Consider the following 126,452-nt stretch of genomic DNA (forward strand, 5'->3'; position numbering starts at 1 on the left):
GTTTTCAATTGTGGTAGAGTATTTGAACTGCAAACTAGACCAAAAATGTTTTTGTGTTTTTGCAGTGCAGAGTTAGAACAAAGTGTTTCTGTGTAAAACGGGCCAACGCGTCTATAAGGGCACAATCGAGTTAAAAATGAAACGAACAGAGTTGGGAAGGTGGGGATAATTCAGGAGGTTGAGAACAGGACGTACATTTCAAACTTTGCCGAGTTGTGAATGGCTGTGATTATGATACAATGACTGTAAAGATGGAGAGTGATTGCTCAGGTAGGGAGGCAGGACTTCTCAGCTCTCAGCTGTAATTATCCATGCCTTTCTCTGCGACTTTGCACAATAGAAGGTGATTTGACGGAGATGAGTCGTCTTGACAGGACCTCATTGATTACATGCCAAAGTGGTTGAAGCCGATTGTGTTCCTGTTTCACTGAGATCAGTGCAGGAATGAATGGACTTGTGAGGCACAAACTGCTGGCTGTTTTATCAGTTTTCTTTTCAGTTAAGTTGTTGAAACCAAGAGTGATTTTGAATACTCAAGACAATTTTTTTTTAAACAGTGAAACATGCAGGATAGATTGATTAGAACTGACCTTAAATGCAGGTTATTATGGATAGCAGAAATAACAAAGGAAGGAAAACTGAGATTAAGAAACATTTTTAACAGAAATAAATTAGAACAGTAATTAATTCCAAAACATCATAACTAACTAACTAAACTATTATAACTCATCTGTAATGTCACCAAGAAACAGCAGCTCTCAGTCATAAATGACATTCCAGTCGATGCTTCTCTGAATTACCGAAGATCCAAATGCGTATATGTACATTAAGTCTTCTTACAAATCACAAACAGAACACACATTGAAGACATATGGAAAATATTGTCCGAACCTCTTGTACACTGGGAACGTTTATAGAAAGGAAGGCTGTAAGGTGAACAGCAACCACTCAAAGGAGACAAGGGAATGTGACGTTCCAGAGAGGCAGTTCCTGAAGCATTAACTTCCTCCTAAAAACAAGATCCAAGCTATCAGCACATACCAACTGAAACCAGGTAGCCGTCTGGCCGAGAAGGCTCCATTCATGTGAAAACTGGAAAGTTCCTCACAATGTGCAGAGGGAGTCTGAGGATGAGGAAGTGCCGGGAGCTGCCATAACTGGGCAGTAGATTTGGAAGAAAGTTCATTATGAAGAATGACCGCGTACAGGAGGACAACTGATAGGACCCATCATCCAAAGGTCATCCCCAGTTCATACCAGTCCATTCAACTGTCCACCCAAACCTGAGACCTGTCACATTAATCTGGTCATTTATTCTTGACCAGTTAGCAACAAACTCAGTTAGCAACAAACCAGTTAGCTAGAACTCTTTGTGGACCCGATTTTAGAGCTGACTGTGTGCCTGGTTTTGTCCTCATAATCAGAAGACTGAAAATGTTATTTATGCTCATTGTGAAGAAACAGTCCAGGGATCTCTGCTGTTTGTTCTGTGTGCAGCCCAAGTACAAATAAACTGTGTTGATATTCTGGTAAGAATTGATTTATGCTTTATTTGTTGTGGTTTTCTGCGTTGACGCTACCATATTGCATCCATATCTCTGGATGTGGTATTATCATTAGGATCAGCTAATGAAAGCTATAAATGGGTGAAGGGGTAAACTGTGTGACCCACATATGGAGGCCTTGGTCCTGGAAGCAGCCGTCACTGGTTCAACCTTTGCCACATGTTTTTCCTCTGACTGCCTTCCTGTCTGACCACTGTCATATGAAGCAAAAACAAACCCTTCAAAACAGGCAATGAGTATGAGTTGGTACCGCTGATTATTATTTTTCTTATTTGTTTGTTTTAAATATCCAAAATACTCCCAAACTGTTGACATAGCTTTTCCTCTTTTATCCACCAGCTCCTCCCTGAGTTCCCAGATTCAAGAACTTATTTATTAAAGACATATGTATGGATTAAAAGGTCCATCCTCCTACTGAACATTTTCAAGTCATCTCTTCCTCCAGACAACTTTGTTCATGTGGGTCAGACGGTCAACAGAATCGAGACACCAGGTGATTCCAGGAACTTTGGAGATCCAGTCACATCCATTTTCATTCCTATTTATATCTGCTTCTGTTTGAATTTGTTTTGTGTATTTCTTATTTTGTTTGTTGAAGCACTTTGTCATTTTTATCTTGAAAGGTGCTATATGAATAAAGGTTTACTAACAGAATGAAGGGCTTTCCATCACAGCCAGATGACCCTCAAGTAAAATCGCTGGTCTGGGAAATTAAGAAGATCATACACAATCAACTCTGAAAAGCATGTGTAATACATTTCATGGCAATCTGTCCAACCTCAGCCGCTTCTGATTGACTAAATGGAGTCTGTTGTTCTCTGGTTGCAGCTTAGGCAGCAGGTTTGGTCAGAGCGCTTGTTGGCATGATGCCACTTATTGTGAAGCAAAAGGAAAAATAAATGTATTTTTTAAAAGTTCACGCAAGCTAATTTCCTTCGTCTTAACTTTTCCATCAAAGGTCTGACTCTGCGTTATCTCCAGGGCGCCATATTTAATAACCAACAATGAAGCAGATAATGTCTGAGGTATAATTGTTCGCCAGGAGAGGTAGAACCATGCAGTGCCATTGTCTGTCTGCCTTTTGTAGTTAGTTAAAAGGTGGATAAATAAGATGCAATTTAGAGACTTTTAAGATGGGATTTTTTTTCCCGTTGCCTTAATCACTGTGAAATTACCTCTGGGTGAGGGCTGTCATTAAAACAGAAGAGGCACTTGCTTCTTGGATGCTAGAGGCGAGCATGAAGCGCTAATAGCAAAGTGCCTCAGTGGCGTTGAGGGTTTTAGCGGTCTGTGTGTCACCCTGCTGCGCCCGCCTGCCTGCCTTCGCCTCCCGCTCACACAAGATGTCTTATGATGGCCTATTTGCAGCTGTTTACTGTGATAATCACACACAGACGTAAAGCCAGGTAACCAGACTTTAAATGTATTGTTCTGATAGTCTTACAGCACACACATACACACACACACACACACACACATCATGACCCACTTAGACAAGTTTCTTCTCTGACACTTTTGAGTTGCTGCTAAGTTAGGTATTATCCCCACCGCCATCTTCTGTTCCTCGTCTTCCTCCTGACGCTGAAGGCGATGCCGTGCACAGGCAGCCATGAGTGCTGTGGCTCCCCATCTCGGGGGGCCAGTGTTCGGCCCCGGGTGTGCGTCCCTAAGGGCGCCTCGTGGCCCGAGGCTAGAAGACCCTGAAGTGACATGGCCAACAACCTCCAGATGTTAGCATGCATTAAGGCCTGACAGCTCGTCATGTCGCCGCCTACACTACCACACAGTTCCATCACCTCCCATCTGCTGGCCGACACTTCCTGAGGGAAGAGGAGGAGGCAGGGAGAGAGAGAGCACCGGCCGTCAACCATCATAAACACTGACTGATAGGTCACCATGCCCAGGGTTTACCATACAGCTGCTCACATCAACATGTTTATATCCTCATTTGATTTGAGAGACAAGGAGATGCATCTGATTGGTCCCTCATTGCTCCTCCAACAGGAACAAGGACCTCGACTTGAAGCCAATGGCCAAGAAGTGTGCAGTAGCCACTTAGTACTCTACTTATAGATGCAGTACGTAACTTTTACAAGAAAAAGTTCTTTACATATTTGTTCAAACTGTCACCAGATTATCTGTCTCAATATGATATGAGACAGATAATCTGTTCAGTTTGTGCTTTAGGCTAAATGAACCAATCATAGCACCATTGGTGATTCTTATTAAGTGGCACTTCATATCACTTTGTACTGCTTGGGTTATAAGATAAATCAGATCACAGAGACTTGCTAGATATCCAATAGTATGATTTGGTTTTGAGATTCAGTTTTTTCAAAGTTTTTTTTTTCTAGCAGTGACCTTTCTATTTGCAAAAATACGTCTGTCATCTGAAACTGATGGAACGTCCTCCACACGTCATGGTTTCATAAATACTGGCAAATTTAGACCAACTGAAAATTAGTAACAGACATAATAGTTATCACTTATGTAATTTATTACATGTATCAAAATGTCTACTTCTACATGCATTCATAAAATATGTGTAACTGAGCGCAGACTGACATTTTCATCAAGACGTTTTGACGACAGAAATAATAAATACAATATAAACACAGTTATTCCACTTCTTGAGTTTCCGCTAAAATCTGTTTGTGCTCTATTATATTTAATAAAATATAGTTCAAATTTAGGCTCAGATTTGAATTTTGTTTGTTTCTGATAGAAAATGGCACAGGCATATCTGGAAATATAAAACTACATGCAGGAGGTGCCGTTTGTGAGAAAAACTATTCTTGTTTACATTTGATCACAATTTAAACAATAAATTACTTAAAAGAAATTATATGCTTCTCAATAACAGCCTTCCTTGATATTTCATCAATCAAAATGCTGGCAAACTCGTTGCCACTGCTATTATTAACCTATTCATCTTTAGCAAAGAACTCCATGTCTTCAGCAGGTCATAAAAACATGTGCCATAAAAAAACACTCTATCAGATTTCAATAAGATCAATCCTGATGGGGCAATTTAATGTATTTTTTAACACTTCCAGTAAGAAGAAACATTTTGGTCAAATTAAATAATTATTTTAAGTTTTTCACTTTTGCTTTAAGTTACAGCTGAAGGACACGAAGTTTGGATGTTCTACTTGTGTATGCGTATGTCTATATATCCTAACATTCCCAAAATATACATGTTGTCATTGAATGGATGGTACTATTTAACATCTCAGACTTTGGTTTTTTGAAGTGATTGAAAATGAGTGGATGACAGCAGATTGTGAGGAGTTTGAGACGATATGGTGATGTTTGCCTCCCTCTCCTGGTGAGACAGGGTTACATCAAGCAGAGTTATTCTTGTTAGTGTAGATCAGGGGTGGGCACTCCTGGTCCTCGAGGGCCGGTCTCCTGCAACTTTTAGATGTATCTCTACTTCAACACACCTGAGTCAAATGATGAGGTTATTAGCAAGGCTCTGGAGAACTTGATTGCATTTAGGAGGTGATTCAGCTATTGGATTCAGGTGTGTTGGACCAGGGAGACAACCAAGAGTTGCAGGACACCGGCCCTCGAGGACCAGGAGTGCCCACCCCTGGTGTAGATTCTACACTGCAGAAGATACTAACTTGCCTCAGGTCTGCTATCAGGAAGAAGCTGGAGGGCAATGAGCAGCCACATGCAAGGTTGAAAAAATATTTCAGCTTTAAAGAACATCTTCCTACAATGACAATGAATGGCAGAGAGAAAAGAAAACAAGATGACTTGAGGAAAAAAAAGAACTTTATTCTTATCATTCTGGAATAAATACTTTTGTTATATTTGATTATTTCTATCAGATAGAAAACACAGTAGCTTTAAAATAAAAACAAGATCTAGTTAATTCATTATATTTATTTGTCATTTAAACACACTTCAATAAATAGCTTTGCTTCTTCTTTTGTTCTTTAATTATACAAAAAAACAAACTGTGAGAACAGCGGAGGGAACAACACCGGGTTAAAGGTCAGCAGGGTAGACACGGGTCGACACAAACACCTGCAGAGGCCACGGCGACACACGGACTAAAAACCGTTACAGATTTCAAAAATGTTCACACACGTTAGTCCACAGCACGATGGCAGCTACACACCACGTTCCAGTGAGTCTATTAGAGCATGAGTCTGCACAGAGATGTGTCGGCGTACAGCACACTGAAGAACACAACCAGCGAGTCCATAAGACACAGGGCAAACAGAGAGGCTGCGGCACCCCGACCTCATCCTCCCAACACCCCGACCTCATCCTCCCAACATAGATGCATTTTCTGGTTTACTCAGCTTGATGTGCTTCCCATCTGTGTGTGTGTGTGTGTGTGTGTGTGTGTGTGTGTGTGTGTGTGTGTGTGTGTGTGTGTGTGTGTGTGTGTGTGTGTGTGTGTGTGTGTGTGTGTGTGTGTGTGTGTGCCTGTGTGTGCATGTTTGCTGTGAGATTAAAGTTGAACAGATTTGCAATTCCCAACACAATAACAAGGTCAATAGCCATCAACATGATTAACATCATCAATAAGTCTCATTTATGTGAGGTAACTTAGTTGACATGCAATGATCAAACCTCACTCAAAGAAGCCCAATAATGACCCAATAAAAAGAGACAGGTTCATATCTAATCTAACATTTTTGGTAGAGACCAAGTACAGTTTTGTTTTAATTAATAAATGCGTTTTTGTGACAAGACATTTTTAACAACAGTACCGAGACTGGACTCCCCCTTTACCCTGAATGACAAATCTACAGTTTCCTAACTGCATATTAGTGTATTATTGAATCTGGACACTGCCTTTCGCGTGCCTGATCATAAATATTGGATTTGCAATTAAAATTTTGGAGTTGAATAAAAGTCAGATGTGGAAATCCTGTGAGTTCATTCTTGGGTTACTTTTGTATTCAATTTCTACAGGTTAGATTATGCAATATTACAGCATCTCTATCTAGGCTAATGACATGCAGCTTCATATTTTGTATTATTGCAGAATCATCATTTGCAGTGACTCAGTATTTGGCTTCATGAAACTAAAGAGTTAGAAATTTCTCTAGTTTCATGCAGAAATGCAGAAATCGACAATTTTGGAGTTAATAGAGAAAGATTTGAAATGCTAAGAATGATCTAAGCTGATCCTTAATTCTGGAATAAACTTCATAAAAAAAACCGAAGACTGTGATGCTTATTGTTTATGCGTCATTCATTTATTAATTTATTGAAGGTTTCTATTCCTTAATTGTGTAAATGTATTTCTTTTCATGTATTTCCTTGCTTCTGTCTTTTGTGCTGATTGGTATATAAGTCGTGCTTTAGAGAACACAGACATCTCTTATTTTACCAGTAGAGAGGAATGTGCATCATTAATGCAAACACAACAATCTCACCGATAGGAAGCTCACCAGGGTGAAAAAAACCTCACTGATCTCACAGTTTCACGTCAATCTGCTGCTTTCATACGGATTAGCAGCGAGGCGCCTCGGGGGTTGGGGTGCGTCAGTCAGTTACAGGTGAAACACAGAAATATATTCAGTCACTGAGGCAGAAAAGCACTGCACTCAGCTGCAGACCAGGGTTTATTTTTTTAATCAAAAATACTGCAGAGAACGTGTGTCCAACCAAAAAATGTGCGACTGTTTGTTAGTTTGTGTGAGAGTCCGAGAGCTGGAGAGACGATGCTTTTTCTAGCATGAAAACAACTGAACTGCAGCTGTGATGAAATATGCTCTGATTCTCCTGGGTTGCACATTTTTACACCAAGAGTTTTGGGAATTTAAACCCAACCATGTGATTGGTAGTCCACTGTCCACTGTGTGAGTGAATTTATGGTCAAAGTAGCTAAAGATGTGTTCGGTCTGCCTTTCATCCAGCAGCCACACGAAAAGTTAAGCTAACCAACGTTTGAAAACCATTAAACTACAGCTTCACCAAGTACTGTGTTGGCAACCAGAACTAGATGATTTTAAACTGTATTCATGCTGAACGATGGCTGGTCATTCTGAACTGATCCAACAGAGCAGGACATCGACTGGTCATTTGGTAAAGGAGCTCTCTGCCACTGTGGCAACTCAGTCTTGGCACGATGAAAAGGGAAATGGCATCACACCCCGGAAACAGACATTGTGTTGCATGCACTATGGCAGCTCTGAGCGTCCACTCCTGGTGAAGTGTAACCATTCTGGCTGCTCAGGATCAGAGTTGTAGAAATTTACCATTTTTTACGAAGGGCGTTTAATTTGATGATGGAGATGGGAGATGTTTCACATTAGGCACACCTTGTTGCTAATGCTGCACAGCTACTGGTCACTGAGGCACTTCAGTGTGTCGGTGACAACATGACATCCCTCCACTGAACAACTGCCGTTGGCTGACCAAAGTATATCCTTCAGTTGCTCCAAAACCCACAAAATTTGTAATACAACAAAGAAAAAACATAAAGCAAAGTTATTAGAATAACCAAATGATTTCTATATGCGTTTTTTCTTTTTGATATGAGTTCTGATGTGCCGCAGAACCAGGGGGTGTTCTATCACTACTTCCACCACCGTCTCTCCAACACATCACAGGTCTGACTGGTAGCTTCCAAGTCCAGTATGAACTTCGGCATGGCTTTTTTGGGCGTCCATATTGGTGAACTGACACTGAGCTTCCATCAGCAGATAACAGACAGGCTGAACAATTTAAGACTTGGTTGCTTGGTTTGGAACCGTCCATGTTCTCAAGAGAAAAGAGACTATTAGCTGTTTTTAATGCTAATAGCAAAATGCAACTGTAAAAACTTAAAAAGAAGTATTCTCTCACATCAGGTAAAATTAGCATCAGTAGGTTGAAATTGAATGAAAAACACTCCAGAAATCATTGATATCAGTGTTTTTGGATTCCATTCATTTTTCAGTAGCTGTCACTACTGAAACACTGAGCTCTCTCTCTCTCATTTGTCACACTTCATTTTGCTTCTCCTCTCTCTAAACTGAAAAATGACTGAAAATGAGCTCAACTTTAACTGGAAATTTTCTAATTACTGTCCCCCCAGCAGCCACCAGTCTTCCCTCGCTGCCCCTGAGGCGAAGGTGAACCGCCATCGTTTTCTCGGTCTCCACCAGCGGGCGCCCCCAGAACAACATGGTAGGTTAACATTGCAGAGGAACAGCTCTGTGTGAGCTCCAGAAGCCTCCCGTCCTCCTGGAAAGCCGCCTCGCCTCGCCGCTGCAGGTTCAGTGGAGGTCTCCCAAACATTTCTCTGCTTCGCTGAGTCGGAGAGCAAATAAACCCGGCAGCGGCTGGCAGCCGGAAATCACGGCGGACGCGAGCGCAGCTGCACGAGTGCACGACCCCAGGCCTCCAGTGAGTCAGGATGGTATTAATAGACCAGAACCAGCAGGTGCTGTCACTCTGTCTACTGCTCACAGCCAATTATGAAGCCCTGCAGGTCCACCTGCAGACTAACACAACCCAGCAGAAGTTGATCTGCAGTGAGTTCCATCGCCTTCTTCCTGTTATCACCTTTGCTCTGCCTCCATTGTGTGCTTTCTGCTTTCATCCTCCTCGCAGTCTTGGCACGAATTACAGGAGGCGATTATGTAAAAGCGCATGCGCGTTCAGTGCCATCCCCCTGTACCGCGCATAGGGTAAAGAGCCTGCAGTGTCAAATGGATCCCGTCTCTTACGATCGCGGGAGGGTAAAAAAGCTTCCTAAACACAGACAGACACACACACATTATCAGGTCAGGGTCATGTGGTGGCTGTGAGTCAGTACATCAGCTCAGTCTCTGCTGCCTCAGCCTCAGGCAGCGAGGCGATGGAGAGAGCGGCGTTTCAGCCCGGGGGTTAAAAACAATGCTTTGAAATGCCACCAACCCAGCATCTTCCACAGTAAATCTGTTCAGTTCCACTGTTGTGCAATTACTTACACAACAGTAATTTAATTATATATATATTTTTTATATCATTACATTCCCCCTAAAGCTATTCATTTAACTTTTACAAAGTGTTTTTCTTCCATATTCATTAAAACTGTCACCATGTCATGACTTCATGTTATGAGACAGATAATCTGTGACAAAAATTGAACTCCATGTCCTCAGAGAGCTACTGTTGTGGTCTGCAAAAATGCCCCGATTTTTTTCACATTGTCTGTCTCAGATCATAGTGATAGCTTCCACAAATAATTTTAAAAAAAAACATTCCTTTCTAAAAGTTACATACCGCAGCTTTATTTATGAAATATGTGACTTTTATAAAAGAACGTCGCTGGATGTTTGTATGTTTGTGAAGGCAGAGAAAAGCCTAATGAAAACAATTCTTTGTGTACACTTAACATGTTCTGTTATACTTGTGCTAAAGAAACTTCAAAAAGTGTCCATCTGCACCACCTCCATATGCTGCAAGGCCAGGTTTGTACTGTTACTGAACTGAGATTGTGGAACGTCACATCATTTATTCCTAATACTTTGGACACGTCTTCCTCTTGCTGCTTTCTGTGCAACTCTCTATTTTTGGCATGTGACGATCATTTGGTCCACAGAGACATGTTAGAGTGAGGTTCAGTTTGGTTCTGAGTCGAGTTTGGTTAAAGCACATCAATGTAAGAGTAGAAAAGTTACCGCATTAAAAAGACGCACACATGATTCACGTTGGCTCAAAGGTCCAGAAACACGGCCGGAGGTAACACACCATCCACACACACACACACACACACACACACACACACACACACACACACACACACACACACACACACACACACACACACACACTGCAGCAGACATGCAGTTCTGTGATTCTGGCTAACCGCGAAATAATTTCATGAGGAAGTGGACTGATCCACCAACAGCCCAGATGATGCCTTCAGAGCCCGTTAGTAAATTTAAGTTATTCTCCAAACCTTGTTGGTGATTCCTGATATGTTACATAATGTTTAGGAGAATATATAAATATATATATAGTACCTTGCAAATGTATGCATTTTTGACCAGTACTCTAATACCCCACACTGTAAATGACTCTAAACACACCACCTACATGATAACATGGCCTTATGGATTGGATGTTTTCTTCTAGTGGGACGTCCGATTTGACTGAGCTTCATAAATTTTGCAAAGATAGAGAATAATTTTAGTCTAGACGCCTAAAGCTGGTGGAGACACACTGCTGAATACTTTATGATGTAGCCGAAGGTTCAACATTGACCTGAACACCAACACACACTTTAGATCTGAAACGTTGAATAACTATGAAATACTCTGTGTTGTTCTGTCCGGTGTAAACCCAATAGAATGCATCCGAGTGGCTGGAATGTGGCAAAACAGGAACATGAATACTTTTGCAAGGCACTGTGAACCTGAAAGCTTCGCCTTCATTTCAGTGAAATCCTAACAGAACAGAGAGGGTTAGTTATGTCGCTAACGGCTAATGCTGATGTCAGTAACCGGGTTCTGTTCTCAGTGTTAAGCATCAACTGCATCAAAAACAGAAACCTGTGAGTGAAGGAGTTAAGCAGTGAAAGTCTTCAGTCTGTTCTCACATTGACAACACAATGAGGACACACAGGTAGATCTGGACAGCTGAGGCCGCTCTACATTCATCTCCAACACCCTGACCTGATCACCGCTCCACCTCTGTAAGTGCCCCCTGCTGGCCGGCCAGTCACCACCACAGTAAGGCTTCAGTCTACCACACGGCTTAAAGGGATACTCCGCTAGAAAGCATAAACCCCACCCCACCCCGGGTCCTTCACGAGTTTCTTTTCATCGACATGTTTAAATACAGGTGTCAGACACGTCCGTTGCCGTGGGTGCTACTCCGTCGCCCCGACGCCGGGTGGGAGGAGTAGTGCAGCTCGGCGGTGGAGAAGCTGTTGGAGGAGTTGGAGGAGGAGGAGGTGAGTCCGCAGGCTTCGCAGGCCAGAGCCAGCTGCCGCAGGGCGTCCAGGGAGTCCATCTTAGCTCCACGCAGCAGGTCGCTCTGACCCTGAAACAAAGAGACATAACTCAACTCTGGTTGGAGAAAAATGACTCAAGTCTTTTCCAAGACTTTTTCTTAGCATTTGCGAACACAAACTTCAGTGTATTTAAAGGAGGGAAGAGGAAGATGACATAATTTTAAGTCAGAATGGAAGGAGAACTACTAGAAACATCAATTTTTATGTATTTATTTGTGTGATTGCGTGTGTGTGCATTCTGTGAACACACACAGGTCTACTTTTTGCCAAAAGTAATTTTTTTGTTTTGTTTTTATTTTATTTTTACCCAAAGATGATTTGGACAGAGAAAACACTTTTAACAAAAATGACTTAAAAGATTATTTTAGAAAAGTTGTGATATAAACCGCTATTGGAAATCGTTTGAGTTTTTTTCGAATGTCATAAAAACTCAGAAGAAGAAAAAAGGAAAAAAGAAAGGTGGGGGGAGGAAAAGAAGGAGAGAGAATGAAAAACAACATCCTAAAAGTCTGCTGCAAGAATGAGAGAAAAAGGAAAACACAAAACTGAGAAACATCATATTCATATATATATAGTGTGTGTGATAATAACCACACTCTAATAAATATTTCAAAAACTGTAAATATGGCAGAAATATCAATAAAATTGTCATAAGCGTTAGCTAGGCTGCTTCATTTGTTAGCATTTGGACAGCAGATATAGATATGCTAGAGAGAAATGTAATTTTCTATATTAATTCTGCAACATTTGTCATGTTCTGTAATATATTGGTCATATTGTGTTTTTTTTTTACTGAATAATGTCAAATATAGTAACTTAAGTATTAAAATTAGCTACCAAAACATGTTTAATAGGTAATTTTACAGTTGCAGCCTGCATGTGTCTCAACGTATCTATTTCCTTTAATTACTTTCCTCTCAGCTTTTCAGTCTGCTTCACTTAATATGTTTAGTTAAATTTACTTGATTAATGTAGTAATTTGACTTAGGTGGTTCATTCAGATGTAGTTGAAAATATCACTTACAATATCACTAATTAAAAATATTTTTCTTATAACCTCTTTAAGGGCATTAAAATGAACTCAATATTTTTAGGTGTAAAAATGTTGAACTGATTCAATTAAGTTTAACATTGAATCATTACTTTTTAAGAGTGTTTAACAGATATATTTTTAAATCTTGCCATAAATTCTGAATAAGACTTAGGTCTGGACCTTGACTAGGACGTTGCGACATGATTATGATGTGATCTGAGCCATGCTTCTCTGTCTGTACAGAGAAGCATCCAGACAGGAAGGTGACCCATAAAGGAGGGTAAAATGGACTAAAGATTTTAGATTTTGTAGTATTATTGAGATAACATCAAAAGTTATGATTTAAAAAACATGCATTGTTTCTTTTTTAGGTAACTGACTTCATTGCGCCTCAAAAATAAATGCTGCTCTTGAAACAAGTAACATTCTGAAATGTGATTTATGTCACTAACTTTGTATTGACAGTATTTAATCTCTATAAATAAATCTCAAATTTACTAAGACTTAGCGATACTCTCATGGATAAAAAAGACAGTAGATGAGAAAGTAAAAAATTTTAGTCTGTTTTTTTTTTTCTTCTTTTTTTTCCATTACTGGAATTTATCGTGACAATAATAAATCAAATATCTTGTACAGACAAGAAATGTTTCAATTTAAATGATGAGTTACGACAAACAATCCGGGCCTCACAGTCAGGAGAACTTGTCAAGTTTTCTGTCAAATTGGGATTTACATGTAGGCTGAAAAGTTCAGTTTCAGCCTCATCTGAGGCGGCCATCTTCCTTCACATGTTTAATGATTATGTCTTCTGCAACTACAATCAAACATGACTTTATTGATCTTGTGCTGCCTCACTATTTCTGCCACCACTTGGAGGCAGCACACCAGTTGTTTCTGCAGCTTCTCCTCTCTCTCTCTGTCTCTCTCTGTCTCTCTCTCTCTCTCTCTGTCTCTCTCTCTCTCTCTCTCTCCTCAGCCTCCCTGACTGTGACCTGGATATCTGGATGTGAGCTGAATATTTGGATGGATTTCTCAGTTCCTAAAATGCATGTGGCGGAAGGAGCACTGAGATTAGAGGAGGCTTACTGCAGGCACTCAAAACCAGGATATATCAGTGCGCCTCCAACAGCAGTATTTTCAGCATCCATAACATCTAAAGGGCAACTTCACAAATTTCATTTCACGCTTATTTGACAGAAATAACCACATGCAGCTCTCCGGAGGAGCAACTGTCACGTCTTCTCTTGGTTATTTTGATTTCCACCAGCTTCTGAATTTCCAGCCTCTCCATATTTTTGAATATTTGTCATTTGGTGTTTCAACTGGCAGCAAAGAGGCGCTGCATATAGAGTTTAGGAACAGAATTCATCTGCCGAAAACTGCATGCCACATTTTTTTCTGTTACAACCACAAAGTCTTAGGGAATGTTTTTATGATAGACCATCACAATGTAGTGCAGGGCGTCCAAACTTGATGTAAAATGGGACAAAATCATCAACTCAAGAGCACTCAGGTCCAAAACACTAAACATTTTTAAAAAGCTAAAATCACACAAATAAATCAATCACATCACAACAACCTCAACAATAAATTAAACATGTCATGTTTCTGTCATGATTTAATTGTGCTAACTAAAGTTTAGTTAGCACCTTTAGTTAGTAACTTGTCAACTTTATTTAGAAAGTTACTAAACTCACAGAAACTATCACTGAGGTTTTACAGTGATAAAACCTCTTGAGGTTTTACAGTGTTCCTGTGTGTTCCACAGGAACAATGAGTTCCTGTGTGTAATGAAGCACACAGGATCTCATTGTGTATTGATGGTGTATTAAGCTGGTGCACTAAGCCCTCCACTCAGACTGCACCTCCCTTCCTCCCAGTTTGTGTGCTGGTACCTTAAGCACGGTGATGTTCCAGGTGAAACTCTCCACTGCCTTGTTCAGCTTGCGTCCCTTCAGCCCCTCCTTCTCACAGAGCCGGGACAGATCCTCATGGAGCTCCATTCCTGACAAACACAACCGGGAGATAATGATGAAAATAACACACATATAACAGCAGCACGTTGTCATAGGAAACTGTTAGTGTATCTGACATTTGCAGAAACACTAGCAAGGTCAGCTTCATCAGTAAGTGGGTTTAAAAGCTCATGCCCTGTCATTAGCTGAATAAGTAAGTGCACCTGTGTAGCTTCATGTGGAAACATCGCAGCATGGCGACACACACAGCTTCCTGCTGGAGGCCAACGATGAGATGACCGCTACTGGTTTTAGCTGATTAGTTATATATAATATATAACATATAGCCTGATATACATTAACACAGGGACTAATTGTCAACGCTATGACAACTAGATAACAAGGTCAGGAAAAAGTTTTTGTTAAAAAAAAAATATTGAGGAAGAGGGGAGAAGGTCAGTTATGCTAGCTTGACTTTGATAACCTTCAAATGTAGATGTGCTGCAGAATTCTGTTAGTTTTGGTCCAATTAAAAAAAAGGTGATCCTCACACAGATTAGCAGTAGAGTAGGGGATTAAATTAGCTAAGCTACCACAGAGATCACTTATTAATAATCGCAAAAATAAACATCGAAACTGGAAACTGAAAACTGTGACGGACTGAATGTTCTGTTCTTTGTGTGGGAAATGTTTGCATGTTTTTTGGTGTCGACCCCTGATCCATTTGTGACAACAATGCTGTAAATCTATCAGTTGACTGTTGTCAGTCAGTTACTATGTCAACGAGTCTGTGTGTAGCATAGCTGACACAGAGACAGAAAAAAGGAGAAAACGAGTGGTTTTCAGTTGTTATTAAATGGTTTGTTTGTGTTATTTGCCCTTTGTGGTGCACTGCACTAAATGAGTAACACTGACCTCTCCAGGTTTCATTTTGTTATCAGCATTGTTCCACTTCGGCAGCCCGGCTGTGGATGCACATAAAGGAATCGTCTTTTTGCTTTCCGCAAATTGTGCATGTGCGAAATTTCCGGATGTAAATAGTAACATGCAACATGCCTAGAGCACTTACTGCACGTCTGTCCAGCAGAGCTGGGAATACATTCATGACCCATTCATTTCTGTGGGTGTTGCTACAAGCAGAGTTTTATATCTTCAGGCTTTACCTTCCCTGTGCACCTGGTCGATCCTCTCCTGAACACCGTCTGCGTTCTCAATCAGCTGCTTCTGGGCGGAGATCATCTGAACAGGAGAACAGAGAGCCAGGTTGAGCTCACAGAACATTTAGTTTGGTGTTGATTCAGAGGACCCGCTTAACTGATCAACAAGAATGTGAAGTCTTATTCTGTTTCCCTGGCAAATATGTTATTATTTTTAACAATTTTATCCTTTCTGTTCATCCGTTACTTTCTCTTTCTTTTAGAGTCCCATCATCGGGTAGGAGTGCCGTAAATGGTGTTGTGGGAATAAACTTGTCTTGCCTTAACCGAGTTTTGTGGACGGAAATAAAAAGACAAAGTTCCGGCACACACACACACACACACACAAAGGAGATTGTAATCCAGTACACTCAGGAAGGGTGAAGAGTTGTTTTCTAAGAGTGCAGGTGACACCAGCCACTGCTTCCTGACACTGACCTGCTGGCTTCACATCTATCAAACACACACACACACACACACACACACACACACACACACACACACACACACACACACACACACACACACACACACACACACACTGCTAACTGAGCAGCTACAGCAGGCTGCTCAGGAAGGGAAGCTCTGTGTGTTCTGAGGTGTGTGTAGGTGTGAATAACTGACAACAGGTGGGAGAGACTCGGCTGCAGCAGGAGATGGAGGGAGTAGGAAGAGGTGCAGCTGGCAGTCCCACTGTGTGTGTGTGTATGTGTGTGCATGCGTGGGTGTATGCGTGTGTGTGTGTGTGTGTGTGTGTGAAAAAGGGTGAAGTGTTTTTCTAAAAGGCCTGATAATGTGTTTCATTCATCTTCTGGATCCAGCAAAGTTTCATTCGAAACAAATCCAGGGCTGTCATTAGCTAGAGTGACTGGTAGTCAGACTGCTGGAGCTTGAGAAAACAAGCACATCATTAGGCGTACGGCGGACCCCAAAGTAAAGTCAAATTAGGGGCTTTAGTGGCTTAAATGGAATAAATTGCAGCCTGTGGAACTGATTACTTGTTTCCATTCCTCTGTCGGTCCATTTTAGGCAAACCTCAAAAACTATTCTGACGATGTGAAGTGAAGTGATTTGATTTGAAACTCTTTTACTCCTACAGAGATCAACAGTTTTAAGAAGAACTGAAAGCCACAAAAAGGGGCAGTTTGAATGTTTTGCTAGGGGTTTTATGATAGATTTTAGGCCAGGTTTACACTCTAGCTGGAAACAGCACACCTCTGTCGACCATGAACAACAAAATGCTGATGTAACACACGTGTATCTAATGAATGGATCATTGACCAACATCATTTTTTTATGTTTTCCTCGCTTCATCTCGAAGGCAGAGCAAGGTCCACTCAGGCATTTTGCACACTTGAATGGTTATCATGGAGATTAAAGGGTTTCTCAACATGAATGAAAGAATCAAAGCAACTGTCCAGGCATGTTTTGATGAGAGAATAACATTATAACATGATGCATAGCTCAAAAAAGTTGATTTTATTTGATACTGCCCCTTTAAGGTTTAGGTTTGAGGTCTTTCTGGGTAATACGATTCCTCAAGGTGACTCAACCTTTATAAAGTTGGAATTAACCATGTATACTAATAATCTGATGGAAAAGCCTTCATCTGTGTGAAAAGTTCTTTCCATCAGAGGAGATAAAAAAAAATCTTTGCAAAGCGGCTTTCGATCTGTATTAGTCATGGCTTTTCTATGTAAGAACCTTCATCCTTACTGAGAAACTGGAATCATAACAGCTCAAAACAAACACAAAGCACCAGCTGGAATTGTCTCTTTTTTACTATTACTACCTATCAAGACTGGTCAACGTTTTTCGTCACCATGCTCCTAAAAGTGACTGTCTAACAAAACACAGAACAAGTTTCTGGCTGTCAAACGGGGAACAGTCAAGGATATTTAAATGGTCGCCTGTGGCAGGTTTTCTGTGTGACCTCACAGTGACCAATGATTCAATCAACAATTGCCAAAAATCTGTTTCCCTTTTTCTCATGTAAATGTCTGTCACTGGTTGTAGTGACAGGGCTGCATATACCTCGACAGAGGCCATTGCAGTTCATTCAACTCAAAACCTGACAGCCCTGAGCAGAGCTTTGTGTCCTCAGTCTGATCAGAAACACTTTCTTCAAACTCTCTTTGGCAGCCGGCAGAATTAAAAGCAGGATCTGGGTTGTTATGGATGCGTTCTGACATACTGACCGTGTCGTAGGCAGAGAGAAGCTTCCGAATCGCCTCAGACAGGCTGACCTGAGGCTCCAGACAGGGGTAACCCTCCCTCAGCACCATGGTGGCCCCCATTGCCCCGTCGGGGCTCTGGAGCCTTGTTGCCAGACTCTGGATGCACTGCTTCAGTTTGGCCACAGTGGGGAGCCCACACTGGTCCTTGAAACCGGCGGTGGAGCACTGGGGAAGAAGAGTGGGACAGAGCTGGATCAGGTGTGCTTCTCCTCCAACAGAACTATGCTGAGTGACGACAGGAAAAAAGCTTGACACACACACTCACACACACGCACACTTTATACTACAAACATCTGCTGCTTCACTTGCAAATCAAATCAGTTTCACTTCACCTGTGAAATCAGACTTGACCCAGATAGATTTATCAGAACAATTTGACCTCAAGCTGCAACAGAAAATCAACACATTTTAGACTGTAAAAAAACTTACCAAGTAGTGTTGGTCTAATTTTTAGAGCAAATGTCTTGAATTAAGACAAACATAACATAAAAGTAAACTTTAAGGAAAGAAGTTGTTGCATTAATTGATATTATTGTTTTGAAACAGTTTTCAAGTAACATAATGGTGATTTCATAATAATACAAGAGCACAATCTCAAAGTACCAATAAACATTCAATTCTAATGTACATTTAATACTGGAACTGGAAGACATATTAAATATCCAAAATAATACCAAAAAGCAAGCAACAAATAAAATCTATCACTAAGTCTCTAAGCAAAATTGTCCTTCAAAAAAATGACTAGATTATGCCAAAGCACCAAGCTGAAAACTTTTTTTATAAAGTCTTTGGTATAAAAAAAAAGAAAAAATTATGAATCATGCAAATGGAGATTATTGTGCTAATTTTAATTTATTATGTGATAAATTCATTTATTGCTTACTGCAACAGACTGATTTGTAACAAGACATTTTTCCCCATGTTAGAAGTGAAACAAAAATCTGCCAGTGGAAATATGTTTTCATCAACATTAAGGAATTATTGACTTAAAATAAGGTGCTATATCTTACTTAAAAGTTACTTATATTTTGTTTTTGTCTTATTTCAAGTGTGCTGATATATTTGCATTAAAAACCAGACCAAAAATACTCAGGAACATTTTGTGTTTTTGTAGTGTACCTGTTTTTAATTTGAAGTCGGTGCAGCAGAAGTGGAAAACGAGTTTCTGTAACATTCAGCTGCTAATGAACAAAGTGACTTCAGGCCTCAAACAGAAAAACTCTGCCACTGTGACTGAACGGTTTTGTCAACAGAAAAAGCTCCGACATGGCGGCTAATTATTACAGCCTACCTTCACTGAAGGGTATGTGTGTGTGTGTGTGTGTGTGTGTGTGTGTGTGTGTGTGTGTGTGTGTGTGTGTGTGTGTGTGTGTGTGTGTGTGTGTGTGTGTGTGTGTGTGTGTGTGTGTGTGTGTGTGTGTGTGTGTGTGTGTGTGTGTGTGTGTGTGTGTGTGTGTGTGTGTGTGTGCGTGTGTGTGTGTGCATGTGTGTGTGTGTGTGTGCGCATGTTTGTGCAACAGTAAGAGAAGTGTTATGGATGTTAAGTGACCCTGGCAGATGAGCGCACAGCCTTAGCAGCTTTAAGCTTTAAGTGAGACAAAGCAAAAGGACAAAAAAGCAGAAGAGCGGTGATAGGAGCTGCTAGCTAAAGAGTGAACAGTGTTTCTGTTCAAGACCTGGTGTGTAGACATGTGTGAGCAGGAAGCCTCTGCAGCTGAAGATGACTTATATTTGTTTTTCTTTCCACATAAGAACTGTACTTTACCCTTTAGCCGTTGCTAATTTTGTAAATTTCATCTTTGTCAGTCCTGCTACTGACAATATTAAAGGGGCAGTGTTATGGTGTCATAGCACATATCAAAAATCTGATACCTTCCATTGTTACTAAAATGCTATATAAATATGATATGACTTAAAAGAAATTGGATTTTGTAATTTAACGTGTTAAAATTGGGCCTTTGTCCCTTTAAAATTCCTCTTTCTGAAACTCCACTTTCAGGAAGTCATCACAGCATTGCTCCTCTATTAACTCTTTAACGCTTTTATCAGCGTTTCACTAAAAAGCAGCTTGTATGATGAGCTCAGTAGATATTCCATCAGAGGTCTGCCATTTGCTGCTGGCTAGTCTGAAGGGGCTGAGTGGGGGCTGCTCTGTGAGGCAGAAGCTTGGAAACTGCAGATCAAAAGAGGAGAATTATAACATTTCTCAAAGATGCTTTTGTTTGAATTCTCTTGTGTGCAGTGCCAATGAATGGTGGAGAGCTGTTTTCTAACATAACCTTCTAGGTTTATGTTGCTATTATATAAGGGAAGCATAAGCTTTATGAAAAGAAGCAATAATTCATGGCAGTTCACATAGCTAGATAAATGAGCGCCCTGCAGCCCAGCGATGGCATTCTGTGCTGTCTCTTTAAAGCAGCTCTGCAAAAGTGAGCCAGTACAGACTGTGTGGTCCAAAAGCCATGTTGGCCAGTCGGAAGACCTGGATCAGTCTCAGCTCTGGGATTCTCACCAGGATCTCAGAGATTCTGGCTTGTTTATAGAATTAGCCTGACCTTCTGCATTTGCATTATTTTGGAGTCAAACAGTTGTTGGCTACCTGTGGAAGGAGCTGGAAAGGGCTAAGGTCAGGCTCTGTGCTGGACTGATAAGCAGGAAAAAATGTCTTTATGGCCTTGGAAGCAGTCTGTGATGCAGACGCTGGAGAGGTCATGCAGTATTCATTGTTTCCCAGCACATATACAGGGTTTACTGTTGGGCCTCTAGCTATGTGAAGGTCTAAAAACTACAAGGAGGCTGTGATAAGAACTATCATTTCCACAAACTGTCACTTTAAGCAGAAATAGGATATTCACTGCATGAATATGTGATATGCTAACAATGATGAGACGCTGAAGGAGCTTTTTGTCTCTTCTGCACTTTGGGGACCTTCCGATGAAACTTCCTCTACTATTTCACCAGTGAAAGGAGGACTGCTGCTGCTGAGATGAAGCCCTGAATTTCATTCAGTCTGTCGTGTGTGCATCCAACATCTGTATTCCACATGCAGGAACAGTCAAGTGAAGTAAACTTTATCATCCGCATATAGATAAGCTTTGATCCTGCTTTACTCATAATTCTTCAAAAGGAATCGTCTTGTGATCGGAAGGTTGTAGGTTCGATTCCTCCTGCCGCATATTGATGTGCTCTGGGAAAGGAACATTGCCTACCTGGTGTATAAATGCGTGTGCCTTTGTGAGCGTGAATCTAGGAATGTGATATTATATTACTCTTATTCTCAGCTGTTTGAGAATGCAGAATATATTCTGGTACTAGTGCATTCTTACTGTTTTACTTTTAGTCATTTATTCATCATTCTTTCATCTTTTACTAAGTCGTTTGGTTGAGCGTTACCAGCTTAGTGAGTTTGGTGATTAAAATAATAAACCTGAAGGTCGAGTTCCTTTTTTTCATAAACTCTCGTATATTGGAGAGAAGTTATTTGTCTATATCCCTTACATCTTCAGCTCTAGATTTATGCATTGATCTATTGTTATTTTAATACCTTTACATTTAAAGACAACAACTGAGACTGAAATATTTGGCCGTCATTTTCCTAATAATCAGGTGGTGCTCCAACTTGGTAACTTTGATATAAGTTAATAATTTTGATAATAATTACAATCATTTCTAGGTATTTGTAGCCAAACCAGACCTGTTGTTGCACACAAATACAAACAAGCACAGTAAGAACACATGTAGTTCTTCTTTTCACATTGCCCACCAGTTCATGTTAGTGTTCAGCGATAGAACTGGTGGCTGCTGCACGGCCAGCCTTCACTTCTCCTGGTATTTATAGAAGCTTTATTGTCCTCCTCCACTCTTCTCACCGACTATTGCTTTTTTGTCACGCCTCCTCCGCCTCCTCCTCTCTGATTCGGCCCACAAAGGAGTCTCAGGTAGCGGCTGACTGCAGCTCCTGCACCTCAGCCACACACTCACAGATCCTTTTAACACACGGAAAGTTCACAGGCATATACAGTCTATCTGGGCTGTTCGGTTCAGGGCTGAGTGGAAGTGTGTTTGTGTTTGCAGACAATACAAATAAAGTTGGCTTAATATTATAGAATTCCCCAAGTGAATCTCTTTCTTTATTACTTCACACACACTATAATAATGAAATTTCATGTTTGTCTGGTGAAGCCAATAAAAATGAGATCTGTTTCGCTCATTTTACAAACATCATTTTGTTTGTAAATCGTGATAATTTTTTCTACATCATGTGAACAAAACACATATACACATATAGATCAGAGCAAAATTACAAAGAAATGTGATAAAAAATGCAGTGTGGTTTGTATTTCTTGAGGTTTTGTTTTTAACTTAAAATGAAATATTAGGATCATATAATTGTCATGAACAGATAATACATGTTTGTGCTTTTTATTCCTTACTTACTTCTTCATAAAATGTAAACAAAAATGAATTACAATCAGGTTTTAGCTAGTAAAAAAGAGAACTCCTATTTTCTCTTTTGTCCTTTGTTGAAGACCACCAGTCACTCCTCCTGCTATAGCAATATTCTAACTATAGTCCACTTCCTGCTTTTGGAGCGATCTGTTGTTCACATTTGCATTTGAACCGCGCCAGAGTTCACTTCTTTTCACACGGATCAGAGTTTGATTATATATTCCCACCAAAGAAGTTGGACTTTCAAGACAAACGGACCGGAGTTGGACTAACACCAACCCTGTTGGATTCACAATCCAGCCTTAAGGACAAATACATCAGTCACACTTTAGGCCAAAAGAGAGAGTGATCCTGCTCTCTAAAAGCAGTGTAATATAAACCCCGCCCATTCCCTTGTCTCACCTGAGCATCCTCTCGTAAGTCCGTGGCCTCCTTTAGGGGTCCGCCGGCCTGTTTGAAAACCTCATCCAGAGTTTTGATGCCGGTGTGACGCAGAGAGACGTACTCCCTCCCTCGCCGGCCCACCCTGCGCACCGACAGGCCCCGCCGCTGGGCCTTCCCTCCGCCTCGCCGGTTGGTGATAGCCACGTGAACAAAAAGGCTGGTGTGTGGTAAGGGGTCTCCCGCCAGGCCCAGCAGGGGCACGTTACGGTACCCCGGCTGAAGGCACTCGAAGGCCACGCTGTACTGGCCGATGAAATCGTCTCCGATGTAGTCGTCGTCTAGCACCACGAAGCGCAGCAAGGCCAGCTCAGGCATGTTGACCTGCACACAGGATGTGGAGCGAGGCATTACACAAGCACACACACCTACATGCACACACACCCAAAGTCATCCAGCACATTACATGTTTGGACTTAATGGAAGAGGTGCAGGAGCCTTCGCACACTATACCAGATTGTAGAACTGTTTCTTCCATCAGGCAGTGAGGAGGCTGAATTCTCTCTCACCACTTTAGAATCCACTCAGTGAGAAAAACAATATTAATCCGTAAGGGACGTAGAAGGCCAGACAATTTGCAAATGGACTGAAGGACAAAGACCTTAAACATGTTCTGTGGTCTAAATTAATTGAAAACGTTTCTCTCATTCTTCTTGCATTTAAGAAAAAGAACTGAATTTTCTTCATCTAACTGACTCAAAAGAAGCTTACTCTGATTTTACACAAGACAGCTAGAAAAAAACGGTTCTGCATTTCTTTTGATGCAGTGCATGTACAATATCTGATTTCAAATGGAACGTTATCTGACATGTTTTTGAGGGAACGGTTGGGGGTGAGTGTGTGGGGGGAGTTGGGGTTGCACCAACTGGCTGATTTTAAACTTTGTGATTCTTTGCTCTGCTTTGACATTTTATAATTAACATCAACCAGCCGCTATCACGCGATGAAAGGGATTTTTCCAAGAAGATGGAAGATGAGGAACAAGGAGATGCAATCCACGGAAGCTTGAATTGTATAAAAATGTAGAGTAATTTATACAGCAAAACTGCAAACTCTGGCAAAGGCAACAGAACTACTGTGCGATATGAAGTCAGGCCCTTTTTCATCCGTCCAACTGATTTCCAACAGCAGCATCAGACTGCATATTAAAGCTCCTAACCTGCTCTTATAAAAACAGTTTGACGACATCTGGAAGTGTAGTTCAAGCTGCATTCTGATCATCTGACAGGGTCTATCACTGCTGTCAACATGTCAGTTCGTAACAGACCAGGCAGAGAGCAGGTCAATACATGAAAATACATTTGGAAAAGTGGAAAAATGAAACACAAAGTGATTTATTTGTTTGCATATTTAGAGGGGGAAAAAAACCTATATTAACGTATGATTTCCTCCTAAGAAACCCATGTCTACGTGTTTGTCTCCCTGTGCATGTAACATCCAGAGCAGAGTTCCTGAGCCACTTTGACTCACCTGGCTCTGAACTTGTCAATTCAACCGAAGCCAACTCATAAAAGCTGTTATAAACAAGCTGCTGGCAGTGAACGCAGCACTGAAACATTATGGCCTGCTGACATTTAAACAAACTTCAAAGCTGCACATTACAACAATCTTTACAAAAGCATAAGACTGGTGACTGACTTTTAAGAGTCAATAAACAGGAAGCTGACGTTTAATTTAAGGTGATTAGAGAGAAATATACAAGTGCAATTCATCCATCTATTTTCTATAGCAGCTTTGTCCTGTTCACAACATCGTAAGTCTGATACAGTCCAAGTTCATTTAATTATAATGTGATTGGACTCAACACAGATTGTTTGTAAAATGTTGCCCAAACAATGAAGTGAATGGGTTACTTTGTTGGTTGGGGGAACTTCACAAAAATCTGGAACGGCTTGATTAGAGTTCCAGCTCAAACTTTACAACTACAGTTCAATACTTCCTGTTCTGTACGACCTGAACAGGTCAGATGAGAACTGACTGATGTGACGTATTAGCTAAGCAGACGCACTGGAGCAGCAGAGCTGATGCACACTGAGGTTCAGCTGCAGTTTGAAACATTTCTTCAGGCTGAGTTGTCAATCTGTAATAACAGATTTGATCTTCTGATGCAAGATCCAAAGAAAAGCAGGACAACTGAGCATCTGAAACTGTGTCCACAAGATGGAACATCATCTAGGGTGCATGAGCACGGCTTCACACATTAAATAACAGGCTCATGTTGTCTCAGGTCACGTTCAAGAAGTTCTATTTCAAAGGATATTGTTTTTTTCAGAAAATAAATGTATAAAAACAGGTCTCTGTGTTCCTTGGCCTTTATGATTCCAATATTCTCTAACAAACTTCTGAGAATCCTGAGAATACATTACACACAGAGGGGCTGTATACTTGACATCTGAGGGTGAGTTTTTCAATTTGGATGTTATTTTTAGCTTTGAGAAAACTGAAAAAAAAATTCAATCTAACCATATGATAAGTTATGTTGCTTTGCCAGTTTAAAAGTTACCATTTCAACCACTGTCAGGTTTTTGGGGGTCACCAAAGGTTGAAGCAGAGTCCAGCTCCATCAGGGTAGAGTTTTGTTTTCGCCTGTGCTGCTTCTTAACGAGCCGCAGATGAATTCGAAACGTCTGAATAATCCCATTCATCCACGTAATTATGAGAGATGATTACAGAGACGTTTTTTAATCCGGCTCCTCTCTTCATTCTTTCATTCTGCCTGAGAGGTCCAGCAGAATCATTTCTTGTTCCGATCCAAGGTGAAACAGAACTGGTTCGGAAGGGAGGATTTCAGATGAACAGTGTTCGCAAAAAAGTTTGACCTGGAGAGAGGTGCTTTATTTTAGCAAAACATACAATAAAAAATAATCTGTTGGAATAATTAAAAAATATAAATCCTGACATACCAATCAGATAAAAAAATAAATCTACAGTTTGTGGTTTCAGGACTGTATGTTAACATTTGTTAACTTGATGAATTTATAGAATAGAGCAGAAAGTAAATTATATTTTCTCCCAACCAAATGCAGTGCAGTTCGCCTCTTAAACAATAAATATAAGGCGCAATGAATGAACACGTAAACAAATATTTGGTTTCCTGGATCTCCCTCAGCCAGATCAAACCGTCAATAATCTCCCGATCTTCCTCTCCATCTTCATCCTCCGTACAACCTGTCCTCCCTCCTACACTGTCACTGCTCAACCTGCTCCAGCCTCCATGTTTTATTCACTCAACCTGCTCCAACCCCCCCGGACCCTCGCAGCGGACATCCTAACGTCAGTCAGTAACATTAATCTCACTCTGTCCAGCCTTCAGATTGATATTCCTCACAGATGAACTGATATCTCATCTGTTCCATCTAACACTAGTAGATACCAAGACCTCTACATTATTCATGTCATTGTGACATAAACTTTTTAAAACTTTTCCTTGGTCTCCCGAGAATAATCATGCATGTGGGTCAGAAGCTCATCTAAAACCACGACAACTTGTTGCAGTTGTGTTTATAATGGATGTGAAATGCATAAATACGCACCATGTATTGTGTTTTCTACTGAACATATAGGTCCTCAAAGTTTTGCAACTTAAATTGTTATCAACTTTAGTTTGAAGCATAATGCAGGGGTGAATTATGTATTACATTCTACAGCTGGAGGTAATGCTAATTTGGTCGACAAAATGGTTGATTTGTCAGTGATTATAATCCGCCACAGCATTCTGCAGCTGCACCTTCTGTTCTGAATTTATTAAGATGTCTACATTATCCCAAACTCCCACCAATTAAAATGAATCTACAAATGTAAAGCTGACGAGTTTAATCAGATGAGGTCATACTCACTAGAGGATGACCAGTGAAAAGATCAATCTCCTCCACCAATAAGGAGGAGGATTGGTTGTTTTTTCTGATCAAAAACAATCAGAGTCAGGAGGAGGGTCATGGTGCTGTCTATCAACATGACATACTCGCTGCTAAGTATGCTAATGGTGGAGAAACAACTTACTACTACAGGAAAACCGTTTATCAGCCGTCAAAACACTGTCAGCATAGTAGTGGCTATGCTAACTCGCCTAGCATTCAGCACAGGACCTGCTGATGGGGAAAAGCCGGAGCAATAGCAGACAAGAACGGGGGGAAGAAATACAGGTGAAAGTATCTCTCCCTCTTTGCAGACCGCTCCAGACGTTTGTTTTCAGACCTCATTGCTTCAAATGTCATTCACATTTTGGGGAAATATAAGGTTTTACACAGCTTTCAGTTCTTAAAACTGACTGTGGAGAATTGAAATAAATCTAATTTAATTTCAGTTGTCAGCAGGCGTTTCTAAAACCATGAAAGCAGCCAGTTTGTTTCACTCTGCTTGCCACGTCCTTCTCATGCTACATCAGTTTAGATGAAGCAATCCCGACTTCCAAATTAGGGACCGAGTGAGAATAAAAGACGTGGAGCTCCTGGCTCAACGGACACAGGTTGTTTTTCTCTCAGAAGTTTTACTTTAGAAGCAGCTTAAACTTTTCATGAGGAGCCCCTCAGCCTAGCTGCCTGACTACAAAGGTCCAATTTAGTTGATCTCACTATCTCTCATCATGATGTTTTGAAACAACCTATTATGCTGGTTTTCCTACAAACATATAATCTGCAGTGCAGGGAGTGTAACAAACAAGTACAGTCATGGTAAAAGCAAACTGCCCCCTCCTTCTGAATCAGGGCATAAAGAAGCTCTGGTGGTTTAAAGCTGCAGTATTCAAGTTTTATTAAAATACATGTTTATACATGTTTGTTAAAGTTATTGTTATTTTGGGACAGTGTAATACAGATAATCTGCCAAAAAAAATACCTTTTTTGCTTTCTCCCAGTGTTCCCAGTGCTACACCACAGAAAAACTCAGACAGAAACCAGGAGGAGGGTCTTACCACTGTCAATCACCCTCACGCCTCAGTTGGTTCACCACAGAGACTGCCATGAAAGCTAAGACTAGTTGGCATGCTAATCAATGACAATAGGTAGACAGTTTCCCTGAACCAGTAAGTTGTTTCTCTGCCATTAAAACATTTCACATTGTCTTCATGAGGCTCATTGACAGCACTAAGCCCCTCCTCATGGCTTGATGAGGAGGGGCTTAGTGGTTGATTTTAACTGTTTTTGCAGATGGCAAATAGTTTCTCAGGGAAGAGGTGGAGGAACTTGATTGTTTTTCCTTACATTATGACTCATATTACACAGTCCAATTCAAATTCAAAAATACTTTATTGATCCCAACATGAAATTGAATAATAAATTTGATAATTGTCACAACATGCTAACAGTTTTAACAAATATGTAATAAACAGTGGTGCTCATTGGGGGTAGATAGTGGGGCTGTATAAAAGACCCCGGGTCCCTGTAATAAATCATATTCGGTTCATTGAATCCAAACAGTCATCTTTTTCAATCAAGACAAAAATATAAAACTGCATAAATAAAGAGTAAATATAGAAATAAAAATATTTAACATTGTCCACTAATTTCAACAAACTGAGGCGGTGGCTCAATGAGCAACTGTACTTGTGGCCTCCACCTGTGGGAGGCGGTGATGTACCGTAACCAAGATGATAACACAATGAAGAGTCCAAGTTTTCTCAAGTTCCCAACTTCCACATTCTGTAAAAGCAGAAAGTGCAACGCAACACATGTCACACTCCCTAACACACACATACCTCTGACACACACACACGCACGCACATGCACACACACACACACACACACACACCTACACACACACACACACACACACACACACGCACATACGCACACCTACACACACACACACACATACGCACACACCACCTCTATGAGTGCTGACAGCTGAGGCAGCAGTTTCCTTTCAAAGCCCTGGATCTTAGTTCATCCTCAGCTTGGCCCCTGTGGCAGAGCCTCGGGGTCAAATGATTAAGACACACAGTCACACACACATACACACACACACGCAAACAGTATCTCCTTACCTGAGCTGTGTGTCTGACTGGGAGATGCTGTGTATGCTCTGTAATTCTGGGTGTCTGATGGGGCTGTTTGTGTGTGTGTGTGTGTAGTGTCTGACACACCTCCCTGTAGTCCCACTAAGCCCTGGGTTATACATTCTGCGTCTAATGAGTCAGGCTGACTTACACACCTGGTTTTTTGTTGTTGCCAAGAACTTTTCAGCGATGTTACTGATTACCTGACAGACTGAGGTTCCTGCAGCCACAGAAAGACACAACCAAGTAAGAAAACTACAGTTTGTACAAACGAAATGATGCTCAAGAAAAATGAAAATGAGTTGTGTGTTGTTTATAATGACAACACAGAAGCTTCTAAGCTGCAGTATCTCCTGAAAATATTTTTTATGTGTTGGTTGAAACTGTCACTGTGTTGTGACAAGTTTGGTATGAGACAGATAATCTGTGAAAAACTGAGCTCTTCCTGTTTTCCAGTCATATAGTGGAATTTTATAGCACAATTAAGTAACTATGTTGCCCTCAGTTGTTATAAAAATGATATATTTTTCAAATATAACTTAAAAGAAATTTGACTGTGTAATTCAATGCCTTGAAATTGGGCCACTGTCTCTCCTGCCCTTTCTGAAACTCCACCTTCAGAAAGTCATCACAACATGGCCCCTCTATTAACCCTTTCGCAATGTTTTTACCCTCGTTGCACTGAGAAGTAGCTCCTATAATGAACTCAGGAGATACGCAGTCCCACTAGGTGTTTGCTAATTACTCCCGGCTAGTCTGAAGGAGCTGAGTGGAGGAGATGTGGGAGGAGGACTGCTCTGTGAAGCGGAAGATTAGAAACTGCAGCTCTGAGAAAGAGATACGTCCTTGGAGGCGGGGCTAAATCCATCCAGGTGTTTTGCACAGCTGAATGGTTACTATGGAGATTAAAGGATTTCTCAAACACACGAAAGATTCCATGCATGTTCTTGATCACAGAATAATGTTATAACATGATGTAAAGCTAAAAAAAAAAAGGTCAATTTTACATAATACTTCCCCATTAAGATCCAGAGTAATGAAGGAGTTTCTCTCCACTGTCTGCCTGTCAGAAGCCTGGTTTAGTTGGTGACCCAGTTGCTACGGTATCAAATGTGCAGAGAGGCGACGCTGCAGCGTCATTTACCTGAGGCAGCGGATCTGTCTGTCACACTGAAATGAAAGGCAGGTTCACAATAACATGAGGTAACAACAAGATATTTTCTCTTCATATAAATTGAAGATTGTCACAGAACGGCGAACAGACCTTAACATGGCGACTCGCTCAACACCGCAGAGGAAAAATAAGGCTAACAAGAGTCTGAGAGGCGATGGAAAGGACAAAATAAAACCCTCATGTAGGTTATGAAAATGAACATAAAGTATCTGAACAAAACCAAGTGGACTTATACTGAGTGGCACACTCACACAGAGCTTCATACATGTGATTCACTAATGCACATGCACACACACGCTGCCGTCTCAGACAGACAAACCGTCCATTCAAATCTTATTTAAAGCCCGTCTCCTGCCAAACAGTCACTGCAATTACTGCCTACTGATTACAGGTATTATTCCAATCTTTTTCAGTCTTTGTGGAAGTACATTATGTCTGCAGGAAGCAACACAAACACACACACACACACCCCCACACACGCACACGCGCACACACACACACACACACACAATGGGAACACGAAGCGCATATGATTTGTGACTGTTCGCCATTGTGGCTCAGCTACAATTACGCAGGACTGTCTGTGAGGGACAACAAAGCTCAATCAGCAAGTCATCAAATGTCATCCGTTTTAATGTTTTAATGGATCTGCATCATACAGCAGTGTTTTCACAGGAGCACTTCATTTTGATCTTGATGGTCCCAACCCTGCCACCCGTCCGCCTGCCCCGTTCTGCTCTCCTGCAGGTGCGGAGCCGACACCAACCTCTCTAAATCCACAGAGACCTCTGTTGTTCCGTTCACACTTCTGTTCATCTTTCACCTTAAAGAGGCGAGTCCCGTTAAAAACACAATGTGTGGACCGCCGAGTTTAAACAGCTGAAGATTTCTGATATTAACGTCAATCACAGCGCACGACTTCATAAACCTTTTTTAGTCGCACAGAGCTGATAAACGTTTCTCAAACACCAACAAAGAGCCTTTGGTGGAAAGTCTAAGTAACATTAAGCAGTCTAAGCAGGATTATCATAAAGAGCCGCCATGCATTTATATAACAAGATTTAAAATTCAAGCTGTGTTTTTCTGCATTTGCTTTCAAAGGTTTATGAGCAGATGAGCACAACTGACCAATATCTGGCCCCCATCGAATTTATGAAGCTCCAGCTCAGGGTTATAATAAATTTTGGAAATGCTGCAAACTCAGTTTAGTGAAATCATGCAAAGCTTCATCATTTACAGTTTAAACAGGAAGTTTACAGGCAACAGAATTTTTTTTTTTCTTTGTGAAGTTAAATCAGACCAAACTACTCTTGATTCAGGACAGTTGGAATCACCAGAATTATTTATATTTGCTAAATGTCATAATAATGAGGTCAGATATTTATTTATTTTATTTATTTATTTATTAATGTCTTTGGCTTACCTGGAACTCAAAGGTCTCGTCAAACATGGGCTCGTCCTGGTTCTGAGCGGCAGTGCGTGTCCGCTGCTCTGCACAGTCAGCCGGGACCCCGTGCAGCTCCAGCACAACATACGGGTCAATGACCTCACCCTTGGCCCCTGACCCTTGAGGCTTGGGCAGATTGTGGGCACTGATCACCTGCTCAACAAAATACAGAGCAAATCATGTGAAGTTCATCAGAAAAAAAAATCTCTGAAGACAACCTTTATATCTAAGGCAGGTATGTCAAACTCCAGTCCTCAAGGGCCACTGTCCTGCAGTTTTTCAATGTGCCACAAGTACAAAACACAGGAATGAAATGGCTTGTGTATATAAGTTCTCCAGAGCCTTGGCAATCACCTAATTATTCTATTCAGGTGTGGTGCAGCAGAGGCACATCTAAAAGTTGCAGGAAAACCGGCCCTCGAGGACTGGATGTTGACACCCCTAATCTTAGGGGTTCAGCAGGGTCAAAGGGCAGGCTCACTGTATATCAGCTTCGCCATCAGTATCAGCCGATGTTATTTCAGTCATTGTTTAAATTATTGGTATCAGTCAGATAAGTAGAAATATGCTGATATTAACAGCCAATATTCATCATTGTGTTGGTTATGTGGTATTACTTTTGGTTATGTGACAGTGATAGTGATGCAACAGGATTTGGTGACATGGTATCATTTTACAGCACAACCAATTTCAAGTAACTATGTTACGTAAAATTATTACAAAGATCAAAGAAAGTTAACACAACTGCTTGAATTTGGGCCTATGTCTCTTTAAGAAACTCCTGCTCTTTCTGAAACTCCGCCTTCAGGAAGTCATGACAACATGGCTCCACTATTAATCCTTTAGCAACATTTTTTTTACCAGGAAAGGCAGTTTCACTGGGTGATAGCTAATTGCTTCTGGCTAGTTTGAAGGTACTGAGTGGAGGAAACTGCATCTCTAAAGATGAGCTTTGTCTGAAAGATGGCTGCTGAACAGTTGCCACAAAAAATTAATGGATTTCTCAGCCATGAAAAGATCAAGGCAACACTCCAGGTATGTTTTTGATACTATTATAATTAGAGGGAGTAACATTCTAATTTACATAGCTCTGCCCATTTAAGTATATGATACTGAAGTTTTAGTTATTAATTGTTGAGTATTAAAGTAAAAACAACAGAGCAGCTTCTGGACCTTAACGCGCAGAGTCTGAGGCGGGACTCCTGGCACGCAGCCGTGTGTGTGGGCGCTGAAGTACGACACCTCGTCCCTCATCACGGCGGGCCGGAGGACGTAGCCACTCCCCCCGTTCTGAGTGAAGCGGCCCCGGTGAAGGTCCAGCATGGCGCCTGGAGTCTGCTGGTTCAAGGCCACGAGCTGGACCCCTCCCTTCCAGTATCCCTGCGGGTTGGGGTTGCTGGAGTCCAGGCGCACTGAGCTGGGCCGTACCCTGGTCAGGGTGCGCTTGGTGAACACCACCAGGTCCTCCGGGCTCTCGCTGGTTAGCCGCCCGGCCTCTCCCTCGCCCAGGGAGCACATCGTCCAGTAAGGCAGCTCCGGGGAGACGGGCGAGCCGGGGGATGAGGGACTGCTGGTGGGGGATTGCTGCTGGGTCTGCTTGTAACTTCCCCTCTGGGTGTAGAAGCTGCGGCTGCTGGTCCGGACAATAGCCACCAGGTCCGACAGCTCCCTGTGGAGGCTGAGCTTTCTGGGCTGGGAAGGAGGTGGGACCACCAAGACCACGCCCAGTTCCTCCTCCCCAGGGATGGTCATCCTTCTTCCTGCCAGGGGCCCGCCCCCTCCGATCTCCTCGTCCTCCTCAGACACCTCCCCATCAGAGCCCTCCTCCTCTGGAGGGAGCTTCTTCCCCACTAGGAGGATCCTCCCCTTCAGTTGCTCGGGGGAGGGCAGAGTCGTGGCCCGCCCTCCCAGACTCACATGCTGGGCATCAGGGGTGTAAAGCCGGGACCCGAACACCTTCTTCAGGTGGTGGGCCATGGTGCGTTGCTGACCCGGGGAGCACCGGTGACACAGGTACAGCAGCAAAGGGTACTGGGAAGTCAGGAAGGCATATTTATTGACTACCTCCAGTGCAGAGCGAATGGTAACAGGCGCATGGTGGTGGTGGTGATGATGGTGGTGAGAGATGTCGGGCCCATAGTCGACCCCGAGCAGAGGCTCGCCCTCGGGGCCATCGGTCACACCCAGCTCCAAGCACCGGCAGCCGGACTGCAGGGCCTTGATGAGGCCGCCAAGGTCAGCTCTGCCGTGGACCTGGTCATCCAGCAGGTAGGAGCGGTATGAAGTACTGCAGAGGACACACACAGGCACGGCTCAGAAAACACACACACACAGAAAACACAACATGAAATCAGAAAACATAAGGACGGGTCAGTCATTAGGTGGTTGATATGGGCAATTAGTTGCAGTGAATTGTATTCATAGTTTTGAGGCTAAAGAGGAATGAATCTGTGTGTACAGATATTTCAAACATTGACTTTTGAAGAGTTTTATAAAACCATGTGATGAGAGCATCTAGTATTGCAAGACAAAACTATACAGATCAGAATAGTTCAGTACAAATCATAGTCATTTCTGTTGGTTACTACAGTGTTTTGTTCCAGGGCTTCCTATGATGCACAGAAAAAACAAAATCATCCAATTAGCTTTTCGCTTTGTCCAGAGGGTCAGAGCTCCCCGCTATCGAGAAACAATTGCTTCGACTGTGATGAAGTTTTCAATTTCACCCAATCACTAAAGTTTTCCCGAGTTGTATGTAATGCACCAGTATGACACTATGAAGCTTACTGGAAATAAACAACCATCCTCCACTGTGCAGAGAAAAGTGCAGATCTGAACCAGGTGGCTGCTAACGTTAATTTAATCATTTAGACGTGTGACCAGCACACTTGAACAGCTTCCTCCACTTCCTCTGTTGGCAGTGATAAAACTACAGGGAGACTGCAATTCTGAAACATCATCGACATCATCATTCATAAAGTTTTTTTCTGTTTGCTGATTGGCCTGTTAAAAAATCTACCAGAGAGAGTCCAAGTGAAAGATTTTATTTTATAAGAATTGCACAGGAAGGTAACAGCCGTACTAGGCTGCAGTGTGTCTTGTGTTTTATTTAGCACAAGTCACTCCACTACTCCCTGACCTCAACAGGTCAAGTTCCATGTCCTGTGGATCCTCAAACCTTAAACTCTCTGAACAAGTCCGTCTGGCTTGAATCTTTCTGTTCCTTAGAGGAACATCAGCTTATTATCCACCCCTAAACTGATTCCAGTCGTTATTTGTGGCACCATAAAAGTTGAATAAGCCACTAAGAGAGCGCGACTGCATGTAATTTGAAGATTAATCCAGTCATGGGACACCTGCTCTCTATGTGTTCTTCCTGCATGATGTCCTATAAAAACAACAAGTCGATCTGAGGAGTAGTTTTATGAGGCCTGTTTGGAGGAAGAGGAAAAATATTTCCATTTTCTTTTATCCGACTGTAAGCTGTAAAGGTCTGGCTTTTGCAAGAGCGCTTCACTGAGTAAGACGCGGCTTCAGATGACCTAACATAGCGTGTAACGTAAAACTGGCACAATAACTGCAACTTAATGTGCGTATTGGTTTCAAATGTTGGATTTAGTGCTGGCTCTCACACAGCCGTGAGTAAGCAGAACCATCTGGCAGATATGCAGAAAGCAGCCACTGAATGAACCCAGTGCAGAGTCATGTGTGGAGACTTTGCAACAGCGCAGAACAATATGTGCTTCTGGGAAATAAGTGTATCTACAAAAAAAAATTTCTTCGGTCAGCTAACCCTTCTACCAGTGTGACGGGATTTGTTGGTGGCGCTCATGCAGATAACTGAGAGTGCTCTAAAAAGTGAAAACAACCCCATACGCATGTCAGAAACAGAAAACCTAAACATGCATACATAACCAGCCACTGATCCAGCTGTGGTGTTAGGATTGATTGGTGTTTGAACTCCAGCAACACCTGTGATTACACAGAAACAGTGGACTTATTTATAATTAGTAAGCCGTGTTGTACAGACACAGCTGGAGAGCATTTTTGCTTTCCATCTCCAGTTTTGTATTATGTACAGGGCCTCGCAAAAATATGCAAACCCTTTAAGCTTTTTTGCATTTGGTCACATCACAAGCACACATCCACATCCAGGCTGAGCAGAGAACGGATCAGTCAGTGCAGCAGCCAAGGAGGTTTGTTTTCTATTTTCTCTCTTTCTACTAAAATCTGGATGAGAAAAGTTTTCAGTCTGGTGTTTTAGTCTCAACTAGCTCCACTTTCTGAAGGACAATTTTGTTTGCAGAAACTTCATAATTCATTTTATTTATTGTTTTTGTTGTTTTGTTTATTTATTTTGGATAATTTAAAATGTTTTCCAGTTCCAATGTTGAATGCTGACTAGAATTTAAAGTTTATTGATCTTTGAGAATGTGTTCTTGCATTATTATGCCTTACACTTATATTACCTGAAAACAATATTATTGTTTATCTCAATAACTTCTGAGTAAATTGATGATGATGCAGCAACATTTGTTATCATGACAGGCTGAGCCAGCACTAGGAAATGCAGTTCTCTATAGAATCTACATATTTTCTTGTTTTGCTCTTCTAGCAAAGTGAGCCGTCAAACCTGATGTAATAGTGTGACAGGGGCAGGTTCATGTCCTGGCAGACGCCCAGGTGTTCGGGGTCCAGAAGCTGACACTCGGGCGACTGCAGGTAGCGTGCGAACCCGTCCAGGCCCAGCAGGCCGCGCTCCCGGCCCTGCGCCGACGGCTCGTAGCGCCTCAGCAGCTCCCAGCAGCCCTCGGTTGTAGCCAGGGACAAGCCCTGCTCCGTCTCCAAGAAGAGGCGGAGGTCCTGAGGGTCCAGGCACTCGCGGTCCTGGGACAGCTGAACCAGCAGAAAGTAAACGTCGGGTCGAGTGCAGAGCTCACAGAAGGCCTCCTGGAATTCCTCCCGCGTCACATGGGAGGTGAGCTTCTCTTTGCTCCGCTGGATCTCCTTAAATCGCAGGCGGACCTGTGGAAAGAACAGAGAGCACGACCAGGCACCATCCGGTCAGTCTGAGTCACAGAAAACTCATTTAGGTGACAACTGACCCAACACCTAGCAAGCTAATTCAAAAAAAGAATAAACGTTCTATCTTTATTTCAGTGAAGCAAGATGCTGCAGATCTTCCCACAGTCTGTTGTTTCATCTTTTCATTCGTCATCTCTTTGGGCAGCAGCATCAGAGACCTGGAGGCTCAACAAGCTGATAAAGAAGGCTGGTTCTGATCTGGTTCTGTTCTAGGGATGACGGTGGAACCTCTGGAGATGATGGTGCAAAGAAGGATTTTACATCAAATCAACAAAACTATGGACAATCCTGAGCATCCTCTTCATGGCACTAGCTGCGTTTTGTTACAAATGTATGCAAAATTTTGTTGAAGTTTGCTACAACACAGTCCGCTACGATCTCTTCTTGTAGCTATAGTTCCATCTACAAGACTGATGAATTTTGAACTATGAGTTGCAACGATATTTTGTTTTCCTTTGGAATCAACAAAGCATTTTTAAATGAGAATTTTCAATAAGGATGTTTAAGTGAGCCACAGTGAATTATGAAACTCCTTCACAGTTCCTCTCTGCTCTCTCTATCATCCAATCTCTGCCCGTGCTTGCAGCAGTTCTCTTCTGATCTGATCTTGGCAAAGGTATGTTCCTGCTGGTTATCTCCTAAGCCCACAGATTCTTTTGGTTGCTTGTGATATGAAAATAATTCAGGACTGTGTCCTTCAGAAACTCTGGTCACGATGGACAAAATTTTCTGTAGTTCAGCAAAACACCCACTTCAAAAAACACTTTTTAACCCACTTTACGCCAGGACTCTGATCTGCTTGGATTCAATGTGAATTACAGCTCGTCACTTATCAGCTTCAGCGAAAAAAGGCCAACATTTAAATTCTTCATATGTAAAATTAGTTGTCGAAAACAGCACTAAAAGATCTATAATTGAAGAAAAATACAGCAATTTAACTTTTGTTTCAGCTGAAAGACTCTGATGATCTGATTCAGATCTGGATCAACTCACATTAATTTGTGGCAAAAGAATAAAACTGAGAAAAAACTTCAGACCCAGTGGGTAAAGCTGTTTTTATGAACTGTGCCATCACTTTGCCAATGGAAAATTACCCTGGAGGCACAAAGATCAAATTGAGAAAGTGTATGACTCCAGGTCCCGTCTTACCTTGGCCTCCTTGATGCCAGGGCACAACTTGCAGACTGTGGTGACGGCCACATCCTCTGATACGATCCCATAGCCATCCTCGTCAACCAGCGCGAACTCTGCTGCCAGCCACTCGCTCCTCATCTTGCTTCCCAGACTGCCTTCTACCGCCACACCGCCTCCATCGCCCGGCCCTCCTCCCACTACCCCACACCCTCCGCCAGCCCCGCCGATGATCGAAGGGTGGGCGAGAAGGTACCGCAAGCCCGTCACCCAGATGTTGGCCACATCAGCTGACAATGCCACCAAATCTAGAGACTGAAGAATGAAGGGAAAATATGTGGGATGGTTTTTTAAAAAAACTGGTGATGACATTTCAGAATTTCCTTTTCCAGAATAAAGGAAAAGGAAGTACCAGGAGTTACCTGGTACTCGTCTCCATGAATGATGGAGAATGCAGCTTCCTCTGCCAGGTGTTCAGACAGAGGACCGGTATGAAGAAACGTCTCTGTGCTTTTTCCAGTACGGACCTCCCTGATATTGGACACGTCCAGTCTGGCCCGCTCCGAGTCTTTTTTGGACGGCTCCCAGCGCAGGCAGCTCAGGTCTGTATCCAAGGTGTAGAAGCGAGAGTAGATCCTGCAATTGGGTCGAATCTTCTTCAGCTCACACCCACCTTGCATGAAAGCCAAGCAGTCCGCTGCACTGCTCACCTGCAACAACAGGTCACACAAATCTTAGACTAAGGGTCAAAGTGGAAACATGTTTCTGAAAAACCAACGGTTTCTAAAAATCCTTCCAATGTGGATTCTCTAAGTTCAAATAAAACGTTGAGTATCTCTTTTGTAATCTATTTCCCTTCATGAAACATGTAGAGTTCATGAAGAGTGTGATTGAAGGTCATTTTAGATTTTCACCATTAGCCAAATAATGACACCAAATGTTATCACCTTTTCACAGAGTTGCATGTGGCCCATCCCAACCTTGTACAGATCTGCAGCCATTAGGAGCTGAGATCAGGAGTATCCATAATTAACTGATTGACAGATAATTGTAATTTGTGAACCACACAGAGAAACAGCCTAATAACTGGCGTCAGAATTCCAGCGGGGCTGTAGGGGATCGAATACTCGCTCTGAATCAAATATTACATTTCCAGTGTCTGTGGATGATATTCAATTTTTAATCATACTTTCATTAAAACTTTAACTTCAAAAATGAGTAAGAGATCAAATATTTGGTCAAGAAAAGCAGTCAGTCCTAAAAGGACCTGGTTGGCCTTAGATTGGTTCAATATTGTGCTCAACATGAACCAGCCTGTCCTTCCTAGTGAAAAGCCTGAGAAGATGTTTAATAGCATGAAAGACATTGGTCTGGGGGTAATCTTTCTAGAGTTTCTCCTCATTGTCGTGTGATAGCATTCTACAGAACAGCTAAGGATCCTGTTGTCTGTTGCTCAAAACCCACCAGGTTCTGGAGAGTCTCCTAGAGTTAATGAACCCCAAGGTCACAGAGGGACGACAGTCCCTTCAACCTCAACCTGAACAAAACATGACGCAGAAACAATTTCTTTGTCCAATGTTTCAATGACTCTTTCTGACACTTTGTCTTCAGCTTGTCATGGCAACATTCTTCCATTCAGCCTTTAACAACATTACAATTGTTGGACTGAGAATGGACTGGAAGTAAGAATAGATGTTCCCTTTGTTTCTTGAAGAAGCTCCAGTCTTTCAATATTTTCTCCACATTGTTGCATTTCCTCTGAATATTAAGTGGCAGGGTATTATTTTCTGACTCCAAAAACTTCCACAAGTTGACAAAGTAAATTCGGGACATCTCTGCAGACTGTTTCAAAGGTTGCTGCACATAATGAACAACACCGCACACCGTCTGCATGTGAAATAAACAGTGACTTTAATCACAGACTTCTTCAGCTCCCTGGAATATGAGCTGATGCAGGGAATCCATTCAAATAAGCTTACAGAGGATTGTTTTGTGTCACATCAGGGAGGCTGTTTCTAGACAAAATGTATGAAGTGATCACATTATCTTTGATCTTTTTATGTTTTTTACATTCTAATTTTACTTTTTGCAGCAATCAATTTATTTCCACCCATACAGCGCATATTTATTACAGCAAGTCTTCAATCATTTATATTATTTAACATCCCTGACGCCTCGTTTCTGTGACTGCCCAGATTGACGGCACTAAGTCACTGTGAGTTGAAAGAAAAGCGGTCAGGATGTTCAGGACAAACTCTGGGACCACCGAGACCGCGATCCGCTGGAACGCCAGCGACACCATCCACAGTAAAGACAGTTTAACTTCAAGAATCTGGAATTGCTCCATAAACACAAACCAACACTGCTAAAGTTGACCTGCTAATATTCAACCTATGTACATAAACCTAATCAGTTCTGAAAAGAAGAGAGATCAAATATGCAGCCAGAATTAAAACAGAAACTGGAAAAAATGTGTCACAAAGATCCAACTTAACTCCATTGCATCAAATGTGACATTCGTGATCGTTGATAAGCGCTGATCACAAGGCCCGTGTTTAAGCTACCTTTTTCTCAGAGGGCATGCTGCTGAAGGACACCGTCTTCTTCCTACCTCCGCCCACCTTCTGCACCGACGGGTCCTGGGGAGACACAAGGACACCAAGCAACACTCAGAATCAGATTTTCTTTTCTTAAACAGATCCAGAGCAACAAATCAAAAGAAAGGTTGAGAAGGGGAAAGAAAGGGGATCTTGTAGCAGCAGATTTCTCTCTGACTTTCAGAAAATATCAAAGTTTATATGAAAATGAATATGAATATGATCGGTTTTAATTTAAAACAGAAAATTGACTAGTACTCCTGCTGCTGCTGCTGACGCACTATATTTATTAATATAGATAAACCATGCATATTGTTAACCTGGGACTGAAATACTTTAATCTACAGGGACAAAGTGGAGGAAAATGTCATGTCCTGTCCTTGGTTTATTGGACTCCAGAACCAGAACCAGGCTTAACTCCAGGTAGAAAATCCAAAATAAACACACTATTTCTAAAGACATGAATGTGTTTGTACCGGAGAAACAACAGAGCCGGTGAAGATCTCAGTCATGATGACAGAAGAGAAGTTCTGCTGTCTGCAGAATACCTGAGAATCTCCAACTGTTGTCCACCAAGTAACGTCTGAGAGCAGGTTACATAAAGCAGCCTATTTATGCCACAGTTACCACAGCAGCCAGCTGTATATTAACACATCAGTCGGTGTTAGAGCAACACACAGATTAGATGTAGGCGGCGGTAACCCCCATCGTCACAGCAGATGTACAGGTGCTAGAAGCACAGGCTGATTTTTAATAGCTCCTTACATTAAAATACCCATGTGTGACGTTATTATGTAATATATCACACATTTGTTTCTTGTTCTTATAAAAACTCATTTCTGAAACATCCTGGTAGTATTCGCATATTCTGGATATTCTGAAGCTCTGTGAAGGTCAGAAAAATAAATAAAAAGAAAAAAGATCCAAAGTATCAGTAAAAGAACATAATAAATATGTCTCATTCCATGTGGTGGAAACATTCTGTAACATGACAGTTTGCATTGATTTAACTGTGGTGTTACAATTTAAAGTAAAACCTAAACATTTAATTTTTACTTTTTTAAATAAGGTGAGTAACCGGCGTTCTAATAGAAAAGTGTTGTATAAGCAGGACGTTTAAATTGCTCCTCTTTAACCCTCCAGTGCTCTCAGAAATGGGGTCATTTGGACCCAACAAGCTTTCTATTTTCAGTGTGGTCCAGCAGGATTGCACTGAGTTTTTTGTGTGTGGATGTGTGGTTTCAGGAACTGATGGTCTGACGGGACAATCCCCTCCATGCCAGAAAAAAATGTCATATTTTGCTGAAGCGAAACCATTTCTGAGATACAAATTAATATGATATATTTAATCTACAATTAACTGAAACTAGAGTTCAAGGCTGGTGTGAATGTGTGCTTAGGATGAAGCCAGAGAGACTGCTGTCAGCAGTAAGGAGGGAATCACTTGTGTTGTGGTGTATCGTATTATGGCAAAAAAAAAAATAATATTGGGATGTTAGGTTTTCCTCATATCCCTCAGTCCTAGCTAAAACCTGCTTGGAACAGAAAAATGTCAGCTTCCTCTGCTAGACCTTCCAAACCTCAACTCCCATCAGCAGGATGCAGAGGACGGACACAGAACTCTCGTCTGACAAACGTGTGAGATTACCAATCTCACACAGAAAGTGTGATAAACCCGAGGTTATTCTGTCTTGGAATTGAAAGTGGCCTGGTGTTTTGTTTCACAGCAGGTAAAGTTCAGGAGAAATCAGGCGCAGTGTGAACCTGTCAGCTCGCTGTGACAGTGAGCAATCCCCAGCGCTGACAGTAACCCCCGCTGAGGGAGCTGCTTCCTGTCTCTGGCTGCACAGATACAGAAAGACAGTCGAGAGAAAATGTTGACGAGAAGTAAAGACTGTGAGGTCTGCACAGGGTTCGCCTGCAAACGGGTCATCTCTGGTGCAGAATGAGCTGCTGGCAGGACGGGACCAGCTGCATTTCCACTGACCAAACAAAGAGGTAAATTCACACTTCAAAAATACATATGATGGTCTCCATGCAGTGGCAGGTGGGTGGGATGTAACTCTGACTTGTTCTGCTTGTTTGTGCTGAGCAAAGCTTCAATGTCACATAAGAATGAGTAGAATATTTTCCGAATGTTGGTTAAAGAATATGGAGCAAAATGTCAGGATGTATTGTAGGGGTTTCAGGTGAACGGTTGGGGTCTTTCTGCACGTTCTCCGTGCACTTGCTAAGGATCTCTCCAGGTACTCTAACTTCCTCCCACAGTCCAAAATCATGTGAAATGGTATATTGGTTAGTCTAAATTTCCCTTAGGTACACATGTGCGTTTGTGTCTCTGTGTTGCCGTGATGACCTGTCCAGCGTGTCTCCCACATCAAGTCCAATGACAAGCGGACTTGGACTATGGATGCAGTTTGAGTTTGTCTTTATTTCTTTTATTTTTCTTTTTGCAAGCGCTAAGGGATTTTGTTGGCTAACAGTTGTCAAGGTGGCTCTGTAAGCTGTACAGCAAAAACATGTGCCAGAACAATAAACATTTAATCAGCAGTCAAAATGACTTTTTATGTGAAAGGAGCGCGCGGCGTCTGTGGCGGCCTGCTGGTTTGCAGAAGGCTGATGTGAGAACCTCCTGCAGCTCACAGCTGATCTATTGAGCAGGGAAAATGAATTAAAGAACATTGGCTGTGCCAGGCGCTTCAATTTGACAACTTTACCTCCTACACAACAGCAACCCACATAAACACTCTGGTAATTAAATCGCAAAGCAGGGCGGAAACTGTCAAACATCCTGTGAACCGGCAGGAGCGCGTTCTGGACCGGCTTACATCGAGTTACAGTTAAAGTTTATTTTCATGCTGTAGGTGCTGCAGAAATGTGTTTAAAGCAATAGAAAACTGATGATAAAATAAGATCAAAGCATGTCAATGTGCTAGAGTGGCCTAGTCAAAGACCAGACCTAAATCCAGGGACACGGGATACAACAGGAGAGGCTGACATGCAACTCAGGAGTATTTAATTTTGGAAAATGTGAACTTCTGCCTCCTCTTGAGCAAAGACAGTTTCAATTCAGTCATCTCTATTTCACTTAGGAAAGTCAAACCAGAAAGTTCTGCCACCTCATGACATCAGTTACCAGCCTCCAACTCCAGTCCTCATAAGCTATTGCCCAATAGGAACTGGCACAATCACACAACTGGCTGGACAATAAATTATCCCATAGGTTATTGTGATAAAGTACATTCTTGTCATTTTGAGACCATTTTTGAGTAAAATAATGGTAATGGCATAATAATATCATTTTATCATAACGGCGATACATTTTGATTTTCAAATAAATGGAATTGATAACATTGTTCACTGAAACTGTCTGTAATGTCAGGACTGGTAGTTCTGCTGTTTCCTCCTCTGTGTTCAAAGAAAGTAACAATAAACACCAAGAAATTTGAAGATATAATTAGATCCAGTTTAGCAACACAAATCACACTTCTTCATGTGACTGGTGTCCTCAGGTTAACTAAAAATGACATCATAAATAGTTCTTATTGTCACGTTTATTATTGTCACTCAATATTGTGCAAACACTTTAAGTTCATTTCACTCCTATTTCCTTGAACTTCTCAATTAAGTATTACTTCCTATTGGTCAAACACTTTATATATATATATATATATATATATATATATATATATATATATATATATATTATATATATATATATATATATATATATTATATATATATATATATATAATATATATAATATATATATATATATATTAATATATATATATATATATATATAAAAATGATAAAACATCATATATATATATATATATATATATATATATACATATATATATATATATATATATATATATATATATATATATATATATATATATATATATATATATATACACGCACTTTTAGAAATTATGATTTTTTCCAACAATTTTTTCCACCAGAAGGAAACTTTCAACAACGACGCTCTGATTTTAAAGACTCTGCTAACGTTGTCCAGAGGAGCAGGACCATGTGCAGGACGAAGTGTTCACAGAGCCCAGAGGACGGAAAAAATGGACAGTGATTATGTTCAAGAAAAGAAGCAGGGAACGCAGAAAGGAACAGAAATGGTTGACGACAATCGTTGCCCCTCAGCTTTCACGGCACAAACAGCAGATTGATTTCCGATTCAATTACCCAGACGGCGGGGCAGAAGGCGGGCCAGCAGGGTCAGAGTTTGCTTGGTTTTCTTGATTGACGCAACTGTCCCACTAAATGTCTTTTATATTAAGTTGCTCAGTGATAAAGCCGGACAGATGAGCTTAGAGAAAGCAGGTCAGCGGGTATTTAGGTAGAGTCCGGCTCGGACATTTGGGAACACTGACGTTGTTGTGGCTGTCGCTGCTAATCCGTTGTTGGGCTATTATATTTAAGTATGTTTCTACGGACGCCCTGACGTCTTGCCGCTGGACGCAGGACGCCACCCAGGAAACTGCAGCAAATGTCAAGCCTTTGATGTGAACTTTGGTTTGGAGTTAAAAAAAAAAAAACAGGCTTCATTCAGCTATAATCCACAGCCTCCATTAGGCTTTTTCCCTTTCCCCCCACCCCTCTTCTCTCTGCTTGTGAATATTGCCAGAGGAAGAAAAACCTTGGCACAGATGGAGAGACAGAAAAGAAAATGAGACCAACAGCTGCAGGGAAGAGGAGAGACACAAGAGGGGCCAGACAGAACGAGACAGGAGAATGGATTCAATATGAAGGGTGGCTTCAAGTGGACAAACCAGCAAACCAAAGAGAGCAGTAGTTGGTCCTCAAAGCGTCTGACGAAATGAATGAGCGAATGAGAGACGAAGGAGTGGCGACCCAGGAAGCAAAGGATTTAAAACAATAGGTTATTGTCACGGGAAGACATGAACAACCGGAGAGGCTCTTCACCCGGCAAACTCTTCGAACGGATGATGGCTGGATGCAGGAAACCCAGGAGATAAACGGACTCCAGTTCAAAGGTTAAGTTCACTGCAGCAGCACATAAACTGTCAACTGATAAGGATGAAGCAGAACGTACAGGTATCTACAGCAGTAAAGGAAATAGCTTGTGCTCTGACATTCTCTTTCTGCAGTCACATTCACAATCTGGAGAACGGGCAGACAGGCTTGAGATAACAGAAACACAGCATTAGCTCAAATAGCCACTTGCAACACTGAGGGAAACAGACTGACCCACTTTGGGCAGATGAGCATCACTGAAACACCTCAGCCTGCCTGAGTATTGCAGATGAGTCTTTTCAGTTGGAATATTCACAGATTAAATTCTCAGCTGACAAATCAGCAGAGCATCATATCAACATGAACCAAACTATCTCAGGATATTTCAACACCTTGTTGAATCTGTGCTATGAAGAAATACGGTGCTCCTAGGGACCACGCGCTTCTTCAGCGCTAGTATTGTATGAATAATAAAGTGACTGGTCACTGTTTATATTATTGCTACAGTGCTAACATTAGTGCATCTCAAATGTAACAGCCACAACCCAATAAAACACGTGTCAGATTCCAGAACTATCATAGTTAGCATAGTTGTGTGCATATTAAATATTATTTTCAACAGTCAAATCAAAGTTAGTTTTTATTTGTACAGTGCCAAATTACATCAGTGAGAAAGGATGTTATTTAATCTTAAGTAATCTTTACTAACAGGTTATTATTGGGTATTATTATCTATACCTTCTGGCACAACCAGCCCAGTGAGGATATTCATGACCTAAGTGAAAATGTTAAAGCATCACTTACTATGCTGATGCTCCATCTGCGCTTATACAGGCTCACTCACATCAGCATGTCAAATGCTTGAAGAATCACCAACAGCATGGCAGAGTGAGCAGATGCCAAATTACCTCAGCTAATTATTATAAGACCACATGGTGGTGCCAATAGACAGTGTATGAAGCAATCGCCTATCATCTCCAGATCACTAATCATTAAAATATAACAATAAAAACAGAGAGTGCATATTTCCTGCTATGTACCAAGGCCTGGCACTGGAACATGTGATTTATTTTATTTGTTTTACAATTTTTTTCCTGATTTTTAACACAACAATGAACACCACGTATAGAAAATCAAGTCCTACTTGAAACAATAATTTGGACAATAAACACAAACCAACTGTGTGTGTTTTGTTTTATTTTTGGTTCTTGTGAATTTAACATAATTAATCCCAATTCAAACTACACAAAATTTTGGAGATCAAAAGTGACACTACTTCATTAACAGAAGAGGATTGTTGTAAGTTACAACAATCTTGTAACGTTATGTTTCACAGAATAGACCTCATTCAGCTTTAGGTGCATCTAAAACATGTTTTGAAATGTTAACATACCATATATTTATTACATGTTAAGAAACAATGTGACAGCAGGTCATCTCCAGTTAAACAGAAATCAACAACTAATGGGTTTCTTCAAATGCCAAACACTTCCAGGCTTGTGTGATAGTGGAAAAAAATAAGGGATTACATTTTTTTTCCCTAAAACATTTAACTACAACAGCAAACATCATGTTTTTTTAACATGATGTTAAAAAACTACAAAGAAAATTGACATTCTTTGTAGTCATATAATTAGTGTTAAAAATTAATAGCTATCATGAAATGAGTAAATCATTTGGCATTTCATCAAAGCTTAACCCAATATTCCTCTGGCTGCTGGATTTGTCTCTCCTCCATATTTTGTTTTCTGTTAGCAACGGTTTCTGTGTGTGATCATCATGTGGAAAATTGCCTTTATAACCACCAGCCAACGGCTCTGAACACTGTAGTTTATTCACGGAGCTAATTGATGGAAACCAGTCTGATGCCTCGTCTGAAGAGAAAAGTTTTCACAGTTCATTCCAGGATGAAAGTACGGTTCAGTCATCTGCGCGTTTCTGCAGGCTGAGCTGGCTGACCGCGACGGTGTGCAGGTTGCTGAAAGAGAGCGCCAGATGTGAGCAGGGGAAGGCAGCCGAGGCTCTTTACACTGAACAGAAGAGGTTCAGGAAGACACTTCAGCTGCTTCAGCTGTCAGAGGGAAGAAGAGCGACGCTGTGCAGATTGTCCCAGATGGCCAAAACTCTGAGTGAACCTCAAGTTATTCCTTCCAAAACCTTGACACTGTCATCGGCTTTAGTTTTATCTGAGCCACGTTTGTTTGGGTGGCTTTTTTAATGTCTGTCTGTCCAACATAAGGCCAAAGAGCAGCTACAAATGTTTACGAAGATGAACAGCCACACATTCTAACCTGCTGCGCTGTGTGAAACATGAAATCAAAGCAGTGGCTTTACAGAATGCATGGATTTTTTTTTTCTTTTTTGCCAACATTCAATTTTTAGCTACATATGATTAATCATGTTGCGTCTATTTTTGTAGCAAGAAATTTTCCATCACAGAAGTTAAACAGGGACAAGTACTTTCTAAAATAAATACAAATATTTATGGAACCATTTAAAGGGAATCAGTTCACTTCACCCTACTCTATAAGATCCGGATCATCTTTTTCCACTGAAGAGAGCCACAGACCTGCAAAAAATACAAAATAAAAATAATCCATCTTATCTGAATGTCTTGTCCTGTACCAATATTTTATGTCAGAGTGTTTATTGTTGCTGACTGATGATATGTTGGTTAATACTGTGCATCGCTGCAGCATAAAGGAAGTTTTGCTTCTCTGAACATTTTTCCACCACAGTGTGTCTGCAGAAGGATTTTACTGTCAAAAGTCGTTTCATTCTGCAACTTTAAACACACTTAAAAACACAAAACCTAAGCTAGTATTTGTAGTCTAGTTTCTAGTGGAAATATTGCGAATCATATGAAATGAGAAAACTAACTTACAAGCAATTTTTCAGCAACATATGTGAGCCTGATTTAAGTGAATAACTCTGTAATATTAATGAAAAAGTCCTAGTTCCACTGGCAGATTATCTCACTTATATATAGGACATTTTCCCCATAAGTGAAATAATAAATAAGTTGTTCTACTATGAAGTGATACATGTATCATAGTTTGTAGTGACAATATTCCAGTTACCAAACATCAACTATGTAAACTTTGCAAAGTGCAGATCACTGAAAATCAAAATTAAAGTAAAGGAAATTACCCAAAAGCATCATCAGTTTGAAATAAATCAGGATTTGGCCCAGTTACAGCTAAAACTGTGGAAAACATTTTCGATCAAAGTAGGACAGTAAAAGCTGCAGAGCGGTGAATAACGCTCCATCCTGCAACCCCACTAAGAAAGCTGGAAGCTGTTTCCTGTCCAAGTGACCTTCAGCTGCAACATACTTGTGACAACTGGGACATTCATGTGAAAATCCATTAACGGTCCTCCTGTGCTGCACACGCTCTGCCATTCATTCATCTCTACCTGCAGCCCAGCTGACTGCTGCCGTCCACCGAACGCTGCCCAAACCTGCAGCAGGAACTCACAGCGTGCCGACACCTGGTGGTTCCATAAATCCAGCCCAATCTGATCCCATGATCTGGCTAATGATCCCTCAGCACACTGGCGGTAGATTACCTCAATAGATTACCGCGCTGCCGCCCACATCCACAGCACCACGGCCACTAATCCACAGCACAGGGCAGGTACAACATGTGTCACGCAACAATCAAGAAGGAAAACAAATATGGCAGCAGCAGCTTTAATTACACATTGTTGAGTTTTGTGTCATATTTCTTTGACTGTTTGTTTTTCATTATCTTTTGGTGGTTCTTCTATTGACACATGCGCCCTGTGTGTTTGTAGTTGTTGTTTCAGGGCGCTGCATGGTGGCTCTGTTGGTATCACTGCTGCCCTGCACCAAGGTGGTTCTGGGTTCATGCATGGCGTGTTCTCCACCATGCATGTGTGGATTCTCTCCCTCACAGCCAGTATTCCTTTTAGCATTCAATGTCATGCATGAAGATGATTTTGCTACTGAAGGTACGGCTTTTCATTTTGAACAATGAAAGAAAGTGATCAGTCAGAAAGTTTATATACTTTGATGCGGTCATTTTCACACCTTCATGGCCTCTGAAGGGCCCAACCAGCTCTCTCTCTCTCTCTCCACATGATTTCGGCCCAAAAACTGACTCTACCTCCTTCTTGCTGATGTCACAGCCGTGTTGGGACATGGTGTCCATCCAACACCATTCCACTACTGCGTCCATCTGGACCATCCAGATTTCAGCATTCAATGTCATGCATGATGTCATGCACGATGTCATGCGTCATGTACGGCTGCTGGGACCACTGCCACCATTTCTGCTTGTGAGCTCCGGTTAGGGGGGCCGAATAGTAGGTTCATGGACAACAAGCCTCTGGAGGATCCTACTGTTTGCTGCTTTGTAAGGACATTTTAACAGCTGCTCTCTTAATCCCATGAATTTGTCTATCAGAAACCTTCCTCATTATGCCTTTATCTATACAAACCACCTTTGTTCTGAATCAGCCACAAAACTCTTCACAGTACGATGAATACGCTTTAGTTTTCATTAAATATCTCACGTTTTCATATCTTGTCATACGGCACTACACTATCTGGTGATTTTCATCAGCAGAGATCCTTTCTCTCTCTCATGTTGCTTGAAACCTGTGGACTGCTTAATAATGTGGAACATCCTTCTGAAGTAGATTTTCTTTAATGTCAAGTACTTTGTGTCTATGAGTTTTATTTCAGAACTGAATAACTAAAAAACATACCTTTTTAATCATATTTTTTACATATTTAGATGACCCTGCATATTATGTAACATCAGAAAAACCATTTACTCAGCTCAACTCAGTCAGCGTTGCTGTAAACGTGAAAACCTGTTGCCTAGCAGGTGCTAAAACGTGATATGTCTTGTTTTAAAATAGCGCAGTAGAGTAAGAGCAGAATGAACGCAGGTGAGAGAGTTGGGACATGAACGAAAGCCTTCAAACAGGCAGAGCCTCTCGGCAGCCTTTTAACCCTCAGCTCCTGATTCTTATGCGCTCAGCTTTAACTTTCCCAGCATCAGCGCTGCACAAATACGCCTACTGTCAGATAAAAGCCAGCATGCTGAAGACGAAAACAACGTCGGAGTAAGGAAGACAGAAAAGGAGATAAGGGAAATAAATCAGATTAACACCGAGGGAGTAGTGTGAAAGCAGGATGATTAATTGACACCCGTGTCTGTGTGGGAGTATCCACAGATATGACATGCATTCCCAAGAGAGCATACATAAGTGAGTCGTTCGACAAAAGGTGTGTTTTTTTTCCGTTTATATTTAGATTTGTACTGTTCAATGTTTGACTTTCACTACTTCTGTGTTGCTCGATGCTTTTTGAGGAGCAGGAATTCTTTGCTGGACTCTGAAGGAAGTCTCCTATCAGTCTGTAAAGGTTCAGTTCCCAGGTTTTCTACGGACCTCATGGCTAAACCTCACACAATAAATCTTATGATATGGTCAAATGAGATCCATCATTTCCATGTTGCCAAAATCATTCCCCCTTTAATATCCGTTATGTTATCCACATGTTCCCCTTTAATATCACCATAAAGCTGACATTTTGAAAAATGCTGCAAAGTTTTGACTGTCAGTGTGAAGTGTTTGCCTGTTTTTCCTGTCAAAGCTGAATTGTTGATATTTTTGGAGCAGCAATTTTGGTTGCAGAGACTTCAGAATGTGTTTTAGTTATTATTGTTAGTTATTTAAGATCTACTGTTAAATGTTGCTCAGAAATCAACGTTTTTGATATTTGAGAGAGCATACTCGCATTAATTATTATTGGTGTCAAAATGACAATATTATCATTTATTGCAATCATTTCTGGGACGGTTTATCACCCAGTAAGTTTATGTCGACAGGCCTGGTCAGGGTGTGTGTAACTGATCCTGTGTGAAGCTGGTCATTAGGTTTCAGCCTCTATGTGTGTGTGTGTGTGTGTGTGTGTGTGTGTGTGTGTGTGTGTGTGTGTGTGTGTGTGTGTGTGTGTGTGTGTGTGTGTGTGTGTGTGTGTGTGTGTGTGTGTGTGTGTGTGTGTGTGTGTGTGTGTGTGTGTGTGTGTGTGTGGCGGTGTGTGTGTGTGTGTGTGTCACTGTGTAACACCGTCTGTCTCCAGGTTTCAGACTTCAGGTTATGCAAGAGCAAAAAACGAACTTTCAGGGCAGCGCTGCATTATGCATTTATGATCTCAAGTAATGGAAAGCAATAACCTCTTACCGCAACGACAGCTTTTTATTTCACCCTCCACTTGTCTGTCATTAATGAGGGGATTTCTGGGGAGGGAGAACTCTGACAGTTCCAGGTTTTACTCTCTGGTCTGAAGTGAACAAAAAGTGAATAAAAAGAGAAGAAAATAAGAATCTTCTCAAAATGTGATAACTCAGATTGGTTTTATTGTCAGGTCTCTTCAGAGGTTCGGCCTGGCGACTGTTGACTTCACTCTGATGTAGCAATGATTAGATTTAGGAATAACTACAGGTTGGGATGAAAAATCTACAACTCAACGTTTCATCCAGATGCTATTTAATCCCGTATAGCAGGAGTTGGCAGTCCTGGCCCTTGAGGGCCGGTGTCCTGCAACTCTTAGATGTCTCCCTGGTCTAACACACTTGAATCCAACAGCTGAATCACCTCCCAAGTGCAGTCAAGTTCTCCAGTCCTGCTAATGACCTCATTATTTGACTCAGGTGTGTTGAAGTAAAAGCATCTTGCAGTTGCAGGAGACCGGCCCTCCAGGCCTGGAGTTGCCCACTCCTGCTTTACAGTGATAGTTCTGGAACGCTTGGGCAAGTCGTCATTTTCCTTCAGGTTTTCCATCCAGCTCATCCGTCTAAGTTCAGTGGTATATACACAGACACACACACACACTCACATTCCTAAGGGTAATTTAGAATAACTAATTAGCCTAACAGTCATGTTTGTGGACAGTGGGAGGAAGCTGGAGTTCCCATCGGAGCCCCCGCACGCACTGGGAGAAAACACAAGCTCCATGCAAAGACCCCTGGCTCATGTGATTAATCAATTTTTTGTTCATGTGTATTGGCATAATTTGTTAGTTGGATTTTTGTTTATTTCGCGAAACTCCAAAGGGAACACTTTTTTTGGCATCACGAGTCACATGATCAACAATCGGATGTTGCCACTGGCACAAACCCCGAAGAAGACGACAGCAGGAAGAGCCTGGTGGAAGATGGTACTCCATGTTTGTTTCCTGATCTCATGAACAAACATGTGACTCTCATCGCGTTTCTTACATCGACTGCTTTGGCAAATTTGAGTTTTTTCCAACTCTGGACAAAGTCTTGCGAACGTTTGCAACGGAGATGCAGCTCCAGTGAAATTCTTCCCATTCCCATTCTGATGTGAATGTTCTCTGCAGCTCTTGTACCCACTGGCTCCTGCGAGGCAGAGCACATAAATTAAACTATTGTGGCATCAGAGGACAGACCAAACCCACCCAGGCAAACAGACAAGAGGACAGCGTCTCCTTCGTGTCTAGACCACTTCACGGTTTCACCTCGAAACCCGCCTGGCTCGCACTCTGCCGTTTCTTCCCATCCGTCTGCCTAATTTGATTAGACTCATCTCCGTTCCTTCACTTCCCCTTAACTCCCCATGAATCCCACCAGTAAGGGCCCCGCTGCACGGCTGATTGCCCCTCCTTGTTTTATCTCCCTCCTCCGTCGTTGCCCTTTTCCATCACTGCCATCTTTCCCCACTGCTTGCCTTTCATCTCTGTCCTCTCCCTCCATCCTTCTGTCCAGGCTTTAATGCTATCAGGGGAGCCCTGTAAATGTCTGTAGGCTGCAGCCACAGGGGCCCTTATCCAAAGCAATGACACACTTTCAAGTCAAGAGGACATTTGTTATGCAACAGCTTAAAGCTTCCCAGCTTCTCTGGTGGGCCTGGCAAGTGGCTGATATCTACAGACGAGCGTTCACACACGCACGGTTAAACACGAATACAAAACTGCGAGAAACAGGGGATGGGAGGGGTGGAAGGAGAGCGGGGGGGATTAGGGTGAGATCAGGAAGTGGCAGTAGGAAAAGGAAACGGGAAGGAGGAAGAAAATGGAACAAGATTGGAGAAAATCCAGGATGGCTAAAGGAGAGAATGAACACAGGAGATGTCAGAGGAGAGAGAAGAAATGAAAAGTAGGAGTGAAGATGAGAGAGAAAAGAAAACGTGGCACGAGAAGAGAAGAGCGTTGGAAGGCCCCCGTCAGAAAATGGCTTGATGAATCTTTCAGGCGGCGGGACAAGGAGGAGAACAGCAGCAGTGGAAGGCTCAATTTGAATAATTGAAAATAAAAGCTACTTACTGGAGACTTGTCTTCTCCAGAGGTTTATTCTTAAACACCACGTGTCATGTACGGTGGCTGTCAGGGGAACCAGTTTTACTTTGTAGTTTTAAGTGAAACAGTTTTGAGCTGAAATGCGTTGTGGTGATTTACAGGGACTGACTTTCAAAGAAACGCTTCAGGAACCAGTCCACACAAGTTCTGCACTCGTCAGACTGAAACGTCTGCTCAGAGCACAGCATCAGATAAAACTCAAAAAGAGATACAGAAAGATCCATTTACTGCCCCCTGGTGGTTGGCAGTGTAAATGATAAACCTCAGCGTCTCAGAGTCAGAAATCTGTCCAAGTGATTAAGGTTCTAGGAATTCATAAAAAGATAAAGCGCTGACCTGGTTTGATGGAATGATCCCAGCAGCAGGGATCATTCCTGCAGGAAGAGCATATCACTGCTGCGGATACAAGCTGAAGTGTAATACTTGTTAATGATATTACATATTAATATATGCCAAAGTGGTGGCAACATGGATTTAAAGTTTTGTTGTTTTTTTGCTTCTTTTTTATGACATTTTGTGGTACTGTTGTGATAACAATAAACGTCACCATAAAAACTATTTATCACTTCTGTTTTAGCTGTCAGGCTAACAGCAATAATAAATAAATATATAAATATGTGTGAACTTTGAGCTTACATCTTTGTGCTTAAAATACTTATTGATAACTGACTGATTTTTAGCCACTTATTAGTAAAACCAATTATTTCAGGTATTTGATACATTCTATTTGCCCTGCGACAGACTGGCGACCTGTCCAGGGTGAACCCCGCCTCTCGCCCGGAACGCAGCTGGAGATAGGCACCAGCAACTTCCGACCCCGTTAGGAAAGAAGGGTGCTCAGAAAATGGATGGATACATTCTATTCTTTTGAAAATTTTGGAAAAACATAAAATAGAATATATCCAGTTTGGCTGTAAAGTACACATGTATGGCACAGTGGCTACAGTTATTTCTACTAAGTTAGAAATAAATGATGATAAATATTGTTTACCTTGATTATGTATTTCTTTGTAATGCAAATCATATAAAATCTCACACAAGAGGTTGAAAGAAATAGAAATAGCCTTGTATCATTTCTGTGTAGAAGGCAAAAATTAATGGCCATGGAAGAGAAATGTTAATTTTTCCCACTGACTAATATTTCATTAATTTTGTTTTAACGGTCCAGCTGTTTATATGCATATCATAAAACTGATTATGATATATGCATATCATAAAACTGAAAGTGTTCAATGATAAAAAGCCATTCCATAATTCTCTACTATATGTTTGAGAATCCAGACTCTGTTCATAATATCACTGAGACACTGATGGTTCTGAATGTTTGCAGACTTCAGTTTCCAATTGTGTAAATTTTCTCCTAGAATTGTTTGACAAAGCGAAACACCGTCCCTTGGAGCTGACGCCGTTTAGATGAGGCTTTATGACTCCATTTAAGGGAAAACCCATCATGTCTGGTGAAGGACATTTCCAAGCATCAAAAGTTGAAAATTTACTGGGAAAAAAAACTGAAATTTTCTAGAAAAAACATGAAAATTTGTGAGGTTCATAAGTCTAAAATTTTAGACTACTTAGACTCACAAGTTTCTATTTTTCTTAGAACATTTTGAGATTAGTAATAAAGTTTCTGAAGTTTTGGACGTCAGTTTTCTCCTTTTTTCTATCTAAAATGGCCCTGATACGCTGCCGTACATGAGACACTAACACTTTCTGAGTTCGGGAACACTTTATTCAGTTGAAGAGTTTTACATCAATGATGAGACTTTTTCCACCGCTTCCTTATCTTCATCCTGGATTGAAACAGTAGACCGAATCAGACTACAGCTGGATTAAACAGGTCTGTATTGAAGTGTTTTGTATTGGATGAGTTAAATTTAGTTGGATTGTGGGGGATTAGATCTGGATTCCAGAGGGATAATGGCATTACATTAGATTTTATTCAAACTCAGTTTAGTGTTACTGTTTTGTAAGGAATGTGATCAATTTACAAGAAAATGAACAGAGCAGAAATTACTGCCGCAGACAAAGCAGAGTGAACAGAAAGTTGTTTTGCCCAAGAGAAGACCCTCACCTTAAAGAGCAACATGTAAGGTCAAGGCTCACAGGGAGGTCTGATTAACCTTTCCATCATTTCTCAGTCACATGTCACACCCAGTAGGGAAATAGAAAATAGTTATTGAAGAAGAGGTATTATGTAAAATTGACTTTTTTCAGCTTTACATCATGTTAAAATGTTAATCCCTCATTAAACAAACCTGGAATGTTGATTTGATTCATTCATGCATGTTTGAGAAATCACTTTAATCTCCATGGCGACCATAGGTGCTCCCGCCTCACAAGTCTCGCCGCCCCCTCAGCTCCTTCAGACTGACCAGCAGCCATTAGCAAACCCCTGGTGGAACATCTGCTGAGCTCATTACAGGAGCTGCTTCTCAGCGCCACGCTGGTAGAAATGCTTCAGAAAGAGCAGGAGTTTCTTAAAGAGACAGAGGCCCAACAGAGGTGTCAAATTACAAAGTCAAATTTCTTCAGTCCTATTTGATTTTCATAACAATTAAATGTAACAATTAATGGATTGTTCTATAAATTGGCTCTATGTGTCTGAAAAATACATAATAGTGTAAACGAAGAAAAACTCCAAGATGGAACAAAACTTGTTCCATACATTTGCATGGACAAATATTTGTACAATTGTTCATACAGTCATACAAATTAAGATTTGTATGAACAGAAAATTTGCTGTTCATACAAATTTCTTAGGATGAATAAATGATGATTTTCTTCATCCTAATTGTCAAGATGAAGAAAATTCTGACAATTAGGAAAGAACTTCATGACCTGCTGCCCTCACAGAAAGTCATATGCAACTCCATAAAACATGCGTCTGTCTGTGTGTGTGTGTGTGTGTGTGTGTGTGTGTGTGTGTGTGTGTGTGTGTGTGTGGGGGGGGGTGGTGTGTGCGTGTGTGTGTGTGTGTGTTGAGAAAAGTCAGCAGAAATGTCTCCACAAGGCTGAGCAGCAGACACTCAAACAATACCCTGACAGACACGCTGAGCAGTGGCTGAGACAGCCGTTATGCAACCCTGTCCAAAACACACGCTGTCAGGGCAGCGCCTGGCCTGCAAACAGGCTGCATTAAAAGCCCGATGTTTCTGTTACGCTTCTGTTTAAAATATGATGTCAGCCGCTGCCTAGCAACGGCAGGTGAAGGGCACCAGATGGGATAATGAAAATAATTGGTCTCGATTCTCGATTTTTTTCTTTCTTTTTTTTGGCCTGAACAAACAGAAAGAGGAGAGCAGAATTCGTTTGTGTTTGAGACCACAAATGTGTGGTCTCTGCTGTTCGGCATCACACCCGTTTCCTGTGCGAACGCCAGAGCCTGAAAGGATTTCCGCAACAAAACACGTGTAATTGAGCCCCTCTAATTTGTGCTCCATAAGAAAAAAAATCTGAAAAAGACACACGACCTCGGACCACCCTGTCTCCTGTCATTCATTGGTGATTCTCATTTCAAATAAGCGGCTGGAAGGACCGTTGTTTGCAGTAAAGTCGGTGTAGCTGTTTATGGCATAAACACAGGCCGTATTTTTGTGTGTTGAGCGTTTTAGTTCAGCTGGTCTTTAAAGGTTATTCCATTACATTGAGAACCGGTTCAGACAAGTTGTCAATACATTTATTGACGAATAAAAAAACAACTTTTTACATTCACTGAACTTTCATGGATATTTTTATCAGTCCATCCTGTGGCTACTTATTAAATGCTATCAAATATTTGAATCCAAGCAGTCAGCTGAATGAGCAGCAGTAGGGATCCCATGAATTGTGCAAGAGAACCAAAAAATACCATGAGAATTTAACCTTTTAACCCTTCTGTTGTGTCAACATTAAGCCTGGAAACCAGCAGCCAAACCTATAATCTGATCTTTTCCTGATCAGTGATCATGCAGCACTGAGCCGGCAGGTGCTGCAATAGACCTGTTAGCAATAGCTAGCTGACAATAGCTTCTGACAACACTCTTTGGTCCAGAAGCTCTTACTGCCAGAAGACTCAAAGTTAGCTATTTCTGTGTGTGATGCTTCATCAACACTTTGTTGATGAAATATGATGTGGCAAAGCAGACCAATGTCCAGTCAAAGCAAAGTTCTCCTCACCTCTCAACAAAGGGACAACGAGCTTCCAGAGAATAAAAAAGAGCTGGCACTTTTTATAGGCTTTAATTGGTCGAACGGTTGTACAAGTTAAAGGCTATGAAAGCAATCGGTGTGTGAAACTCTCCTTCAATCATCGGACAAAATCCAAGCTAGTGAGAAGCAAGTGGAAGCTGTATCCTTAGCAAAGGCAGCTCCTGATCTGGCCTTTGATAAGGTAGCACTGAAAACTGATAAGCTGGCAGAGGGAAATGGGAAGTAGGCTGATTCCTCCAGGGAGGCAACTCATGCACTTAACCCAGAAATGCTTAGACTAGACATGGATTCAGCACCTCATGTCATGACGCCCCAAAAATATCCATTTTATTATTATTAACCCACAGAGAAAGAACACACATTTTCAATGCATTTCATTTGAATTCAATACAATCAACAATTCAAAAGCCAAAACAGAAAAAATACCAACAAAAGAAGTGAAAATCAATGACAATGACAGGAAGAATAACGGCACCGCAAGCTCAGGAGACAAAGTAACACTGCCAGGAATTGAGAAAGTATAATTGAGAAAATATTTTAGCAATATTTCTGATTCACACCAGTCCTATTTAATTTGCTTCAATTAAAACTCATGTCTGTTTATCAAGAAAGCCTGGTTTGTTTGGTGAGGTGTGAATGCAGAAAGCATCCCATTCATTATCACTAAAATAGACCTACTTCCTTTCTTACCATCATGCATGGATCACACATCTTCATGTCCACTGCTCATAAAATATCTAACGCCTACTTCGCTGCATGAATTTACATGTTGAAATTATGGCTGCATAATAAATGAATAACAACATACATCCTCATAAACCTGTGATCAATATCAATAGATCATACAACGGACGGATTATTCAATGCATTCAATACCTTCCATCAAAACCATCAGAAAACAAACATTGTAGAGTGAAACAATTTCAGATACCGTCAATATCTGAAATTGACAGTATTTCAGATATTTAAAATAAAAATGAATCAATACGTATTAATATAGACAATTATCCAATATGAGCTTATATGGTGATATTATGTGAAGTTTTTCAGCCCTCGTTAGAAGCAGTGATCCATTTCTTGTAAGACAGATTTGACGGGTAACAAAAGGCAGCGACATTCCAGGGTAGATACGGAGGGAGTGTTTGCAGAATGGCTTTCTAAAGAAGTGCGGCTCTCTTCCTCCAGACAGAGTGACATTCAGCCCCGTCCTGTGGGTTAACCAGTCTCCGTGTTGTTGTGTCTGAAACTGGCTATAGCTGGATCAGCGACCCACTGCGTTAAAACCCTTCAGAACCAAAAGCTGCATATTTTTGAGATTGCCATGGGGGTCAGCAGTCAACATTCGGCTCCTCAACGGCGTTTTTGAGCAGCACAACACAAAGTCGGCAGGGTGCTGAAAATAATGAGTGGATCACAGGCTTACATATGACAGCTGTAACGCTGTAGAGCTGTGAGCCGTGATGATTTATAGGTCTGGTGCTACAAACAACAACAGCACAAGTCCTGGTAATGAGAAAGGGGAAGAAGAGAAAGATCAAGGAAGGTAAAGTTGTAATGAGACGATCTGAGCCGGAGAGCAGTGCCTGCTTTGAGAGGAAACTCTTACTTCCACATTGATGAGCGACTTTCAGCCCATTTGGGGGAAACTTGACAGACATCTTCTGTTTATTGGCTGAATGAGTAGAAAACACAGCGCTCCGGGGTCAGAGTTCAACTGAATTCAGGTTCGACCGAGTCACAGCGAGACGTTTTTCCGAGCGTTGCGCTGTAATTGCTCGGCACGGCAGCAAGCGGTTGCCGTGAACCACAGACGATACAGACGAATAGAACTTAGACCTAATTATTGAATTTTCAAACAATAACCATATTGTTGCAGCGCTTCAGAAAACAGGCTTTCTTCATATGTTTTACAAGTAAAAGAAGGTTATTGTTAAATTAATTAAATATTCCAAACAGAGAATTAAAGAATTAAAGAATTGAATATTTAATTAGCTTCCTCTGACATATACAATAGTATATGTTCTAGAAATTAACCAAAACGTTTCTAGTTTGCTTCAAAGCAAAAGAAACACTAATACCACTAATATCGTCTTCACTGTAAATGATTATTTATTTTACATTTTAAACTATCCTTTATCTTTACTTTCGATACAAGATATCTGTTCCAAACAAAGTATGGATTAAAATACATAACTGAAAGTCATAATTTCTAAAAAATAAAATAAAATACAAAAAATAAAAAACTCACCTCATAATTTTACTGGCATGGCATGAGCAGGTCATCAAAACATTAATAGATAATCTTCAGAGATTTATGTTCATGAGGGCAAAAAGAAAATAAGAGAAAAAAAAACACAGAAGGCCAAACATGAACCCAGCGTTTCACGTCTCAGAGGCAGCTTCACTAAAACCATTCAGTCCTGAACACAAAAGAAACAAACAGAAAAACCAACAAAAGGGCTGTAAACACATATTGGACTTTATTGTTACGCCAAAGTAAAGCAACAGGGAGTAAATCAAAATGAAGCAAATGGGGGGAACAAAGTTCTAGAAAGGCCAACAGTAGAATAAACACTTCTCATGGATAAACACATCAAAACAAACATCTCAGTATCTCTTTCAAAGCCTTAATTTTGGGAAGAACAAGGTGTTTGTTTCCGAGAGAGGGAAGACAGGGGAGGGCAAAAAGGGGGAGAGGACAAGGGAGAAATCCTGCTGCAAAACGTGAGGATAAAGGAGGAAATGGCCTTGAGATGGCGAGGAGAAACGGAGAACGGGGAGCAGCTGTTCTTATAAACAGGGAACGAAGAAACAAGGAAAACAGTTTCTTCTTCTTACACCAGCAACATGTCGACACAGGAGAACAAAGGTGCAGTTTTTCTTCTGCTCCACTGCATGAAGGTTTGACAGGACAGAAAAAACTTGTGAGGCTACAGAGTTTCATTTTAACGTTCCGAAAGATCAGTTTACCGGAGCAGCTTAGAGCTGAGCTCGAATGGCTCAGATGATTTTTTTTCCCCTCATTATTTCCCTTTAAAAGCTGCTGAAGACCAACAGGTTCCACCAAAAACAATAATAATAAAATAAAAACCTTAACTGAAACGATTCAAGAGTTTGCATCTTGAACCGAGTCAGAGCAGATTTTATGGGTACATGAACTCTAAAGCTGAGGCATAATGTGCTCATATTTGGAGAGCTTAAGAGAACATATTAAACCACAGGAGAATTAGAGCCTGGACCAGCGTTCACCAGCGGAGGAAGAAAACTGACCTACGACACCATTTCAAACAAAACTCATCCATTGACTGCCACGTAGAGATGACCGAGCCAAGAACCAGAGCAGGATACTGGGAATCATTTTAGTAAACACATGGCTTTAATAAAGGTTGTGGGTTAGAAACAGTGTACAGTTGTAGTGAAAAGATTTCACGCGGTCGCCATGGGGATGAAGACTTACTTTGGGGGCCTTTATGAACCCATTTTGATTCCTCCGTTCTCAAGAGTGAAATCAAATTATCCACAAGCGGGACACAGAAATGAATCCATGCATGTTCAGAGAGTTCAGGTGTGGAAAATCCTGATTTGTTCATTCCAGAACCAGTTCTGATGGGTCATAAACTGTTGCACGCTAGACACGTTTCAGTCGATCAAGTTTCAACCTTTGAAGCAGCTCTAGGTGAACCCAGGGCTCAGGCCTCAGGCGCTAACAGAGCTAGCATAAAGGCGCTAAATAGAAAGCTGTATTGAACCTTGTCAGTTGGAAACTCGGCCATACCAACATATGCGCTCCAGCAAAGCTTGTCAAAGAACGCACATCTGGCAGCCGAATATTGATATTCAATTGATCTGGCAGTGAAAATGGTGACAGGTGGCTGTGACCATTTTATTTGAAAACTTGGGAAAACAATCTGCCCTGTTCGCTCTGTTCACTACTCCCAACCGTCACTTCCGACATTCGTCATGGCACTTCAAATGATTAAGTGACGTAGTGGCAAAGAGTTAAATACAATTAAGCTATGCTAAGCTAAACAGGCTCAACATGACGCCAGAATAATTAGCATGTTGCAGAGAAAAGTGACTTTACAAGATGTACAACAGTTCAATGGGCTTATCGGTTCATATATGAACTGTTTCCCCAAGCATTGAATGTGCAAGGGAGTTTTTTTCTCCACTCCACTTTAAGGAAATGGAGAAACTTTGAGAAAAGGAAATTTAGAACTGTGACACTTCCATCAGTTTTATCTGCAGTGAGTGAAGAGAAAGCTAGGGGCTAGAAAAGCTTTTACTCTCATGCACCGTGAGAATAGCTGGCGTCTCTGCATGTGAGCGATTGCCTTCTTTGGCGACTGTTCTCTGGCTGTCATCGTCAGCACATGGACTGGAAGTCTCCAGCTCAGCACCTCCTACACAACCAGCAGTGACTTCACCAGAACTTTTACTCCTCTTCCTGCTTCGTTTTGCAGCTGCAGAATCCCAAAACAATAGATTTCACATTCACAGCATAGCTTGTTTGCATCAGAACGACACGGCAAGTCAGATAAACTTTGCAGGCAGTCAGTGAGAGCAAATATCAGGGGTTTCACCAGCCCAGACGGGGCTGAACGCAGTGTCCGCCTGCCAGTTTTAAGTGGGAGGTGTCCTCAACTGGGCCGAGGCGCTCGCAGAGGAGGAACATGCTGTGACCGACCCGCTGGGAGAAACTGTCTGCAAACCATGTGTCATCACCAAGACATAGCCCAGGCAACGTCAAGAGCCTCTGTGTCATTAATTAACTTCCACAAATCTAGTGAGTGTGTGTGTGTGTGTGTGTGTGTGTGACCGTGACTATGAAGTGGATATGACACACCTGCAAAAACAGATTTATGTGATGTCATGAAGTCTGTGTGACCTATAACCTGCTTATTTAATTGAAAGGTTAAACTAATGACCAAAATAATTATTGGAGTAATAATAATAATTACTGAATTAGTACTTAGTAATTAATCTGCCAGTGGAACTAGTACTTCATCAGTAATAAGGAAATATTGTCATAAACCAGCTCAGCTCCTAGATCTAGAGGAAAAGTTATTCGTAAGTTTGTCTTCAAAAACTAGACCAAAAACACCCGGTAAGATTTAATGTTTGTAGTGAAGAAACTCGGGTCACACTGAGGTCACACTGAGGTCAGACTGAGGTCAGACTGAGGTTATATTGAGGTCAGATTCGGATCAGACCTAGGTCAGACTGAAGTCAGATTCGGGTCAGTCTGAGGTCAGTCTGAGGTCAGACCCAGGCTAAACCCTGAGTTGTTCCTCCTCATCATCATCTTCAGCTTCAGAAATCTGCAGGTTTTATATCAGCTGATCACTGGAGCTGCTCTTCACTTGGCAAAAGACATTGCATGTACAACAGAAGGCACAGAGCATGATACTGTCCCTACCATGCGTCACCATGGGTATGTTGTTCTTTTGGTGCTTTTTTTTTTTTTTTTTTTTGCAACAAACATCAAACATTCCTGTTGATATTCTTCTTTTAAAGAAAATGACTGTTCCACATGAGTCACTTTTTCTTCCATTTTTGTGAACACTTTCACAAACATATGATTTTAATTTTCTCTTATTTCTTCCATCTAATAGCTTTCGTTGAATTGGAAGGGTCATAGGTCACATTAAAGGCAAAGCATGTTCTACAGTGACTCATCTCGGCCTGATATTTTCCCAATCACTTCAACTCGATAGTCAGACTCTTCATATCCACTGGATGTGTGTGGGAATCAGTCTCGCTCAGCCATGTTCCCATGTTACTCTGCAAGGCAACATAAACACACAGGGACATCCGGTGGACTGGTGGGGTCTCCACATCTGTGTGTGTGTGTGTGTGTGTGTGTGTGTGTGTGTGTGTGTGTGTGTGTGTGTGTGTGTGTGTGTGTGTGTGTGTGTGTGTGTGTGTGTGTGTGTGTGTGTGTGTGTGTGTGCAGAGCCGTTGCTCTCTGTGGAGACGGCAGGACTAAGTGCTGGTGCAGTCGGTGTTTGGAGCGCAGCACGTAGCAGAACAGCTGCTTGTTTTTGATTCGTCTTAGCACAGCCCGGCCTCGCATGACTTTGCAGCCCTGCATTTGTCTTAACAGCCGTGTGTGCGTGCATGTGTGTGTACATGCTTCCATGAGGTGACCTCAGTGTGTTACATAAGGAGATAAGGTTACATAATGTTTGTAGTTTTTTTTTTCTGTTGTTCTTTTTTTAATGGAAAGTAAACAAAGAATAGAGTCTCACACTTAAAAAAGTGTTTGTGTTTTTTTTAGTGTTAATATTTTTGAAATTAGACAGAACAAACTTACAAGTACGTTTTCATGAAGATGTAGGAGTTTCAGCCAATGATTCTTGAATGTTGATGAAAAAGTCCTAATTCCGTGTTGGCAGATTATTTCACTTATAACATGGAATAAATGTCATAAGTGAAATAATCTGCTAATGGAACTAAGACTTTTTCCATCCACATTAGGTGTCAGTATTATGTGTTTCCCAGGTACATAGTGCCATTTTATTGCACAGTCAAGTAACTATGTCAACTTCAGTTGTTCTAATATTGCTACAAATATCAAAATGACTTAAAGAAAAGTTTACTTCCTAATTTAATATCCTACTGAGAAGTTACTTATAAGTTGGTTTTGAAATAATTTGTCTTATCTCAGATATTCTCACGAGAAACTAGCCCAAAATCGCTTGGTGAGATTTTGTGTTTTTGCAGTGCATGGTGTGAGTTAGCTCACTGCAGAATGCAGCTGGCTAACTCCCGGCATCCTCCAACAACCTCTGGCTGTTTTCTTTTTTCCTCCCAAAAGCTGCTGTATGCCAGCATGCACATAAACACACACACACACACACACACACACACACACACACACACACACACACACACACACGCATGCACACACACACAGTTTGTCCTGCAGTTAGCACATGCTAGCAGCATGGTGAGGTGGGCACAGCTGGGCACTTCAGCTGGCCTCCTCTCCTCTTCCTGAGAAGCTTTTCTTTCTGTTAGACTATTTTAATCCCAGCCATACTTTGTCGAACATCAACACACATTCATCACACTTCCTCTTTTCTTCACTCATTTCCATCTGAGCTCACACCCCTTTAACTGCTGCATGCTACACTGAATGTCCTCAGAGGGATGTGCAGCAACAGATGTCAAGACAGATTAAGTCTCTTTGCCCCCCTTTCCCAATTTCATTGTTGTTGCCAGATTTCGTCTCGCTGAGGTAAACTGACAAACATCCAGCGCGTCCTTCAGCTGCAGCACCTGCTTCCACTTACTTCATGCACATTTTTTTATCTGGATGAATCCACTGTCGGGCCTTTTAAAATGTTTAACTTAATCATTTCTTAGCTGATGTTCAATTTCCTTCAGTTTTTTATCATCTTTGAAAGTAATTTAATTACATGTGTACGGCTAAAACGAATCTCGTTTTACCCATAAGTCAAAGATAACAACAAAGCCGTCTTTTCTAGCTGAGGGAAACGTTGATGCACCTTGCCTCCCAGTAGCTGCTGTTTCCCCATTAGAGTGAAAGAACTCCAGTTGTTTTCAGGTGAACATGGGCCTGGATTAGGTCAACTGACCTTTGACCTGCACACGAGATGCCAGAATACCCACAAAAAACTCAAACAAGGCTTCTTTGCATTAAAAGTATCTGTGAACAAAATATACTCTTTTTTACTAAACTACTCAATGGCACAATGTACCATAGTGTATTCTCTCCAGTGGGACAACAAGTTAGAAAGCTGTATTTCTTTAACACTTTATTTCAGACCCAAAGTGATCGTTCCCAGTGGTCCAACCACAACCAGAATTACATAGATATAATTTAGATCAAAGAACTACTGGCTGGGTTTCCTTTAAAAGTGTGTGCAAAACCTTGTCTACATTCCGCAAATGTTGAAAAAACTCAACTTTGCAATTGCTCAGTTTCCCTTATATAAGAAATTCAATTAAAATTGTGAATAGGTTTGTTCATGGGTTAATATAAGTCATTAAAACCCATGCAGCACCATCATCTTCCAGCTACTTCCTGTCATCTTCCTCTTCATGGTTTGCGCCAGTGGCAACGTCCGACTGCCAATCATGTGACTCGTGATGTGAATAAAGTGTTCCCATTGCAGTTTTGTCAGACAAACCAACGTTGATATGTCCAAAAATAAAAAAAAAACATCACCTCACTCTGGTGGCAAAACAAGAGGGTTTTTATGTGTGTTTCCATCAGGCAAATTTATTTTCAAGACGTCAAATTGCTCAATTATATGGTCCATCTATTGTCATGGTCTAACTTTAGGGTCAATAAGCAGAACTCACTCTCCACTACTAGTTTTCCACTATGTGTATTCTGAGTCATTGCAGACTCCATGGTCCAGGATTATTGAGGCTATACAATCAAGCGTATCGATTGCCTACGTTTCTCATGACAAGCTTCTTTAAATTCCTTTCTAGAATGAATGCAAGCAAGTTTGATGAGCTGGTTTGGCGCCTCGTCCCGTTGCTTCTCCACCAGGGCAGCCACTGTATGCTAGTCAGACAGGCATGATGACTAATGTAATGAGAAAACATTCCCGTAATTATTGCTATAAACAATTATTGCAATAATTATAATGAACAAAAATTGTCTTGAGACCAATTTCAAGTGAGACATTGATAATGACATAATAACGCGATGAGTAATAAACTTAAATTTTACAAAGAGTTTCCCACTGAGCAGTTTACTGAGTGACACCAAGTATGCCGTCATAAAAATGGACATTGACACCTAAGAATGTCGGAGCCCAACTTCAGCTCTAGGGTTTTACATAACCCTCAATCGAAAATAAAGACTGTAAAATATACTTATTTCTAACATCAGGTGTTTTTAAATGTGTCAGTCAGTTCAGAATACCTGCTGAAGAAACACAACACACTGACCGGGCTATCTGCGGCCCTCAGGGACACAGCAGTGACACTGTGTGTGTGTGTGTGTGTGTGTGTGTGTGTGTGTGTGTGTGTGTGTGTGTGTGTGTGTGTGTGTGTGTGTGTGTGTGTGTGTGTGTGTGTGTGTGTGTGTGTGTGTGTGTATGTGTGTGTGTTTTTAGTGTTTGATGACACACTTCTGGACGTGGCGCTCTACTAACCTCGAGCATACCTCCTCTTGCTCAGCTGCTCAATTCCTCTGCCTCAGTCTGGCCATTCGCCGCGCCGCTGTCCTACAATCTATCCAGACAATAATAAAATGACATTTATCTTAATCTGGATCCCTTTCTACCAGTCTCTCGTTTCTGTTTTACCACACAGAACTCTCTCTCCATGTATGGTCTCTAAATCCATCCATCCATCCATCTAGTTGAGTTTATCTTCTTTTTTGTGTGCGGTTTCAGCGGTTTAAAATATTTTGGTGTGTGCAGATCAGTGCAGCTGCTATCTGGGGAGATTAAATGAAAAGATGATTAACTCGTATCAGTGTGATTAGCACCGCGTTCCTTTAATGAAATCCAGCAGAGCACATATTGTCCTGTCATGCTTTAAGTCCTAAAGAGACAGATCCATGGCGCTTTAGAAATTCAGTAAAAACTAACACTACTCAGTTAACATTTTGTCCCAGAAAAGGTTGTTTCTGACATAAAAACCACGACCAGAAAGTGGAACAAATTTTACCTAAGGATGTTTTTTGCATCAGAATATTGTCTCAGGTTTGGTATTTCCAGTCATTAGCTGCGTTTCCACTAAAAGTGTGTACAGAACTTTCCATTTAAAGAGATACTATGAGTGAATATTTCTACTTGGAAAAACATTCTTGTGCTTCTTTAGCAGTGGTTTACATGAGGTTGCGCAATGATTGAAAAAAAAAACTGGCGTTTTCTGAACCATCCGTTTGGCTGAAAACCAGTGAAAAGGCAACATCAAGGCAGAAAGACAGGTTTTGCTTGTCTTTTTTCAGATGAGTTACAAATATGTAGATAGCATCAGGGCAACAAAAAAAAATTAACTACAAAAAAAAAAGCAGAATTATGTTTAATTTCTGGATCGAATGTTTCCGTTTAGACACAGAAAGATTTCAGCAACTATTATAAATTGTTATTTTAATACATGAAAATGTATTAAATTTACAATTTTCTATTCGAAGATTTTAATTAATTTCAAGCTTACTGCATGATTAAAATAAAAATGTTTAAAAAAAGTCAAGCAAATTTGTGTTTCTTTTTCTGCTTTCACAATCAATCTGATAAGAATCCTGAAATTCCACCATGAGCATCGCCAGACAGTCTCTGGCATGCAGGCGCCTGACTCCACAACGTTCAGCAAGAGAGACGCTACCTCTGAGGATGACCTACATGACCTCTAGCATCGGCGTTATCCGTCACAAAGACCCACCGCCCGCTTGGAGCTCATTAGCTACACACGACGTAAATTCAGATTTAGATTCATTAAAACTGATTTCAATTTAGAGTTATCATTTGCATTCCACCAAGATGCTAGTTTTTGAGTGAGAATCTCTCAAGAGATAAAGAAACAATACAAGAGGAGGATTACCTGAAAAGTCTTTGTTGGTGTGACAGCAATCAGACCCTTCTCATAATTACTGAGCAGTTTTTTCTGTTTATGTTTTTTCTATTTATGTTTAGTGATGAGCTCGGTGTCTTTTAATTACCATCTTCCTGATCTTGAGCTTCCTCTGAAGAGTCAGGAAATGTGACATTTATGGATTTTCCAGGTGCATAGTGAAATTTCCTCGCACAGTCAAGTTCCTATGTTACCTTTAGTTGTTATAAAAACTGTGTACCTATTCATAAAGTGTCTTAAGAGAAATTTGACTACCAAATTTGACGCCTTGAAATTGGGCCTCTGTCGTTTTGCACAACACTGTCCAGTATGCTGTTTACAGCCGTTATTAGAAGTGTTGACCTGAAAAGCAGTTTGTATGATGAGCTCAGCAGATTCCAGCTCAACCAGGTGTTTGCTAAAGACTGCTGCTGCTAGTCTGGAGGAGCTGAGTGGGGAAGTCAAGTGCTCTGTCAGACAGACGCTCAGGAGACTCTGAAGAGGAGGAGCTTTGTGGAAATAGGAGGAGCTTTATTAGAGCGTTTGGGCACTCACAAATGGTTGCCATGGGATATTAAAGTAGGGTGTTATTTTAGTAACGAATTATTCTGCTGACTAATTTACTCATTAGATCAAGAAATTGGATCATTCAAAAAAAATTTCATTTAATCCTTTAAACTTTTTTTCTATATATAAAAAATCAGACATATGTTAAAATATGTAAATAAATAATTTCATAATTTTTTTTTTTTTTTACAATAACAGAGCATTTCTTCAGTGCATTTAAACCAGATCAAGCTAAGACTAGCTTGAAGAGTGAAAGCATATCAATCACAGCAACACTCCAGGTGTATCTTTGACCAAGACATTTTATAAAACTTTTTTAAAAAGAGGAAATTTTTACATTAAACCTGAATCTAACAGGATGACTCAATGGGGCTTTGCTGTACACAACTCAGTGTGAAAAATACTAAAAGTGACTCAGGCACTGACACTGAGTTCCTGTATAGATAAAGCTCCACTTCCTCTGCACCAGCCCCACTCTAACAGGAAGACACATCAGATTGACATGATGTTTCTTTCTAAAGCGCTGCCAAACACTCCATACGCTGATAAATATCAATAATATGATTTAAAGTGAAGACTGAAGCTCCCCACCCCAGCAGGTAGATCTAATCGGACAGCATGCAGATTGAATTTATCCTCATATCTAGATGTTAGAAGTGTTTCTGTTGCCGTCTCCACTTTAACTCACAGTGCCTTCTTCAGCTTATCAATCAGCATGGAGCCTGAACAACAGATGAAAAGTTTCAGCTTTCTTTATTCTTTACCCAGGCCGGATGGACAACTTGAATTATTTTTTTCTGTTTCTGCTGAATGGAAACGTTTCCCCGCCGGCTCCATTCAAAAACTGCAACTGACAGACTCAGAAACGCAGCTGACTGTGAGCGGGAGCTTCCTCTGTACAACTCCTCAGTTGTACAGAGGTTTTTTTAAAGGATGACAGATCAAAGAAATGAGTGTGAAGAAATGTGGGCTTGGTGTTCACAGGTGATAAGAGCGGTGAGTTAGAGAGCCAGCTCAGGTGGGGGATATGCGGCTTCTCCACAAAGCCCAGGCCGGCGGCGGCGAAGCAGGTGGTCCGGGAGTAAACAACGGGCACAGTACCAATCCTAGCAGGTCCAATTATCATTTCACTTCTGCACGTCAGAAAAACTGTAAATATTGTAACAGATTTATGTTATAAACAGACTGTTTTCATTGCCTCTCAAAGCTGTAAATAAGGTTGTATGAAAATGGATTGACAGATAAATACAAAGAACCTTCAGTACTGAACTGCAAATCTGCAAATATCCAATCCAGGCACACTCTGACTGACCTTGGGTATGAATAGCAAATGTGCTTTTCCTCTGATATTCAAAGATTTTACTACTAATATCAAAACTTTTCTTTTTCTTATATTGCCATATATTGATGCATCTAAAAATCACATTTCATAAGGGTATGAAAATGAATTTATGAGCATTGTTTATGATGCCCTGCATTTTTACAGAGCGTTTTTAATGACACAAAAAATGCTCTGTTTACAATACTTTGTGCTGTAAAACCAACACAAAGTAGCAAAAGATGCCAAGAAGTTATAGGAGAAACAAATGTACTGAAAGTTCAGAATTCACCAATTGTACACCAAAAACACTTCACAAATACAAATTTGTAAAAAATTATTTCAAAATGAATCTAACAAAAATCTGTCTTTATGGAGTTTTGAACAAGTTGAAGCAAAAGAAAGAAGACAAACGTGTTTTTTTGCAGACTAAACATATAACTATGTTCAGTCTTTCACAAATAATTTTCCTCAAGTGCACACCATGACAAATGAATCTAAAATGAATAAACATATCTGCTGCACAGTCAAAATTTGTGCAGTTGATTTTAAAAAAACACTTAATTTGAGAGAAAAAAAAATCTACCACAGTATATCTACAAAGACAAACATGTGAATTCATTGCGGATTTATTAGTAATCCTCTAGGAGCTTAACATGAGCCACACAATATGCAGCTTTTAGTCCACTATGCTGAGGCTTTTACGCCCGTCTTATGGCACTAATAACAGGACGGATTTGCAAATGTTTGTATCCCACTTCCACATGAAACAAATGGAAATGAAGCCTCTTTGAGCATCTGGCAGTGTGCAGGTGTTAACTATCATATCATATCTTTATGCACTGATGATACATAGTAATGTATATGTACTTACGTCCTCTTCAACATGTTCACTGGTTACGTTCTGTCCAGGGAATCCAGTGTGGGGGATTTATAAAAAATGTCTGGTTTTAATCTTTTTTTCTTTTTTTTACACAGGGCTGATGGGGATGACATTAAACAGACTTTTTGTGATGAGAATATGATGTTTTACAAGATGTCAAAATGAAAGAGTAACTTTTCAAACTAGCAGTAAGCGGTGTTTCTGTAAAAGTCAAAGATGCCATAGATCTTGTAGCTCAGGCTTACTTGTACCTAGCATACCTAGCAACTGGGAAGAAGGTTGGGTCTATTCAAATGTTTTGAATAGACCAAATTGAAATGTTGAGAGGGTTTCCGTAAGGATAAGTCGGTGGACCAAGGAGAGGAACCAGCTTTCTTGGTTATTTGTTGAGCAACAAAAAACTGCCATGAAAGGTCTGAGAGAAAGCAAAATATGGATGGGCAGACCAGGAGGATGAAGAAAAAATTCGAGTGAAGAAGAAAACCTAAAACTGAAGTGTTTGTTAAATAAGTGTGTAAGGGGTAAAAAAGATGACTGCCTTTTACTTTTAGTATTTTTTAAAGTGCATTAGAAAGATCTTTAATTTGTTTAAAGCTGTCAAATCATGCTTGTTTGTTAGAAAACACAGTTGTACTCTGTTCAACTTCTTGTGTAATATTGCGTGAAAATAAGTTAGCAAGCCACAGAATATGGATATTTAAAAGTTGACACATTTTCACATGCTAAATTTTATTGTCTCCTTATCATGTTTATTTTGAACTTACAGTAGGAAGAGCCTCTGTTTGCATGTGGTTTTTCTGCCTCACTGTTGCTGTCTGCCTGTCTATCAGAGACACATTATGAATATATTTATATGTATGTTTACTGAACATGAGACAGAGTTTCTTATCAACATGGCTCATCTGTCATTAATTCTTCCTCAAACTCCTAATTATGAAATAATTTATCTTTCCTTCTATCCATTGTCTCTGTGTAGCTTTTGCTCTGTTATTTTGAACCTGCGGAGGTTTTATTGTATTAAAGTTGACTTACTTCCTAAGTAGCTCCTCTGTGCCTCTGACAGAAACACTAACTGCCACATGAAGCGGCAGAACTGAAATAAACTGAGGACTGCAGCTTGTCATTCTTCTAAAGAAATTGTAGTTAATAAAATGAACATAAAAAACCAACAGGATGGTTCTTAGGGAGTTCTGCGTCTGCTCTCATTTTGACTGTAAAGCAGCAGTAATAGAGTCTTCATTTCTGAGCTCCAGTCTGTCATGCAGGGGGTTTCTCCAGAGATGCCCTCCAGCAGTCTTTCCACGTCCGACACTCGTCTCTCTTTCTTTTCGCTCCACTTTACACCGACTATCTCCTCTTGAACGCAAATCTTCTCTGCAACGCCCTCCACCACACTGCCGTCTCGCCCCACATCCCCTCCCCTCGCCCCTCTCAGCTGGAGAGGACACACACAGGGAGGTAATGAGAGCGCACAAGGATGCCTACAGGAGGCAGGCTTTCAAAGGCCATCCTGCATCACTGTAACCATGGAAATAAGTGCCACTGCGATGACACACACGCATTCAGCAAATATGGCAGACTCTTGACTCCTCAGACAACAAAATCAATGGAGTTGAAAGTATCTCTACTTCGGTGGCTTGTCACAAAACAGCTCTGCAGGGTGGGATCGGACCCCCGATGCCTTCAGGGACACAGAACAAACATTTGAGCGATAGCGATCGCCTTGGAAGGACGTACAAAATCTACTGTCTGAGTACAGTTTGGTGTAAAATATTTGATTTTAAAAGGGCAATATTGTGTTCTTCAGCCTCATGCTATCATTTCATAAAACAGTCAAGTAACTATGTTACATTCAATTGTAACATTACAATTTACAAGATGTAATGTTGTAAATTGAAATACATATCACATGTGCCTTAAAAGAAATTTGACTTTGTATATCCAACGCCTTGGAAATTGGGCTTCTGTCTCTTTAAGATCCTCCGCCATCAGGTAGTCATTCCAACATGGCTCCTCTATTAGTGCTTTAACAACATTTTACCGGCGTTGCACTGAGAAGTTACTCCTTTAATGAGCTCAGCTGTTGCGCAGTTCCACCAGGTGTTTGCCAGCAACTCCAAGGAGGAACTCTGTCATCGAAGGCGGAGCTAGGTCCACCCAGGGGTTTTGCACAGTTAAATGGTTGCCAAGGAGATTGAAAGATTTCCCAAACATGCATGAAAGAATCAAGGCGACACTTCAGGTATGTTTTTGATGAGGGCATAACATTATAACATGATGTGAAGATCAAAAAAGTTAATGTTCCATAATGCCTCTTTAAGAGTTTACATAAAACTCCCTGTTCTCAGCAGAGCATGAAAAATACGAACGGAGCTGAACGGGCCTGATGTTTCTCTAGTCCTACTGACAACTGTGAGGGTTTTACAGCAGAGAGACGGGCAGCAAGGGGTTAAGAGGTTTGTCCAGGGGCACACTGACATGTTGCAGGGACAGAGTTGGAATCAAACCATCTGATCACAAGACACTGACTCATCGCAGTGTAATACTGGATGAAAACCAATACATGACATACTCCATTGGCTCACAATTGTGCTTTAAGCACAATAACCACATAATGGATTTTTTTCAGTGCTTTTAACTCGTGTCACTCGCCGGCTCCAGAAAGGACATGTGGATGGTTCCATAATCGCCTGAATTATTGACGGACGTGCAGCAGCTTTTGGGACTGACTGGTTGAGTCACAGAGGGAGGTCTGCACCTCAGGGGAACAGCGGGGCAACGAGTCCTCACCTTCACTACAGTCATGGGGAAAAAAAAATATCTATATGTATATATAAAAACACAACTGGACCCTGCAACATGACAATGGTCCTTTGTGGATACCAGAAAATCCACAAAGGACCAGAGCAACACTGAGAAGTGAAACCTGGAACAGGACTGGAGCTCTGTGGCTCGAGTCACAGCAGAGATCTTGGTGGTAACTGGAAACGAGCTGCACATGCAGGATCCATGTCCTGCACTGTTCAAGGAGCAGAACAAACTGTCCTCACATCGATGTCAGGCACTGCTAAATGGTCACAAGAAGCATTTCAGTGAAGTTAATTCACCCGGGGGGGCAAGGCGACCTGTAGAGGGCACGCTGTGGCAAGAGTTACAAAGGGGTCTGACAGAGAACCTGAGGAGCAGAAATGAGTCACCATGGGATGGGAGGAGGGCGTGAAGAGGATCAGATACGACATGCATAACAAGAAGAGAGCATGAATGGGACTGTTTGCAGGAAGGGAAGGAGCAAACGTAGCTTCCTGAAGGAGATCAGGTCAGTCTGTTTGCAACAGGAGCTGGCATAATCCAATGAAACGGAAGTACTGCAAAACATGGCCGCCAGGCATCACTTTGTCCCCTGAAGCTTAGAGTAGACGGAGGTCGCTGCACAAGTTGCCAAACTGCAGCACAGTCTGAATTCAATATGACCAGTCTCTGAACATCTTCAGAGATCCTCCCAGTCCATCACAACCCGACCTGGTGGCTCTGTGATCCGTCACTGAGGGCTGGTTCAGGGTGGAACCTGCGACCGCCTCCACTTATTGACACGCTTATTATTTACAAAAATCCAAGTTTGCAACATTTAATTAATACAATAAATTAATTTAAAAAAAAAGATGTTTTTTTCTCCTAAAACCTTTTTTGGATGAGAAATATTGACAAAAATGAACTGATAATGTCACAAGAATGTCATGAATTTACAGATTTCTCTCAACCAAATTAGAATAAAAACCTGACCTGATTGAGAAAAATGGATGTCATGTGTGGATTCAGCGGTGCAACATAGACAACTTCCCAAAAATATTATTTTGTAACCCAGAGTTACAAAATAAGGTGTGGGTGTCTTGGTGTTTATTACTCAGTGGGCTTTTGTAAGTCATGTTCAGCCTCACAAGAAGGACAGAAGATGCTAAAAGCAGGTCAGTCAGCTCACTGGTTTACTCTGTGACCTACATTCTCATCTGCTAATGATGATTAAAAAAAGTGCTGTTAAGGTGATACAGTCAATCTGCTACAAAGAGATTCAGCCTCCTGCTGCAGCACCTGCAGGCTTTCCATGCAGCTTTCAGGCTGTAACTGCAAAAGTTTGGAAAACACAAGCAGTGCTGTGTGTGATTCAATCATTTCACAATCTAACAGAACCCAAAAGTAGCAAATATTGTGTTAGACGCGCAGTTTTCTGATTTGCGGCCAACGACATCCAAACAACTCAAATAGGTAACACACCGATTTCTGCAAATTTTGTCAATTTCTTTCCTTAGTGACAGTGATTCATTAAATTTTATTAATGTTTAGTTGATGATAAATGTTACAATGTCCATTATACAACTAAAAAAAAGCCCAGGTGAGAGGAGAAATTTGTTTGCAGCTCATTTACACCCGGTACGTTGCAGTCGGGGGGGGGGGAAGAAACGAGGTTAGAGCTCGCTGCTGCAGAGCTAATGGCGATGTCGTGGGTCACGCTGTTCCGAATTTCAATTACACTCTGCGGGAACAAAACCGCGCACACGCACTCTATCTGCCTCGCACAGCTCTCAGGTGAACAGGGAGACTAATTCCATTCAGGCCCGTTTCATGCATCACTTGTGGCTGCTAAAACAGCTCTTTGATAAGACTTAGCCTCGCTCGCCACTGATTACTTGAAACCGATTTAAAAAGTTCACCTGCACACAGGAGTGCCCGATCCCGCACAAACACATCAAAGAGTGAAAAAAGTGGCTTGGAGGCATCCTTCTAACAGACTGTCTCTCCTCCACATTATTAGAGCATGAAGGCAGGAATCACAGAAACAGAGAGGAGGACAGATCCAGGCGAGGCGGAATGCGTGGAGGCAGGGAACCCGTCAGGTGTCGGCCCGGTTCTCTGCTTCTGACAGACAAGACTTTTCAGAACGTTTGTATGTTCAGTCCCGTCCAATTAATCATGTTAAGCTTTAATAGCCAATAGCGTTAAGAGGAGAATTGAGGGTTTTTGATGGCAAACTGTTCATTTCATGGAGTCATCAGCTGCTTTTACATAAAGCTATACAATATTTTGTCAATATTCTCCTAATGTAAAAAAAATAATAATAATAATTTTACAATTCCGGTGTCACTATCAAGTCAATCCAAAGTGACTGAAGACTCTGTGGTCCAGGAGGAATGAAAGCAGCAAGTCAATCTGCTGGGTTTCCTTAGATTGAACATTTTTAAACTTATCAGTTGTCAGTTGTCTGTATGACTGGATTAAAATGGTTTGTTTTTGCACAGAACCTCGACATCATATGCTGTTTAAGCAAACTGAATGTAATCAAACTGCTTCTAACCTTGACTGAAGTTCTGAGCCTCTATTCGGCTGCTTCAGTCAGCAGCAGTGGCTCCATCCAGTTCTTTATTTTTGATTTTTTTATGTTCATTCTGGCAAATGGTTCATAGAAAATAACTTTCATCTTGCACACTGCAGCCGATTAAATAGCCTCGTCTCACTTTAACAAGTTTTCAAATAAAAACTGAAGCATTTTAAAATCAGCCGGATCAGTTTGTACATATAAACTGGTCCAGTTTACATGTAGCTACAGCCCAAAAACTGGCCTAGCCTTTCATCGTCTTAAATAGAAAAAAAATAAACATTTTTTTAGGCTTACTAAAAGTACCTATAAAATCCAAAAGACATCATTAGTGAGAAGAAAAAATAAATGAGTCAACAGCCTCAGAGTCCATCGTGTCCAGGTGTGAAACCAATGGTCAGCTGAGGAACGCGCGACAGACAGAAGCTGCTGATGAGATTAGGGTGTGAGGCTGCAGCAGGGACTGAGGGACACAATGGAGACAGGAGGAGGGACGAGAAGACAGAGTGTGTGTTGGTCTGTGTGGATTGAGCTGGAATGTGAAACCAGGAGCAGCAGAGATGGAGAGGACAGCATGGACACAATGGTGCTAAATAAATCAGCCGGCTCTAGAAATAAGTGTGAGTGAAGTGTTTACAGTACAGAGGCATAATAAAGGGACCGAGTGAGAGACAGACAGAGAGAGAGAAACAAAGAGAGAGCGAGATAGAGAGAGGGAGAGAAAGACAGAGAGAGAAAGAGAAACTGACCAGAGACTCTTCTGAGCAGAAAGAGTGGAAGCAGGTGGATTGATAAATGATTCAATGCTCAGGGTTTTCTGTTTTTGTTTTTTAGGACAGGAACTAGTGCCTTGTATTTATGAATTATGCGACCTCACAACCGTGCTACTGTTTTGCTGTCGCAAAAATAAACTGACTGACCACTTTGAGGGTAACTCCGATCAGGCCACTAGGTGGAGCACCTGTCTTCTGTAGGCTCCACCCCCTTTTTTGATTTATTCACAGGTCAGACTAAAGTGAGTTTTACTCTTTTTTTTAATATTTCCATTCACATACGCAGAAGAAGCACCGCCGTTGCCCCCAACCTCCCCTCATCTGTCCTTCACCCACTTAGCACCCAGTTGAAGGTCGATGGGACAGTCGGGACAAAACCAGACAGATACAGTAAACACAACAAACGCTGAGCTTTTTTTAATGAAAACCCTCAACTTCTCTTATTCTCAGTTTTGTCTGTGGTGCCGACATGCAAAGAAGTTAGTATGCTCACCGTCAGTACCACTGTCCGGTTGGAGGTTGTTTCTCTCAAATTTGAAATAATAAAAAAAAAAAAATCACAATGTAAAGGTTGGACAAACGTTCATATAGTTGCAGTTCGATCGTTACTGAACCCCATGAAAAACATAGTTTCAGTATTGTTCACTGTAATTCTCCATTTGAGCATCCAAATGTCAAACTAGCTGCAGTTATAACTTCCTCCAGCATATTGTTTGTTAAAATAATTGATAAACTGAAATATGATGTGACTGTAATGGAGATCATGTTCTTTTTTTATTGTAGCAGCATTATATTATTGTGCATACATGTGTGACTTAGTGAGGAGAAACTCTTTTTATCAAAATTTTGACTTTTTTTGCAACATTCACAACTATTTTTGTCATAATGAGAGATTTTTCAAAGAGACTCAAAGTAGACTTCTGAAATAACAGTGCAGTAAACAAGAAAGAAACACCAAAGATCCCAGTTTCATGCTGAGTTGTGAGCTGAAGGAATGACCTTGGAGAGACGGACATGGATTCTGAGAAACATCCGTCCACTCAGAGGGATTTCTTTGAATAATAAAGACCAAACAAAGAAAGTGTTCCAGTTGCAGAGGCTCCAGCTCCGTGTGTTTGAGCTAGAATACGAGTCTGATGATTCATAGGCAATTTTCTCAAGTCATCACAATGTGACCTTAACGCTTTTTATGCTTCCTTCTTTTCTGACCAATCACTGCAACTCAGCAGAACTTTGACCAACCAGGCCCTTTCTCATTAGCCAAACATGCAAGATGAAAGCGTGTGTGATGCTAAATGGCAATATTTGTGGTTTTTATTTTAACTTGAAAGACCAATTTACTTCTTTTGCACTTTGACGACTCCTCAGGCCATGATTTGATTTGTATTAAATTTTTGAAAATACTCTTTTCGCTTTAGTTATTATTAATCTGTGTTTTTGGGAAAGTTCTGAGCAGAAATCACAAAAACCATTGTGACTGGAGGTAACTGTTGTACCTCCACAAATGTTAATAAATGTGCATATCAACTGAACTCCAAAAGAGACACAATGCTCTTTCAATGATTGCTATGCATATTAGATCAGTAGATATACTGTGGTTCTAAAGACATGAAGCAACCCCAACCACCACAATGATGTAGTGTTTCTTCTACATCATTAGAAGTAGAACCCTGTTAACTAATCAGGACATTTAGGAACAATTTGAATGGCAAACCTTAATGGCCGCAATTTGATCGATATTAAAGAGTGAGGGTCAACAGTGATGCGTTATCAGGACTCAGACTAGCATCAATCTTTCTTCACCACCGGGACGTTCTTTATTCAAACGTCTTTAGCAGCGTGTGGAATGAGATGCAGCATGAGTGAACCGGTCCTTTACAAGGGAGGTGAACTCCAATACAGGAGCTGGATAATTATCTCTAATTAGTGACAGGATGTCCCTAAAAGCTGTGTTTAATCCAGAAATGGTGACCTTAAGTGTGTGTGGGTCATCGACGTTTCAACTTATTTTAATTAGAGTCTCCTTTGCACAACCACGTTACAGAAAACAGAGTCCATTAAGCTCCAAACTCCAAGCTTCTGGCTGTTGACTCAAAAACCTAGCAATTCATTAATCTAAGATCTTCTATTTTTAATTACACTCTCCAAGTGTCTGAAGAAAATAAATATGAAATCCATGCAAAGTGATTAAAACACATATTAAACATTCAGATGTGGAAATGTTTCAGCTACACCTGCAGGTTTGAAACGCGATAATCGTCTGCGGTAATTTGATTTTTGTTTAAGGAAAAATGTCATCAGTGACAAGAAAAAATATTATGAAATCTCAAATGCCACAAGATGAAGTCTGTTAAGCAAAGCTCTATTCAGCTACTCAATTTAGTTTACACTATAATGAAGGATGTTATCTGTGTGTAAAACTCTTACTTTGAAGTTTGAAAGGAAGTAGTTGTTGCTTTGTTAAGCTGATTTTTAAAAAACTCCATGTTTCTATAGATAACAGGAATCAGTTCCATTAGTTTAAAGCTGGTAAACCGTCCCAAACTGACTGTAAACACAGTGAAAATTCGAGGACAGGCTAACTGTTAGATGCTGACAAAATTAATGGTGTAAAGCATCAAACTGTTAGCGGCTATAAAACTGATAGTGTGAAGCAGCTAACTGTTTGCCACTAATAATGCTAGAGGTGTAAAAAACCTTTTAATCAAAAAATCTGTTTTTTCAAAACCGCAGGAGCAGCCACCCGGGCCACAGACTGTTTGTGCCGCTGCCATCAGGCAAGCGGTACAGGAATATACGGACTACAACAAACAGACTGAGAAACAGTTTCTTCCCACAGCCGTCAGAGCCATTACTCCCTGCTGCCCCCTCCCACACATATCATAACCTCACATACACCCCACCCCCACACAGCCATATTGTTCTGCACTTGTCACTGTCACATCATCTGCACTTTACCATAATTGGACCTGCTGCTTCTTCTTTGGTGTGGTTGAGTGCCTTTAGTTAATTTTAGTTGTATATATTATTATTATTATTGTGTGTTTGTTTATTTAATATTGTATATTTTGACTTTTTGCACGGGAGTTGCAATAGAAATTTCGTTGAATCCTGTTCAATGACAATAAATGCTATTCTATTCTATTCTATTTTCATGAAGCAAATTTATTTTTCAAATGTCAAATTCAGGCTGTTGCCATCTTTGGACCAGAGTCCCACCAACAGGAGCAGGAAGGCTTCCTGGTTGTAGACGGCAAATATCCCAACGGGAAATCTGAGTGTGTTGCGCATTCCTGACAGAACAGCAGAGTGACTGACAGATGCGCCTTGCATCTGAGAGCATCGGAGGAGCGTTGGTTCTTCAGGTGTATCTGAACAAGCAGCCATGCTGAACAGCACAAAGCGTGATGCAGAGGCTGATTCATGAAGAATGACAGAGACGCTGGCCGCCTGCTGCAGCCGTCTTCCATCAACATGTTCTCAGACGGCCAGTAAGAATAACTTCCTGTCTTGACCAGGCCTTTACATAAAGAAGATTTTATTTTGTTGACGGCTCCTGGTTCAAATAAAAAGGCAAAAGAAAATGAAATGAAACTTGTTTCTCTTTATAAAGGAGAACTAACAGCTAGTCAGGTTGGCTCGATCCAACTCACCCAGAGTTGATTTCATCTCAATGTAATCTTTTCTGTCAGACAGTACATCAGTATATCAGAATCACATGGAGAAGAGATTTATTTTAAAGTGAATCTGAAGCAGTTTTTATGACAGGGAGATCAAACTCATTTTTATTTTGGGCCCCATCAAAAATCTGAATGTTCTTAAAGGGGCCAGAATCTATTGATAAAACCCATTAAATTGTTAAAATATCAATAAAAAGCTGTTTGTTTCAGCATTCAATAAGTGTTTCGCAAAATTAAATTACACTGAACATCTTTCCTGATCAGTCCAGCCAGGACTTTGTGATTGTTTTGTAGTCTTTTGTGATCAGAATCTGACCAGACTGGGCCCACTGGCCTTGAGTTTGACACACGTGGCCCAGAGGTTCTTCCTGCAGAAGCTGCAGGCAGCTGAGGCGTAGCGGCCTTCAACATACACACACTCACACAGACGCACCCATGTGCGATTCAGTCTGTTGGTTCCATAAGTTGCTGCTCACCACCTGTAGCAGAATCACAGAAACTCAGCCGTGTTCTGTGGATCCAATTGAGCAGGGGTGCTCAAGTCCAGGCCTCGAGCTGCCATCCTGCAACTTTCAGACGCTTCCCTGCTTCACCACACCTGAATCAAATGAATGGCTCGTTAGCAGGTCTGCTCAGAGCTGGTCTGCTGGAGTGAGGATGCATCTAAAAGTTGCAGGACGGAAACTCTCAAGGACTGGACCTGAGCACCCTTGCAATTGAGGATTTCATGCAGAAAACAGTGTACTGGCCCTTTAAGTCACCATAGCGCCATGTCTTCAGGTGTGTGCTGGGATGGCAATGATTGAGCTAAAGATCCTGCAGCCTGAAGTCACATGTGATTTTTAGTCGTTCTTAATAGTTTTGTTTTTTACAACAGAAATACAATTAAAACAAGCTACTTAAATTTGTTTTGATTAATTTTTTTCACTACAGAAAGGAACAAATTGTACCAGGTATTATTTCAGTCATCTGGCAGCAGACGATGTGCTTTATTTACCGAATAAAGAAACTGTAAACATTAATGGTGCCAGTTTTAAATCTCCACCTTGACGAACAGTTTGCATGTTCTTTTCTGAGTGCAATAACAAGGAACCAGTTCTAATTGTTACTGTGGACGGACAAATATTAACAAGAGAATAAATGCATCATGATGGATTCCAAACTTTCATTTAAGAAGAATAAAATTAAGATGCAAAGTAAAATTTAATTCATGTAATGCGCTGGCAACATTTCAGTTAACTTTCCCAGAAACATCCCAATGTGATTCACATATTCAAAAACAACTCAAACATAATTTAAAAAGACAAGAAAAATAGTAATAAGAATTCATGGTACAAATATTATACAAAGCAGGAAAAACATTTATATATATAATATATACTAGAAATATATAATATAATATATATATATATATAAATATATATAATATTTATATTAGATAATTGTTTTTATTTTTATCTTGTTTCGCAGTGAGAAAATGAAACATTGTTCTAAATTTGTTCCTAAAATGAGTCAGGCACTTGAATAGCAGGATATACACAAATCTATCTCCTCCTTCTATCTCCTCCATATTCTGGTGCTCTAATAAGTATATGTAATATTATGAATATATGAGCACCTTGAGTTTGACTGTAAAACACAGGTAGGAGAAATAAATGACCTTATGCAATGTTTGCATCTACGAAAAAAAAGGGAAAAGTGAGGGGAGAAAAAAAAAGATGTTCATGAAGACGGCAGGGTGATCATCGGAGAAAATAGACTCCTAATGATGCTCCCACTCCTGCAGCAGCAGGAGGGGATCATCATGCTAGAAGAGCAGTAATTATTTTAATTAGCTCTTTTTCAAATCTGAATAGATTCTTGATGCTGTGTCGATTTTTTAACTCCTAGAATTTCTGCATCATCTCCCCCAAAAAAGTATCAGCTAAGATGTAGAACCAGAGCCAGAGGAGTCAGGAATAAAACACAGAACTTATTTTATTCAAAACCAAACACCTTCGTATTGTTTGTGTGTCCATTATGAACGTCTCCAAATGCTTAGCAGAGAATTACTGGGGCAGTGAAACAGGTGGAACAATAAAGACCTCAGGACTTCCATTTAAAAAATATTATTAAAAATAATCAAGACATAAAAATGGAGATACTTTTGAAAACTACATTTATCAGCTGTCACTTGAAGTACTGTGGATCCCCTGTATTTGTGGACCACAGCAGTTCACAATCGATAAAATCAGGAAATACTTGAGTCCTCCTCTGAAAAAGTTTTAGGATTGGTTATTTTATCAGAACAAACATGAAATATGCTTTAATATGTGGTGTTTGTTCAATGGAAACTGTCTCAGCGCTAACATCTACGATCTCCCTAACTTCTGCTCATGGACGAATGGCTAATCAGCGCAGAGGAAGAGGAACGGCGCTTCAGGATTGGCTGCTTCGCAAACACCAGCCAATATTTATAGCCAGCCAAGCTGCATTTTCTTTTGAATATTTCAGATATGATCTACTGAAATATCTGCAAAAGAGAATTCTCCAGGAATAATTTGGAGTTATGTTGCACAGAAAAACAAGTGAGTAGATGAAACTGCAAATTCAGACGTGAGGCGTTTTCATCGTTTCACACTGAAGAACTTTGCTCAATTTTTCATCAAAATGTTGCTTTAGTTCCTGGAGTCAAAACTTAGAAAGAGCCATAGCATTTCCATGAAATTCCAGTTTGATGTTTGTCTATGCCACAGCAGCATTCTTTTGTGACAGATTTGTCATTGAGAAATGTTGCATCTAACAAAATGCAACGGGCTTCAGCTACCAGTACCATGCCAGAGCAATTATAATCCTGAGCTTCGGGTTCAGCAATGGAGGTGCAGAAAATACAGACAGAATCACAGAACTGAACAGATTAAAATATTCAAGATGTGATTGAGATTAATCTGTGGATGTGAGACATTAAATGTCAATTTTCCCACGCAACCGAAGTGTTTTCACACATTGTGTCCAAATCCCCATTTGAAAAAGAAGACTTGTAAAATTAAATCTATCTAAATGTATACATCTAAAAAACATATCTACGCATTATTTTTACAGGATTTAAGATGCTGTTAAACATTTCTGGATGTTTTTCTTAGAACTCATTAATATATTTGAAGTGAATATATTATGAATATATATTATGTTTCAGTCAAGTCATCTGACTGGAACACAAACCCAGATCATCTACCTCCACCACTCTGCTGGCCAACAGCCATTGCTTAGAGCTGGTGTGTTTCGTTTGTTTTTCTTCTTTTTTCCACAAAATATGTTGCTATACATTTTGTTTTTAGTATGACATTCAAGAGAGTTCCAGCTGTAGCTCTGACCGCTGTTCAGTGTGACCTGGAGGTGAACTTTGACGCCCATTTCTGGGAATTTTCAGTCGAGATGGATCTGTCTTTCTCCAGTGAAAAATGTGAGAAACTACTGATACACAGCAAAAACGCTAAATTATTACCAAGTGCTTTTGGTTTAGTTTCCAGTGCAAATATTTCACTACAGTTGAAATCGGAAACAACTGACAAGTAACTTTTCAGCAGGCCATAGGAACTTATGGCGATATATGCAAGTATATAACTTCTTAATATTGATGAAAAAGTACTAGTTTCACTGGCAGATTATTTCACTTACAGTGTCAAAGTCATTTTTGTTTTGGGCCAAATCAAGAACATGAATGTTCTTAAAGGGCCGGTTGTGCTAGAATGTATTGATAAAATACAAACTGTTAAAATATCAATAAATTCTTAAAATTAAATAATATTACTGAACATCTTTTCAGACCCTCCAGAATTTTGTGGTACTTTTAGTGATTTTTTGCAATAAAATCAAAGTGTTTGTGATACTAATTTGGAAATATTTGCAATATTTGTGCCTATTTATGTCGGTAAATGTGACTTGCTTTTACTCTCTGGTTAGATCATGGGCTGGAATTCGACATCAGTTGAGACTGAGGCAGCTGTTTAGTACAAGTAAGAAAGTTTTTGACAATTTTTGGGAAAAATCTGCAATAAACTCCCAATTATGTATTAGTGCAAATAAGTGCAGGGTTTTGTTGATTTTGTGTGAATTTCCACAATACATCTCAAGAAAGTGAAGGGACTGATTGACAGAATTTGGTAGTAAACATATAAAACCTGCATTAATTTGATTGATAACATGATATGTAAGCACACTTAGTGTTTAGAAAGGAAACTAGAGGGCCATATAAAAAACTTTGGTGGGCCAGATTTGGCCCATGGGCCTCGAGTTTGGGAAAAGTCTAGTTATAAGTGAAATAATCCACCAACAGAACTTTTTCATCAATATTAAGAAATTATTGACTGAAACAAAATCTCCTAATTCTTGATGAAAAGTTACTTGTGAGTTAGTTTTGTCTTATTTTAAGTCTAATAAGATACTTGGTGTGATTTTGTGTATATCGAACTGATGTCAGACCCGATGAAGATGACATACTTGCATGGCCCGATACACTAAACCTCAGAAAAACACAGAGTCCTGACTGGATTCCTGCTCTGCAGTGAAGCACATGAGGCATTTTTCTCCCTTCGTGTTTTTGAATTAAAGCTCTACACTGAAGAAAACCTCCAGGACCATTCTTCATGTTTCAGACTGTGTTTGTATCTCCGTTGTTGCTCGGTTGCTAGTGTAATAAAACCAACCCCCTCATCTCTACAAACCTTAAAATCCGGCGATTCTCAAGTTTTTCTTTCCTGATTTTAATTATTTCCACTGTTTTCTGTGTAAACAGCAAAATGGAAACTGCCTGCTGACCCTGTTATAAGTCAAAACATCCACATGTATTTCTATGCATCTGCTTATGAACAGCCAGAGTCAAAGGAGGGGCCGGGGGGTAATACCGTCTCGGTATCCAAGGAAACATAGGGTGGGCAAATTGAAGGTCGTAGGTCATGGGTGACGTACAGGAAACGAATGCAGAAAGATATGACGCTGGTAGACGGGTCCAGCAGAGCCGAGCCGAGCCGTGTGAATGAGAAGGACAGCATGGAGCATGAGAGCTGAGTGGAGTCCAGCCGGCACGTCTGGAGCTCCATGACCTCAGGAGGAACTCACACTGGGTGTGTGTGCAGCTCCGAAATGATGCTGTTCACAAACACAACCCAGGATGCTTTCTTTGTTGATCTGAAGATGATGACAGGGAATTAATGGTTTTTTGGAGCAGAACATAAAAATAGTAAAAAAAAAATAAAAAATAGCTTCAGAGTCCTGAGTTATGTAATGAGTGATGTTTGGATGTAACATGATCTCCCTGCTTCCCCTTCCTTCCCTCAGCTCGACATCCGACAGCCATTTACACGTTTCAACATCATGTTTACTCATCCACATGAGTTCCCATGGCGATGGGGCGGGGCTTAGAAATCACCCACCCTGCATCCAGCATTGGCTGATGGGTAATGAAGGAAAGTTATGAGTTCCAGGCTGCAGGCTGTTTACTGGAGAGGGAGAAGAGGAAGTAGGAGAAGGAAGAGAAGGAAGAGGAGGAAGAGGAGGAAGAGGAGGAGGCAGGAGGAGGAAGTGGTCAGAACAAAGGAAATTCTTAAGTTCAGAAAGTTTGGGCAATATGAACTAACATTGTTTTGTTTTTGCTTTTTGTTTTTTTGCAATTTTTTTGGCACTACTTTGATAACAATAAAAGTTCTGACAAAAATGAATATTTATTAGTGTTCAGTTGTGACTGCATGATAATTGCACCACACACAAATATCGCTCTTAAAAAACATCCCCATTCAAAATGAGCTTCTTCAAGTTGCTGCTTACTTTAAAAAAACACTAAACTGCACAGAGTCACTGCATTTAGTCATATTTTCCAATTTACTGACACTAACTGGACTACATCCAGGAGGAAACAACAAAAATAACATTTCTCATCGTACTGTCAGTTTTGTTGACCGCTCTATTTACCGTCAATAACGGAACTTTATGATGACAAGCATAAATCAAAATTCTTATCAGAAATTTTCACGAGAAATGACAATAAATTCCCACGGCAACTTCTGAAACTGGTTTTCATTCATCTCTCTGAATCAGAACGACTCACTGGACTTTATTGCTGGTCGACTGTCTGATGCTTTAGGTTACATTTTTAACCTACAGCTGGACAATAAACCGATAACAATATGTATCACAATAAACACGTGATCAAAACCAACAGAAAACATATCTGATAGAATATGCAATACATTCAATATTCGCTGAACTCTGATCCAGAAGCACGTAGGCAGAGGAAAGGCTTTGGCTGTTCAACCTCTCATCGCTAGCTAAACAAGACAACTAAATCACTCGCTAATTGGTTACCTAGCAACAACTGGTTGAGTAACTTGCGCAGCAGCAGTTGAAGGTTTCGCCATGTTGCCTCATTATGGCTTAAAAATCAGTAAGCAACTTAGTGAATTACCGCCACCTTGTGGCAGCAGCACTTAAATGCCATAACAGGTAAAAAATTAAACAGCTGATCATAAACTGTTCAAATGAATAAAATCTGAAATATTAGAACACTTCACTATTTATAATACAGATATTTTAAAGCCAAACACATTAAAAAGGAAAGTAATCTTTTCACCATAGGCATATTTCTCCATTTTTATGTTTTTTCCTTGTTCGTCTTTTTCTTAAAGATGGAAGCAGAGAAATACTCAGAGGAATGAGCTACTTCCTGCAGTCTGGTTCATGAGACAAGACATCCTAATATTCCATCAGGATGAAAAATTCTGCATAGCTTTGCCCTGAAGCTCTGGATGTGATCACATGACCCTCCACCACAGAGGCATTCTGGGTCGTGCAGTGTGTGGTCCAGGGCCGGTCCCAGCTACTGCTCCGGCTCTTATCTGATTATGTACACAGCTGAAGAACATGTGGAGGTTCTATTTATTTCATAAGGAGTTCTGCAGAGGTTTTATATAGAAGTTACGAATCATGTAACACACACTTGAACAGAAATGGTAAATTATTGTCCTGGGATGTCGCTGCCAGTAAAACCAGAAAATCACAGTAATGGATGGCATCTTTCTTATCAGCCCGTGAAACAGCTGAAGAAACTAAACACAGTAGACGAAAATGGACAATAACAGGAGGCTCTGCGTGTGTGAGAGTAAAACACAACAGCCAAACTGAATGTGAATATCTAAAAATGTGATAAATGATCTGAGAAATACAAATTATTTACTGCAAGGACAAGAAGAAATCAATCTTGTTGCTGGTATAAAATTCACTATTTTCAACATCAACTCCTTCATTTCACAAAAAAATGTTCAAGCCAGGTAATTAGTAAAAAAAAAAAATACAAATACAAATACTGAAAAAAAAAACTAGAAAAAAGTTATTTATTTGAATTGAGAAGCAGCCAGTTAATAGTCACCTTCGTCCAGCATTTAGCAACATTTCAGATAGAATAAATAAATAAATAAATCAGTATAGGGCAAAATTGAAATCAGCAGGTTGGTCTTTTGCCTCACAGGCTCAGTTCACTGTGAAAAACATCAACATCACCCGCTTGTCAAAACCTATCAGGACTCGATGATGTCAGAAACATGACGCATGAGCAGGAGAGACTTAAAAACCCAGTGAATCAAATTAGTTTGTGTAATAAAACTGGCTGATTAAAAGTGTTCTTACTCATGGTTTTAACGGGTTCTCAGCGTCAACAGAACGTTATTTTATCTTGGAATACATCAAAGCAGCAAGCAGTTATTCCTCCCGGCAGCATCTCGTCTCTCTACTCCCACATGATGACGAAGAAGGATTTATGAGTCTGAATGCACCTGACCGTCCTCTTCACTCGTTCAACGCTCGCTCTAAAGCTGCCATCCTTCATGTCATTATCACTCTTACTTCTGTTCTTCTGCATGATCTCACATGTCGCTCTGCAGCAAGGCTCATGGCTGAGAAACAAAAATGCTAATGATGGCGGTCTAATGAGGAGGGGGCAAAGTGATGGTAGGGAGTTTCTTCCAAAAACCTGGTAAAATATTTACAGCTTTTAAGTTTTGTTTGCATTGGCAATTTAACACACATCTCTTCGTCCATAGACTTAAAAATACAAGGTAGGCCTCATATTTTTAACTTACAACTCACCTGCTAACATCCATTCTTTCTGGTAATTATTGTCTGAACACACTAACATGGTTTCAATAGATTGCCCTTTCAGCTGCGTCCTTTGAGTCTCGAAATATTCCCAAGGTCAAAAACTGAACATGAAAATATCAATGGCGTTATGGTGTCTCTTCTAAATATGAGACTGCATGAACAAATGTCAGGAGCTTCACCGTCTATCACTATCTGCACATTCATAGAAGAAATACATCTCCAATAGCCTGAAAACAACGATGCAACATGATGCAATAAATCAAAAGCAACTTTTAAATATCCTGAGGGGCGAGATGCACCAGCCTCTCGCTGGAAACAGACTGCAACGTCCAACAGACCGGAGTGGACTCTGTCTGAGAAAGATAATGTTCAGGATCCAGGATGAACACACAGTCTGTTCGAAAGATTGGAGAGAAAAGGGGAAAAAAATGATTGTTTTCTACAAATTACTTTTTTTCTTTGACTGTGTGCAAAAAAGGACACTTGTGCCTCTGCCTGATCAAATCTGCAAATCAGGGAGATGCAGAACCAAACCACTGGGAATTGTGATTTATTGGCTGGTAAAAATCAACTAAAACTCAATGTTATCTCACATAGGAGTGGGCATTTATTGTATTGTTTATAATTTATTGTGATCATTTTTTTAATCATAGGAATTTTGATTTACTGCTGACACAATAAATTTCAACTAATGATGTTTTTTTTTTTAATTGCCCATATTGTCAGGATTGTTATTTTCACCACTTTCTCCATCATTTTTTGAACAAGACTATCAATAAATACCATTAAATTCAAAAATATGAGTTACTGTGTGTAGCTTAGTGAAACTAATCTCAGTTCTTAAAGAACAATGTTACGCATGGGAATGTTTTTCAAGACCAGTATTTATGTTTGTTGTTTATGTGCCACAAAGTCACAGCCATACAGTTGCCAACATTCAGTTTGGTTGTTGTGTTTTACTCTCACACACGTAGATACAGATTTTATCTGTATCATAATAATAGCACAGAATATCGCAATAAAAGTTGAAGTCCATATTTCCCTATTCTGACAACTTACACATGAGCATCAGGAAGATCTGATCTGTCAACTGAAAGAGATTCAAGCTAAAATCAAAAACCAGACTGAACAATCCTGGAGAGATTCTGAATACTGGAAGAACGTCGTTTGGTTAGGTTTCTTATGTTTGGAGAACGAGGTGAGAAGAACCAAAGTCATTATTAGCAACTTGCCTGTACAAAACCCAGACTTGAATCTAATTTAAATTCTGTGGCTTGAAGTGAAGACAAATGTCCCTGCCAGAAGGCTGTCCAATCTGAATGAGAGATTTGCCAAAAAAGAATATACAGGAGTTCCTCAGGGTACTTGTCAGAGACTTGTTGAGAGGGACAACAAATGACTGCAGACTGTGGTCCATCCAAAGGAAACGAGAACAAACAGAAGAGCAGCTGCTGAACGGATGTAAAGTTAGTTTACCCCTAGAGAACACAGCCACAAAGATGATTACTCAAGTAATCCCATTAGCGACCACCGACAACCCGCCTTGCTCAGGGGCCCTTCACGCAGGATTAAGACCATGTAAGTTCTCCGTCTACATATAGGTGAATTTGTTGCCATATAGACAATCATCCAGCATCTAGCAGAGTCTGACATCAGCCTCCCACAAACCCCGAGAAAAATTAGGCCTACATAAAAAATATATGGATGGAAATTTTCTGATCTGTTGATGCATGCCTTGTAACGCGTTTCCATAGCGAAAAGCAGAGTTTTGCACGTCTCCTTAGAGTTGTGCACCTGCTGCATTGTGTAAATATAAGGGAAAGAAAACTTTACCAAGATCCTGGAAGGACTTTCAAGGTTTCCTTAACATTATCGAGCTGCCTTGGTTCTGCATCCAGGGACCCTTAAAACACTTTCCATGCAAATTAATAATAATGACTCTATTTATTACCATATTTGGCAGATTATTCAGAAATAAGTATAATAGGGTCAAACTGTGACTGTTAGACAACATCAAGAATGTGTGGAAAACTTTGTCCATTTTCTGCAAATGGACAAAAATAAAAATCACTCATGAACAAATTTGTCCACAGGATAAGTTGTAATAAGTTGTTAAAAGACTTCTCAACCCAGCAAATATAGAAATATTAATGAATCAGCATCTGTTCCCTTCCTCGACTAACACTGTTTTCAACATTTATTCCTGTACAGTTCTACTTCCATTACCTCAGCTGACTGGTAAGCCAACTTTTACTCAGGTTTTTTTAGCAGCTTTAAAGTTTCAAACGTGAAACCGAAAAACTAGTATGTGCTTCAGATTTATGTCTCCGCAATATGAGTAATAAATGTACACACACAGAGAGAGAGAGAGAGTTTGGGAAAGCGAAATGAGAAGGAGGCGGTGATTTGGGATTAGGGTGAGTTTTGTCCTGCATATGGGTTGCCATAGCAGCAAGTGAGTGTGTGTGGTGCCAGGAATCTCCGCTGGTCCTGCAGTCACAGAAAATCCTTCTTTGTAAGAGAGATGAAATACATCCTACACACACACACACACACGCACACACAGACAAACACACACCTGAAATCAGCTTGTTCTGACAGACTAGGACAACAGTTTATATGCGTGTCCTGCCAACTCTCAACAAGACTTAACTTTCTGGTAAGTCGGGCACACCCACTGTCTTTGTAACGCAACATGCCAGCTGGAGTGAAAACACAGTGTTGATAATGCTGAAAACACGATGATGAGAGTAGGAGTGGCCTTATGATCGAACTGTGAGAATGGACTCAGCTAACACTCCTTCCCTTCAAACGAGGCAGTGGGAGTGAGAGGGTCTGTAATCAGTTCAGCTCTCGCTGAAAAAATACATGCCTGTGACCATGTATAATGACGGCATCATTAGAGCCGCTCCTGCTCTGCTGGACCGAGAAAACAGTCAATAAAACTGACCTTTTACTGACAGACATTCTTCATTTCGGCCGATGTATCAGACTTTATGGAGACCCTTTGTGAAAATAATGGCATTGCTACCACGGATGTTGGGTTGCACTTTTTTTCAACTGGTGTTTTTGACTAAACCAAAAAAAAAGCTTCATTAGTTAAACCTCAGAGCAATAAGCAGTTGCCAATAAAAGTAAGACAATTCCCATTTCAGAATCGATATCTGGTCCTAATCCCGTTTCCAACATGAGACGAGGCCTGTCACAATAACAAACTTTGCTGGATGATAAATTGTCCCAGAAGTTATCACAATAAATGATAATATTTTTGATTTGAGACCATTTTCAAGAAGTACGATGCTAATAGCATAATAATGCAAGAACATGTTCTGAAAGATCAATAAACTTTAAATTCTAAAGAACATTTAACACTGGAACTGGAGGACATTTTAAAATATCTAAAATACGTAAACAAAACAATAGAAAAAATTAATAAAATGAATTATAAAGTCTTTGTAAAATAAAACAAAAAAACAAACAAATGTCATTCAGACAAAGGTCTGGTTGAGACCAGAACACCAAACTGAAGACTTTTGACATCTAGTTTTTGGTAGAAAGAAAAAAAATAGAAAATTAATAAATTATGCAAATATAAATGATTGAACTTGTTTAAATTTATCATACAATTAATTGATTTTTTGGTTATTGCAACAGGCCTATTTGAGATGTGTTTTTGTGCAGAAGGGCTTTACCATAAAATAATTATTATGGCTATTGCCCTTTTAAAATTTAATCAGTTAAAACCTAATTTGGTTATGATCCATCCACTGTTTTCCTCCTCTTCAATATCGGGTTGCGAAGCAGACAGGTCCAGCTGGGAGACTCCATATGGAAGCAGACAGTATCCACTGCATTCTGTCCTAACCTTCAAAGGAGGGCATCAGATACGCAAACTACCTCGACTGACTTGTTTCAGCTTAAGTATAAGCTGAAAACCTCGCCTCATGTCAAGACTCCATAGGGTAGCCAAGGTCTTCACCTTGGCTACCCTATGGAGGAAGCTAATTTTAGTCAGCGGTGCTGTGGGTCTTGTTCTCGCGGTCGGGTTCTATAGCTCATCACCAGAGTTGAGGGCTGGAGCCTCGATGGGACGGTAAGTGAAGAGCGTCACCTTTTGGCTCGACTCTTTCTCAATCCTGACAAGATCAATGCCGTCATTACTGCAGGTAAAACCCTGATCCGTCCACCTGCCATCACTCACTGATGGGACAACAGGAGACTTGAACATGTCTGCTTGAGCCAGAGACTAGAAGCAGTCCACCTTAATATTCCCATTGGAAATTGTGATTAGTCTGATTGTAATTACTGCACTAAGCTTTTCATTGTCCAACAGATGCAGGATCCCTGACAAACACAGCAGCCAGAGGGAATCAGACGTTTTTTTCAGGCCAGAGAGGAAACTGTGGATCTCTCAACACTTTTCCAAAGACGGGATCTTGTTGCACAACATACAGGAGTCGATATGATGAGGAAATCACAGAACAAATGAGGCATCTGTGACTGTGGTTACTTTGCATTACAGCTAATGCAAAGTAAGCTAACCTTTTCCTGTAATGCTAAGAGTGCATTATTGTCAGTTTAACTTGTTACTTTTAGTAGTAGAGTTGTTAGTTTACATTTAATATAACCATGGAAATGTAAAGACAGCAAAAGAAAGTGAAACTATTTCCTCTGAGCATTTCAAAGAAACATTCCTGAATTCAATCCACTTCAGTTTACTCATACAGTATCAATCCACAACAAATATCTAACCAAACTTTAAAATAATATTTCAACTCAATCAATCATACAGACAGATTCCAAGTTAACTAGAAACAAACAGAGTTAATGTAGTCATCATACAAGATCAAATCAAACCGGTGGGGGAAAAATTAATCTTAGGAACCATTGCACCAAGACGTCCAGCAACTGAAAAGTTCTTTGAATTGTTTTGGTGACTGTGCAGCAATCCCTTATGCATGCAGCAACAGTGGAGAGGAAAAACTTTCCCTTCAAAGGAAGAAACCTCCAGCAGAACCAGAATATATTTGCTTATTTAAAAATAAATAGTACAGGTTGAACTCGTAAAAAATTTCCAACAGTACATACTGTGATGAACTGAGCAGGTCAGATTATGAATATGACCATCACAGCTGAGACTCTCAACGACTACATTGCTTGTAAAATTTAATTTTTTTGATTGCTACTGAGGGACCTATTATGGTTTTATTGTTGAGACTGTAGAAAGTTGAAGTGCATAGAATCAGATAGATGAGCATATCAGCTCTCATCAGGACACAGGAAGCTGTTTGAAAGTCAAATCACAAAGATGACATGAATGATTCCTGCTCTGTTCACAACTTAACACTGACCCGATTTCCCTACTAACCAACATAAACCAGTTCTTGCAACACATTTATTTTTTTGTTGCTACAAACTTAATTCTTCCTGGGTAACTCCTGGCATGATGATAGATGGCATTGTGCACCACTTTCATTTCTGCATTACACCGAATTTGCATTCCACTCCCTGGTGTCTTGTGTTTAAATCCTGCAAGCATTTTAGAAAGAGTAACCCAAATCCAGCTCTGGTTACTAAGGAAGACAAAAAAAAAGATTCTAGGCCAAGAAAATGGAAAAGGATCTACCTTTTATCATTGACAATAATTTACAGATTCCTTTTAAAAAAAAAAAAAAATTACTTCTTGGTTTGTATCATTGAGATGTTGTGTTTAGTTTATTTCTGAGCAGGTAAAAAATTTTTTAAAATGATGTAAAAAAAAAATAAAAGTGAATTTTTGTATCATCTTGCAGAAGGCAGGAGGTTTGGACACCACAGCTCTAGTTCCCAGAAACTCATCAGGTTAGTTTGCAGCAGCTGCATTTAAGCAGCCTGTAAAATATAATTGTGCAATTTGACATTTCAAAAATAAATTCACCTAATGGAAGCATGACAATTTTGACAAAAACTGTTTTTGGCACAAGGTTGAGATGGAGATTTTTTTGGCCGTATCCAAGTTGTTTTATTTCACAAAACTGCAATGGAAATACTTTTTTTATTCTGATCAACAATCGGACACTACCACAGATGCAAACCATAAAGGAGACGACAGGAAGTATTTAGAAAATATTTTAATGATTTATTGCAAACAAACTTATTCATGTGTTACTTTAACTGCAGCTCTTATTTGCTATTGCTGCTGGAAATGCAGCAATAGCAAAATTGTGTCTTTTCAACGTTAGTGGAATATTGACAAAGTTTTGCACACATCCGTAACCGAAACGCAGCCACTGGTAGCTAAACTGATTGGCAGATCTGACCATTGTCCAGTCTCCTGCACTAAGCAGCTGCTTGCTTTCTGCAGCCTGAGACGTCACACTTTTGGATTTGGCGTCTTTACAGAGCGGGGTGGAATCCCAGCAGATGCGGTCGGCCGGCACTGCCCTGCTTCCTGCGTCGTGTTGGTAGTGTGTTCTTCCTAAGTGTCTGTGATACCCTCCAGGCTGAAACCCAACACAGCAAAGCGAGCTGACATGCAGTCTCTGGAGTTTTCCCCGATGACTACACCCAGAGCTAACGCCACGCACCGCTGAGCCGACACACTGCAAACTGCCTCCGCCTAGATGAATGTTGTTTTTTCCTCCCAACTCCACAAATTGTTTTTAGCATTTTACTTTTCATGTTCAGCATTTGGTAATTTGCTTTCAACAAACAGCCGGACCGTATTTTGTTTTATCTGTCTGCATCTCCTCGCACCCTGGAGATAGTTCTTCTCTCTTCCTGACATTTCATCTGCTTCCTGTTGTTTTTTTCTCTCCAACAGAAATGTTTGGAAGAGTACGGACGGACGGTCGGACGGACGGCCGTCAGGCGTCAGGATGGATGGCCGGCATCAGGCGTCAGGACGGACAGCTGACAGATGTGGATTCAAGAGGGGTTGGTTAGAAAGGTTTTGCAGAATTGAACAGCTCTCCATTGTCCTTGCCAACAGTCAACCGAACTTTCAGCTAGTTTGTATTTAAATCATTTTTTCAAACGTAAAAGCGTCTGTGTGTGCTGTAGACCTTGGCCATGCTGAGTAAAGGTCACTTTAAATCCTACATTGTTCACAGTAACTCCAATAACAGACATGAGTGCTCACACATGAACTGCAGTGACTCACTCTGCTCTCATCAGCATCATCCAAGACATACAAGCCTTACAGAGCAGAAAACGTTAAAACATCATTTCAACACACTGCAGATTTTTTCTCCAACTGCATCACAAAAACAATGTTTTTTCACTTGGCGTTTTTGTGGTTTTGATCAACAAATAAAAAATAGCCTTTAAATTTTAATGCTTCTTCGAACACAAACTGATTGATAATCACTACTAGGTGTATCTACTAATTAAATATTCATCAGATTCAGACAACTGTTCAGGATCTGATGAGGATTTGGTTCAGAACACAAAAAAAGACTAGATTTTCACTGAGTTTCAACCAGATTTCCTCCGTAAACGAAACTGGGCTAAAAGGTGGATTGGTTGTTAAAATTAATTCAAAATAAAAATGATCAGGCATTGTTTCTCTGCCTTCATATGAAACAGAAAAACATTTCCCAACTCAAACAATACGCAACTTAAACCTGTTTGTTGTTAGCATAAGGGTCAAATCCATTTTAGGCTTTTAAAAGTTCATTTTGCAGAAGATAATTAGGGCCACTAAAAATAAATAAATAAATAAAATAAAATAAAAAAGAAATCTGACTTTTGATCGAAGAAGATTAAAATCAGAATTCACTTATCTTTCAGTGGCTCTTATAGTCTTCTGTACATTTTAATAATAAAAAACAAAAAAGGAAAATGTAAAGGTGTTGAAGAATAAGACGTGGATGAACAGATTTAAAATGCAGTGGATTTTCTTTCATTTACAGAGACTCAAAAATATCATAAAAAGCATGATTACAAGAGAAAACCCTTATGACGGAGTAGAAACATGTTATGCAGAGTAGATGCTAGTGGCAGTAAGTCAAGAGGAAAAGCATTGAAGAAACCTCGTCAATGTTTAAATAGCTGCTGTGGCGACTTGAACCAAAGGGGATCATTTTGGAGAAGCCAGTAATCCCAGACTTACTTCCTACATGCCTGTACAGCCAGAGCTCCAACCTATAAAATATAACAGACAGATCATTTATCACCCAGAAAAGCTGCTAATATGCGATTTCACAAATGAGCTCTTTTAGTACCTCGTTTGCATTTTCACACCTAGTTCTTAAAAAGATCAGACACCAAATGTTACAAACAAAGGCCCAAAAATACTCAATTATCACTTATAATTTAGTGTAAAACGTCGAGGAAGGTGTCGTTTTCACCAGTTCTCCGTTTTCAGCAAAGGACGGAGACAAAACGTTCATGATGATAACACATGCGTGCTCACATCGCCTCTGTTGTCTGCCGATCACACAAACTCATGACCGGCAGCCGTACCGAGGTCTGTTCCAGGGGAGACGCGGCACCAGGAGCAGAGTGTCACTGCTGGACAGAGGGCCCTCAGAAACAAAGACAAGCCATCACAGGAGACACATTGTCATCCCACTTGACCCGCTTTCCCAGGAGCAAACAAACCGCCGAGCGGCCCGGCGCAACGCGAACACAGAGAGGGAACAAAGAGGACGATGCAGGAGGGAACAGAGGGGAGAAAACTAAAAGTGAGGCTGGATGAAGGAATGAACCTGGGGTTGGAACGTCAGAGTCGAGATGGCGAAGAAGACAAGGGGAAAGCAGGACGAGGTCCACACGCGACTCTGGACGACAAAAATAAACTCATTTCAGACATAAACAAGCCTGTGGCCTTTATATGAAAGTCCAGGACTTTTCCATGACTTCCAGAATCGGATCAGTGGCATGTTGTGCACTTTGCATTTTTTAACCTCAGTTTCCCAGCTCATAATTACTTTTAAAGGAATCAAGTAGCTGGTAACAGACCACAGTCTATAAATGATTTGTTTGTTTTTCAACCACTTTGATTCAAACATCTATTCAGCTCTTCTGAGAGTCAAGACATTGTGGATACTGAGCCGCCTTTATTCCAACATCAGTATCTGGGAAAAAATGCAATGCTGAAAATATATGTAACAATCCAAAAAACACATATATTGTTAATCAAAACATTGTTGTTTCTTAGGACTATGATGATAATGCAGCCCTGACATCCTTGCTCTGTGTTCAGCCCAGTGACATCAGGGACTCTGCAGGGACCTGGTTCTGACTTCAGGCACTAGTTAAGACTTAGAAGAGCTTTGTCAGCTGCTCTCACATGTAAACAACTCTCCCACCGCGGTTCTTCTTCATCATAACTAATATTAGAGCCAACAAAAAGTATCGCCCGGCTACACATGAATGAAATGATTAAACCAAGAAATTCTAGCTGACGACATTAAGTAGAAGTTGTAGGTGACAACATGGGTTAGCTAACATTTCCTGGCTTAATGGAGTTTAATCTTGTTATAATGTTATTCACTTATTAAAAACATCCATCCCTCATAACTGCCCCCCTGAGCTCCTTCAGACTAGCCAGCAGCAATTAGCAAACACCTGTAGGAGCTGCTTCTCCGTCCAGCGCTGGTAAAAATGTTAAAGGCTTAACAGAGGAGTCATGTTGTGATGAGCTTCATGTAGAGCAGGAGTTTTTTTTCAAGAGACAGAGGCCCAATTTTATGCTATTAAACTATGAAATTAAATATCTTTTAAGTCATGTTGATATGTCCATAATTTTATAACTGAAAATAACATAATTATTCTATTGAGCTGCAAAATGGCACAATGTACCAGGAAAAATACAGGAAACTGCCCTTTTAGTGCAGTTTCCTGCATTAAAAGTGCAGTTTCCTGCATTAATGAAATTGTGCATAATTTTATATTTCTACATCACATCCTTTAAAAATATTAAGTTTGTTGTCCTGATTAGTTACTTTTCACAAAATATCTTTTAAAATTGATTTTAGTGTTTGTTTAGTGCCATTTCACAACAAAGTCATTTCAATTCAGTCCTACATTCCAACTGATTCCAGTGATCAAGCAGTGCATTCAGCTCAGTTCATTATTCAAATCCATTTAAAAAGTTTCTATCTGAAAGAACCCAGCAAAGCATAAAGCCAGTGACTTTGCAGCATTCACTTCCCAGACTGAGGTTTTGCTCTTAAATCATTTGTAAGACGGCTACTTTTTAATTTCCTAAAATATGTTGAAGTAGTGGAAGAAGTATGCAGTGAAGTAAGCCCAACAGGATAAACCTTCCTGGAGGCAAATAAGGTGATGAACAAAGACGTGTGGAATGACGTATACAGCTGACATGTTTCACACATTTCAAACATATATTTGTAGTATTTGTGACATGACAAACTAAAATATGTTGAAGGGTAAGTTTTCAGATATTATGTATGTTATGTATGTTTTCCAACACAATCATATTGATAAGAGAGACCTCTATCAGCCAGCATCTTGCCCAGAAAGGAATGATGCTTGATGACGCTGAGGAAGCCCAGAGAGAAGCTGAACTCTGACCGTAAGTTGGTGGCTCTAGACAGAGACGGCATCCGTCAGCGCTCAGCCGACACATCAGCTTGTCAGGAAGACGTCTGGCTAAACCTTCCCCTGAGCCTCATCCTGGAAAGCCTGAGCGCAAGTGTGTGTGTGTGTTTTCATTCACTAGTAATCCCATTCGGCTCTCCCTGGTCTAACACAGTGTGTTTATTCGCCTTACTGCAATGCTGTAAGCTAAATGTGAATGGGATGCTGGGGGGAAATGAATATAACAGCCTAATGAAGTCAACTTGACAGAGATTAATATCCTGTAAGTGACTCTTTAACTGTGATAAACATGAAGCAGCGTCTGGTAGACGTTCAAGTCCCACTCATAAAACATGAAGTAGTGAAAACAATTCTGAATGTGACAAAGAAGTTTCTGTGTATTTTGGAGATTAAAGCTCAGATCGTCACTTAGTTTTCAAGCATCGTCACAGCTTTTTCGACTACATATTTTGTAATGTGATATATAAAATATTTTTCCACTCCTTTTTGGCCTGGTGCTTTCCGCAGCGCTCTGGACGTACAATTATTTCTTACTTGTTAAACCAGACGGAGAGAGGAAGTTATTTCTGGCATCGTGGGTCAAGAGGTCACTGACTGCTGGAGCTTTTTCAGGGTGTATTGGACACAAATCTTTTCCCTGTTGAATCATGAGAAGAAAAATGAACAATTGCTTCCCTGGCATGACTGAGAAGAAAGATCGTTTCCAGTCGTTTGAACGCCACGATGCCTCCGACATGTTTTTAAAAGCTCAAAGCTCTCACAGGCTGATACAAAATAATGCCATTTAAAATTAAATCTATCCGATACCAATGACTGAATCGATCATGATACTGAAAAACGTTTGCAGATCCATTGGTGGTAATGCACCCAATCCACAAGGGCAGATCTATTCAGTCTAATTCTATGCTTTGCGTTTTGAGTGATGTCTTTATTTATTATTTATCTTACATTATATTTAGAAATTCTAATTAAGCTTTCTGAACCATTTGAAAGAAAGTTTGTTAATATTTTCAATATTAAATCGAAAATTTTATATTAAATTGACTATCTTGGTCATTCTGCATTACAACTGCACTGACTGAACTAATTAAAGGTTTTTTTCCATGTTTGACCAAGCCAGTGAAGCTGGTAGTGTGTTTACTGGTGCAGAATTATGAAATACATTTGTAATTCAGTATATTTATGTCTGTGTTTAAAAAAAAAAAAGTCAATTCATCTCTGTTTTTCTGTATGAGATAAGAATTGGTCGATACTAAATCTCAGATATTGACATTGGTATCGGTAGTGAACAAAAATTGGATCAGTGCAAAGTAGAGACATTCCTCTAAACACTTGCAGGTGTAATTTCAGAGAAAAGTAGTTCCACAAAGTATTGAGTCAGTTTAGTAAAGTGCAAGCCACACATTTGTCTTGGTAAATCATTCAGAAAGCATGTATCATTTTCCTTCAACCTGGATGAAAGGTAAAAGCAACCAAATACGTCAAAAATGGACCTTTCACTAAGACTAAGGATAAATATATTTTTAATTAAGTACATTTATGTTTACATTTAAAAAGAAAAAAAAGAAACATTTTAAGTCAATTCAGCACCGCTTTTCTGTTTCTGATCGGCATTGGCTGATAATAACCTTCAGATATTGGAATCGGAAGTGAAAAAAGTGGATCGGTGCATCCCTAGTTAATGATAGTACATTATGCTGCATTAATAAGTTGTAAAAGAACTCGCTGAGTCCAGAAAGCCTGCAGCTCTGCAGATACTATCGCTGCATCCATGCGTCAGCTCTGAGGCTACAGAAGACATGATTTGAACTTTTGCATGTGGGATTGTTGTGGTAACGTGAGCCGTGCTGCCTCACCCTGACTTTGTTTTAGCCCGTTGAGCTCAGAACCTGTGCAGGTCTGTCTGTGTTTGATCGGGTCTAAAGAGGTTGGCAGTAAATGGGTGAACTCTGCTTTTTTAACATCGTGATCCAGAAAAAAAAATGATTTGGTCCACGAAGGAGAAAGAAAATACTTAAACGTTTCAATGGCTAAAGTGGAGACCTTTGTAGCTTCTTACTTGAAGAATTAATATATAATGTTCTGAGTAAAAGAAATGTTGGTTCTGGCTTCACAAGAAACTACTCTGATCTCTGTCTATATTAAGTTTTCTGTTTTAAAATTTAAATATGAACTTTGACCACATTTCAGAAGTCAAATTTAATATTGAAAATGTGACACAAAAGAATTGTAATGGACATTTTCACTATTTTTCAAAGCACAAAACTAATTTTAAAGTGTATTGTTCTAACGTGAAACGGCCTTTAGAGATACGCCTTGTTAGGAACTGCCGTGATGTGTTATCCAGCACCACAGATTCCCTACTTTCAGAAAGACAGAAGAAATGATTGTTTTTTTGACAGTTTTAACAGGAATATGTTGAATGTGTTTGTTGGCAACACAGAAAAGCAGTAAAAACTTTATTAAAGGGTTAATAGAGGAGCGACGCTACAATGACTTCCTGAAGGCGGAGTTTCAGATAGAGCAGGACTTTTTAAAGAGACAGAGGCCCAATTTCAAGAAATTAAATTATGAAGTCAAATTTTTGTTCAGTCATATTTGATATATATAGCATTTTTATAACTGAAAGTATCATAGTTACTTGATTATGCTATAAAATGCCTCTCTATGCCTTAAATTTAGTCCTTTAAATATTTATTTTTCAACAAGCTGTCATTACAAAAAACATGGGATTGCCACTGAGTGCTTTTAAATCTCTGAGTTGAGTGCCAGTCTGTTAGGCATCCAACTCAGGGATGCTATTGTGTATTATAAGTTTGCTTATAATATACTTGAGAAATCATATCTACATGTCCATTACAACGAAAAATGTTCAGACATTCAAAATGTGGTCCTTTCACAAATAAACCTCATGTACTTTTTGACTCCCAGTCAGGAAGTGGATGAACTGTTCAGGCCAACAGGCGTCAAGCTGGAAGGATAAAAATAGGTTAATCATCAGATAAACTCAAGCATCATAAATCCTGCTTCAAAACCCAGCAGCCTCCCCACACCCAGCCTCTGAGGCATCAATAACAGACCAATCACACCACTGCCAATGGCAATTAACAAACGACCCCCTGGAGCCCCACCTCACATCACCACCATCTGGTCAGAGATTCACAAGCCATTTCTGCATCTCTGGTCTAGTTCTTCCAAATCTCTCTGTGGTTCATTTGTGTTGCTTTGTGGTAGGAATCTTTTTTTTTTTTTTTTTTTTTTGTACATTTATGATGCTTTGATATAAAACAATAAATGTTTACAGTTACTTCAAGCTTGCAAAGCAGATCTGGCTCAGGGTACCAACAACTAATTGGACCCCTGGTGGGCAGACTGTTACCGAAATGAAAAGTAAAAGCTTCTAATACAGAGATGCCCTACTTTGTAGTTAAGTTCAAGACAAAAGCTGTAAACAGTCTTTTGTTTTTGTTTGTGTTTTTTTGTTGTTGTTGTTGTTGTTGTTTTTTGATAAGTTCAGATTTGTCACAGAAGTGATTGTCTTTTCATCTAAAACTTGAGACCTAAACTCAGCAAGTCATTTTTGCACCTGAGCTCACTTCTGCTTGGCTTTAAAACTGTGAGAATGTGTCATGTAGAACTTTCAGTTCAATGAGCAACACATTAATATGTAGAAGGTTGCTTTTGTGATGTGAGCTTGGTGTTGAATATCAACGATGCATTCAGCAACACAAGCATGAAGTCAGAATTTTCAGCATCCAGTTAAGAAAAAAAAAAGACAATGCTAACAAAGAGCCCAATTTCTTGTCCAAACCCTAATTAGCGTGCAGCACAATGAGTTCACTGTAGGCCGGTGGTGTCCGCTGTCACCAGTCCTCCATCCAGCAGAGCATTTAGAGATGAGCTGGAACAAGAGATTCGCATCATGCAGCAAATGTGTGATGCTGTCATCTCAAATTTAGCCCTTAGACAAATAAAGCAGCTCTGAATGTTAAAGGAGTCCAACCCATAAAGCATTAAGTATGAGCAAAGTGTACCTAATAAAGTGGCTGTCCAGAATCATTTTCAATTATTGAAGAACAAGTAAAATGGAGGGAGAGGGGGACAGTGGGGGTAGAGACTAAAAAGAGCCACTTTCCTATATATGTGTGTAGCAACGGTCACTTTGCTGTGACTGTTAAAAATGAGACAGATAATCTTTGAAAAAAAATATGATCACAAACACACAAAACACTGCAACTAATGTCTAGTTGATGTTTATGGTGTATACAGTTGGTATTATTTTTTCCATTAAAAAAATTTTTTTTTTAAACATCTGCTGACATCTGATAACAGATCTGATAACGGTTTATCGTCGCATGGCGTTGCTGCATAATATTAGAGAAATGTGATGATATCGATGAAAGTCACCATGACAATGTGATTTGCCAAAAATTCAGTTTGAGGTTTGAGGTGTTTGCATTTGGCTACTGGAGTCTGTGCTTGAGAGGTCTGTCTCCAATATGCAAGTCATGTCCAATATGCAAGTCTTGTGACTCATAGTTGATGTCCTAACAATAATTTTCCAGGTCCTGCATGCTTTTGATGACCAGTGCCTTGACTTTTTCCCACGTTTTCTGTTTCATTTGATGAAGATTCTGGAGATTGTTGTTCATGTAGTTTGTAACTCCAAATTATTTGCAGAAGAATTTTCAGAGCGCACCTCATAATTATCGGAAAGAAGTTCAAAAGCCCAGGTGCAATGCTAACTTAGATGCTATTGGCTGGTGTTTGCAAAGCAGCCAATCCAAGAAAGTCATTTATTTTCTTTGACATTGATTGACGGTAGCATGTTAGCCTATGCTAACAGTTTGTATTAATGCATGTTTAGGTGTATTTAGAGTTTAAGATTTTACAACAGGCAGTTATAAGGTTTTTTAGAGGAGGTCTTGAATATTTGTAGATTAAAGGCATATTAAGTAAATGATTGTTCACATGCAATTAATCAGTATAGCTCATGCATCAGCATGTTGAAGGAGTGTCATTAAAACTGAGTGCTAAGGTGTAACCTTAAGTTGCAAAATCTGAGACTTAAAGTTAGTTCAAAATAAGATGCCTCTTTAATTTAATAAGTTATCTGAGCTGAAGAAGGAAATGTGATAGTTTCTAATAAATGAGACATTTTTAGAACCTTGATTCCAAACACAGTGCTAAGGTTCATAAGCTGATGTGAATGTCAAAATGTTTTATGACAGATTATATTAATTAAGCCATTAATGTGAAGCTCATTAACAATAAGTACTCAGCAATATCTGAACAATCTCCAGATTTTCAATTTTAGATTTTTAAATACACCAGTAGCTCCACAGTCTTAATCAAACATGTAGAAACAACTTTAATTTGTTTAATCTGTGCAATTAGCAGTAGAACGGTCAATGTAAAATAAAAAATAAAACACTGATAAAACAATAAGTTGACTGTCTTGGTCAGTCATTTAAAAAAATTCAACAAACCTTCTTTCAAATCGTTCAGAAAATGCAATAAGGAATTCTAAATATAATGTAAAATAAATAATAAGGCATGATGTCACTCAAAGTACAAAGCACAGAACTAGACTGAATAGATCTGTCCATTGTCACTGAAACCCCACGTAGAATTATTTCAATACCAGGGCGGATACAAATATTAATATCAGCTGTGACTTGAAGTAACTCGTCATTAAACTGTTAGTTTAGGATAATTAATCAATTATCCACCAACATGTTTCCATCGATTCTTCTGCTGTGATGCATATCATCCTGACTGTGGCCGCCATCCCTCCTCCCATCTACTTCCTCCCGATCAGTCAAAGAGCTCTGTGTTCAGCTGGCTCCTGCAGAAGGGGTCGACTGTCGGCCCCCGAGAACACAGCATGGATGCGAGCCACCGTTCTCTGTCAGTTTACCTATCAGAAAGTGAAACATGGAGGATGACCTGACGGCGCGAGGAGGGAAACAGGCCGGAGGGTGGTAAACCTCCGTCAATCTGATTCCGGGTTTGACGCAACAGAAACCTCGACTGCCGAATTTTAACCCGGGCTTATTGAAAAATATATTATTAGAATCTATTATCCACATGTCCATCATGTTACACATTAGGAGGTAGCAGCTCATGTGAGCAGGCAGAACAATGAAGGAAAAAAACAATGTGTAAACTGATTACTGTCTTGCAAAAGGAGCCAAAGCTTTGGAACTTTTAACTTTTAGTCACTTTACAAACACTGATGTCGGCCAGTATAATTCATTGAGATCTAACCAGACAGACCAACATACAGTGCATACAGAGGAAGCCAAATAATACATGTCATTTTCTTTCTTCTTTAACACATGAGATCTGAAAAGTATGGTGTGATGCCCTTGAAGATGACATTACATTACAATAAAAATGCACCAATATGAACGTCCCCTACAAAGAGGTTTTTAGTCTGAACTAGTTGTTTATCCTGGCAAAATAAATGTTAAATAAAACAATAAAAAGTTATTTTGATGTTATTGGTGATGAGATATTATACATACTGCACATATTTTCCTACCACCTCACCATAAAAAGCCTTCCCAAACTGTAATGGGATGGTTGATATCAAAAGAAATACTTGTTAGAATGGCCTAGTCAAAGTATTGAATCGAATCTTAATGACAATCTGTAACAAGACTTGACAACTAATGCTTAAAGACAAAACAGCCTCTAAATATTAAAAATTGGTAAAGATTATAGACGCATCGATCCGATATCGGTCCAGATATTGAAAAAACTATTTAGATTGGGTAAAAGGGCAGATCTGTTCAGCCTATTTCTATGCTTTGTACCTTATTATTTATGTTACATTATATTTGGAATTCCTAATTGCATCTTTGAACCATTTGAAAGACAATTTGTTGGAATTTATTGATTTCATAAATAGACAACTTATTGTTTTATCAGTTTCAGTTTCTTTATGATTTATTTTACTTTGGCTGTTCCAACTTCACTGACTGAACAAATGAAAGTTGGTTTTACATGTTTGACCAAGCTTGTGAAGCTGTTGGTGTATTTCAGTGAACTGAACTGATGCAGAGTTACCAAATAAATGTGTAATTTAGTTTATTTATGCCTGTGTTTAAAAAAAAAAGAAACATTTTTAGTTAGTTCAGCTGTTTTTCTGTATCGGATCGGTATCGGCCAATACTAAACAAACAGATACCTGTATTGGAAATTTAAAAAGTGGATCAGTGCATAATAGACATTCCTCTAAACATTTTCTGGTGTTATTTTGGTAAAACATAGTTCCAAAGTGTTGACTGAGTTTATTAAAGTGCAAGCCACAGTTTTTTCTTTTTTTTTTTTTTTTTTTGGTAAAACATTCAGAAAGCCTGTTCCAGTTTTCTTCCACCTGGATGAAAGAGGTCAGGTAAACAGCCACACAAAGACGTCACATGTTGACCTTCCACTCAGACCTAAGAGGAGCAACCCGGCGGTTCTGATTCAGCTCAGATGAGAATCCGCACATATCGATTACATGCGTACATGCTGCATTCCAGCGCCTCGGTGACACATTAGCCACATCACCTGAGGCGGAGAGAGACAGAGTCCTATGGAGCGGAAATGTTAGACATGAAGGTAAAGAACTCCCCAACATGATCCGCTCCTACGCACGTTCCACTGATCTGCAACCTGAGCACAGGTGAGTCCGGGGCCGACCGTAATGTCAGAAAATCAGAGAGCAGCGCAGGGGAAACCAAAAGCCAGCTACCATTTAACATGGGCTCCGATCGGAACTTTAGGAAGTGACAGACTTCCAGGATGAGTCCAGACCTTAAACAAGGATCGTTAGTATAGTTAAAGTAAACCGCCGGGACGAGATTTGATGCATGTTGCCACGTCTGCTTCTCTCTATGCTCAGCAATTCTCTAAGAATCTGGTCTGACTGCTTTGACATTCCACATAGAAGAGAAAGTCAAGGCGATGATGGGAGATGAAATCACCTCTGACTCGCCTAAAATGGTCATTTTATCGGAAATGTGCAACAAGATGCGCATCTCCCGCAAGGAGGCGCGTCACGAGTCAGAAAAGTGCCATGGGGACCTAAAGGGTGGGGGACATCATCACCTTACCAGCTTCCCTGTAGTCACTTGTTGAAATATTTAACTTTAAAACTGAAGAGGCTTTCAAAATCATATCACAAAACAATGAAAGACTAAACATGCCGAGTACCTTGATGATGCTGCTGCGGCGCGGTGCTGTCTTCACGGACTCCAGCAGGATGGTGTCCGAGTCCTGGCCGCCGCCGCCTCCTCCGGGGAGGACGACACCGCTCCGCCGGCCACGGGACACTCTCGGCGGGATGAAGTCCGGCGCCCCGTCGCCGTACAGCCCGTCTCCACATCCGTCACGCTCCGACATGTCAGCGCTCAGAGGGCTGGGAGACTGGGTTTGGGGGGGTCAGTTTAGAACAAGCGGGCTCGAGGGAGAAAGTGAAGCAATTTTACGGGATCGGAGAAAGTTTGGTGCCCTTGTTCGGGGATGCCATTTAAAAGAGGAGCGGCTCTGTCAGCCTGACGCACACTGCTCAACTCAATTTGACTATTTATAAGCAGGATTTCATAGTTCCAGAGTTGAAGTCCACGCTGACTTTAGGCTGGTTGTGTTAGCGCGCTCCGTGGCGCATCTACAGCCCCGAGCATCACATGCAGGTTGAGGTTCAGGAAGGGGGACCGACCGGTGCGCTCCCCTGAAGACGCGCAACAAGTCCTCGCGTCTCCAGCGCTGCTCCTGAATCCCGGTTCCCTGGAAGCGGTCAAGGCATCCAGACGTGCGTAAAGCAACCAGCAGCTGCTGCAGCGGAGGAAATCTCCCGATCCAACGTTGTCCACCAGGTTACCAGGGCTACCCGAAACCGAGCCGCTCCGTGCCCGGAACACGTCCTTTGGTGTCAGAGTGCACGAGGGACCGGGCTCTCGGCGTGGCGCGGCGGATGGACCGACTCGCTCGTGCGTCGCCGCGCGTCCGTCTGATTTTCAGTCACAGCAACAAACAGCCGACTTTTGAAGAGGACGAGAACACAACTGACAGGCGCTCGCGCCGCCTCTCGGGCGCCACTCCTCCTTCCACCCTGTGCGCGCGGCTCCGCCCACTCAGCGAGACTGACGCGCGAGGCAGCCAATGCGCGCAGGCGCGGGGAGACAACCGAGGAAGCGCGAGCCTCCGATAGGCGGAGGCCGTGAGTCCCTGAGAGCGAGGAGCCGCCAGCATGAGGCGAGGTGTCAACATACAGCTGTGATGATGCTCAGGCTGATTTAGGTTATTGTAGCGGGGCTTTGTGTTTGTGTGTTTGTTTCTGTTTTTTGTGTCTTTTCGGTTTCATCTCTTGAAAAGGAAACAATCAGCGCCACAGTAGTTAGGGAAAAAATGAGCACATTTCCTGCAAAAATCTCAATTTTCTTGAAAAATCTCTGAATTTCTTAGATTCTTTTCATATTTTTTCTAGAAACCTTCTGAGAATAATCAATTTTATAGATTTTCGGGACTTTTTTTCTACTTTTTGAACTCAAATTTTTTTTGTTGGTCTTTTTTATGTATAATGCAACTAAAAAATAAAGATTATTTCTGTTTGAGGGAGAAATGTAAAGTAAGACATTTGCAATAACCTGGCTGTATAACTATGCACATCATTAAATCTATAAGCTTGGTTGAAAGCATAACAGGTTTGTTTTTGTTTTTAAATAAATATCACTCTGGATCTACATACAACACCTTCTCTTTGTTGTCCAAATCCAACTTCCTGCTCACAGACCTGATTTGGGTCGATGCCTGGACTCACTGAAGCAGCAAAAAGCAGTTTGTATTTATTTATGCGTTTATTTATTGATCTGTCATGTTTTATATCTATATCTTCATGGAAGAAGGTGACTCTGTAAGTCTTTTATATGACACGATTTCCCGTTAGAGGCTCCACTTTATCCAAAACTTCAAGTTCAGTTCTTCCAGATACACCCAGTTTCTCTATGAGTGTTGATACGTTTCATTTCTATCCTAACTGACATGTCAGGATAAACTGTATTTCCTGTTGTAGGAATGAAAGAATAAAACCTGACTGAAATGAAAACTAAATAAAAACCAGACTCCCCGCTGCTCTTTTTAAGGTTATTTCTGTGAATAGTGAGGCTCCCAAGCGTTCAGGGACGGTCCAATCTGTGAATCTCAGGTCCTTTACTGTTGTTTAGTCTTCTGTCTGAGAAGTGAGACCCTGGCCTCTCAGTCCTGTCCGGTAGGTGTGGGTTCAGGGTGGCAGGCAGCTGGTAACAGTGACTGCAGAGCTGCAATAAAGGACAGATACATTATTCATCGAAGTGGTAGCAGAATCACTTTTTCTTTCCTCTGGTGGGGAGGTCAAAGGTCAGGGTGAGGGAGGCAGCAGCACTTGAGAACTGGCAGGGTATTTAAGTGTTTTGCTCATGGAGATGCTCAGCGGGGTGGACTGATCCTGGCCTCCATGACCTGCAGGCTTCTGTTGGAGGGGATTTTCTCTGTCTGCTGAGAGATGTGTGGAAATATGGTCCACTGAATTAAAAAAATATAAAATGATCCTGTGTGCATCCAGTTACCACGAGTGTTTAGAAGTGTGCTGTTCCTTTGCATAATTCACCCTATTGGTCATATTTTACTGTGAAGAATTCATTTTTTCCTCCTCAGTAAGCCAAAAGAGCAAAACAATTAGAGACCAAACTTAGGAAGTCATCTCAACATGGCTACTGTATTAACCCTTTAACAAAGTTTTTACCAGCGTTGCAGTGAGAAGTAGCTCTTATAATGAGCTCAGCTGATGCGCAGTTCCACCAGATGTTTGCTAATTGCTGCTGGCTAGTTTGAAGGAACTCAGTGGGGGAGTAACAGACAGAGTTTCACTAAAAGCAGGAGTTTTTAAAGAGACAGAGGGTAAATTTCAAGGCCTTTACCAAATTACCAGGTAAAATTTCTTTTAAGTGATATTCGATATATTTACAACATTTTTACAACTACAACATAATGATTGTACTATAAAATGGCACTATGTGGCTGGAAAACATATAAAATATCCATGGATTCTTATGAAAGTCTCTATATCTGCAGGGAAGTGTGAATATTTGTTCAGGATTATTATGTGGATCAGCCCCACAGCTGCGATTGAGCCATAATCCTGAAAACACACATTTCTGTGTGACGGAATAAATCCATCCATTCTGACAGACTGACAGTGACGGGGAGCCATTAGACATCTTATCCTGGAGTTGAGGATCAAATCTAAAAAAAAATCATTTTTACATCCACTTAAAATAATAAAGTTTTATTGAGTAAATCTGAGATGAAAGTGCAGTGAATCCCAGCTGAACTCAGTCCTCTCGTACGGTTGAAATACTTTGATGGTAGTCGAGATTCAGACCCTCTGAATCCCCCCCGAGTTATTATTTGAAGGTGTTCCGAGCTGAGTAGAAATGAAAGTGTGTGTATGTATTTGTTTGCGTGTGTGTCTCTGGACCTTGAGCCACACAGCTGTGGAATGTAGCTGGCTGGTGAAGCCTATTAGCACATGGGGCCCTCCAGTCACACAGCCCTGATAGTAAGTGTAGAACCAAGCCACATTTTCACAGCAAAGGAATTCCTCATGTTTGTGCTTTAGAGCGTATGACCAGTAAAATAAAAAAATGAAAAAAATCCAGCAGGGACTGGGAAAACTGCTGAGCTGCATGGTGCATGTGTGGTGACAGAAATTAGGTCGACGGACCAAAACCGTTCCAAAGCATCCTGAGGTTAGACAATAAGGTCAAACATTACATCGAAAACAGTCACGAGATTTAATTTTTTTTTTAAAAGGAGTGGTTTACTATTCCATTTACTGTACAACAGCAAAGGTTTGGTGCGGCCTCAGTTTGGTAGCTTACTGATCATGACAAAAACGTTCCCAGTAGTCACTGAATTAACTTGAAACTGACAAAAGTAGTAATAAATAAACTTCTCCTGAAAATTGATCAATGAAAATCACACATTGCTTTTGAATTCTATTTTCCACATAATGATAAAGAAACAAACTAATCACAGGCCTGGACAACAATGATGCTTCCTGTTACTGGACATTTTGTTGCTCGACCTGTTGAGTCGATCACATCATATATTATTATAGATGATTTCTGGAAGTTTCAGAGAGACTTCTGCTTCTTTCCGTGGTTTTCTGGGTTACTCTTCATTGACAAACTGCATTTGAAACACTGTGACTTTTTAAGCTTTCTGAACATGATAAACTGGAGGGCTGAGAATTTTCAGATGCTTGGTTCAAGACAAAACAAAAATGTGCATAAATACATTTCAGGCTTACAAAGTTTGTTATGATTAATCACAAGACCAGAGTATAATTTTTTCCAGTCGACAGATCGAACTTTCACCACTTTGAAATAATTTGTTTTGCAGCATTTTGTGGAATTTGGGTAGAAACAAAATGGTGGCAGACAAGATATGATATATTTGAATAAACTACAAGTGGCAAGCTATTAGCTACTAACGATTAATCGTGATTAATCAGACCATTAGCATATGATTAATCTGCTGAAGTTTTTCGATCGATTAATGAAGCCTTCACCACTGAAATCATGTGGCACCATTTTGTGCAACTTGGGTAAAAACTAAATTCCACAAAATCACACATTGTGGAAATGGGAGTTTGAAGAAACGACGTGTCGACTCATTGGGGGAGAGTTTCAGAAAGAGCAGACAAATTCAAGGCATTGAATTTCTTTTGTGTCATGTTTGATGTGTGCAGCGTTGAATGAACGACTTGCTAACTGTTGGCGGCTAATGTTAGCGGCATCTGTTTCATGCCTGCTAAAGGTTTATTTCACAGTTTGTGACAATGTGGACAAACATATGATCATGACCATGTGCAAAAATGAATTACTTAGCTGGTTAACAATGAACTCAAACACCAAATGTGACATTAATTAAACATTTTCTTTTTGTGAAAATCAGACAGAGGATTCATTAGCTGACATCATGAGCACAGAGTGAAACCTGGACTGGATCATTTCACAGTGATTACAGAACAAGGCCTGGGAGGCATCACTCTTTCTGTGAACACAAGCAAATGAATTACTTCTTTCTTTCTCTCTTTCTTTCCTTCTTGCTAAATCAGTCACACGTCACCTTGTCCGTTCATTTTAATAAAATACGAGTCTGGGGATCAATCTTAGTTAATCCTTAATCTTAAAAGCCTCAGAGCAACACTGGAGAGTCGGGACAGCCAGGATGGGACACTCTTAAATAAACCTGTCATATAAAAGATAAAGCAGAAGCAGAAGGTTCAGATTTTGCATGAAGAAAAAAATTATAATACTTGACTCGGAGGAGTTTCTTAGTCTTAATTTCACGCCTTTTTCACCTTCCATTGTCTTTCATTTATCAGGTATCCAATATTAAGAAAGACGCTGGGCACCTAATGGCCTTTATTTCCTCATTCTGATGCTAATGAAGTTCAACCTCTCCATTAACTCCTGCCAAGAGTTAATTTGATTTACATTTATTTAGCATAAGAGGAGAAACACAGGAACAAACTCCAAGCAGCTTCCCAGCATCAGATCATCTGACGTGAAACTACACTTTAAAAATAACACTCCTTGCCTTTTGATGACGGTACAGTGCCTATAAAAACTATTCACCCTCTATGATGTATTACCTATTCCATTACTTTTACAAGTCAATCATGATCAACAAAATTTGACATTTTTGACAACAAAAAATTAAGGAAAAGAAATACCAGTTTGTAATTTAATGCCTTGAAACTGGGCCTCTGTCTCTTTAAGGGTTTCACAGATAATTAGCTCTTATGAGCTCAAGCAGATGTGCAGTTCCACCAAGTGTTTACTAACTGCTGCTGGCTAGTCTGAAGGAGCTGAGTGGAGGAGTTGTGGGGGAGGGAGGGCTGCTCTGTGAGGCAGAAGCATGGAAGCTTGGAAACTGCAGCTCTGAGGAGGGGCTGCGCCTTGAAGGCGGAGCTAGGTCCATCCAGGCGTTTTGCACAGCTGAATGGTTGCCATGGGAGATTAACAGATTTCTCAATCATGCATGAAAGAATCAAGGCAACACTCCAGGCATGTTTTTGGTGCGAGAATAACATTATAATATCATGTAAAGCTCAAAAATGCTAACTTTACATAAATACTGACCCTTTAACTGAGCGTCACCTCCAAAATCTTGAACTATCCCTTTAGTCTTTTCACCTGTGGAAAAAACATTGAAAATAGAGCATGTTGTCCTGCTCCCTAAACACAGATTCTAAGAAAAGAGATGCAAAGACATGCGAGAGACTAGTGGTGAAAATTATTGAAAAGCATAATAAAAGTTCAGCCCACTTACCATTCATAATTCTAATGAACTTTGATCAAACAATGCTCGACGTTTTGTTGGGATTAATAGAAAATGATCATGTCTGAGTGCAGCCATTAAACAGACCATTACATGACAACATGGCTGAACATTGAGCAAAGACAGATAACATGTGGAATCTGAGGTACGAAGTACAGAAAGCAGTGACCTTGTTAAGATGCCCAAGGATCATTACGTTCTCTCAGTATTGAGGGAAAAAATGGATTGTGTTGATTTCCTCATCAGACGAGTCCTGATTTATTTGTTTGTGAACTGAGCAGCTTTCAAATACTGTGAATAGAAGGTCTGATGTTTCTACATTCGGCCTTTACATGTAGATAACATGAAAGCAATTTGAGCCCTTTCGTAATCATTATTACTCTCAATCTGAAAATGGAAACCAGAAAGCTACGGTGCTTATCTGCAGTGTGTGAGTACAAAAGGATTTGATCAGATTCACACCAACTCAGAAAAATGCAGTAGAGTACAACATGTGACATTCCTGTGCAATCCAACGTTTTATACACCAATCATCTGTTGGACGTGTGAATAGATGAAAATTCAATGGTGGAGGATAAATGGTGGAGAGCAGAGGTCACAAAACGTGTCCTCTGAAGGCAGGGTTCAAAGGTCAAACTGATGCTAGTTTCTGTCACAGTGATACTTAGTTTAACTAAAAGGTGCAAAAATAATCTATAAATGTGATATTTATTCTGAACGTTCTACTAAACAGAATAATTGGTAGGGAAAAAAACAACATAGGTGTAATTACTGGTTTCCATAAATATTCAGTTTTGAAGTATTATTTTGTTGGATTTAGTTTTAGCTTTCAGTTTCCCTAATCAGGAAAATCAATAAATTCCCCAAATCCAGATTACCACAATTTTTTCTTGTCTGAAAAAAAATATTTTTTTTTCTCTTGAAGCCATATTTGAGTATATTTGGGTTTATGCCTGAACTCAATATGATGCTGAAATATTAAACACCCTTATGCATCTTCAGCTTTCAGGGCAACAAAGATTTTAGGTCAAAATGATTTTGTCTATTTTGATTAAGAAGTCCAACTCAGATGAATCAAACCCAGGTAGTCATGGAGAGCTACTGTCCTGCAACTTATTGATGTAAATTTTCTTAAACATATATCGTTCAACTAAATGCAGTAATAGACAGCTGGCAACAGATGAGCAATAGCTGAAAGCGAAGCACTTACAACATAGGAAATGGTTTGGGATAGACATGGCACCGGACCTGAGCTGCTGATGATTCATTAGTGATCATTACAGTCTCACGGGAGCCGGTTTCTCTGGACTATAAAAAAGAAACGGAGACATTCCTGCTGAGACACAGTGAGGACCACCCACTGAAGGAGCAAGACTCCATTGAAGCAGTAGAGTTTTCCTCATAGAGTAGAGTAGAGTTCATCAATTTTAAAATAAAAAAAAGCTTCCAGTGTCAAGTACTGCTAACAGATAAACAGAAATCCATGAGAGAGCCTCTGAAAGCGGGATGTTTGGGCTATATGTCTTTGTGATGCTTTTGTCATTGAAGAAAGAATATTTTGAAGGGTGAAATTAATGGAAACACATCAATTCAGAAAAGATGTCCTTTTTTTTGGTAACGTGTTGGTGCTAGGGTGAGGTGGTGTTTCAACTGCATTGAAATTTGCTTGTCCAAGTCACATGATCAGCAACCACTGGAGCGAACAACAAAGAAGAAGAGAACAGGAAGTAGTTGGAGGATGATGGCGTGCCATGTTTTTAATGACTTGTCACATGACAAAGGTATTGACTTATTGTAACTGTAGTTGCATTTATTTTTCAGTGGAAAAACCACAATGTCAAAGTTGTATTTTTCTGACATGTTACAGAAATACATCTAACATCATCAGAACCAATTTCAACCTCAACAAACAATCAGCACAACAAACCAAATTACATCCAAAATGAATACAGAGCAAAGTATTGAAACCAAACATGTAACACCAAGTAAAAAGGCCATACTGCCATACTTCTTCTATACTTTGTGATGATGTATTTCAGTTTTGATGTCAGCTTAAATTTTCCCAGAAGGCTGTATTGGTTTGGAAAGCTTTTTTCCATTAATTAATGAAATAATTTTTCAAAACAGTTTACTTTGTTTATTTCCATCCAGTTTTAAAAGTAGCTTCATGCTCTGAAACATTTAAATGTGACAAAGCAAAAACAGTGTAAATCTGTAAAAAAAAAAAAAGTCTACTTTGAAAGTTTCGAAAGTCTTAGTGTGTTGCTGCCCAGCTGAAAATCAGCAGAGTGTGACAGTATTTCATTAGCACTGAACCTCTTGACTCCATGCTGCACTGCTGGGGCTGAGCGAGAAAGTCCAAGAGAAAGAGATTGGCAGAATTGTAAAGCATCAGTCATCAGATGGGTTTGTGCTGCACATGGCCATCTGCTGGTCTCTTTGGGAACTTAGTTGCATTTCCACTAAAAATGTGCACAAACTTTGTCAATATTATGCTAATGTCAGATAAAACACAATTTTAAACAGCAATGTTTCCGTTAAGTATGAAACACAATTGGAAACACATAAATAAGCTTGATATAAGTCATTCAAAAATCATGCCTCGCCATCATCTTCCTATGACTTTCTGTTGTCTTCTTTGTCATTTCTTCCAGTAGTAACATCCAGGCGTTGATCATGTGACTCATGATGTGGAGGAAAAAGTGTGTGAGAAAGTCATCTTCCTATGACTTTCTGTTGTCTTCTTTGTCATTTCTTCCAGTAGTAACATCCAGGCGTTGATCATACGACTGGTGATGTGGAGGAAAAAGTGTGTCCATTGCAGTTTTGCGAAATATACAAATTTTGATTCAGCTGGAAAAACCCCCTCATTCGACACAAAAACTTTATCAAAAAAAAACTGGCATGTTTCTTTTAAGCTGATTTATTTTCATCATTCCAATTTGTGCAATTTTATAGTCAATGGAAAGACAATAGGTGAAAGATAAACCCGTCCTGGATCTGAGAAACCGCTCCAGACACATTTTCAGCACCGGGTTTTGCTTTGGTGTTTTGTTTAAGTCAAACGAATTTGTTATCCCTTTATTTACTCCACCATCACACACGCAGACAGCTGGGATAAAACTTTGAGCTGGTACACAGCCTGCAGTAATCCACCACCTGGGTGGCCAATCAACAACAATCCCTTTGTTTTGTGTAAGTTGACACCAGTTTAGAAAGTGTTGGGACAAAAGTCGACATGATTGATAATCATGTCCACTCTCTCTGAAGCGCAGCACCTCTGAAACCACCAGCAGATGTTTCTTGAAATAAAGAGGGTAACATGGGCACCCTCTTTACGATATTTTGTCTTAAATACAAAATATTAAGTACAGATATTTTATTTTTTTAGGTGATTTTAGTGAGTTACTGAGGGAACTTTGGGAGAAAGTTGCATATGTGAATTATTTTACTTGGACTACACCACCACACTTAAATGACATCGATTTGTCACTCATAACCTTTAAGCCAGGAGCATCAAATTCATTTTGTGATTGCTTTTGTGGTGCTAATTTAGAAATATTTGTAAATTTTTATGGAATTTTCACAATATTTGCATTGATATGACATTAAATGCATGTTCTCCCTGTGCATGTGTGGGTTCTCTCCGGGTTCTCCGGCTTCCTCCCACAGTCCAAAAACATGACTGTCAGGTTAATTGGTCTTTCCAAATTCTCCTTAGGTGTGAGTGTGTGTGTGCATGGTTGTTTGTCCTGTTTGTCTCTGTGTTGCCCTGCGACAGACTGGTGACCTGTCCAGGGTGAACCCCGCCTCTCGCCCGGAACGCAGCTGGAGATAGGCACCAGCACCTCCTGACCCCGTTAGGGAGAAGGGTGACCAGAAAATGAATGGATGGATAGATGGATGGATGGATGGATGGATGGATGGATGGATGGATGGATGGATGGATGGATGGATGGATGGATGGATGGATGGATGGATGGATGGATGGATGGATGGATGGATGGATGGATGGATGGATGGATGGATGGATGGATGGATGGATGGATGGATGGATGGATGGATGGATGGATGGATTTTTTATTCATTGCCATATCGATCACAGGCTACAACATAAGATAAAGTAAGGAGGAGGTAGTCATTTAAACTCAATGTTTGTGGCCAATTTTGAGAAAAATCTGCAGTTAAATCAGAAAAAAATGTTAATTTTGCATGAATTTTGTGGAATTGTGAAAAACTGGTGGACGTTATTGTTCTAATTCGGACTCTAAAGGGCCACATGAAACGCTAAGGCAAACCAAATTTGGCCCCCAAGCCTTGAATTTGACACATGCGCTTTAAGCCAGAGAGTCAAGAAAATGTCACAGAATTTGTTGAAACAAACAAAAACATTGTCTGTGGCTAAAGGAGTGAGTTGAAACTAATTCTTTTCCTCACCACTTTGTTCTTTACAATTAGATTTAGAGAGCTTCTGCTAATCAGCACCGAGTGTCAGAGAACACAAGGTGCTAAATGCTTCCAGAAACTCCCTGCAGGCACACAGTGCTCTGTGAGGGAGCCTGACTTAACAAACCACTTTGAAAGCAAATGACGCCTCACACTTATGGTTCACGTTTGGCACGAGTGTCACAGTCAAAAATATCTGCGGTTATATTTGCGGTTTTGCTTCGCAAGAAAGTCTCGAGATGATGAATGGTGGAGGGTGTCAGGGTAGCCAAATGTCAAATCCAACGTTTCTCCTTGTCAAAGCACATGTAAGTTTTAAATGGAGACCAAACCCACAGTCACGGTTAGAGCCGGGTAGTTAGGGCCGAGGCCTAAATGTGATATTTAAACGTTCCTGGATCTCAGTAAGGACAGTTACACACATATATGTCAATTCAATCTTCGACTGAGCCCTCAAAACGTGTGGGTGAGAAGTGTGACTGGTACTACAGATAAGTGAACAGGCTTCAGTTGAATGAATCTGAATGAGGGGATCAGAACTGCTTGTGTCAATATTTATGAAAACAGGTGGAAATTTATTGCATTGATCAGATTACAAATAATACAGTTATAACTACATATGAAATGGATTCAAATGTGGAAAAAATAAAATGTTTCCCTTGCACTCTTTTTTTTTATTTAGTCTAGTTTTTGTTCAATATATCTCCCCCAGTTGACTGTCGGATACAAACTGGAAAGTGAAGTGGCATCACATCTGCTGATAGTCAGTACTAATTAGTTAAACTGAACCAACTGGAAAACAAAAGGAGAATCAGGATAAAGAACTTGGAGATAAAATAAATAAAAATAATAATAAAATTTTTTAAAAATCAATGAGGGGATGAACATAAAGAAATCAAATAAAAATGATAGATTTGATCATGTTTTGAAGGGGTTTTGTTAAAGACCTCAGTGCAGAGATAAACTTAGAAGTTTAATGAAAACAAAGAGACTTACAAAGATCCTCAGAGGAATAACAAACAAAATAATCCAGAGATAACAGCAGAATCAGGCGGAGACTGAAAGGAAACTAGGTTTGAGTTTTGATTGTTGGACAGAGAACAGATGAGTGACTGGAAACAGGGAGCAGCTGTGAGGAGAGACCAGGCAGGCAGACTGAGAGAACAGAGACGGAGGAGAAACTGACTGCTAAAGAATGACCGACAAATGAAATCTTCGGTCGGTCGTTCCAAAGTACATTCATTTACCAAATGTAAATTAACAATATTTAAAGGAGACTGGTTTTATCCAAAGCAAGAGTGGAAGAAACACAAAACAGCTAGTAACTAAACAAACAAGTGATCAAAATGCCAAAAACTAGACTGTCAAAACCAAAACAACCCAGACAAATTTATATTCACTTCAAGACTCAACATAAAGAAAAATTAAGAAAAAAGTTGTTTTTCTAGATTTGAGCAAGATCTGGGAAAATCAACATCACATTTACATTAAAAACATTTGATCTAAAATAAGGAATTCACATAGAAGAAAAGGAGACCGATAGGATGAGCAGAACCAAAGCGTGTTCATTATTTAATTTAGCAAATTACTGCTTTTCTTACCCTTATTATTGTTCTCATTCCTAAAGAGTCAGCGACTTCTGACCACAGATGCTGGATCGTTTTGCTTACATGAGTGGTTCTCAGGCCTTTATCTCACCGGGTTCAGTGGTGTCGACTGTAATCTTGTTCCCACCAGATTCAGGATTCCAGTGATCCAAGAAACTATCTGGAAATTACCCACCTGGGTCTCTCTCTCTTGCCCCCACTCCACCGTTGGCGCTTCTGGAAACGACTCTCGGTTCTTACCTGTTCATCCTGGGACTCCAATCTTCTCTCAATTAGTATTTCTCATAGTCCTCAAACTGATCACTTACTTCTCTCCTGCTGTCTTTCTGGAACCTACCAGACATCTCCTTTGCAAAGTCTTATAAATGAAATAAGACTTTAAAAAAATAAAATAAAAGCTGTTTCAGGTTTTCAGTACAACAGCTTGAGAGGAAATTGCTAAGAAAATACAAAAGGTCATGTCACCAGTTTGACAGCATTTCAGATAATTAAAACAAAAAAATAATTGACATTAACAGATATGAAATGCTTATGTGATACATTTTTCAGACATATCACCAAACAATGAGATATAATAGAGGAGAAGGACTTCTCACCAGAGAATGGAATTGTCATGATGGATGCATTTTTCAAGCCTACATGCAGAACACAACACAGGCGATAAATATGAAATAAAAGAGAAGTTTATAAGCCTCAGGCTCTCTGTGGTTCCAGGTGGTCGTTGTGTTTGTCAGTGGGAACCCAGGAGGCAACGGGAAGTATGTCGGCGGGCGGACAGGTAGGCTCAGGATCAGCGGTTACAGAGAATCGGTGCGACTGCCAGCCGTGGAAATCCTGGGGGAACTTGTTGTCACACGGAGAAGGTGAGTCTGGGAACTCGGGCAACCCGTGGGTACGTTCCACGGCATCACGAGGAGAGGCTTCATCAAAAAGCCAGGAAGGATCAGCATAGAGTGGTGACAGGAGTGATCACCTGAAGGTAGGAGAAGCAACAAGGAAACAATCACTAGGAGCAGATCAGCAAACAACACATAGACAAGCTCTTGGGGCTCAGAGGTACCATTACTGACTAAACACTCAGGCGCTGAAGGACTAGCAGTCAGCTCCTCTTGAACCTCCCGCTGACGAGCTAAACTCGCATCAGGTATGCAGGTGACGTCATCCACGCCCTCCGACAGAATGGATTTGGCGCCATCTAGTGCTGGAGAAAAGCGAGTGCACGCACAAAAACTCCACAAAGAAACTAAGGACCCCAGAACATAACAGGAATGCCCATTCTGTTTTACCCTTCTATGATTTGAAGTTCTGCCATGCAACATGTTGGATATTGAAATATTAATATTCTGTGCAAAAATTCAAGTTTAGCAAAAAGGGTCTAAAATCAACACATCTCACACTAATGGGAAGCTGGGGGAAAGAGTATTTTCAATGTTGCTGTCAAAGCTTATGTTAGAGCTCTGAAACTAAAATAAAAAAAACCCTGAAAATCACAAATAAGCCACCAAATGCTGATTGGTGCATCAAAAAAAAAGAAACAGGCATCGTGAATAAAAATCTTGTGCAGCGAAAGCAGAAAGCAAGGTCAAGTAAAACAAAGCTGGCTTTGTACTATGGAGACGTAAACAGCTTTGTGTGTCTGAAAACTCAGCACTAAACCTTAAGTCACCTGAATGAGGAACTAATCTTCCTTCCCAGAACAGGCCTGATGAATCAAAGAAAACACAGAACATAAAAACATAACAAAACCTTAAATGTTAAAGAATGTAGCACTCATATGTGTGTTACTGGATTGCTGTTCCAGTGAGTCCTTCATTTAACTTCTGCTTTTACTCAGTCAGCTGGAACAGAATCCAGGCAATGCTAACATACAGCCATCTAAACATGCTAACATACAGCAATCTAAACATGCTAACATACAGCCATTTAAATATGCTAACATACAGCCATCTACACATGCTAACATCCAGCCATCTAAACATGCTAACATACAGCCATCTAAACATGCTAACATACAGCAATCTAAACATGCTAACATACAGCCATTTAAATATGCTAACATACAGCCATCTACACATGCTAACATCCAGCCATCTAAACATGCTAACATACAGCCATCTAAACATGCTAACATACAGCCATCTAAATATGCTAACATAAAGCCATCTAAACATGCTAACATACAGCCCATGTGAACATGCTACCATACTGCCCATCTGAAGATGCTAACATACAGCTATCTAAACATGCTAACATACAGCCATCTAAACATGCTAACATACAGCCCATGTGGACATGCTAACATACTGCCCATCTGAAGATGCTAACATACAACTATCTAAACATGCTAACATACTGCCCATCTGAAGATGCTAACATACAACTATCTAAACATGCTAACATGCAGCCCACGTGAACATGCTAACATACTACCCATCTGAACACACTAACATACCGCCCATCTAAACATGCTAACACATAGCCCATGTGAACATGCTAACAACATTCAGCATAAGTAATGGACAGACTGAACTGTGAATGAACTCTCACCAGGTGTGTAAGTGCTTAGGATGCTTTCAAAAGTATTTGAGTGAAAGTGCAGCAGGTACTGTGAAGTTCTCCCACTGTGATTTCAGTCTCTCCTTGTGTCCTGGATCAGTCTGCCACACAGGTGTTTAAACCCCTCTGTGTTTGCTGATGTGTCAGTCAACACAAATATAAACTTGGCCATGTTTTTGTTCTTATTAACCACAATCCTGAATAAGGTTTCAGAGTCAGAGTTAAACTACTGACTGTCGTGTTAAATTAAGCCTCAGGCAATGAAAGAGATCAATTATAAAGGTAAAGGTAAAGTGAAAAGTAGTCACAGTGGGTAAAAGGAGGTTGTGAGATCCTACAATTTTTTTTTTTTTTTTTTTTTTTTTTTTTGTAATATGTTAGATATTTGATATTTCATACAATAAATATGAACCCAAATTTGCCAGTCAAATTACAATGAGAAAAACTCATTTAAAAGTAAAACGTTCTCACATTCAGTTTGTTTGATGTTTTGCTGTTTGGTTTGCTGTGGAAAAGTTTGTAAAATGATTGTAATACAGAAATGTGTAGGTAAAGAACTGGTTTAGGATTCAGGGATCATAATAGCGCTACAAACATAGTGGAGAATTTTCAACACTAGATGTCACCATTGCACCATAAATGAATATCATCCAGCCTGCCTGACAGATATGATTTTGAAATTGGTTTACAGGCACAAAGACTTTGGTTTATTTTTATTTTTTTAACTTAAATTAGACCAAAGCAGACACAGAGGACGATTAAGCTTCATGATCAGGGTGTATGTTTGAATAAAATCAAATGCACAGTCATCTCTAAATGACAGATGTTAATTACCAGCATTCCTTGGTTTCTGGGTACACCATGCATTTTCTTGATTGAATGCTGGACTGTTTTGTTGAATAAAAGTTGGGTTTCTTGTGAATTCATAAGAATTTGGCTTAAAGATTTTTTTCCTTCTCTTGACTTTATTTGCTGTCATAAAAATGTGATGTGTTATTTTGGTCCATTCTATGATGTGAAAAATATGTAACTTAAGCTTGTGATTATATGATTCTTGTGTGCAACAAACACTCAATGAACAGTAGTGGTGCACCGATTGGCATTTTCTGGTCAAACGCCGATCTTTAAAAAAGCTTGACCTGCTCATTCTGAATTTGGTCTGCACTTTTATTTATTTATTATTTATTTTGTCGGAAAAGTTGCGAAAAATACTGTCAAAATCACTAAGTTGTCAACTCTACACAGGAGACACTGTGTAGTGTCTCCTGTTGACCTCCCAGGTGCAGACATAACCTAGTCTGTCAGTCAGCACGCTCTCACTGAATAGTGAAAGAAAGGCAGTAGTTTCTGAAATGAATATATAAAAAGAACATTTATCCAAGTGTTAAAAAGAATAATGCTACAAATATTAGAATGGATAAGTTGCTTGTGATTTATTCCTTTGTGTATCTTTGGGGGAAGAAAATGGTTTTTAAGTAACTTTGACACCAACCTGACGTGATGTCCAACAATGAAGGTTCTTCTGTCCCTCAGGACGTCCTAAACGTGTCTCTGGAGGAAGGCCAGGGTGACAGGAGTGTTTAATGTTCTGCTTCATAAACTGCTCTCTTCCTTCCTCTCCTGTTGTCCTGCAGGCTGTTTAGCAGAAGGGGGGCCCTGGATTTCCTTCCCGGTGCGCTCCAGCCGGGTGGAGCTCATGACAGACGGAGGTTTCCTGCTGGAACCAAAGTCCAGTTTAAGCCATGAGGAGTTATTTTTGTTGCTGCGCTTCATAATAAATAACCCATGTTATGGTGGGGCGGGGGTTGCTTTGTTGTTCTTCTTTGTTCCCCCGAACAATACATATTCAGATTCTTTTTATTTATTTATTAATGCATTTTTGCCAGAGTTGTCTTATCTGAGTCATCTGTTGATTGTTTTGATTGATGGGTTAAAACAAGGATGGAAGGAAACATGTAAACTCACTCTGCTGCTCAGAGACGTTGAGATGTAAATAAGGAATATTGATTAAAATGACAAATACCTTATATCTATTTTTTTCTACATTTTATATTTGCAATTCCATATTTTTTAAATTATTTAAACAAGTTATTCCACGTAGGAAAAATATGTCCTACATACTAGAATTGCTTTTTCTTTCTGAACCAGGTAAATTCAATGAATATATTAGAATTTTTCAACTTGCTCTGTCTCATTCATTTGGCTGTTTTCTTCCTGTGTCTCCTTCCTCTTATTCTTCCTCTTATTCTTCCAGAAGGAACTCTGCAGTCTGAACTACCGCTCAGTTCTAATTTTCTCCTATTATGACCTTTCTCCTTCTCTCATTGCCCACTTTTCTGTCAATTAACTGTAAAATAAAGGCCACTAGAGCCAATAAAAAATAGTATTTGAATGAAAGATGAATATTTATAATATACATACATCTGTTTGTTACCATTCAGTGGTTTGAAGGCTACAGATCTCCACCCTTCTCTGTTGGCGCAAAAACAGAGTCAATGTTGCTTCCTGAACTATAGCTGCAGTCCTCCACTAGAACCAGATCCTTCTTCATCATCACTCCATCCCACTTCTTCCTCCAAAACTACAGATAAATCGCTCCAATCGTCACTGAAATCGCTCACAACTCCCTCCGCTTTACATACTCAGCCTCAGTTGTTTACGTCTGACTTACCCTGATTACATCACAAGATGGCGCTGGAATTCGACCCAGTTACTACAGAAGAAAGTAGATCTATCTAAATGACGTGGTTTTTATCATTTTATTGAGTTATGTTCTTAACCTTGATTTCACCAGGAAAATCCCACTGAGAATGAAAATGTCTTTTGCAATAGAATCCTGGTCAAAACTGGCGCCAGCACACAAAGATTGGCAGCAAAACAAAAAAAAAGTTATCGCCGTCATGAATCAATGAATGAAAAGATTCCTCAGTTCCTCGTGTCACAGACTCTGTAGCCATCTGCTCTTCTTCTGTCATTGGCACAAAGAGCAGGAAGTCATTTGACCAATCAGTGCATGCCTAACACTGAGCTGCAGGGCTCAGAGCTGTAACTCAAACCCAGACTGCTGCTGAGTAACAACATCCAGAACAGCCTGAGCTCAAAAGGGGCAAAGGGGAACCTATCCACTGAGGTTCTGCTGACCTCTGACCTCTTTCACTCTCAAGTTTCTTCTGAAGACTCTTTAAGCTTAAACAACAGACAGTCAGCCAGATGCTCATTATTTCTCTCTCTTAGCCCTCCTGCAGTCTTAAGCAACGGGGCCTAATAGACCCAGCAAGCTTTTCTTCCTGTATATGAGGGTAAAAAGCAAGTTTGTTTATGTGTGTAGTTTTGGGAACTGACGATCTTACAGAACAGGAGAATCACCCTGAAGATCAGCACTGGACTCAAAACATTGTATCTGTATAGGAACACAGTCACTGCATCACTTTCATCTCACCCCACCGTGAAGCTTGGGGAGGGCAGCATCCTCCTGTGGGGATGGTTTGTTTCTGCAGCAGGAACTGGGAAACTTGACAACTGTGGAATATAGAGCATGAGCTGGACCTCAGACCTCCACCTCCACTCATCCTCCAGCATAAAAATGACTTGAAGCAAGCAGCCAAAATAACACAGGAGATGCTTCAGGAGCAGACTGAGGCCGTCCTTGATTGGCCATTTAGGTCAAACCCTGGACGTAAATCCCGAAGGACATTCCTGATAATAAGACCTAAAACTGCTGTTTCACTGACACTGTCTGACTGAGTTCAGGCAGATCTGCATAGAAGAATGGGAGGAAGTGGCCAAAACAGGTGTGTGAAAATGAACCAAAATGCTTCAGCAAAGCAACAAGGGTGCTGGGGTGAGGGGCTGAGGG

At 40.4% G+C, this 126,452-nt stretch overlaps 1 protein-coding gene across 1 annotated transcript; it reads right to left on the reverse strand.

Annotated features, from left to right (window-relative positions):
- Positions 1–5,330: 5,330 nt before the first annotated feature.
- Positions 5,331–109,630, reverse strand: plcl1 (phospholipase C like 1). Its single transcript, XM_055059780.1, has 12 exons — positions 107,814–109,630; positions 40,228–40,302; positions 38,086–38,373; positions 37,682–37,978; positions 36,081–36,472; positions 32,621–33,734; positions 31,424–31,600; positions 22,796–23,158; positions 17,906–18,109; positions 15,675–15,750; positions 14,452–14,561; positions 5,331–11,552 (listed from the first exon to the last, which is right to left on the reverse strand). Exons 1-12 carry the CDS (start codon positions 108,000–108,002, stop codon positions 11,355–11,357), a joined length of 3,483 nt encoding a protein of 1,160 aa, XP_054915755.1. The 5' UTR covers positions 108,003–109,630; the 3' UTR covers positions 5,331–11,354.
- Between the last annotated feature and the right edge of the window lie 16,822 nt (positions 109,631–126,452).

Source organism: Poeciliopsis prolifica, unplaced genomic scaffold (assembly GCF_027474105.1).
Source record: "Poeciliopsis prolifica strain line A6 unplaced genomic scaffold, Auburn_PproV2 SCAFFOLD056, whole genome shotgun sequence".
Taxonomy (NCBI): domain Eukaryota; kingdom Metazoa; phylum Chordata; class Actinopteri; order Cyprinodontiformes; family Poeciliidae; genus Poeciliopsis; species Poeciliopsis prolifica.

Bases quoted from the DNA above. Each gene is read 5' to 3' on its own strand.
- plcl1 (XM_055059780.1), bottom strand. From the start codon at position 108,002: ATGTCGGAGCGTGACGGATGTGGAGACGGGCTGTACGGCGACGGGGCG. The intron at 33,735-36,080 runs GTTTGACGGCTC...TGTCCTCTGCAG, and splicing joins CTGTCACACTATTACATCAG to TACTTCATACCGCTCCTACC. The intron at 11,553-14,451 runs GTACCAGCACAC...TCTTTGTTTCAG, and splicing joins GGAACATCACCGTGCTTAAG to GGTCAGAGCGACCTGCTGCG.